The 113,105-nt window shown below is 41.5% G+C and overlaps 3 protein-coding genes across 5 annotated transcripts; 1 reads left to right on the top strand and 2 right to left on the bottom strand.

The window, feature by feature from the left end:
- Positions 1 to 850: 850 nt before the first annotated feature.
- tmlhe (trimethyllysine hydroxylase, epsilon) lies at positions 851 to 6,758 on the top strand. 3 transcript variants are annotated; one of them, XR_013965130.1, is made up of 8 exons: positions 851 to 1,970; positions 2,081 to 2,257; positions 3,914 to 4,193; positions 4,646 to 4,765; positions 5,123 to 5,359; positions 5,980 to 6,118; positions 6,236 to 6,435; positions 6,593 to 6,758. XR_013965130.1 is itself a non-coding variant. In XM_080779843.1 (8 exons), the coding sequence occupies exons 2-8, from the start codon at positions 1,823 to 1,825 to the stop codon at positions 6,365 to 6,367; spliced, it is 1,233 nt and encodes a 410-aa protein (XP_080635969.1). In that variant the 5' UTR covers positions 851 to 1,171; positions 1,811 to 1,822; the 3' UTR covers positions 6,368 to 6,572. The 3 variants fall into 3 exon arrangements, 2 of the variants coding, with proteins under 2 accessions (XP_080635969.1, XP_080635968.1); XM_080779843.1 differs by lacking the exon at positions 6,593 to 6,758 and having other exon boundaries at positions 851 to 1,171; positions 1,811 to 1,970; positions 6,236 to 6,572; XM_080779842.1 differs by lacking the exon at positions 6,593 to 6,758 and having other exon boundaries at positions 6,236 to 6,572.
- Positions 6,759 to 7,345: 587 nt separating this feature from the next.
- On the bottom strand, positions 7,346 to 16,500 carry LOC308327588 (V-set and immunoglobulin domain-containing protein 1-like; the record flags this gene model as incomplete). The annotated part of the gene is made up of 8 exons (XM_080781111.1): positions 7,346 to 7,442; positions 7,884 to 8,028; positions 8,540 to 8,656; positions 10,714 to 10,869; positions 13,340 to 13,547; positions 14,908 to 14,971; positions 16,104 to 16,172; positions 16,469 to 16,500. 8 exons carry the CDS (start codon positions 16,498 to 16,500, stop codon positions 7,346 to 7,348), a joined length of 888 nt encoding a protein of 295 aa, XP_080637237.1.
- An 18,541-nt stretch (positions 16,501 to 35,041) lies between these two features.
- gabrb4 (gamma-aminobutyric acid type A receptor subunit beta4) lies at positions 35,042 to 99,828 on the bottom strand (the record flags this gene model as incomplete). The annotated part of the gene is made up of 10 exons (XM_080779638.1): positions 35,042 to 35,398; positions 35,883 to 35,972; positions 36,738 to 36,994; positions 38,742 to 38,894; positions 40,258 to 40,395; positions 51,081 to 51,163; positions 57,800 to 58,020; positions 62,227 to 62,294; positions 96,412 to 96,506; positions 99,749 to 99,828. 10 exons carry the CDS (start codon positions 99,826 to 99,828, stop codon positions 35,042 to 35,044), a joined length of 1,542 nt encoding a protein of 513 aa, XP_080635764.1.
- Positions 99,829 to 113,105: the final 13,277 nt, after the last annotated feature.

The raw sequence follows: 113,105 nt of genomic DNA, 5'->3' as shown, positions 1-113,105 counted from the left end.
GGGGTAGAGGGGTGCACCAAAACGTCAGCTGTAGAGACCGCCCACTCGCCCAGCTGTGTGTACGACGTCACGTGCCTACGTGTGTTGAAAGGGTGGGTGTGTCCATGGGTCATCGCAGCATCATGGGATGATAGCCCTATGATGGTACTAGTCCACATCTGTATTCAAGCGGTTTTCAATGTGCATTATGTTATACTTTCGCGGCAGAGGCAGCCATGGAAGTCACCAACCTGATTGTCTGTTTGTATAGATAATATTGATATACCGGCATAGATATTGGCTTTCAAGGAGCAAACAGCCTACGCAAATACAATATAGCCCACAAAGCTCACTAAAACTTCTCTGAGAACTATAGTAGGCCTACAGAACTGCAACGAGCATCCTCCTGAACAGTGATGTTGTATTATGTTGTTATATGCACTACTAAAATGATGGAGTATATGCCTATTGCCTAACAATAATGATGATGATATAAAGTGTGTGTGTGTGTGTGTGTGTGTGTGTGTGTGTGTGTGTGTGTGTGTGTGTGTGTGTGTGTGTGTTCATATAGCCTACATTAACATAATAATAATAAATATAGCCTACTACTTCTACAAATATAGGGGGGCTATATAATTCAATAACTGACAGTATCTATAGTAATCGTTATACCTGTATGTTTGTACTATAAAGTAATGCACTATACGTATATGCAGTTTCGTTTGACGCACTTCCTCCTGTTGGGCTCATGGATTCAGCCAGGGTGGACTCTGGTTCTGGGCTGTTGTTAGGCGGCTACCTGGCGCCACCTAGTGGTATTCTAATAGCTTGCCTGATGTCCTGAAAATTCACTACTGCCTGCAACCGGTTAACCTGGCGCAGCCAGCCTTCATTCATCTGCCTTTGCAATAGTATCGCTACGCGAGGCTATGCGGGCTGCGGCCTAACTCAACTTTGCCCTTTTGTTTTGTTCGATATGTTGCGGTCTTTAATGCGTTTTGTTGAGATCACTCTGTAAAGAGCACAATCTGTAACACACCCAAGGGAACGGAGACCATGGACAACGATTACATGTTTCGGAACTAGTACTTTATTATTGGATTTCTGGAGTTTTGGTCGGATTGCCATTGAAGTTTCGTCGCATGTCAAAGCAGAGCAGATTCCACTACTGACTGCTTGTGCTTGGTAGTTGGTACGCGGTTTTGATTCAAAGTAGCGGAAATTTCGAATGACCGACAAATGCGTCAACAGTAGGCTACAGTACAATACGAGGGAGTGGAAATATTAGTGTGAGGGACGGTGTGTCGATTCTGTCGACCGTGCTTCTCGCCCCCCTAGTGGCGAAAAGTAAAACTTCTGGGAACTCACTGAACTCAATTCCCCATGTTTAAATTGCGCGACCACAAAAGTTCTTAGTTTCTACTATAACTGCTAATTGCCACGGAAACGGTTGACAGCGTGACACGTTGACTTATATGACACATAGAAGAGAACAGGATTTGTATTAGTAAAATAATATTTGGAATTGGAAGTATATGAAGGAGGTAGGCTACCAAATAGGAAGTCTCATCCTCCCTGGCCCTCTCTCCAATGACAGAGAGCCTCAGTAATGATAAGGCTCTGGTTTTACTCAGGTGTCAAAGGTACCATGCCTCTCTACTGGCAACTTGGCAAGCAAATGGAGTTTAATAATTAAACCTGGATTTTAATGAGATCAAAGTATATGAAGACTTTAAAAAAAAAGAAAAATATAGGTGGAGTGTGAAAAAGAATTCCCAAGCAGGTACAAGGCTTTGCTTATGCTTTAAACTGTTTCATATAATCATTTCAGACTAAGGTTGCAATGTTTTGGCGTTTAACGGTGAAATTAAGACCTGCACTGAAAGAGGCTCACTATGGACTTTGGAAGAGACATAAAGAATGCAGACACTTGATCAAGTTGAAGCACACTGACACTCAGTCAAACTGCAAGCTACGTGAGGATTGTCTTGGTGAGTTTTTCCAAGAGAATGTGCTTTACACACACACACACACACACACACACACACACACACTGCGTGAGTATATATATGTGTATGACACTATTTCTGTAAATCTCCAGAGCTCCACCATGATGGGCTGTCGATGCACCTCAATTATGTGTGGCTGAGGGATCACTGTCGCTCCGCTTCCAGCTACAATGCCAAGACGAATCAGAGGAACTTGGACACAGCGAGTATAGACCTCAACATCCGTCCAGCCAAAACAGCGGTGGAAGATGATCACCTTGTGCTCACATGTAAGTAGACTGTTTGTGATTAGTGATTACCAATGTTTTTCATTTCAAGGACCCCCAGTTTGATAGGCATTAGAGTTAGAACATGTTGAAGGAAATCTAATTTAATTAGTGAAGCTCGTGGAGTGAGTAATTGATAGAAAACATTTTTTGGGTAAAATATTCCTTTAATGTGATAATCATCATGCGACATCATCAAACTCACAGTCACAACGTGACTATCGTGACTATGGCCCTTCAAAAATCTCATTTAATTAGCTATTGCTTATTTGCTTTATATACAGTAGGTACAGTAGGAAAGTGTAGAGACAGCAAAGTGAGAACAGAGAAGGAGGAACAACATGCAACACATTATGTGGCAGATGCACTATCCAAAAAGATAAGTCTTAAAAAGACAAAAAAAAGTTGCACACACTGATAGCCAAAGTGTGGTTATTTATTAGGATGCAGAGTGAGTAACCAATGTTTCGGTAGATGCAACTGCCTTCTTGAGGGTATGGTGCACTATCCAGTCATATACCTGCATGCCCCATGGCCCCATGGTCATTGCTTCCTGGGATTGTGAAACACATTCGCACAATGGCTCAATATAATGTCGTATCTAAATTAATTTACTGTTTTGAATGATGTCCTTTGCCTGACCACACCAAAGGACTGATCATGATAGTTCCTGTTGTTTCATTCATAGCTCATTTAACCCTGGTATCCCAATTTTCAAAAAATATGTGATGTTGCGACGTTGTGATTGTGAGTTTGATGATGATCACAATAAAGGAATACTCCTAAAAAAATTCTATCAATTACTTACCCCACGAACTTCACAAAGCCATTTTCATGGCCATTTTTCTTGTTTTTGTTCCATTCCTGAGCCAATAATCAAATAATTGAGGACTCTGCTGAGACCAAAATGAAACAATATAAAAAATGTATACTTGTGTGAAGTGAGGGGCACCTCAATTATTTATGTGGTACCACATGATGTCACATGCTGTTTACCGCTGTAAACTAAAATTAAGTCCATAGACTTGGCTACCATAAACTGTAATTCAAATGCCAAAATGATATAAACTGTAATTCAAAAGTCAAAATTATATAAACTGTAAATCAACTGTCAGAGTGTAATCACTGATGAATTTACCTAATGATGATTGCCATTTGTTCTTACACCTTTGATGGCAATTGGATGATTTGAGAGACACACACAGACGGAGTGCAAAACATACTCTCTCCCCATGCCTTCGGCCTGGTGGAGACAATAAACTTATATGTTTTTGCTCTTGTTGAGATTGGTTCAGGAATGCAACAGAAACAGGCTTCATAGGGCGAGTAATTGATAAGACATATTCCTTTTAACATGAGAACACACATTAGATTTGAAAACATAATATGGGACACTTAAGGTTTTTAAGATTTTTTTGGGGGTCACAGATGCTTTCCTGGTTTTAATGGTAAGGTCATCAGGTCAGGAGACTGACCTGATGATGATCTATTGAGATCGAAACGTTGTCTTCCTTGCAATAAAGTATTCCTTTAGCTATAGAATGGTGTGCGGGCACTACCTTCTTCCATGATTACTTTATTGGCACCCACTGTCGAGGTGCGTGTAAATAGGTATGCTCTAAAAACTGTCTTTTGCTGCTGCCCTGCTGTTTTTCCCAGGGCCTGACGGTCACGTGACAAGGCACAGCCTGAGCTGGCTGGCCGAGAACAGCTACGAACGCCAGAGGCTGCGCACCGTCCAGCCGCGCGTCCTCTGGAACTCCGACATCTACACGAGTTCCAAAGTAACCTCTGCCTCATGGGAGAAGATCATGAGCTGTGAGAAGGAGCTGAAGACATTTCTCCAGTGCTTTCTGCTCTATGGCTTCGCTTTGGTGGACGGGGTTCCACCAACGGTCGAGGACACGGAGAGGTTAACCCAAAGGGTCAGCATAATCAGGTACGGCTGCTTGTGGTTTTACAATAGTCGTACTGTAGACTGTGCTTCCCTGCAATGTTTACTCACTCCAGTTTACCGGTTGGGCTGGGCAATATATCAATATTATATAAACCTGATCTGAGACTAGATATTGTCCGGGATTTGGTATTTTGTAGTATCGTGATATAGCACAAGTGTGGTCTTTTCTCTGGTTTTAATGACTCACCATAATGTAAAACATTTTGTAAAAATCTAGATCTCACAAAGTGATCTAATGCTTTGCTATTTCCCCCAAAATGTATACATTTGATATTGTCGTCACAATAAGATGATATCGGCACAATATCGAAATCTAGGTATTTATTTAGTCAAAAACATAGTGGTATTTAGTCAAAAACATGGTGATATTTGATTTCGTCCAAATTGGCCAGGCATACCGTCGTCTAGATTCTGACATTTGTTGTCCACAACAGAGAGACTACGTATGGGAGAATGTGGAGCTTCACTTCAGATCAGTCCAGAGGAGACACTGCCTACACCACACTGGCTCTGGATCGCCACATAGACACCACATACTTTCAGGAACCATGTGGGTAGGTAGTTTCAACATTCAATATCAGTTGCCATATCAACCAAGGTTGCCTGGAATTTGTCTCATTGTGGCCTGGACAAACAGAGGACAGCACTGTTTGTTAGCATGCCATATATTCTTTTAAATGGCAGTAGTGCATTAAAATGTAAATTATTTAAATATATTTAACCACTTCTTAAACCATAGGCTAGACTTGGTAAGCAGGACCTGCATTGTCTCTGTATTGTGCTTTTTTATGTCTACACCAAATCTCTATGCCAAAAATAGCCGATCTTCAAGATCACAACCTCGCTGCAATGAAGAGATTTAGTGTAGACGGAAACAAGAGCATTTTTAACACTAAGGATTTCTTGTGTAGAATCCAGGTGTTTCATTGCCTCAAGCACGAAGGAACAGGAGGAAGAACGCTGCTTGTAGATGGCTTCTACTCTGCCGACAAATTACTCAAGCAGTCCCTCGAACACTTTGAGCTGCTTGCGACTGTTCCCATCAGACATGAGTACATTGAAAACACACCCACCCACCGCAGCCACATGATCGGCATTGGCCCCGTGCTCGACGTGTATCCGTGGAACAACGAACTCTACCTCATTCGGTACAATAATACTTTTAATTTGACTCGACAAAGGAATCCCCTTAACAGTCAAGTTCCATGACGTGTAGAACCATGGGTTTACATATGACTGAATATGTCAACACTTTGGTGTTTACATAGAACAGATATTTGTATCTCAAAAGAAAGAAGAGAGTGTCTACTTTCATTGAAGGGGAAAAGTGTTACCGTGATGTTCAGTTATTTAGTTATTGGCAGTTGAATATAGCTTGTTTTCACCAAAAACGCTGTCTGGGGGAAAAAAATCACCTAGTACGTGAAAAGGCATGTACCTAGACACGTTCTTGTGCTAAAAGTGTGATTTTGAGGCCTGTGTGGCCCATTATTTTGAGCTCACAGACGCAACAGATAAAGATTATTGTACAATATTTGAACTATTATGGCCAGGTACTGTAGAGTATGTATACAACCCAGGGCTTAACAAACCATTTAAATCTAGGACTTCTTTGATGTGGAACCAAAATGATTACACTATATGATCTCTTTTTCCCATGTCTCCAATCTAATGAAGCAGAAATGTATTTAAAAATTATAATAATAATAATGCATGAATTAATTTTAAATTGTTAAAATGTATAAATATTTGTGTGTGCTTTGCACAGATACAACAACTATGACCGTGCTGTGATAAACACAGTTCCCCATGATGTTGTTCAGAGGTGGTACGTGGCTCATCGACAACTGACCACTGAACTAAGACGGCCAGAGAATGAACTATGGGTTAAACTGACGCCAGGCAAAGTAAGTGTGTGTGTGTGTGTGTGTGTGTGTGTGTGTGTGTGTGTGTGTGTGTGTGTGTGTGTGTGTGTGTGTACTGTACCCCATCACATGTCTTTTTTTTTTTTGCATGTGTCTAAGGTGATTTTCATAGATAACTGGCGTGTCATGCATGGCAGAGAGTCTTTCACTGGGCTGAGACAGCTGTGTGGTTGCTACCTGACCAGAGATGATGTCCTGAACAATGCACGTTCCCATGGACTGCAGGCCTGAGTTGACATGACTTCTGCGATTTCTCCATGTCACATGAAGCACATTGACTCACAATTCAAATTGATCAGGTGTGCACCGGTAGCTGCTGATGTGTCGAACAACATTTTTAAATTAAAGCTAAAGAAATGAAGCAAACAAATATTGCTTATAAAAAACTAAATCAAGTTGAAGCTAAGTCCTTCTTTTTATCCCACGATTTTGTAACCCAGTTTTCTTTTCACCCAGTGCCAATTATCTAATGTAATCCTGGGCGCTACACTTCCTCTGCCAACCTGGGGGGGCAGCGGACTGACCTCATGCCTCCTTCTATGCATGAGGAGTCCAAGCTTCATTGAAGCTAAGTCCTTCATCAAAATCCCTTCTTAAGTTCTTTGAAATAATGTATAGTACTTAGCCCTTAATAATAAAAACCTATTAACTTTTATTTGTGTTTCAGTCTTCATTTTCAATCGGATGAGATGAGTCAACAGTCAACATTGTAAATATCACACTGCATTTGTAAAAGCTGTTATGATTACCTTTATAAGCAGTTCCTGTTCTTGCTGCATCCAACATTATTGTAGTGTTTGATTTTAAACTCACAAAGGTTTTAAGTAAAAAACATTTCTCAATTGTGCTAAACACACACACACATATGCATGCGCGCGCGCGCGCACACACACACACACACACACACACACACACACACACACACACACACACACACAGATTGATTCAGAACACTAAATATAGTAAAAATGCAATCTCAAAGCGGGCAAACTGACATACAGTAGGGCACACAACAGACTAATTTGGACTATAGCACAAACCAAGGGACATGTGGAATGAGTCCCAGTGTAAGCCTGGTTTAAAAACACAAACCAAGGGACATGTGGAATGAGTCCCAGTGTAAGCCTGGTTTAAAAACACAAACCAAGGGACATGTGGAATGAGTCCCAGTGTAAGCCTGGTTTAAAAACACCTGTGATGACACGCTTTTTAAGCTTGTGCCTCATCTTCCTCAGCCTCTTGGTGTCTTGACACAGTTGCCATGGGAACCCCATCTGAGGTAGGTGGGGCCTGGTGAGTGCTCCCCCTGGCGGAGAGAAAGGGGTATGATATTGCAGTCGTGCCATTGTATTGTACAGGGTTTACTGTAATAATGGGTATTCTAAAGTAAAATTCAAGCACATAAAAAAACGCCTTAAAAGTGAATATTATTTATAATTTCAGTGAGTATCATTGATGATCAGATACCAACTATTCTGCAATGATGTTTATTATTTGATTATTGACCTTTAAACTTTAAATTGACCAAACCACCATCAAATCAATGTTTTCCCTTGGGAAATTATTGGCTAAAAGAAGGAAAAAAAAGAAGCAAGCACTGTGTTGGATTGTCTGTGTGAGTTGTAGTGAATGGGTTACTATCCCAGACCACCAGTATGGTCCTTTTTTAACATTCAATCATTTTCAATGATCCCACCACCTGCACTTCATTATGCAAGTTAACAAAAGGTGCACATTATTATCTCACTTCATCTCTGTAGCCGCCTGCTGTTTGACTGCTTTGTATCTTTGCTTCTTCATTTTGTGTGCGATGAACCAGACGACCAGGATGATTAGCGCACATCCAAGCAGCGCGCCTATCACTGCCCCAGTAATCAGCCCGTCTCCAGCTTCTGTAAATTGACAGGTTGTTAAGCCAGCGAATGGATATTATTTAATAAACCCTTTTAGGTCCAGATCCCTCAAAATAGTCATATTTGAACTGGCAAGTTCAACCCTGGCAAGCACTTGGAATTAGGAGTTGAGGCATTACATTTAGTTTGACTCGGTTCCACAGATAAATATAGTGAAAATAGAAGATCTACAAGCTCACAACGCCTCGCAATACGAGGCGTTGTGAGCTTGTAGATCGGCTATTTTCAAAATATTATTAAAATATTTAACAATTTGGCCAATGTTTCACCAGTTTTTATAGTATAGTTTTTGTTATATACCTTTGACCATGATGCAGTAATGGTGTTTTTTATTTGATTTCTTCTTTTTAGGTATTAATTAAAAAGGTCTTAAATGGTCTTAGTCACTTCATTGTCATCTGGGGACCCCCCGAAAAATCAAGCCACAGGTTGAGAACCACTGGTAGAAGTGGGAAAAAAAGGTTATGTGAGTCGTGACCCCCCCCCATACCTTCAGTGAGTTCCACAGAGCAGATGTTGAATCCCACGACATTGGAAGCGTTGCACTGATACTCTCCAAACTGAAACTGCGATATGTTGGTGAACTGCAGTATTCCAGTTGTGGTAGCTGAAGAAAAGAATAATTAGAGAACACACAAAATGCATTCGCTTGATTGAATTTCTTCACTTTGACATTCAGAGCACTGGACAGAAATCACATGGAGGGCCATTGTGATGCTCTGTTTTAATGAAACCGTCGGATTCCCCTGGTCCGCACCAGTGTGATTCCCCTGGTCCGCACCAGTGTGGTTCCCCTGGTCCGCACCAGTGTGGTTCCCCTGGTCCGCACCAGTGTGGTTCCCCTGGTCCGCACCAGTGTGATTCCCCTGGTCCGCACCAGTGTGATTCCCCTGGTCCGCACCAGTGTGATTCCCCTGGTCCGCACCAGTGGGGTTCCCCTGGTCCGCACCAGTGTGGTTCCCCTGGTCCGCACCAGTGTGATTCCCCTGGTCCGCACCAGTGTGATTCCCCTGGTCCGCACCAGTGTGGTTCCCCTGGTCCGCACCAGTGTGGTTCCCCTGGTCCGCACCAGTGTGATTCCCCTGGTCCGCACCAGTGTGATTCCCCTGGTCCGCACCAGTGTGGTTCCCCTGGTCCGCACCAGTGTGATTCCCCTGGTCCGCACCAGTGTGGTTCCCCTGGTCCGCACCAGTGTGGTTCCCCTGGTCCGCACCAGTGTGATTCCCCTGGTCCGCACCAGTGTGATTCCCCTGGTCCGCACCAGTGTGATTCCCCTGGTCCGCACCAGTGTGATTCCCCTGGTCCGCACCAGTGTGATTCCCCTGGTCCGCACCAGTGTGGTTCCCCTGGTCCGCACCAGTGTGATTCCCCTGGTCCGCACCAGTGTGGTTCCCCTGGTCCGCACCAGTGTGATTCCCCTGGTCCGCACCAGTGTGGTTCCCCTGGTCCGCACCAGTGTGGTTCCCCTGGTCCGCACCAGTGTGATTCCCCTGGTCCGCACCAGTGTGATTCCCCTGGTCCGCACCAGTGTGATTCCCCTGGTCCGCACCAGTGTGATTCCCCTGGTCCGCACCAGTGTGATTCCCCTGGTCCGCACCAGTGGGATTCCCCTGGTCCGCACCAGTGGGATTCCCCTGGTCCGCACCAGTGGGATTCCCCTGGTCCGCACCAGTGGGGTTCCGCTGGTCCGCACCAGTGGGGTTCCGCTGGTCCGCACCAGTGGGGTTCCCCTGGTCCGCACCAGTGGGATTCCCCTGGTCCGCACCAGTGGGATTCCCCTGGTCCGCACCAGTGGGGTTCCGCTGGTCCGCACCAGTGGGGTTCCCCTGGTCCGCACCAGTGTGATTCCCCTGGTCCGCACCAGTGGGATTCCCCTGGTCCGCACCAGTGTGATTCCCCTGGTCCGCACCAGTGGGATTCCCCTGGTCCGCACCAGTGGGGTTCCCCTGGTCCGCACCAGTGTGGTTCCCCTGGTCCGCACCAGTGTGATTCCCCTGGTCCGCACCAGTGGGATTCCCCTGGTCCGCACCAGTGGGATTCCCCTGGTCCGCACCAGTGGGATTCCCCTGGTCTGCACTAGTTCTACTTCTCAGTCAGTCTGAGTATGAAGTAAGTCTTCATACACAGACTAAAAACGACGATGAAAAATGTTTGTCGAATACCTTTTTTCACTGACAAAAACTAAATATAAACTAAGCTAAATCTAAGTATAATTAGTCCTAGTCCTTTCCTAACATAGGAAAGCGATCCAGTAGAACTAAAAGACAATTCATTTTATGTTTGATTGCGCTAAAATAGCAGATCTACAAGCTCACTGTGACGTGTTTTGAACGTGTAGATGAGCTATATTTAAGCATGCACCCAAGTATAAAACCAACCATTTCGATTTACGACGGCATCACGGGCGGCCAAAATACATTTCTATCAACAAAATCAATGGTAGATTTGGTCGACTAAAATTGTATGATATTTAGTCGACTAAACCTAGACTAAAACTATAACTTTTCAAATGACTAAAATATGACTTAAACTAAATGAAATTGTATTCAAAACTCTGACTAAAACTAAATCGAAATTTGCTGTCAAAATCAACACTGCTCAGTGCACACTTTCATTTAGTACACGCACACGCACAAACACACGCACAGTCTACTTAGTACTTACTGATACCCTTCACCGGCATCCTCGTCTTGGTTTGGTCCAGTCTAGTCCAGGTGTATGTTGGGGTGGGGCTTCCACTTTCACTGTGGCACTTGAGGGTGACCCGGTGTCCAGACTCCACGTCACCGTGGACGGCACAATACGGAACAGACGGCTTCTCTGAACGAGAGAGATGATGATTAATGAACACACATGCCAAAATAATTGGTTTCCAAGTAATTACACATCTTGCTGGGAAGCAACAGGTCTCATTCTACTGCAAGGAAATGGCATATACATGTACGCTCAGACACGTGAGCTTGTAGATCTACTGTTTTTGTGACGCTGGACAAATTAAGCACGATTTATTCAACAGATTTTGCATGTTGACACTGTTTTGTTTGGCACCTTTTTTCTCTCCCCTCAAAATTACAGCCAATGTAAATTGCAGTGGTGGAAGTAAATGGTGCATTTATATAGCGCCTTTATCCAAGGCGCTTTACATACATTGTGCATTACATTCACCCACAAACACATTCATACACTAATGGCGGATGGAAACCATGGAAACCATGCAAGGCACCAACCAGCACATCAGGAGCAATTAGGGGTTCACATGTCTTGCTCAAAGACACTTCGACACTAACTCTGGGGGAGCCCGGGTTCAAACTGGCAACCTTGCCGTTACCATCCGGCCACTCTACCCCTGAGCCACAGTATCCCAATTTCCCAAAGTAGCAACATCACAAGTAATTTTCTATGTATTGACCTCAAAACTTAAAGTACCAAAGTACTCGCATTTTTAATTCATTTTCAACAAACACGTTGCAATCTCGTAGATCAGTTATTTTTGAATAGATGAAATATAAAATGGGGCTATCGTATTGATAATCTAAATGTGCAAAGTCAAATAATTAAAAAGTAAAAAGCACAATATTTGTCTCTGAGATGTGGAGGAGAAGCATAAAGTCTAATACGGTAGTCAGGTAAAGTAAAAGTATACTTAAGGTAAAGCAGCACATAACAGTACTTGGTTACTTTTCCTCAGTGCTGTTATGTATTTTGTATGCGGTGTCAGGGTTCACACTTCACAGTCACACTTTAATTTCGTTGCGGTCAGGCAGAAACCTTGTATCTCCATTTCAACTTTGTATGTTTTCCCCATAGAGTTATGGTTTTCCCCCTGTTAATTAATGCCCTACTTCATCATACAAGAGTGTCGCACAAAATTTGTGAAAATAGCAGATCGACGGGTTCACGGAACGTCACAAATGCAACGCTTTGTGTGATTGTAGATCGGCTATTTTCACTAATTTAGTTAAAAAAATAATAACATAAAAGGGAACACTTTTGGACATACAGGGCTTCCACCCGACAGAGACGATTTACAACACTGACAATAGGGAGGCCGCCACTGCTGCTGCGGTTACCATAGAAACAAACTACCATGGATACCGAGGCCTGCGAGGTTGTCCTAGTAACTCGGTGAATGAGAGGACGCAGGCGGAATGTGATTCACTCATCACACACACAGGGCCCAGCATCACCGTCCTAATGAATGTGTTTATGCTCTGTGACAATGGATGGCACACGTAGAGGGCATGGTAAAACATAATATACTGTACAATGCATCATGGTTTCCTAACCGGTGGTCCGGGTCTCCTACTCGTGGGTCTCCTATTGGTGGGTTGTTGGGTAGGTGGACGGGCATCATGAACAGATATACAAGCTCACACAATACGTTGTTCGTGTTGTCAATCGTGGCGTACATGTATGCTTGAGAGCGGCTATTTTCACAGTTTTAGAAACATTTCTAAAGTGAAATTGAAAGTGGTTGTGTGTCTGTGCGGTTCTATTAATATTTAACCAATGCAATGCATTGTGACTAAATAATATACAGTGGATATTTTGGAAGTCTGATCTTTTTTCCATTTCCTAAGGCCTAAGTAATAGTTCTGGGCACACTTACACAGAACATGTGTATAATAATAATAATAGTATTAGTGTAGTTATTATTATTATTATTATTGCTGTTACAATACCAGAGTAGTCAAGAATATACTATGTAGCAAGAAGATGCAAGAATTAAACCTTGAAAAAAGACTTGCTGAAGATGACACGGGTAGACAGGTTGGTTAGTGCATACAAGGACACTGTCAGTCTCCTCCATTGACCTGACCTAGATTCTAGCAGACAGACTGGTCCTGATTCTAGCAGACAGACTGGTCCTGCAGTTACTCAACATCTGCCTTATTGTCAAGCCAGTCATTTGGTTGAATAACTGACCTTAGCATTCTGACACAAAGCAGCTAGGGGTTATTCAGACTTCAGGGCAGGCTACTGTATGGCTGCAGCGTCCACTGTGTAAGTGATCCTATCACTCGATACTAGCATGTAGCAGTTATTCAAACTAATTGCTTTCATTGATTGTAAATGTAAACTGCAATAGATAATAATAATCAAATTGGGGGGAGAGGGTAAATTTTACTTTTCTTTCCAAACCTTTTAAAATATTGAAGATCTGCATGCTCATAAGTTTTGTTTTGATTTTTGATTTGCTTACATTAACATTTGATTAATGGACTGGTCTCAGACCATTTTGTTATTAATATTTTTTACACATCTCTGTCTCTGAAAGTTATAAACTTACCGAGAACATTTACAATGATGTTGGCCTCAGACACTCCCTCAACATCAGGAAAGTTGTGGACCTCACAGGTGTACACCCCAGCATCTGAAAGCTGCATCTTGTCTATCCTTATTGAGACAATGTGGGTGGTGTTGGGAGCAATTGGGGGATGAAGCCTGCCCTCGTAGGCTTTTCCAATGACAGTCTCTCCTGACTGATAGTAATATATCTGGAAGTAAAAAAATCAAATCCTTTAGTAGTAGATGTATTTTAAAACGGGCTTCACTGCAGGTATCCAGCTTTCGGCCTTGGTCCAGTGGTTTTCCCACGCAGATTTAAAACACGTAGGCCTACAGTGTGTACGTGTTCATTTCATTATTACAAAAAATAAAAAAGAATTCTAAGAGTATACAAATGAGCAACATTTGGGTTGGTTACATTTGGACACTGGGCGTAAAACAAACACTCAGAACTTTACAATGTACAGTCTGTAATTAGAACACTTATTGGCCAACACCCTTTGCACAAAGCTGCACATGCAATGTGTTGATGTGTTGACAGCTGTTGGTTATTATAAGCATACAGTACAGTACCTGTGTCCATCCATATTATGGGGTTAGCCTACATGCCAAACACCCTTCAAGTGTGAAATTAATGTTTTCTGCTCTTTTTGAAACGTTTAGAAAAATCGTAATTGTGAAATGTGACATTTTCACGTTTTCATGGGATAAAATCCTTTCAGATGGGGGTCTGGGGCAAAATGCATATAATTTTAGGGCTACTCGGAATGAAAATGTTTGAGAACCATGCACTGGACTAATACACGATACCACTGACAAATATTAAGCTTGTGTAGAGCTGTGTGGATTTATCTGAAATCTGAATCGCAGCCAATGTTGTTTTACCAGGGTGTGTCCCTAAACTGGCGGTCAAGAGCAACAGCCATGATTATAACTGAACCGCCTTTTTTTCTCCTCTTTTGTAAATGTGAAATTTGTCTTGGTTGACAAACATATCTCAGGTGCATATAAATGACATTAAATATTATATTTTGAATCTCCCCTCATTCACATTAAGTTATCTTATGCGATTGTGCTACAGTAAGTGGTATCAGATGTAAATTCAATAGAGAATAGAATAGAGATATGAAATTCTGCATTTTACCTTTAGTTTATGACGTAGAGTAGACAGTCAATCATTGTCAACACATACAGTATGTTGGTGGGGCATATAATACAACAATCAAGCCACATCAAAGTATTATTAACTTGATACAGAACCTTGCTTGATCATACACTAAATAGGCTTACCTTGTGCTATTGCATCAATGGAGCCCCATATTGCTGTAACTTAATAAAAGCTAAATAAACTGAAATGAAATAAATAAATATGAAATGAAATAACTAAATAAATGGTTGAAAGATGGTCAACATTGCTATGGACGCTTATGGTCAATTTAGACTTTGTTGTGTTGTGAATTTGTAGATCTGCTATTTTTGGTCCGCAATGTTGTATGCTGAACATAAATTTGTCATTACAAATGGAGAGAAACTTTGAGTGGGGAAATAGCATGTGAATAGCATATTTACCTGTTGAGCCAAGGAGGTCTTGCCGACAAAGTTCCATTGGATGATGAGGCTATTGGTGTCTGCACTGGTAGTAAACATACACGGGATAAGGACACTTTCACCTCTTGTTACATTGACCATTTTCTGAGGGGCCCTCACTGTGATGAGTTCAACAGCACCTAGAAAACAAAACGATCCAGTTTTACACCCAGAACCTCATTAGACTTAAGATAGCATAAACCCCATAACCAGGACAAAGCTTGCTATCACCATAGGTTTAAAAGATTAACTTCTCTTTTTTTTTAAAGTACACTTTACTTAAAAGACTGAAGCAGAATACTCACCCATCATGCTTATTAGCACTATTATGCTCAATGTGGAAAACATCTTCAACAAAATGTCATTGGGAGAGTAGCACTAAGGGATATTTCTAAATGGTCTTAGCTCTGCCCAGCCGTTGTTTCTGAGTCTCTCCTGTGATTAGAACCTAATGGGAGGACGATAACATTACAGCTGAATAGGAAAGGTTACTCAGTGGTATAGCAGCAGACTGCTTTGATACTGTGCAATGTAGATAACACTGTTTGCATATCAATGTTTGTGATACTGGGTGTGTGAATGCTACAATATTTTTCAGATTTCTTTCCTCCTCACAAATGAGAAGTGAACTGACAATGTGTTGTACAGTTTTGCAGTAACTTAAGTTACTGTGATCAGGCTACAAGTTTGCAGTACCTTTTGTTGTTTTACAGTAAAATAGCATTACTGCAGATGTATTTTACAGTAGGCTACAACAGCTTTCCAGTAAACTGTCTTACCGTGAGTGTTTTTTAGGTTTATAGTATGGTAGGCTACAATACTGCAAATACTACAAAATATTACAAAAATGCAAATGTATGCACGTTGTGAGCTTGTCGATCGGCTATTTTCGGAGTGGGGCACCGTCGTCAAAGTATAAATCAGGCTTTAGCGGTTCATTCATCGTTCAGTACTTTGGCGGTACTTTAGCCGTTACTCATCTCTCTCTGCACCCGTCCCCACCCCCCGCGTTCATGCCGTGTAAGTCGTTCTGGGTCAGGGCCTCTGGCAAGAAGAATTAATGTAATTTAATCTCCACCTGGCCTTTTTATCACATTGCCTAGAGAGGAAAAGTGTGAGCCAGAACACTGCAATACTCAGCTTATCTATGGGGAGTTCACTCCCTGGGTGCTGCTCACTTATTAAAGGCAGTTTCACCTTTGTCACGTTGGCTCACGGGAGCGGTGCGCTTTTGCCTAAGTACAATGCTGATGGAGAGACAATGAGTCATACGTGATTAATTGAGTATATAATTACCAGAAGTTGGCACAAGTAATTAATGAGGTGGGGAATGTTGATGATTAGGGACTGATGGTCTTGACTTATAAGGGTATGTATGAGGAATCTGGTGGGAGGGCAAGTGAAGGAGGTGCACAACATAGCTCATAAGGACAAACCCGTCAGGCTGTCTAATGTCTTGGTAACACTTTCTATGAAGCCAAGGTCTATAAAGCATTATACGTGATGCTGTATAATCTGCTTTTATAATACTTATTATAGTTACCTGTAAGACGTCCTGAGGGCGAGAAGTGACATCGCCCTAAAGAGGTTGTTTTCGGGCCAGGTATAGGGCGTAAAATGTGTGCAAATGAGTAAAGCCAGGCGGGGCCTCGGGCCAGCCCAGTTAGGGCCGGGCCTGTTGAGAACTCTAGTTTTCACCGGCTGCCGGGCTCGGCTGCGCTAATAACTTTGGGGCAGGCCCGTCTAGAGTTTGAATGGACAGGTCAAAATGGAGACATCCAAGAGGAAGGACAGGTGGGGAGGGATGAACATATGGAATGTCAGAACAGGTCAGCTCCATCCATATATGGAGATCTAAGGGTTTGAGGTTTGAGGTCAGAAGTAGAATTTCTGGCTGGCTCCATATATTCAGATCTTGATGATCCAGTCTTCTCCATGTATGGCTATCCAGGGTTTGATGAGGTCAGTGTCGTGATCTTCATAATGGAGACGGCCATATATTGAGGCGTGACTGACTGACAGTCATATATGGTGGAGACGTGGCGTGACGTGTCACAAGGCTGACGGACTGACTGACTGACTGACTGACTGACTGACGGACTGACTGACTGACTGACTGACTGACTGACTGACTGACTGACTGACTGACTGACCGACCGACAGCTTTTGCATGTTTTCATATTAGTAATCTGCGATCTACAGTCGCAATAAGATGCCCACTGATAATGCACAGCATACACAACTGGTATTGTGTATGCTGTGCATTCTCAGTGGGCATCTTTCCCAACAGACTAATATGGCCTATAGTAGTAGAAACCATAATATTATGCAGATTATATTGCATTTTAAATAGTTTATAATACATTATAGGACCTACATTGGCGTTAGCGGTTTTTATTTTTAAGTGTGCTCTTCTATTAATGATTACCTCTGATTAACTGAGAGGACTGAAAGCAGGAACATTTTTGTCAGCCGAACCGTTACGAAGAGGAAATGAACATTTTGAAATCTTATCACTTTAACAGTGTGACTCACAGTCAAACAAATGACTGCATGAAAGTAAACAGTAGTGGCCACATTCTAGATTCAAATCCTTGTTTCCTACATTTTGTTTTTAATTATTCTTTTTTTAAGAAGTAGTGAAAATAGGGGCCACGGTGGCAATGTGTGCTCATGCGTCATCAGTGCCCATACGGCCCATACCCTAGGCCTATAGGTGGTGAATTAAGGGCCTTTCTGTGTTATCCCCATGGCCCCTAGGGTATAGGTACCCTCACAAAAAACATGCAGTAATACTGGTCTCTATACTGCCTCCCCCTGGTCAGCCGGGGCGCCTGATGGAGGGGAACAACTTCTAGAGGATAATCTAGTTATAGCCAACTGGTTGCAACTGGTCAAAATTGCCAATGGTAATGGTTGAATGCTTCCTAACTTTTATTTATTTATTTATAGCTACCGTATATGGGTTCTTAATCAGAAAGGATCATAACTGTTTATCTCAAGAGTATTTGATGGTTTTCACCATCACCAGGAGAATTCCGTGGCACTGGATTCGTGGCCCAGCTACTTTGGCTGAGAATGCAACCTTTTTTTTAAGCACAACAGAGCTGCAGTTCAGAAGCATACCAACAGATGGCAGGCTTGACTGCTAAATGCCAAGTGTGTGCATGCATGTGTACATGTGCGTGACTGCGTGCGTGTGTTTGTGGTTGGAGGGGATGGCAGGGAGTTGGAGGCAACTGATGACAACATAGACAAGAGCCCCTCACGCCTCAGTCCTCGCCCTCCTCATCTTTCTCGGCAGCCTATGAAAAATAGGCCAGACATTTAGCATGACTTCACACTGTCCCTACAGCCACAGAACGTACCACTTTCAATAAGCAGAGATGGGTGCGCTGATGCCAAAATAAGAATCAGAATATGCAACCGCAAGCAGTGGCATGAGATGGGTTCTGACCCTGCAGAGAGAGGGAAAAAGGTCATTCGTTGCATGCAGCCTTCCACAGCCTCGCAAAATACAAATACAGTGACACTGATCTATCATCTTACATTGGCATCAAGTGCATGTGTAAACCTCTTGCGTTAACTTCACAGGGATTGGTGTTGCTGTCCACAGGAAGAGAAAACAACATGGGCAAGCAGTGATCACAGTCATCTCCCATACTGTTGAAGGTGTCCTGTTGACCATGCACATCATCCCTATTCTGGGGCGAACATTAGGCAAACATGTGCAGATCTGCAAGCTCACAACGTGATGCAATGCAGTGCATTGTGAGTTTATAATTATAGATCTAATGTTTTCAGCGAAGAGATGTGGTGTGAAGTGAGGGGCGCTAATATATTAAAGTCTAACTCATGTTGATTAGGTGATGTAATGGTGATGTAAAACAAACGGTGCAAACACAAACATTAAACGCCATTAACTATAACGAGACAATATGACGTAATCAGTTACAAAATGACGTAAGTTTTCCCTTCATTGTCAATGGCGTTTATTAAACAAACATTGAACAAAAAGACAAACATTAAACCCATATATAGGAGGGGCTAGCGCACCTCAAAAATAGTGGACCTGGGGGACCCCGGCCAATGAATGTATGTATGTGGTTTACATGGTTAAACAGAGCACATTTAAATAAGCAAATGAAAAAGAGGTGAAACTAAATTATAGAATTGTCAGAGCCTCAGTCAAAATTGCACAGAAGGTGCAGTAGGGGTGCGTGCAACTAACTAATCGATTTAACCGACTATAAAAAATTGATAATCAATAATTTAATAATTGATTAATCATCTATCCCTATTTTGGCGAACTCTTATGTCCCCTCAGCTGTGTGAATTCTACCAAACCATTTACAAGCACTGTTTGGAATCCATGTTTGATACGTTGAGGTCTTTCTGCACCCTGGCATTTGTCATTTGCCTGAGTTTATCCAACCGAGGACAGGCATACCAGCCCAAGCCTTGACAATGGTTCCTGGCCGTCCCTGAGGTTGGATAAGAAGGCAGCAGTGGTTTTCAACCAGTGGTCCGGGGATCACCAGTGGGCCTTGAGGGGGTTCCAGGTGGTCCCCAGCTAAATGGAGAGTTGGTAATCAAAGGGACCCTTATAGATCTTTAACTGTGTAAAATTGTTTCATTTTACGCTCTCAACAGTTAAATTATTGTTAAACATCTGCATTACTTAATTTTAAGAAATCTACATAATTAGGCGAATATGGAAGAATTGTTAGTTTGATCAACGTTTGCCTGTTATCTCTCCTATACAACATCAATACGAGAGAAAAAAAAAGAGAGAGAGGAAAAAAAAGGAAAAGAAACATGAATGTTGCACTGTTCAGTAGAAATGTTGTTTGAGGACCTGTAAAAGGGATGTACATATATATATTTTAATTTGTATTATTTTAATTTAATGGACAAAAGGGTAGACGTAATAAGCCTAGGCTTCAGTCTATACCTTTTTTTTTTCCAGAATAAGAAAAAGAAAAAACTGATGAACTAAGAATGTTTTGTATGGAAAGAAAAAACAAACTAATAAACTAAACTAAACTAAACTAAATACAGCATGGAATTTTGGACAAAGTCTTATCCAACGACAACAACATATTCTTGGGTCTGAGAGGCTAAATCTCATCAAATGGTGGTCCGTGGCTCAAACGGTGAATAAATAGTGGGCCTTGACATGAAAAGGGTTGAAAACACTGAGAAGGGCAATGACACCTGCAGGGTGATAGTTTGTTTCACCCATTGCCTTATTAATTCACAAAGACAAAAATAGAATCTGATCAACATGCAAGTTAAAAGTTTAATATTACTGTCAGCAAGGAACTCCCTAATGAAATGCTATAGTGATAGTCCATAGTTAGTTCCACTGCGATGGAAAGAGTTGGCTCAGAACATGGAAGTTGGTACTAGTTAAAGCCTTTCTGTGAACTGTCAAAGTTCACTGTTTTTCACTTTGTGTTTAGTTCCTTTGCACCCAGAAAAACTCCTGTCTCCTCATCCATGAATTCAAACGACACTCCCAGATTGTCGTCCAAGCAGAGAGATGGCTTGCACTGGCAGTTCAATGTGCAGTGGAACTTTAGCTGTGGCATATAACGGTTTGTGTTTGGGGAGATAGGGCAGCTGACCAATAAGCACAAGTCCTTTTATTACTTCCCTCAGCCAGGGCAAATAAAGGCTGGGTATGTTAAATTAAATTAGGCTATTGTAAGATGTTTGTTGCATCCGGCATACCTTTTTACAATAACCTTTGCCCTCTGACCTCCATTTGTCACACTGTGGATATGTTTTACTAGTTCTGAGAGGTTCAGCCCGATTTATACTTTGTTGTACGATAGTGTCGTTATCCGAAAATACACCGACCTACTGCTATTTCGTTGCATAAATGAAGCATTGGAATGGGGGTGGTGAGATGGGACGATGGGGGGTGTAGTGGTTCAGAATGGGGGTGGTGAGATGGGACGATGGGGGGTGTAGTGGTTCAGAATGGGGGGGGGGGTGAGATGGGACGATCGGGGATGTAGTGGTTCAATGGTCACATTGTATAAAAGAGCTTTGTGTTAATATTTTATCAGACACATTATGTTTCCACTCCTCTTCATCTCTCTCACACACACACACACACACACACACACACACACACACACACACACACACACACACACACACACACACACACACACACACACACACACACACACACACACACACACACACGAGAAGAACCCTTGAAAATAGAACTTACATACTTGCAAAATGGCCTGAAGAGGAAAGCAATGACACTGAAACACTGGTTATGTTTTATGTGTGTACAAAATAGTTGTCGCAAGATACTCTCATGAGCCCTGAAGATGAACCCCTGTAGAAGACTTTCAAAGGCATCAAGTTCATAAAAGTTACAATTAAATGCCAGGTTTTAGGCTTTTAGCATAAAGTAATACCTAAAGTAATACTGTAAAGACCTAATATCTCCTGTTACTTGATTGACAAACATTGCTATAGGAAGATCGAGTCTCCCAAACTTACATAATACATCATTAATTAACCACTTAAATCCTATTTCAAACACTATTTTTGCAAATTAACTTTGTAATTTGTACTTTTGAATAGTTTAGTAGAATATAACCCTATAAATAGTGAAAATAGCTAATCTACAAGCTCACTGATCACAACATGTCACAATGCATTGTGAGCTTGGAGAGCTGCTACATTATTGTCAATACATTTCTCATAATAATGAAATGCCCAAAATAGGGAGACCAGTTTGAAAGTGCATGGTTAAATGATCTGTTTGAATAGTGGCATAGTTCCTACTGGCCAGTGTATTGATCTGGAGTGTATTGCCATGTTTAATTCTTAATTGTTTAAATTTATATTCCAACATTTTTTAGCTCACATTAAACAAATCTGGTTGTGTTCAGAAAGAGTACAGACTACAGAGCCGTAGTTGGCTTTCAGTTAAGGCAGTTGGAAAAAGAAAGAAACACAAAAGTACACAAAACGAAAAGAATAACAAGCCAGGAAGCTAAACCAACTAATGCTTTTTGACCAATTTCTTATTTATTTATTCTCCATAGAGGAGCAGCCATCAATTTCTGACCCATGTTAATGCACCCTTTCAATATTTGATGGTTTTATATGGAGTGCTGACAATGGAACAGCCAAGCTACTTCACTAGCACTGCGTCCATCTTCTTCTTAACAGAACTATGCACTCCAATCCAGTGAGTGCCTTTCAATGGAAAGACACAGGGAAGAGCAGTGATGGAAGCCCCTGCCAAGAGGCGTGTATGTCAGTGTTTAGTCTTATTTTACTAAACACAACAGTTAAAAGATGTCCGACAGTGCGGAAATGATAGCGAAACTGAACATTTTGAACCAATACCTGACTTTTTCACTTTTTAAATGTATGGTGTAGCAAAGAATTGACACAAACAAATTCCAATATAGTTTTTTATGATAAGTATTATTTTGTTAATTGGCTGTACTGGCATGATATTGATTTGAAGTTGAAGGTCTGTTGTGATCTAAACAGCTGTAATGAATACTTTGATACCTTTAGATTACATGACTTAAAAGTACTGGACAGGTTCATTATATAGGCCTACTTCAATCATCTTGAGGTCAATACACTCATTAGCATAGCCAAGAGTGGTGGTGCCTGTATACCTGCAGCGATTGAGAGCAAAATGAACTGAAATCAATGTTTTACTCATTAGGATAATACATTCTATGCATCATGTTGGCTCTATACATGGGGTAAATAGGGAGAGATTTATTACTGAATCAGTGCATGTTATGCCTAATTTATGGGCCACCATATGACTGTCCCACCTACAGAAAATAGCCGATCCACACGCTCACAACACGTTATGGCGACACGTTGTGAGCTTGTGGATTGTCAATTTGTCCCGTAGTATGAAGTATGCTGTAAATTGAGCTTACTACCAAGGGGTTGGGTCTTGGGTGGGGTGCAGGCATAGGCCATGCAACTGTATACACACCACAGCTACTGACTGCCATATACTATACCAATAATCTGCTCCAACACTCAGTCATCTATTGCAGTGGTTCCCAAATGTTTTAGCTTGAGACCCAAAAGAGAAATTTTATGTCTCGCTGGGACCCACATCCCAGATAGTGAAAATAGCTGATCTACAAGCTCACAATGCATCTTATCGCAAAATGTTTTACAATTTCTTTCTTAGATTTTTGGTTTTATTAGCCTATTGAAAATCTTTTGAATAAAAAAGGAAACCAAATAAGGGCATATTTATTCGCTACCCTGGTCCGCAGCTTAAATATAGCTCTCTGTCCACTGTTTGGGAAACACCGTTTTAGTGGGAAGGAAGGCATGCAGGCATGTCACATCATTTATGAAAGCACTTAACTGTATGAATGCAAACATTTGTACCATAGCTGGCCCCAGTGGGAAACAGTCCTCCATCTCTGGCAGTGTTGGCACCTGTTGAGCTACACTGGTTTCTGAGCTACAAGACTCGGAGTAGGTGAGGCATACTGTATGAAAGGAAGATGCTTAAAGGACCATACGGGTGGTCCATTTACTACCACTCAAGATGCTTAAAGGACCATACGGGTGGTCCATTTACTACCACTCAAGACGCACGTGACATTTACTGCAGCGTCGTGCAGACCATGCACTTTCCAGAGCATGGTTTACTTTCTTTAGGTCTTTGAGGAAGCCAGTGTTCTTCATTCATTTCAGTAGCTTGCAATATGAGAAACGCCTTGCGGAGAATTGCAACTTCCTTGAGCTGTGTAACACATCATTATTATTTTTTCAACATTGTTATCGTTGCATTTCAATGCATTTTAAAATACATCTGACTCTTGCTAGAGAAATCTAGCTAGTAGGAACTATGCCACTAATCAAACCTCCTTATATGCTAAAATATTATTTTGATTAATTCCAACATCCATTACTATACATTTTTGTTAAAGGAGCATTCAGTGATTTGGAAAAAAACCCTGGTATCAAGATGTAGGCCTACACAACTCTGCATGCACACGCTCTACAGTGGGGGGACGTGCAATAGAGCGTCGCAGTCCCGCCCCCTCGTGAGACCCGGAAAAGAAATCCCCGTTAATTTTCCTCATAGACTGAAAGTATTTATTTAAAGACGTTTACGCTGCGGACAAAGCCAACTCTTGTCGTGACAAATCATGACAATAAACACAATATTTTGGGCCAAACAAAGAATTACAAAGTAGAAAAAAACGGCAGGTTACAACACTTTTTTTGTTATTTTTCTTCTTTGCAATTATTTGTTTGGTCCAAAATATTGTGTTTGTTGTCATGAATTGTCACGACTCGAGTTGGCTTCGTACGACGCTTAAAAGGTCTTTAAATAAATACTTTATGAAATGTCTATGGGAAAAATGCATTTGGATTCATTTCCTGGGCCTGGCGTCGTCATGAAAGGGGGCAGGACTGCGACGCTCTATAGGCCAACAGCACATGCACCTTAAGGCCCGCCCCCACTCGATCATGATTGGAGGAAGGCCCCTCTCATCCTGATTGGATGAAGGCTGGGCCCCCTAGCCAAAAACGAAACCTTTTTTTTAACCCAGGTGTTAACTGGGGACAGGAAGGAAAAGTGATATTTGAATTAAATGAAATCACTGAATAGGCTATACCTTTAAGTCAGAGTAACACTGACTATTGTTCAGGACACGTACGTAGCCTACGTTCAGTAGGGTGTTTAATGACTTCTGACAATTAAAATGTAAACAATCTTACTATAACCTCACTCTCTAAAATGTAAGCAATTAATGGCAAATCTGTCTGTTCATGTACGATATACAATATGGCCAACGTTGTGAATAGATGATGATGTGTTTAGACGTGTGCTGTGGCTGAACAGCAATACTGGAAAGCGTGTTTGCCCCGTTCAAGCTGAAGATTGGTAGTCCAAGAGTTTAGGTGTTCTTCAATAGGGTTCTGTCAGCAGGGTCAGCTGACCGTTTAGCTTTAGATCATAACACAATACGTTTCTTAACCGCTGAGTGGACCGTTTCAAGCCAGAACGGTTGTCATCCCATTAATCTTCTGTTGTCGGTACAATGCAGTTTCTGAACTGCTGAGCTGGCCGTTTAAGCCTATCCAGGATAACCTGTCCCATTACCCTCCATCTTGCTACATTTGGTGTTCAGTGTGCAAATTATTGGTTGAGATATATACACTGACTTTAAACTAAAGTGTAGGCGCAGTGCCAGTATCGTGCACTGGATCCTTGTTGGAGCTGAGACCAAGTATCAAGCTAAACACAATTTTGCATTTCCAGAAGACCCATTCAGGCTGCCTGGATAATTTTTTATTTTCTTTTTTCAACCTAAATCCATAATGTAATGCAATACCAGGTCACCCAAAGGTCCAAAGCTTCAGGACACCAGTCAAAAGGATTTTCTAATACATTTGATTAAAGTTTATATTTGAGAACATTTAACTTTAAAACAATGTATTTTCCCCTTGGCTTTAGTTTTTAGTGCCAATCACGCCTAGGTTGGTTCTCTCTGTCCAAAACTTCAAAAAGGTGCAAAGCCAGAACTGGTCACATGTCATCACAGATTATGTGCTTGCCATGTACTCTGGAGTGTGGGGCTTATGTCAGAAGTTTCTGAAATAAAGCCTTGGCTTTCAGAATGTTGTTGTTCACAAATAATATTCACATAATTAGAAAGCAAGCAGATTCTGAAAACATGTTTTTCAGTGAACTCTTCACTATTCAAGAAAGTCAGTGTGCAAAGCAAAGTGTCACAGAGCCCCATGACTAATGTGGGATTTGAACCCTGGACCTGTGGATCACAAGCACAGCGACTCATCACACTGAGCTAACTGCTGGTTACTACAACACAGCTTTTCTGTGCTAGTTGATGTTAGTGTGGAATGCAAAGTGTCAGTAAAGATTTGAGTATGTCGGGGTTTGAACCGGCACACTTCTACTAGGTATACTACGGATATCATTTGACTTATCCGTTGGTCCACTGAGGCACACAATCATGGGGAATTTCTGTGCTGCTTTAAAGTTGTCCTTCTGAAAGTCAGTGTGCAAAGCAAAGCATCACAGAGACACATGAATAATGTGGGATTTGAACCCTGGACCTGTGGATCACAAGCAGAGCCACTCATCACACTGAGCTAACTGCTGGTTACTACAAATAAGGTACGAAAGGAGGTATATTTTCATAAACGCGCAATGTTTTGTAATCAAATTAAAAGAAAAGACACGCTTGTTTGTACTTACATTTCCGTTGGACCGTTCTCAGTTCTTATCAAAAGCAAGATGCTACCTAGAGGCAAGACTCTCTGACAATGTGGAATTGTAATGGGAAATACCTGACTTGATGGTATTAGTTTGCAACATAGGATACTATTTACCTTTTGGGGACTAATATGTAAAACATAAAAAAAATGGTTTAAATTAAACAGTGTGGTTGGTATATTAGTCCACAAAAGGCAAATGAAAAGACATCAGCATTCTTTACTGTATAAGCCTTTATTTTGTAAAAAGTCTGTTGTTTGAATGATAACCCTTTTTATACCACATACTTGAACACCTTGTTTGTAAAAAAGAAAAAAGAAAGAAAAGAAAAACATTTTTTTTGTTTGTTCAAACACCAAAAAAGCTGATTGACACTATAACATTAATTTGCACCGACAAAAAAAATACAACTTCATACTACACAAATTTTGATTTCATGAGTACTGATGATACTCCAAATGAAATCAAACAGCTTATTAAACAACTGAATCAAATAAGCGCCCGATGTGAACAAAACAATTACAGTACAAGGAAGCCAAATTATGCATTTTTCTTCCAGTGCCTGTATGTCAGATGGATTACATGATAAAACTACAACAGTAATAATAAGAACAATTCGTAACAAATGCAACAAATACATCAAATTAGAAATGAACATATAAATGAAAAAAGTAACTAATAATTCAATTTGGCAAAAATTAAATGCGTTGTTATTCTTGTTTTTTCTACACTATTCTTTTGCCAATTCCTTAAATATCAAATAATATTCTTATCGATTGGTTTAGCGAGCATTATTCTCCCTGTTTGAAGGCTCATTAAGAGGGAGGTATACTGTATATTGTACCCATGTACAGGAAACTGGGAATCAGCACAGCTTTTCACAGTTATCGTGTGGTATTCGACAACAGACCCTAACCACCCTAACCAGAGGCAACTTATTAAAGAGTAAAATGCAGGGAACCCCCAGATCAATGTGCACTGCTATCTAATGGCTTACGTTCAGATGCTACTGGAGAAATGCCCCATTTATACGTCGTCATACAAAAGTAGCCAATCTACAAGCTTGCAATGTGTCATATCGCTATCCACTGTGAGCTTTTAACGCTGTTGTTTTCATCATAATTCATCATTAATCATAATTTATCATGTGACATGGTCGTATGACGGAGCATAAAGTAAGCAGGATCATCCTTTACATCTTTTGTCTTTTTCTTTTTTTCTAGTTGAAGGGCAACTGATGTTGATGCTTTATTCTGAACCTGATAACTCTACAACATGCACTTGGTAGTTGGTGCATCTATTCCAAATTCCGTGATTTACTGTAACTACATTTTCCCCTCCTAAACTTACAGATTTATTTATTTTTACTTATTGAACTCGACTGTAAAACAAGTGCAATTTGAGCATGTAAACACTGGAACTTTCTTGATCATAGCTGTGGTGATGAAACTGGATGAAAGTTTGTGGAATAGAAAAATAGGAAAATAAACCTTTTGAAACTTAGGTCATGCAAAACAAAACCTACAAGGTATGTACAAAATACCAGAAATGCTGACAACGAAGTGCTTCCCAACAGTGAAGGAGACTGTGAGCTCTGTCCTGTTTTTGGTTGCAATTCATCTGAACTGGTTCCGTTTTATTGATGACTAACAGATGAATAGATTGATATGTATAACCATCATTGATGGGAACTGTGAAATCCAGGATGTCACTTTCTTAACTAGAGGGTTGTGATTTAAAAGCATTCTCTGTGATAGCTCAATAACTTGTAATAGCGGACAATTGTGTTATTTAATATATTGGATGTTGACTTTCCTTGGCCTAGCCTATAGTCACAATTTTGGTACCAGTATACAGAAGCTTTCAAAAACGTTTGTCCTAAACGGCAAGACAAAAATAATTTCATGTTCAAAACTAATTTTAATTGACTTACAACATTTCTTAATTTTGAATTATTGCCCCTTCAATGTTGTTATTGAGTGAACCCGTATATATTTTATCACACTTTGTGTTTTTATGTTTGTGAAGCGCTTTGTAAACTTGTTTTTTTTTAATATAAATTTGATGTATTATATTCATATTCCACCCATTTTGCATACGCCATAATAGCAAAATGGCCACTGTATGAATATAGTTGCCCATCACTAAATAAACACAGCTGAATAAATAGTGGCTGGGCATAGAATGGCACCTGGTGACTGGTCCAGGTATATGCAAAACAAACTAGGTTCAATTCCAGACTTGTTGCCTTTGTTACACGTGATCCCTCATCCTTCTCTCTCTCCCTTCCTTCACTGTCCCATTTCAATAAAAAAGAGATGGATAGATAGATCTGACACAGCGTTTTCTACAAAATGTCAAATGGCTCTTTGAGCTACCATGATTCGCCAGTGTATGTCAAGTGTGCCATGTCTACTACTTCCTCACGAGTGCTGATAAGGATATATACTGTATATATATAAAGAGAGAGAGAGAGAGAGAGAGAGAGATTTATCTCTATACTATTATACTATAAAGGAAACACTCCTGTACTTATCAATGTATCAATGAACCCCCAGTTCATTTTATACTTTTATACTATTTTTGGCTGTGTATTAGGGGAGTTGGGGGTGGCGGATCGTCATTGTTTTAATTATTTTGTTTAATTTGACTCTTCATGAGTCAAAATTGTATTATTATTTAGACGGTGCACATTTGTACTAGAGATAATTTCAAGTAATTCATAACACAATTTACATGACTAGCCTACATCTCACTTTTGATGGACTGAACTGGTTTCTACAACTCCATAGCCAAGTGCATTTCATCCATGAAAACATACTGTACAATATTTAATGCTTTAAATACGGTGGTAAATAGCATCAGACGGCACACGCCCACTAATGACTTATCATCTTATGCCTGTGAAGGGCGTGATATTGTTATTTACTATGGGATTTCAAACATTCAAATGCATTGTCATGTCATTTGCCCTGTGCAAAATATGACATTCTCCCTTCTGGAACATAATAATTCTAATTCTAGCCCTAGATCTCGAGGAATCTCTATGAAATGAGTGGTTGGTGTTAGCTTGGCCCTCTGGGATGTGGATGAACTTTACTACAGGAACAGTGCAGAGAAATGCAACTTCCACAACCACATAGTAACATCCTCAGTGTTATTTTAAATCAGAGCATGTGCAAATGGAATAAATGGACCAGTAGGGTCCATTTGGTTCCATTTGTACTCTCTCTGAGTTAAATGAACACAGGATTGATTGTATAGTGTACAACAGCCCCTGTGAGCCTCACTGTGGGAGGGCTTATGACGGCATTTCCGATGTTTTGTTCATACCATGTATATCTTGTGTTTCTTTTTTTTCTTCTTTTTTTAGGTTTCGTTTGCAGAATTATGCCAATGCTAGAGAAAGCTGTCCATGCCATTAGCAGTGAGGCTAGCTGGTATTTACGAACTGCCATGTTTTTGTTCATGCATTAAGAAATATTAAGTGAAAGATATCATATTTACAGTACAATTCACATGTAATTACACATATACACTAGAGGCAAGAAAATTCACATTGAAATCAGTTCAACAGTTTTTTTCCCCTCCTCGATTACCCCTTGAACATATGTGTCAAAAACACACAAAAGAAAAAAGGATTTCGCTCAAATATTCTAAAGTAAAAGCATAGAACACAAAACCTCACAGCTTTTGGGATGAATGTGCCAATTTCATGTCCAAAAAGCATGTAGTACATGTTCCTATTGAGATGGGTCAAGGGCTATCTGCATGTTTCTCCACGTGAATGTGCTTGCACTTTGAAAAATGAAATCAAGTCATTAAAGAAAAATAAATACCTAGGTATGTTTGTGTGGACAAGTGATTTCTGGTAAGAAACTAACCCGAATAAGAAATGTAAAACTCACTGTTACATTTAAGCAGTGTTACAAAATGTTAGTGCATTTCAGTGAATCACAGAACAGATGAGATAGGCCTCTTTCTGGTCAAACCAATTCCACCGCTTTTCCTCAAAGAACACTTAGGGTTGTGTTGTTCATCATGTTTTTTCTTTTTTACAAACCATTATGTGCTGTTTTTGCACTGGAACAAGGATTTGATCATCTGACTGGTGTTGTAGCCTGCTTACTGTGACACTTTGAATACCTAGGATCCACCATATTGCCTTTAAACAGTTTGACAATCTGTTTTGGTCTTTGGACAAAATCTCAACCAAAACATTCATTATAAAAAACATATCACACTTTTTTTTAATATAATAATGACGTTTGTTATCCACCAAAAAATACCAATATGTTACATTAGAAGTAGAATTCGTCAATGAAATGAATGAATGAATGAAATGCACTAAAAAGTGCTTATTATGTCCCTGATTCAGACCTGCTAATTATCCACCAAGATCATGAGCCATTGTCCACACCACTGTATGGTTTTAGTATGTTAGCTATCCGAGGGAAATGCATTATCCGTTCTTCCTCTCACTGCAAGAATAAATAAAAGTTCCAAATCTATCACAATGCAGTCTAGCTTGTGATATCTAATCTGCTGATTGGACAATGTTCACAGAGAAATGAGAATTGCCGTAGCTGTCTTGTTGATTACTATTAATGAATCTGATCTGTATGAACAAATCTTTGCATCATGGCTTCCATGTTAAAACCACTCACAATACTGCAACCAGATTCACATCAAGGGATACATGATATAACTGCTGTAGTGTTAACACAATTTGATGTCTGTATAGTTCAACCACAGCTCACTTCACGATAGCATTTTATAAAAACCTATTTGACAGATCTATGGTCATCTGTTTTGAAATTTAGCCATGTTTATGTGGACATTTGCAACTACTGTGTATGCCTCCTGTTTCAATCCACACACTTCCAGAGGGAAAGTAATTTAGTCCAGATTTGGATTTCTGATCATGTTTGGTGGCTGAATTAATTAATTTATCATTATTCACCTTCTCTCCTCAAACAATAAATCTACAGTAGGCTATGTTCTTAAAAATAAAGATTGATCACTGCATGAGGATTGTATTTAATCATTGTGACCTGCATGGCTGGCTGGGAGCACTTGAGAGATGATTAACACATTTCTGTCTGTCTGTCTGTCTGTCTGTCATTGTACACAGTATACTGTATTTATCTTCCTTCTGCCTGTCCTCGACTACTACATCCCTGTCCCTTACTGTGTTCCTATGTGACAATGTGCCAGTCTCTTCCTTGCTGTTATGTGACTCAGTGGTACTGCATATGCTGTTCAATGGAAGGCTGGTTCAGTGCTTCAAGCACCCAGCAGGTCTTCTCTATGCCTGTCCAGAGCAGGACCGATTTGAAGAACACGGGGGAAGTCCCTCTGAGTGATCTGGATGGGGAATTCTTAGCTGTACTGTACAAAGGAAGAACTCTTAACGCTGAATTCATACCAGCAGCGTCAGTTTGCTGCCATGTTCGGAGAATGCAGTGAGGTTCAATGCAAAGTATATGGTGAGGCGCGACCGCTGCTTTTCCCACTGGGTAAGCCGGTCAGGGGATCGAGCCAGCAAAAGGTTAAGCGTCAGAGTTGAGAGAACCTCAACTTTGGCGCTTGAGCATAGAGCGACAAGCCAATCAGCTGTGCTTTGAAATAGGCATGGAGCTGGCATATATCCTTATAACTAGGAACTACTGCACGAAAGTTACAAATATCGATAAAGATTTTAACTAGTTGTAAGTGTGAAATTAAATCAGATTAAGCAACTACATGGCCTATTTCTTTCCTAAAAGGTTGCTATGAGCGTTTGTACTTCTCCCTCTGTGAACCAGCACCTGCTGGCTTGACAGCTGTATGAAAGTAGCTATATGGAAGTAGAATATCAGTAGCTTTATTATTTATAACAAAGTTAAACTAGTAGTTTAGATAGATAGACAACTAAACAACATACACAAACAATCTCCAGTATTGTAGGTAGAGAGCAGGGACAGCTACGGTGCTCCGAGTGCATGGGTCAGACCAGCTGCTTTGCCCAGCGAGAGCTGGTGTGGAGAATTAAGTATTGCTTGTTTCTGGCAGCTTGTTTGTAAATGACAACCTATTCATTTTAACCAATATAAAAGGCCATGTAGTTGCTCAATCTTTATTCATTACACATCTACAGCTGCTAGTTTAAAACATTAAAACGTATCAATTGTGCTACTTCCATACAGTCTATTTCTTCATCTCGGTAGCAGGCACACACTCGTAACCTCAGACACTTCCAATTTATTGCATGTTGTGAATGTTCGCACTGTAAACATTCACTCGAAGCTGCTGGTGTGAATTCAATGTAAGTCTGATTTATATAGGCTACTTCATCATATGATGCTGTCACATGCTGCTAAGAACTACAAGCTCACAACGTGTGCATGTGAGACTTGTTGTGATCTTGTAGATTCAGCACGCTACTCCAACATAGTATTTCACATTGTCACACAAGTCTTTAATCACGCATCAACACTTTTTTCAGTGAAAAAAACATTTGTTGAGCGAAAGGTTCATGCAATCAAAATACATTTGTCTTATCATCTCCCCCCTAGGATGTACAGTACTGTATGCCAAAACCTTCTTTCTTTTCCATCTCTGGTATTCTTTCCACATTTAGCTCTGTGACATTTTATTATAACATGAGCAGAACTGGTTTTGAATCTACAACCATCATGCTAAGATTGAATAATTGCAACTCAATGATTTTGTGCTGTAGATACAGCATGGGTATATGCCATATCATTTCATTGTCGAAATCTCCGGTAGGTGAGCTGGTTTCAACAGGAAAACCCATCGGATGCATGTCTGTGTGAACCCATAGAAACATGATAGTGAAATCTAGTTTGAACTCATACCCTGTAATAAGTTACAAAACACAAGGTCCTACAGGGTATCAGCCACACAAAGCACAATTTATTTGTGAATGAACCTGAGCACTGGAAAAAGCAGGGTCTGGAAGAGCTTAACAGTATCTTTTATGGATATAGTATGGATATAGGCCTTTTGGTTATTATTTCAAATTCATGGCTATTCATCACATATCATGTTTTGTTCCCCAGACTTACTGGTTCGCCCATTTGTCCTGATTACACTGATATTCCTGATCTTTGGGGATCTCGACCTCAAAGGCAGAAACGATGGTGGGATTATGATTTAAGTTGCAGAGTATGAAAGGTTGAATACTTATTCCTCTTTATTCTACCATGGTTCCTGACTTGAACTGTAAATTAATTTTGTAAAATTTAAGACACTTCCCCATTGCGGCAGGATCACAATATGAACCTCCAAGATTCCCAGAGTGAGAAACGCTTACCAGGACGTTAAATACTTTATGACAACTGATGCTATATACTGTGTGGCAACTGATATAGCCTGTACTGTATGACAACTGGTCAAACTGTGGGCTGATACTGTATATTGACTATTTCTGAATGTACAATCATCTTTAAATCTTTACTATGGAGATAATTTTAATTCACTCACTGGTAACCCCCCGCCCCACCACACACCTTTTTCCTTAGACACAAAGCAGGACATGATGTCAATGAATACTGCATTGAAAGAGCAATGTGAATCACTAGGATGGAATAAAACATTACAAGTATATTTTCAAACTATGCCCATGAGAATACTGAATGATAAAAATGTACAGAATATGTCATTTTTTTCTTCTTCAAACAATCAAAATGAGTAATGCTTACCTTTGAACTTTGAACTCTTTATCTAGTAATGCCCTAGCGCTAGAACATGATCTGACACTCTCTGAAATCACAGTATTTTCAAGACAAAATCAAATCTACAATAATCAGCATTTTTGTATTTTTTTTTAACCATAATGAAAAAACACCCGCCACACACACACGCGGCCACCCCCAAGGACCTGTTTCTAAAACAACTTAAGAGGAGGCGCAAGAAGGGGAAAAGAACAGACAGTTTGCGTCGACTCTGGGTTTTTTTAGGAATGCAGCGGTCTAAAATCCCATCATCCGCAAGGTGAGGCCGTTGAACAAGAGGAGAAGGAAAAAGAAGCACATTTTGGCCATAGCTGATGTCTGCGAGAGTAGAATGATATTGATTCACCTTAAAAGAAGAGGGGAGGGGGGGGGGGAAGCCAAGGAACAACACATAATCCCAAAAAACTATAGGCTTCTGCTGTACAGAGGCAGAGGGTAGAAATGCAGAATTCCGTGCATGGTATTCATGGACGATGGGGGGTGGGGGTCATTTGGACAGAGGGGGGCTGATGAAGGGTAGAAGGATCTCACTCTCACTCAGCCTTAATGCCTGAACAGACAAGCCACCACTGATTTTCATGAGCTGCGGCGGAGAGGATTTGTTTTTCTTTTGATTACAGTAAGAATCAATAAAAAGTCAATGGGACTCTGAGACATCTTTTTCTTTTCTTTCTCGAGAGCTTTCACTTTCCTTTTGTTTTCTTTTTTTTTCTCCTTTTTCATTTTTTTTTTGGAAAAATATCATGCAGTCTTTAGTTCCAAAAACCCTTGGTTGTGGGAACGGATGTTTGTATTTTTGTGTTTGTCGGTCAGTCGGTTGGTTTTGTGTGTAGGTTTCAGGAGGAAAAAGGAACTCAAAAATCCTTGAAATTCTTTTTTTCACAATTATTCTTAAACAATCAGGTCATCCTATTAATACTTTGTACAGCAGAAAGGTCCTTCAGGTTTCACGTGTGTGTATATAAATATAATATATAGAAATATGCATATACATATCTTCAACTTGTATATGTGTATACATATTTTGCGACTGTATCAAAGCCAATTCAATGTGCTCTCAAAATATGGCCCATGATTCCTTGTGGGATGCACATCAATTCACATAGTACAACCAGTAGATTAGGTTGAAAAATCCAAAGACGATGGGAAAAATGACCCGGGACCATTTGTCAATGGTGCTGACATCAGCCAGGTTGGGGATTTTCAACTTGAGCTTGGACGAGCGACGCCGTAGTCTGCAGTTGGCCCGGCTCCGCATGGCGGCGCCGCGGTCCAGCGAGTGGTGGCTGAAGCCGTCTCGTGGCGCCATGGGCTTCCTGAATTGGACCCCAGAGCTGTCAAAGGACATGACCGAATTCCGAGAGTCACTAACGCTGCTCCCTACGTCAGATGGCATCACCTCGTTGTTCATCTCCAACGTGGTGAGGAGGATGTTCCCGTAGGCATCCACCTGGAGAGAGGGAGAGAGGGAGGGGGGTGTCAGGCCTGGCTGAAACATGCAGCTGCATTAGACCCTCAAGAAAAGCTTTAACCACTTGAACCCTATTATACTTTGGGGTACATCAAATTGTACAGTAGATCTACAAGCTCGCAATGTATCACAATGGGACACATTTTGAGCTTGTAGATCAGCTATTTTCATATTTATATAAAATGTTTTCCTATTTTCATTAAATAAACAATCGCTTATTATGACAGAATAGAGCTGCTAGGGCTCATGTGGTAAAAGCTAAAGCACAATGCAGTGATGATATGGAATGACATTTTTTTTCTTTGCATACTTCAAATATTTCCAAATAGTTACACACATTTCCTTTTCAAAGTACTAGATACAGTAATCTATAACTGATTCTTAAATTACTTGAACATCCTTTATAAACTGATGTCATTTTGACCGCTGTTCTACAGCTCATATGAGTTCTAAATACATGTACCCCAACTTTTCTTTGTTCCTCGAGATACAGATTTCTCCGCTGTGTAAATGACCTGAAGGTGTTGCTTTGAAACGGCACGGAAATGGAGTCCTTGCAATGTGAAAGAAAAAATGAAGAGAACATTAAAATGCCTATAAAGAATTACTGGCAAGTAAGCACATTTTCTAAGAAATTACAGAATGCATAACACAAACTGTTAACAGGAACAACTTCAAATAAGCATAATATTATTTAATACAACACACACACACACACACACACACACACACGCACACACACACACACACACACACACACACACACACACACACACACACACACACACACACACACACACACACACACACACACACACACACACACACACAACAAGGGGCTTCATTCAGTCTAGCCGGTTTAGCATCCACCGCTGAATATTGTCAATGCTGCTGCCACCCTTGTTATTTTTGACTGTCCAATTTAGATGAAAGCCGGAAAATACATGTCCAACAGCAAGGTAGCAGAGCAAGAATGAATCAAGCCCACAAGCATAAACGTAGACAACAACCTAAATAGGAAATGAGAATGTTTACACCACTGCTGAGCTAGATGAATCACTATCTCAATGGAAAAGGGCTATGCTCTATAGAAAGCACATTCAGTGCTTGGGGGAGAAGCAATGGATGATGGTTGGTGAATGCATATTTGGACTGTATGCTTCCTGGCAGATTACTTTGGGGAATGTGTGTTATCAGTGTTTGAATAGAATTGACATTAGCTATAGGAATCAGATATGGGAAAAAAAGATGGTTGTTTTATACTTGAACTCTGATTGACACAGAGGAAGAGGAGATGGCAGAGGATGAAGATGCAAACCTGTTCCCTCAGGCGTTTCTCCTCGTATCGCGGGCGCTCGTTGTTAGCTTTGTTCAACCGTTCATTGATTTTCTTCTGCTGCTGGGGGCCCCGGCCAAAGAACACGTAATTTACAAAGGCATATTCAAGCAGGGCCAGGAACACAAACACAAAACAGCCCATGAGGTAGACGTCGATGGCTTTCACATATGGGATCTTTGGGAGAGTCTCCCTAAGGTGGGTGTTAATTGTAGTCATGGTGAGCACCGTCGTAACACCTAAGTATGGCGTGCGCGCAGGCGCACGCACACACACACACACACACACACACACACACACACACACACACACACACACACACACACACACACACACACACAGAGAGAGAAAAGAGAGAGAAAAGAGAGAAAAAGTCACATAGTCATCAGGTCAGTGCATCGTGTTTGGCAAATTAAATGTACAGAAAATGAAATTAGCACTTCATCAGCTATCATTTCTGTAAAGGCCCCCAAAATGCCATCTTAACATTTCACGGCATTTGTGTGCTTGCTTTGAAGAGTTATGTATCTGAAAATAGTGTTTTGATGGTGACATTTAGAGTTCAAACTAAATCCCGAGGGAACATATGGTGTCGGGGAGAATAGGCAGCCAAAATATTGTTGGCAAGGTAACTGGGGGAAGGTCATCCCAAACCCCTCCAGTGACCCATGACTTGTAGCCAAGTTCAAATGAATGATGGGAAGTTTACAGTAGTTATTTAATTCAGCCCTTTCCTCACTGCATATTAATAACTGGGATTTGTAGCTACTTTAAGTCAGAGGTTCCAAAAGTGGGTTTATGCAAATACCCTTTGTACTTTTTGTACTTTTAGTTCGGTAGAACTAAATCTGGAGATTTGGAGACGGAGATCATCATATTTGTTCTAATGGAGTTCTAATGTGCACAGTGCACGCTACCACTGGATGGTGGCGCAGCGCAAAGATGACACATAGCTTGGTAACGGCTAGTCTCACATAGCGAGACAACTATTCCACAATCTCCGAATGCATGCTATATAGAGTCTGGAACTATACACTTCCCAAAATCCGATACATTTATATTAGGATAGATTTGTGCGACTGTAAAGACGAAATCTGAATTGTAGAGGAGGCTTCACTTCCGCTTTATCGCTTGCTCATGATCGGAGCAGGGGTCATATAGCCATGCTGACTTGTGGTGGACATTTTGTGTCAAAATCCCATTTTTGCAGTTTTTGGACATACAAATTGAGTGGACAATATCACCAGAAACACAAAGAGCTAGCCCTGAATAACTATAATTTGGTATCCATTTGTACACACTCAGAGTTAAGGAGGGGGTCCTTGCAAATAAAACATTTGAGAACCACTAGTACTTGGACTCCTAATATGCCATAGTGTTGTAGTATTAAGTGTTATACAAAACCTGGACACTTGACATTCAGTAATTGGGTCTTAACCAGGGAAGCTGGTTACTAGTACTACTAGTAACCAGTATCCACAATATGTGAATCCTTGGCCTACTGGCAGACATGTGTGCACAAAACTTTGGCGTTCCAGTGGTTTGCGAGATTAGACACACACACGCGCGCAGACACGCATACACTCTTCTAAATGACTCGCCCCCTAAAAGCTATGTTGTAAAAACAATGAATGAAATAGAATCTGCCCCATACAGTATAATAATAACATGGTTAGTGTATAAACAATACACAAGTTATTTTTCGAATTTGGCAAGCTATTTTCATTACGACAACAGCCGTAAGGGAAACAAGACATTTGGGTGCATTTAACACTGTATGTTCTGCGTGCATCACTGGAGCTTTCGGTGCGAAAGATCATGTGGTGCATACACATTACACACATTTCATTGATACAGCAACCTTCCCTGGTGCATGGTGAACATTTCACGGATACAGCAACCTTCCCTGGGTGCATGGTGAACATTTCACGGATACAGCAACCTTCCCTGGGTGCATGGTGAAGGGAAATAATACAGTGGTCTTACCGAGGGCCACCCGGGCCGCCGACGCATCGTAATTGATCCAGAAGGAAACCCAAGACAGGATGGTGATCAGGATGGAGGGCATATATGTCTGCAGGATGAAATAGCCAATGTTCCTCTTAATCCTGAAACTCAGCGACAGCCTAGGGTACGAACCTGGAAAATGAGTGGAGGACAAAGTGATAGATGGAGAGGAGGGAAGAGTGGAGAATGGAGTGAGATATATGGAGAGGAGAGAAGAGCGGAGAGGATGGACGGATAAATGGGAAAAAGGAAGAGATGGAGTGATGGATTGTTGGAGAAGAGCAAGGTAGGGAAAACACAAGTGGAAATGAGAAAGGGAAGGAAGCGGGGGGGGCTATTGGCACAACTTAAAGAGTTCCAAAGTCTGCACTCTGACAACGCACAAGGGTAGTCATTTCTCCATTTGTTCAGATGGAGCACTTAATTTCCCCAAAGCGATGGATTCCTTTCCAGGGACAAGTTCGATTCCAATTAAAACATGGCAGAAAGTCGCAAACACGGCAGATTTTTCTGCAACCCCCTATCTCAGCAGGCAGCTCCAGCGCCCCTCTGAGAATTGTCATAGAGAGCCACTCTGCTTTTCTTTAACACATTCCCTGTCCTCTAAACATTAAGAAAAGGGCATTTTCAAAAAGGGGGCGTAATTGGAACCCAAGCCTTCTGCATTTCATGAGTGAGCAAAAATGATATATGGGTACAGCAAGTCATCCCATTGTGCATTTTACAGAGAAAGGAACGGCAGCCATTTGTGGTACAACATTAATTAGTCGAGTGGAAGTATAATTTAAACAAACCGTGACAATAAGTTGCTGATGCAAAAAGCTGTATGTATGAAGCAGGCTGACTCTTACAGCCTCCACTACATATTATATGTAGTGGATATTTACAGCTCTGGAAACAATGTGTATATAGTCTATGTGAGGACTTTGTGCGACCAATTCATCAAAATGGAAAAGAGGGCTTAAGATAAGGACTATGGTTTTAATCTAAAGGCTATGTCCTATGAGCAACACAAGGTGACAAATGACACAATCATCTCCAGGGTCCTGTAAATCTTCTGATGAATCAATACTTCGGCATACATATTTTATCAAGGCTGTGATGAATAAGCAGCAACACACAAATGTGATTTACACCTACATTTTTGTTTAGGTTCTCTCTCTCTCTCTTTCTCTCTCTCTCTCTCTCTCTCTCTCTCTCTCTCTCTCTCTCTCTCTGAATTTTGAATTTATTGGAAAAATTCTGGAGTCCAATAAAATGTGATTCCTAGTACAACAATTGTGTGTATTTTCTTGGCTTCACACTGATACAGATCAGTCTTCACCTAGGAACTCCCTGTACAATAAATCAATGTCATACTCTGGACAAGTGGGTCCGTTATGCAAACTTGACGGCCACTGAACAGCCGCCCCACTACCTATTGGGATTTGAGAGTGAGCTTTGCGCAAGGACACCTAAAAACCTAGTAGGGATTTGTTATCGCTGAAGGTCTTACCTGTAGTAAATCTGACTTCTCTAGACACCAGGCGGATGCCTACGATGGAGAACTGAGGTAGCTCCAACTTGTCTACCCCCGTCACAGCATTGTCTCCTCCTTGCCAGAAGAACACAATGTCATCGGTTGTATACCCATCTGTGTAAAGGTTAGAGGAGAGGAGAGGAAGGAAGGAAAGATCACTTAATGGTTCACCTTAGGTTAATTTATAAATGCAAAGTGATAAAAACACAAATATTAAATCATAAAGAAATGAACTCTGCTTGTCAGGTTTTTTATGTTGATGTATGTTGATTAATACCAAGGCACCTTGACTTGCAGATGAAGTAACCCCTGAGAAAGTAGGCTACCTTCTGAAAATGAATTACCATGATGAGCAGATTCAAATAAATCCACAAACATAAGCCTTTGCGCTCATAAAAAACAAAACAAAAACGAAGTTAAGAAAAAAAGATGACAAAAAGACATTCACAAGTGAATGTACATGAAGTATGTGACATCTAAAGACGTCACATACTTTATTATAACAGAATAAGTTGAAAACCTCATTAATTATGCCACCGTTTTAAACAGCTAATAAACACACAGATATGTGGATCAGTTTTTCTCTTCACCTCCGCAGAACTCTATAGAACCCTGAGGTACAAAATGGAACGATCTGGGTCCATTTGGTTACAATCCCGAAGTTAAAGTAACACTGCAATGGAGATGTCCCTGTATAGCCTACATTTTATTATATCTATTGGAGCATATGTATCTGCCATATATGGTCAACAGTATACACCTCCAATAACTACACTTCCCAGAGTTCCCAGAGTGATCATCAGTTTATACTTCAGAAATGGTGGCGGTCATAATAGGGTTACAGTGGGTGGAAGAAGTCAGGCCAGACAGAGTGGGGTTACAGTATGTGTAGATTCGATATCTGTCCTGTTAAGTCTGCAGCTCTAGCCTAAAATCAACTAGGGAAGACTTGGTCATGGAAATCCATCAAAGTATGTTTCGGCTGTATAGGAAGGATAGGTCTAAACTAAAGGTTTGCTGTTGCTGGGTACCACCATAGACATATATAAAAGCTAGATGGCTCAAGGCGGAGTCTCCGACGTAGTTAGTTAGTTAGTACAGTATGTTCAATGGCAGTTCCAACAAGAATACTCACAATCTTGACGGATTTACAAACGGGTTGGTTTATTACAAACGTTATCAACGTGCCTATGATTCAGGATGCTTATCTACTTTTTTTTTTAAATATATGAACGTCATATAAAATCATATAAGTAGGATAATATGCGGACGTCTCTGATGTTCATAACAAACCAAGCCGTTTGAAAATCAGTTGAAAATTGAGCAAGTTATGGTTATTTAAAAAGGACATGCCCCATAGACACAATGATATGCTGCCCCGAAGTAAGCCACTTCGATGGAGAGCCACGTAGCGACGTCGCTCTCCATTGACCGGCAGCGCGGGTGAGTCATCTAGCCTTTCTTATCTATGGGTACCGCTGCCTGCTACATGTATGTGGGCATAGAGGGAGGCAGATAACATTGCCAAGAGAGCAGTAGAGATGACAGAAATTATAGAGGTGCCTTTTGGTAAAGGGGAAACTAAGGCTATGTTGAAAAAATAGATGAATAAGAAATGGCAGAATAGATGGGACAGTGATAACAGAGGAAGAACATAACATACAGAAAGATATCGATGCACAGGGTGTGATGAGAGGGAACAGAAGGGAGGAGATTGACCAGATTATGGTTCGACCATACACGGCTAAACAAAACACTATTTGTGATAGGGAAAAGTAACTGATAAATGCTCAGAATGTAATTATATAGAAAACGCAGAACATATTTTGACGAGAGGATTAGATTGATACAGAAGGTGGTTGAGGCAGGAAGACAGTGGAATCTACTAGGTATACTGGGAACTGGAGACAGGGTTCAGAACAAACAGAAAGCAGTTATTGAGTACTTGAAGGAGATAGGGGTATATCATAGGATCTAGGGTGCAGTACTATTATTAGTACTATTCTAATATATAGCAGTTTTAAGTAAATAAAGTAGTGTAGGGAGTAATACTACATACTCCGGTACAGTAGGTGGCGGTATGCACCTTAAAGCTATTGGTTGCAACCCGCCATAATATTGAAGAAGAAGTTCCCAAACTTCCCAGAGCAGCAGCAGCAGCAAAATGGCTCACCTGAAAACACCATTCTGTGTTGGGTGAAGTCACCCCAGCTCCAGTATCTACTTGTAGGTTCAACCAGATGCCAATAATGGTCAGTGAAATTTGTATTTACATGGTGGTTGTTTGAAATGCTGCTGAATGTGTTCATGGTTTTAACTGCTACAGTTTTAAGTTGGTTAAGGAACACATTGGAGCATTACTTTCTGTGTGTGTGTGTGTGTGTGTGTGTGTGGGGGGGGGGGGGGTGGTGGTATTTGAACACTTGTGTGTTCAAATACACTTGGCTGTGTTTGAAAATATATTCCATTTTGTGTTTGAAAAGTTTTAAAGTACAAGGCGCAAGTTGGCACCTCACTCGAGTGCAACCTAGTTTAGTCTGTTATTTGCTGCTGGATCACCTACTTGCCTTTGTTCTCTAATCTCTGCTGCTTATGTGTCTCTGACTGTAATGGACAGTCAAGGAGGACTCTGTGTAGACAGAGCCATAGAGTAAGACAGAGTCACGACATTGAGGGGGCAGAAAACAGCCTGGTCATGTGGTTCATGTAGCCTGTTTGGGGCTCTCGTAGAGAGTCTAAATGTTCTTGCCGCCCCATAGACTCCAATGCATTCCGTAAAATGTAGAAGAGCCTGGCCCCATGAAGTGAAAGGAGTTTTCGTAACTCTGTCTTACTCTATGGCTCTGGTGTAGACTATCAGTAGCATATGGCATTTTGTCGAGGACTGCGCATTAGTCCGACATCCCGTTAGTCCGACTATGACTACGAGTCTGTATGACATAACCAGTTAGGACTCACCCCGTGGCGTCTGCCTGCGGTTAGGGTTAGGTTTTTGGGCACGCCACGACTGACAACGTAGCCCTACAAGCAGAACCCAATGGTACTGAAGTTTCTGACATTTTTCAGACCCAGACCATGGGGTCCTATTCCACCTCCACTCTGCCACCGGGTACACACACATAAATAAACGTAAACACCTTCGGATAAGTCCTTCTGCGCTCTTTGAGGATTTTTTTTCGTGTGAGGGCTTCTGAATGTGTGAACTATAAGTACCTATAAATACCGCTGCGAATATCTCCTGTGTCGCGGAAGCCGTTAAGTATTTTTAATCTATGTTTGACCGATTTGGAAGCTTGGATTAATCTTGTTTATTTACCGTTTATTGTACCGCCTCCCGATGTGCGGTTGGCTTGTGCCGGCTACGTTCCTGCCTCTGATCTGCTCTGTCATAGCTATAGCGCCACTAGCTAGCCAGATAGGCGGTACAATGAGGTGCCAATAAACAAGGAAGGAAGAGAAGAATCAAAGCGACCAAATCGGTCAAACAAAGATTAAAAATACTTAACAGCTTCCGCGACACAAGAGATATTCGCAGCGGTATGTATAGGTACTTAAAGTTCACAAATTCAGAATAACGCAAACGAAAAGAAGACGTCAAACGGCGCAGACACGATGTTACAGAGGATATTTATGTCCCGTGTTCCAACATTCCCATACGAAAACAAAGTAACGCACAGGGACCCTACGCAAAGCGACATCCAAATTTCAGAAAAGCTTTACGGAGGGTTCCGAGAGGGGCTAGACACAACGCTAAGTTAGGCAACCCGTGCCTGGTGGACATCTGTGCTCCAAGGAGTACACTTTTCTATTTTATACTGAGCCGTGCGATGCTGTCACATGAGGAAATTATGCGTATTGTTGGCACACGACAACACTGGGATATTTAGCATCAGCAAACAAAGTTTACAGCCAAAAGGGTTTTGGTAAGAGCAGATGACATTGGGGCTCCATCTTGCGGCAGGGGCCCTTTTTCCTTATTTTGGGGATTTAGTATTGTGTGAAAGGTGTGTGTTATCTTGTGCCACAGCCTAAGTCCCTAAAACACCCAATTACCCCTTACATTATGCATAGGTGTGGTTTTGGCATTACAATGATTAAACCAATCACCGTGCCACCTGCCATTGCCTTTAAGATACCATTATCCATTTAACATTATGCCCAGTGATTTACACTATGGCCCATGGCCATGGAAGAGCAACACACGTTGCCGCCAGTTGAAATATAGCTTATTTATATTTGATACAGAGGCCGGGTTGTTTTGTGTCCAGTAGCTCCAACACAGCCTCACTCGTGCAAATCTAATAACTTCTTTGACTAGACAATTAAACACAATAAGCACAAGGAATTGACACTGCTGATTATAGTAAAATTCCAATCACAGAGATTTGTGGAGAATTAAGACAGAATGAGACCTCTGAGCTGTGAATGTTGTGCAATATGACCGAGGCAGCTCCAACTCAGGTCTCACCGTCTCAGAGTCAACATGACTCAAGCCGAGGCAGCTCCAACTCAGCTCTCACCGTCTCAGAGTGAGGAGCGCATTCTTTTATCAAACAGAATTCGCATTATGGGTGGTTTGAAGAGGCACTTTCCATTGTCCTAAACCTGTGTGCATAAGATAGCAAATATAGGGAAAGCGCATCAGACACACCTCCACCCGCAAATATAGGAGTGGGTTGTGTGGCCGCAACTCTCAAACGTTTTAATTTCAAGGACCCCCCCATAACCTTCAGAATTACAGATCTGTAAGGGGACATTTTTAACCCCCTCAATGAAGCCAGAGGGTTCCTGGACCCCACTTTAAGAACCAATGAAATAGGCAATTATACCGGTACATCTCCACGTGGTTCATCGGTGGAACATGACATCACAGAACAGCCCCCTCAGCCACATTGAATTATTATCCAATATAGAAAAATTCCCCACTCCTTGTTTCTCCTTGCTGATCCTTCTGTAAATGCCATAACTCTGCCATGGCTGTGACTTATTCCCTTTCATGTACAGTAGATCTGCCATCTACTGTATCAATTAATATAGAGGACATGTTTATGTCTTGTGCCACCTCAAACATCTCAGTTGCATTATATCCTTGGCTGTAGATATACAGTGGATGTCACTTAAAGATGATACAATTTTTATGTAAACAATTAGAAAATGTGCCCCTCAGGGCACAGGTCTCCACCAGGGCAGGTCAGGTTGTGGCCTCCTGGTGGCGCTATAATAGGCCAATGTGAAAATTTCTTCGTAAGCCTTGGATGGCAATTAGCCTGTCGCTAAGTCCCACCCAAGCCCGTTGTTGGCCAATACCACAATCATTAGCAACGGTTACTAGGTTAGGAAACTCGGTCAAGCTTGCAATGCTGGTCAAAATGGTTAAGCAGTGTCAATACATATATTTGCTGTACAGCATGTGTGGGTTTGTTTTCTTACCTTATGAGCAAATTAGTCCATTCCATGAATTATTTCGCTCCGTTGTGCAGTTTAATAGTATCTATAAAAATAGGCTCTCATTGACTTCCATTGTAACGGGGAAACAGCTCTCAAAATCAGTCAGTTAGCACATAAGCGAACACAACAAAAGCTGATTCTGACAGTTTATGACATCAGGAAAACTCATGCCATCTTATTTTCGTCTTTTGATAGATTTATAAAGTAACTATATTGGTTGGAGATAAAGCGGTTCTGGTGTTCCTCGTTTGTAAACAAGTCGCTTCAGACCAATCAGATCGTTTTGTAGGCAAACAGGAACTTCTTTCCACACAAACTTGACAGGGTTGCCAAGTCTGCTTATTCCCCGCTACTTTTGGCTTAAGGCTAATAATTAGTACTGTAATACATTACCAAAACATTCATTATCATAGATATAGGCCTACATAGTATTTATAATGATAAATGTATATTTTTTATCCCACGATTTTGTAACCCATTTTTCACCCCTGTGTCAATCATCTAATGTGATCCTGGGCTCTACACACCCTCCGCCAACCTGGGGAGAGCAACGGACTTAACTCATGCTTCCTTCATGCTTGAGTGTCCAAGTTGCTCCTTTACACCTGACAGGGGGGAGTTTCCCTGGTTGGACGTAGCGCGTGGAAGGAACACGTTATTCCAACCAGTTCCTTTCCCCTCCATCAGGCGCCCCGGCTGGCCAGGGGGAGGCAGTTTAGAGACCAGGATTACTGCATGTTTTTGTGAGGGTATCTACCCTAGGGGACACATAATGATAAATGCATACAATATTTTTATTAGGATTATACATGGTCTTATTATTGTGTTTGTTTTGGCTTGTTTTTCCTTATTTGGCTTTAAGAGTTGGCTTGTTTTTGGAGGTGGGTTGGCTTATATCTCTCACACAATGTGGCAACACCGAAGTCAAAACAAAAACATTACAACGTTGATATTCTTTATTAAAAATAAAACGGTCATAATCAGCTTAGTGTTCGTCTAAAAGAGTGAGTTTGAGAGTTGTTTCCCTGTTACAATGGAAGTCAATGAGAGCCTATTTATATTTCTAATATGTAGGCTACTATTAAACTGCACAACGGAGCGAAATAATTCATGGAATGGATAGTTTGCTCATAAGGTAAGAAAACAAACCCACACATGCTGTACGTCAAATATATTTATTTACACTGCTTAACCATTTTGACCAGCATTGCAAGCTTGACCGAGTTTCCTAACCTAGTAACCGTTGCTAATGCCGGCCAACAACGGGCTTGGGTGGGATTTAGCGACAGGCTAATTGGATGATTTAAGGCATTTTGTTCCTGTCTGTGAAAGAAACATTTGGGGCAGAGGTTCATCGTTGGCATCCAGGGAATGTGTGTGCAAAATTTGGTATCGATTGGGTTAACAACAATTAGCTGTGCGCGCACACACACACACACACACACACACACACACACACACACACACACACACACAAAAGTGCAAAACATACTTTCTCCCCATGCCTTCGGCCTGGTGGAGACAATAATAGATCCACAAAGCTTTTTTAAAGTTGCGGAATAACAGTATTGCTCTTCCCCAGAAAAAGTATTGATGGTGAAATAATCAATTTAATAATAAAATGTTGTCCAAAATATATTATTGGTTTGTTAACATCTGTAAACTGACAGAGCACATCAATTTTCTAGAGCTCTTTGTTGGTTGCCTTATTCTCTCCTTGTGTATTGCCTATCTTTTTGTTTTTTGTTTGTGAGTCACTTTGATTCTTATTGTTGTTATTTCTAACATACTTGTAGGAACAGTCTGTCAGTCTGTGACTTTGAAATGGTTCATTCAGTGCACAGAAGAGTAGTGGTTCACACCCCAGAGTCATTCTATTTAATGCTTCTGATTGGTCCTCCTATGATCTTTATGGGGATTGGTGGGGCTCCCTATGGTATTTAGGATGATAATTGGGATAGGTGGGACGTCTACCTATGATAATTAGGATTAACTGCCGCACCCCTTCAAGTTTCCAGGATTGGGATTCATCCTCATAAGAACATAGTTGCGAACAACAAAGAATGTTTCATGAATCTGACTCGAATTTACTTAGGAAGAAATTTATAAGAAGAAAACTTACAAAAGTATTGTGAATTAGTCCCAGTGATGTTAAATGAATGCTGTTCTGCACCACATGCACTGCTGGCCTGCAAGTTATTCTGTAGCTCAGTGTATCACAGCATACATCGCGACAAAGTTCTACATGAATATTCATTAACATGTGTCACTTGGTTTTATTTCCCTGTGCACTTTCCAGGAGGTGCAATAAAACTGCCATTACAATTACGTGTGACCTCAGCAGAAGATTTATGTCAATATGTTACTTTATACATGATTGTGCAGCGCAGCATTTCACCGTCTCTGAGGCGTTGGAATATTTCACATTCTAATACTCTTGTTCTAGCCCCATAACATGGAACACCCAAGAACTGACAGGGATTCATTCCCTGTAAATCATTCCCACAAGTTATAGGGTAAGCAAATCATGAAACCCAGCTGGCACATACGATCCTTTATCAATCAATTTAATATCTAATGAGAAATATTCCCTTTAGCATTATGCATTCCTCCAGCATAATTAAAAAACAGCAGATATTCTTTAGAATCTTGACTCATATCCATATTTCCTTCCATATTGGTACCCCAAGGGTAATGAGTGGTTTCATCATGAACGCAACAACAAAAACTATCTGGTATATTGAACGAGCATGTTGACTTGCGGGGGCGGTCAATGAAATGATCAAGCACATATATATTTTTTAATCATACTACAGGCATATCATTTGCCTGAACATCATTCATCATCTAAAAATTAAGGACAAAAAAGAAGTTGCTGCACTTGCTGAAACCGTGCTGTAGTAATTTGATATAGTAAAAGAGGAGAAACAGAATTAAACTGTTCATTATTTATATTGGTATTAAATATGACCTTTAAGCAGCTGTTCTTTTCTATCCAGTAAATTGAAAAGACAGTAACAGGAACGAAGTGTCCTTGAGCAAGACACTAAAGCCCTAATTGCTCCCGATGTGCTGGCTGGTGCCTCGCATGGTTTCCTCTGTCATCGGTGTATGAATAGGTGAATGTAATGCATGGTTTCCTCTGTCATCGGTGTATGAATAGGTGAATGTAATGCATGGTTTCCTCTGTCATCGGTGTATGAATAGGTGAATGTAATGCATGGTTTCCTCTGTCATCGGTGTATGAATAGGTGAATGTAACGATGTGCTGGTTGGTGCCTCGCATGGTTTCCTCTCATCGGTGTGTGAATAGGTGAATGTAATGCATGGTTTCCTCTCATCGGTGTGTGAATAGGTGAATGGTGATTGGTTTCCTCTGTCATCGGTGTATGAATAGGTGAATGTAATGCATGGTTTCCTCTCATCGGTGTGTGAATAGGTGAATGTAATGCATGGTTTCCTCTCATCGGTGTGTGAATAGGTGAATGGTGATTGGTTTCCTCTGTCATCGGTGTATGAATAGGTGAATGTAACGATGTGCTGGTTGGTGCCTCGCATGGTTTCCTCTCATCGGTGTGTGAATAGGTAAATGTAATGCATGGTTTCCTCTCATCGGTGTGTGAATAGGTGAATGGTGATTGGTTTCCTCTGTCATCGGTGTATGAATAGGTGAATGTAATGCACAATCTATGTAAAGCGCCTTTGTTGCCACGGAAACGGTCGACAGCGAGGCGTCAGGCCTTGACGTCACGTCACCCTATAAAGTATGGCGACGAGACTAATAAGCGTGCCAGTCAGAGTAAGGAGAAGAAGTATAAAGAAGATCAATAATATTATATGCCACAAGCAAAATAAAAAGGAGGTACCCTAACTAAGATACTGGGCTCAAGCTATTCGACTCCCTCCCCCAACGCCTAAGACCTCCTCAAGGAGATTCTTACACAGCCCACTGACAGCTCCCTGTTAATACAGGAAATCGTCATTACAGCCTTGGATAAAGGCGCTATATATAAGCGCCATTTATTTACCATTTAGGAAGAGAGGGATCCCCAAATGAGATTTAGCATGAGGTGTTCAAAGGTGCAGGGGTCGCTCCCTCCATCTGTCAGGCTAAGGGGGACGACTGATCAATATACATCAGCAAAGCACTTGCAACAATTTTACGTGCATTTGTCAAAGCTGTCATTGGCTTCACATTTAACACATGTACAGTATAACAAATGGGAGAAACCAGCTAAGATGCCGATCATTTCAACAAATGGTTGTTTTAAATGATCTTAGTGACACTGAGTGATACACAGTTCCTTTAGCATTGCTGAGACATAAATCTTGCGTTGATCAGAAATAGCCCCTCCAATCAACTTCTATGATGGAAGTATTTAGTGAAAAACACCATACGAAAGCACTATGACACAATTATGCATATTTACAGTATATTATATTTGACAGGAATGAGGCCAGTCTGTCATTTGTTTATCTATTTATGAGTACAAAGACTGAATAGAACAGTGGTTCTCAATGTTTTTGGCCGGGGACCCCCGCAAATGCTTTGGCAATGTCTCGGGACTCCAGCCCCATCCCCTCCCGACCCCCAATATAAATTGACTGCTACAATAACCTTAATAATAGAGAGTGAGACAATACACCATAAATAAATACTGAAACCCGATATAATCATTAGGTGTATGCATGTACTATGTGTACTATATGTAAACTCTTCATTTCCATTTTCCAGCCATTCAGTTGCATTTTGTTTTTGAAAATAATTTGGGGACCCCCCCAAAATAATTTGGCGACCCCCCCAGAGGGGTCGCGACCCACGGGTTGAGAACCCCTGGAATAGAAGACTATGTGATTGTGAGGGAAGCACAGGAATGAATGTTCTTGATTTCAGTGTCTGAACTATGCCACTGATTAGGTATTCTGATACCTAATAAAACTATGCCACTGATTAGGTATTCTGATACCTAATAAAACTATGCCACTGATTAGGTATTCTGATACCTAATAAAACTATTCCACTGATGGGCACCAAGTTTATTGATACCTAATAAAACTATTCCACTGATGGGCACCAAGTTTATTCTGATACCTAATAAAACTATTCCACTGATGGGCACCAAGTTTATTCTGATACCTAATAAAACGATGCCACTGATGGGCACCAAGTTTATTCTGATGCCTAATAAAAGACAAGCCAATATAACTGACATGGTCTGACATTTGCATTGAGGTGCTGCAGAACTCATCTTAATCTAGTTAAACGGGATGGGGTTGTTCTTTGGGGTCAAGTTTGTGGGTGAAGTAATGAAGGAGTATGATATGAAGCATAGTTTGCATCGTAGACTCACAGCTTTCAATTTCCAGGGTGCAGTTCTGCTCATCCAGAGGGTATCTCCTCAGATCCATCATGCAAGCAGCTGTAGTGGTTATTCTGGAGAGGGAGAGAGAGAGGAGACAGTGGATGTAGTGGTTATTCTAGAGAGGGAGAGAGAGAGAGAGGAGACAGTGGATGTAGTGGTTATTCTAGAGAGGGAGAGAGAGAGAGGAGACAGTGGATGTAGTGGTTATTCTAGAGAGGGAGAGAGAGAGAGGAGACAGTGGATGTAGTGGTTATTCTAGAGAGAGAGGAGACAGTGGATGTAGTGGTTATTCTAGAGAGAGAGAGGAGACAGTGGATGTAGTGGTTATTCTAGAGAGAGAGAGAGAGGAGACAGTGGATGTAGTGGTTATTCTAGAGAGAGAGAGAGGAGACAGTGGATGTAGTGGTTATTCTAGAGAGAGAGAGAGAGGAGACAGTGGATGTAGTGGTTATTCTAGAGAGGGAGAGAGAGAGGAGACAGTGGATGTAGTGGTTATTCTAGAGAGAGAGAGGAGACAGTGGATGTAGTGGTTATTCTAGAGGGGGAGAGGAGACGGTGGATGTAGTGGTTATTCTAGAGAGAGAGAGGAGACAGTGGATGACAAAACATAAGACGACTAAAAAAATGTGCACAGGTCTCCGCCAGGTATAGTAGAAGTCTATCTTAGCCAATCAGGATGGAATATGAAGATCCGTGTGTGCACAGTTTCTTTTTGATTGGGCCAACGGAGGAATGGACACACACCACGGACGTACTGTACAGGGGCAGAAAACATAATTTGGAGTGTTATACCTTTGGTAAACTGACTTGTTTATGACATTACTCTACTATGAAAAGTGGAGAGGTAGGGGTCAAAGGACAAGAGACAGGCCAAAGCACAATATGTGACACAGCTGTCGAAATTAATTTGATCTCATAACTTTGCAAGAGTAGGGCATCATTGTCTTGGCATGCTGCATGGTCATTATGATAAACTTCTAGGAACGAAAGGTTAGAGGGTCTGGAATTTTCTCTACTCTCCTTTCATACCCAGATAGACAGAAAACTGGAGATGAGACAGACAGTGTGTGTCTGGCAGACAGAGGAGAAACCAGAGACAAGGGCGTGGCTACACGGCACTGCGTTGGACATTTGACCATGATACAGTATATACTGTACAAAGAAGAGAACAGTAAAGGGTTTGGATCTGATCCCAGCCCAGTTCAGCAAGATACTGTATACAGTATGTATCTGTCTAGAGGCAAAACATTTACAGCCACCAGGTATGAATGGTTAGTCAAACCTATTTCACATAATATACTGTAGCTACACAACAGATAAATGAACAAGCTTTTTCAACTTTGCCAGGGTTGTACCCATTAGAGAATTATAGATGAATGATAGGGTGGTCCAATGGAAAGACCACTTTAGCCATGCCAAGCCTCCTTTGAACAAGTCACTGAACCCCAGCCTTCTCTCTGTGTCTCTCTGGATGAGCTCAGAGCATCAACTAGAATGTGATAAAAAAAAAGGGCTAAAGTCATACGATGAAAGGGCTGGCAACTCACTTCTGTATTGCTCCATTAAACATTGTTTCGACCTACATGGATCGTCTTCAGGTTAAAATTGGTAAATAAAAAAGCTTTTTTAACTAAGAGACTCCATGTAGCATGTTATTTAATAAAGTGGAGCAATATTGAAGTTAGTTGTGAGCCCATTCTTTCTAAATCACTGTAAAGACAGACATATGAATGCAAAACCAGACACATTGAGTGCAATGAAAATAAAAATTGCGTTGGGTAACTTTGCACTAGAAAAAAACATGTCGAGGCAGGCAAAGAATGTCAGGATGACAGTGTTTTTGATTATGATTTAAATATTCTTGCGGAGCAATGCGTGGACTTTATTTTATTTTTACTTGGATCAATCTCTGTCCTGTGTCTGTGTATGAGACTTTCTGCTTGAGCGTTTTCATTGCCGTTTCATTGCGGTTTCCTGGAAATGCATTTCTGGCAGGTACTGTGGCTTTATGAATGATGCATGTATAACAGCAAATTCAATTTCAGTATATCCACATGCCCAGGAAAACAGCGCTGGCTATACAAATTATGCGAGTAGGACTTTTTGGCGTTTAACTGAGATATTTACTGGTGCAGCACATTTTAGTAATTACATTTGTGCTGTTCACACTGGCTGGCATGTACTCATCACACCAACATCTACGCAGATTCTGTCCTCTTGTGTAAATGAAATAGTTTAATTTTCGACCCATCATATCACTGTCACAGGTTTTTTTTGGGGGGGGGGGGGGAATGTTACGAAAGCTTCACTTGTTACAGCCACATTTTATTTGGGTTGAAGTATTGATCCCGCCTTGTTCAAGGTTATTATGGCTGCCTCAGTCCAGTAGGCCTATTACAGTATATCAGAGCTACATCGATGCACCAAACAAATCCAATGCAATTTTACAGAATTATAACTGACAGTAAAATCACAATTACATTACACCACCTTGTGTCTTGTATGCAGTTTGAAACGGTTCATGGTCAGGAATGGTGGTGTTAATCAAGCAAAAAGCACAGTATGCATTCACAAACAAAATGCAAGTAACATGCCTGTTATTGAGTTACTGGGCATTTACGAAGGAATTTCCTTCATGGAGACGGATTTTATTCATGGAGACAGAGAGCAAGTACTGCACATTCCTGATGGTGTTTGTGAGGAAACAGTAAAGTGCTGGACGGTAGACTAATTGGAAGACAAAATGGTCTAATAAAGCGACCGGGTCCCCAAAAAGTGTCGGAGCCATGCATGTACTCATTATTTGTGATGACAATGAGCTATTCTGCTGCAAAAGGATGTACTGTAACAGCCCACGCTGTGCTCTGTTCTGCTGTACTGTGTTAGACATCGGAGAACCCCCCCCTTTTGTTACTGAACTCTTGCAGATCCCATGCCTCTCTGTCTGCAAAAAGAAGGGTTTTGAAAACGAAAACACGTTTTGCTCTCGTTTCTACCATCAGCAGTTGCAAACAGTGCTGTAGTAGCTGGTGGAGATATGTTAGTTTTTGTTACATTATCGACTGCATAGGCTAATGTTGAGGAGACTGTGTCTGCAGTTCTAATGCAGGAATAACAAGGGATGCATGAATTTGAACACTGTGCTAGACTTAACTAGCTCCTCTAGTGAGAGTGCAGGACAGGGTTGCTATTGATTCATGCTGGGAGCCGACAGCATCACCATTCACTACATTATTTGCCACATCTTTTCAGACAAAATGTAGAAAAAAACCCTTGTAGAAACTAAACTTAAAGTAGCTTAACAAGACTCCCTAACACTGAGAGACATCAGAAGTGAGTTGCTAAGATACCACGTTGCTTGACCAAAGAGTGGGGGTCAGTGTGTGTGTGTGTGTGTGGGGGGGGGGGGGGGGGGAGTGATGTACAGTAGTAGAGTTGTCCTGGATTCTCCTTTGGAAGAGCTTTAGGTGTGTTTGAATCTGGGCGGTTACATTTAGAAACACACAGCGTAGTCTTGGATGATGTTATAGTGAAGTGGACAGAGTCATTGTTTATTAAAAGGTGACAAACAAAGCTGCTCAACCGAAAAAATTGCTCCAAGACAAAGTAAAACGAAAACAATAAAACAAGCTTACTATATCTGGATAACCTTCCTTGAGAGAGAGGATATGTTTCCTAGCTATCTGTTTATTAGTTGTGAATGCTACAGTACATCTTTATTTCTTTTGGCCCTGATTCATTTGACGTACACTTATATACACTCTCTGCTGCTCCTTGTTTTTGTAGCGTTTAAGTGACACTTAACTGCCCCTCCGCCTCAAGTACCAATGTCGTTGCACAGCCTTCAACAAAGCCTGAGTATCCCCCAAAATCTATTCTTAATATCACTCATATCTTGTAGCATTTCAGAAGGGAGAGAGCATTATATGAAAAAAGGACAATTGAAGGGGGTTATCGAATGAATCTTTTGAAACGTTTACAATTTTTAAAGAAGGAATGGGAAAGTCCAACACTACCAACTGAGTCAGAAATAGGCAGTGACACAATAGAAACTTTCATTTTTGTAAATGTAATTCATCATTTTAGAATTAAAGCTGCAATTCATAACCTTTATGTCCTAACCAGCATTTGAATCCAGGTCTCCCGCAGGAGAGACAACATTTCTACTGCTCAGCCGAGAGGCATGAGGGAGATATTGCGCTTATGAGCTTTTGTCAGTACTTCAATGGTCAATGAGCAGGTGTCCTACTGTACTTGACACCAGGGTCTCAATGGAAGAGTAGGCCACCTCCAACCACTACAGATGTGCTAGTTATTGTATTACACTCCACCATAACAAGACGTTAAATTAATTCAGTGGTTCTCAACCAGTGGTCCGTGGACCACCAGTGGTCCTTGAGGGGGTTCCAGGTAGTCCCCAATTAAACTTAAATGATGGAGAGTTGTTGTTAACCAAATGGACCCCTAATAGCATACCCTAATCCAGGCATGTCCAATATCCCCACAGCTTCCTTCCTAAAATGTATTATTTATCCGGGGGCGGTGGTGGCTCAAGGGTAGAGTGGCTGGATGGTAACCGCAAGGTTGCCAGTTGCCAGTTCGAACCCGGGCTCCCCCGGAGTTGGTGTCAAAGTGTCTTTGAGCAAGACACTGCACCCCAAATTGCTCCTGATGTGCTGGTTTGTGCCTTGCATGGTTTCCGCCGCCATCGGTGTATGAATGTGTGTGTGTGAATGGGTGAATTGATGCACAATCTATGTAAAGTGGCTTGGATAAAGGCGCTATGTAAATGCACCATTTACCATTTATCCGATATAAAACTAACATTACGTACCGTATATACTGTACGTAGAGCTACGTACTGTGACAGGATATAACAGGCTATAGAGCGTCGCAGTCCCTCCCCCTTTCAGACCGACGAGTGGCCCAGTAAATGATTCTCCATTCATTTTCTCCATAGGCTTTTCAAAAAGTATTTATTTAAAGACTGTTACGCCGCGGACAAAGCCAACTCGGATCGTGACAAATCATGACAATAAACACAATGTTTTGGACCAAACAAAGAATTAGAAAGTAGAAACAAACGGCAGGTTACAACACTTTTTTTGTTGTTTTTCTTCTTAGTAATTATTTGTTTGGTCCAAAATATTGTGTTTTGTTGTCATGATTTGTCACGACTCGAGTTGGCTACGTACGACACTTAAAAGGTCTTTAAATAAATAAGTTTTGAAAAGCCTATGGAGAAAATGAATGGAGAATAATTTCCTGGGCCACTCGTCGTTCTGAAAGGGGGCGGCTCTATATGCACTGTATATTACTAGGCTGTATATGTTGTAACTGGAAGGATGCAGTATACGTACTGTATACAACTCACTGCTGTTAGTGAGCTGTGACAGGGTACAGTGTACTGTACAGTATGTGGCTCTTGGTCAGCTAATTTTCTTTGGACCTTACTTAGTTATACTCAAAGCTTATGGTGTCTCTCTCAACCTGCTTCACAGATACTCAGCCAGGGTGATGACTCCAGACCCCCAAGCTCAGCTTCTTCTGAGCCCATTTTCCTGTGACATGCTGTGAATACTGGATCCTAGAACCTGCCCTAAATCCCTGTCGACTGCACTACACCAGAATGTTATGTGCAGTACTGAATATCCAAGGCTGAGTGAGAAGATGGCAGCCCGGGGAATGAGGCTGGTCGGTGCCATTGATACTGAGAAGAAAGTACTGGCCAGCTAGCCAGATGTATTCAGGATGGAGATGACTGGAGACGCCACTGGAGGGCTCATCAAAGTTTGACCCTAGCATCACTTACACAACTAATGAAGTCAAGTAGAAGATGGCTCAAGGTAGGAACTTCGTTTTTTGCTTCTTTGCTGCTGCTTCTTGTGTTGAATGCTGTGTGTATACTAGTGTGATTCAAGCTGGTTTACTATTACTGTCATTTTGGGACCCAATGACTGGGTGGCAATGAAACATGTTCAGTAAGTGTTTCTGGAATTTAATACTGATGTGAATCTACAGTTTGTATGTTGTGTTGTATCTGCTGTTGAAGGTATGTGAGTACGTTTCGGATTGCAGCTTTAACGCAACAATGGAGAAAGCATGGCTACTAAACGCAGAGGCACCATCAGACTTAAAAGTGTGGGGGGGGGGGCACGTTTGACACTTTGATCGTTGAGACAAATACTGCAGACAATACACAACGACTATGGAAACGGTGCTAGACCATGGCATGCACTAGTGCCGGTCAGGGGGGGGGGGGGGATAGACCAGTCCGGCATCACCCAATAGGACATTAATTGCCCTCCGGATTAATGTCCAAACGGAGACGCAAGTTTGGTAGTTCAAAGACGAGCGAACCATTCGGGATAGAAAGCCACAAAGCACTTGGCTATTGAAATATAGGCCTTCTTCTTATAGATGCCTCCTTCCAATAAAAGCCTTATGTTCAGTTGAAACAAATACAATACAATTACAATTTACAATTTAGGCATTTAGCAGACGCTCTTAATCCAGAGCGACTTACATTAAGCAAGAACAAAAGCATGGGAATACATCACATAAAAACATTCATCATGAAACATGCGTAAGCTAAGAAAGTAACCAATACCTGGTCACTATTTGAGGATTTGCGGTATTTGCCAGCAAAAGGCCAAATGTCTAGCTTCAACAGTAACTTAGGTCAACATTAAAAAAAATGCACTCACCTCAGCCCATACAAGACGGTGCCGTCAGGATGCAGGCGAATCATTCGGTTCTTCACAGTCACACCGTGAAGGAAGGACTTCTTGTCGTTGAGGAAGTAGGTGTCTGGGAGCCAGAGCTGGTCCGCTACGCGGTTATCCAGCGTCAGGTTTAGATTCAGCTCACTATAGGCTAGTCGCTTATCTCGCCAGCTTTGCTGGAAATACATTGTGATAGTGTAGTCCTGGGGAAGGAGAGGAGAGGAGGAAATACATTGTGATAGTGTAGTCCTGGGGAAGGAGAGGAGAGCGTAAAAGCAATTTATTTGTTGTCATTCACTTTGGTTACGGTATGCTGCTTGTTCACTGCAAATATGGCTTGGCTCATTGCTGTCGGTGGCATGTCATGCAACCTGGTCGGACACATTTCTTTTGGATGTCTCGCATATGCCTGATTTACAGTACACCTAGTTGCGTGCTGGTGTTGTGCACAAAAAAAGAGCAGATATACAAGCTCACAGCGCATTGTGCTGCAAGCTTATATCTGCAATTTTCAGTGTATGACACAAAGTTAGTCTTTATTGTCTTTCGGGTTCGAATCAAAACAGATTATACAACAACTGAGTTATAAGTTGTAAACCATATCATATACAGTAGAAAAAAACCAGTATTGAAACCAACCATATTTCAGGGTCAATTTCAGTGTTGTATGATATTATACAGTATGCAATATGCATGAACAATTTTGTGTGTACTGTTCCTGACTAAATGACAATTGACTGGAGGACAAGAGGAGATCAGTTCTGTAGCAGGGTGACGTTATTAATTATATAACATTTTAATTATAGTAATTAACTAGAACTGCACTCTGTCGAGTGCATACTTGCTTGTATACACTTGCTTGTATACACTAGTAGGCCATAAATGGCCTACTAGTGTATACAAGCAAGTGTATACAAGCAAGTGTATACAAGCAAGTATGAGCAAGCAGAGCGCGCAAGTACTTTCGACCGCTACAAACTGTCAAATCTGGTCTGGTGCCAGATTGCATACATGTATACATAGGAGCATTACCTTTAATACTCCCAACACTAAAACATATCGTCATTACGTCACCATCGAAAACCAATCACACTCTGTTACTGTATTATGTAAACTGTTCAAAGCATATTTCGGCAAAACCTGTTGCCAGAACCAGTGGAGTTTCTTAATCCAGCTCTCAATTTTATGATGACACAGTCCCTATTTGGGCGTAGCTGCATTGGGAAGTCCTTATATGGTTATGGCTGATCATGGTGACATCAGTCCATCTCTGTTACTAGGCAGTAGCCACCAGCACTTTCTGAATAGTCCTTAGCAACCAGCTTCCAACAACAATCCAAGACGCTGATTTGTGGTCATGTGCAGCCTAATTTATCCACCCAGACCGCTGGATTAATACTAAAACACACTCATGTGAAGTGAGGGGCGCCAAGATGTGGGGCATGCATTTCCAACTTGCATCGTTCCAAGTAGGCCAGTATTCCTGGTGGCAGCGGTGGCCGAACGGTTTGCGGAGCGGTCTTGATATCGGAAGGTCGCTAGTTCATATCCCCGGACCGGTTAAAATTACCACCACTAAAGTGCCCTTGAGCAAGGCATTGAACCCCTACCATGAAATGTTCTATGAGCAGGGCCTGGCTGTAAACAAGTTCTTGAGCTTAGTCCAGTTACCCTGGGTAAATATAATAACTTTGCTTTCCTAGTATTTTTTATGCCATAAAAAATACTTATCCTTCACACAAGACAAAAGCCCCATTGTGCTTGTAGAGGTTTGGCATGGAGATGCCAGGTGATGCCATAAAATACGTGTAATGTGATCACAGAGGTCGAATGTGGAATCAATAATAAATCCAACAGTGACATTTTATGGCAATAAAAAAACACATTCCATTAAATAGCACAAGATCTAGGAACAGATCTGATCAGGCTTGGCGAAGTGTTTCGCCATCAACATCAGCCTAAGAGTTAATCAGAGAATAGCATCAGAGTATAAATCCAAGAACAAAGCATCACCTCTGTCTCATTGTCCCACTTGGCAAAGCAGTCCAAGATAATTAAAAATGGCTTTGAGGAATGCAAATTATGACACTATATTGGCTTCGGGTTTCCGCGTGCACAAGTTCAATCAATCTTTAAAACGGCCATGCATAGTAGATCCTTTCAAAACCAAAAGCCTTTTTTTCTCTCCATTGTTCATTTATGAATGCTAATGCTAATGCTCCAGAACATGGGGAATGCTCTTCCTAGCTTTACATGCTGTCTCCATAAACTCAGGAAGTTTGGCTTTGGTGATGTAGCAAGGACACAGGAGCTCCATTTACTGTATGTTGCCATGGTAACAAACTTGCTCTAGCAGTCAGGCAGTAGAAGACAAAATGGACTGGAGTTGGGTAATAAATATCCAAAACAAAAGCACTTTCAAGAAATACTACGTGACTAAATATATTTTACCAAAGCAATGCAATAATGTTTGTAGCTTATGAGGTAAAACATCGCAGTACACCACCTTTAGGGATAATAGTCTTTTTTGTCCATGACAGTTAAGTTCTCATTATTTGCAATATAAATCATGCCGATCATTTTTGGAATCTCAGTGTCTAAGTTGTGTAACAATGTAATTACCATCAAACGCAAGGCTTCAGCAGAAAAGGTCTTAGAGTTGATACACACGAAATCTTCAGTATTGATTTAACTCAGGAGAGTTACACTCTCTCACTGAACTGAGTGAATGTATATGACTGGCTAGTCAACTGGACTGAACACAGCTGTTCACAATCTTTGCTGTATTTTTGGCATCATGAATAATGGAATAGAAATGAAATATTTACACAAAATAACTTTCTAATCTACAGCTTGATTGTAACACGAACCTTCCAAATTCTGGTTAGTTAGGGCACACATCACATGGGCACAATGCTACGATCTGAGATTCCCGCCTGGCCGGACCATTTGCTAAATGTCATTCCCCTATACTCTCGCTCTCTCCGTTAACTCTCTCTGCAGTAGTACTATATCAGATAAAGGCTTAAAAATGCCCAAAAGATTAATTAAAAAAGGGTGTTAGCCAAGCAAACATGAGACAAAGAAATCCAACATCTTTACACATTTGCACATTTGGAATAAAGTACACCACTGGTTCTCATTGTGGGGTCTGGTGACCCCCAAGAGTGCATGATTTGTTTCCAGGGTTTCCCCAGTTAAATTATTGATAGGTATGAACCATAGTTAGAGGGAGATACTGAAAGAGAGGGAGTGAGAGGCAGCCAAAAGAAAGCGAGAGAGAGATAGAGAACAATTGAAAATAACATGGCTAACCTCTGAGTGGAGGTGTGAGCTGTGGTCTTGAGTGATTTTGTCACATTGAGTAAAATAAAGACTGTTAAGAGACAGAATGATGCCACATAGAAGTTGGCCATACTGCCTTCTTTAAAACATATTTCTTCACCAATGTAGCTCCAAAGTAGTACATTTGTTGATTTCCGGAAGAACTCAATTTTTGAGGTTTTTGATTTATCTTGTTTTTTAAATCAGTGCTATTGAACACCCTTTACGTACGTCTGTGTTGGTTAAAAGAATATTGAACCAATGAAAAGTATTAAAAAGCTCCAACTCCACTTGAGCTGGGTAGGCTACTTTTTTTCCTGAAAAACACTCCCCAACACTCCCCGCTGACAGGCCGTATACAGTAGGAGTATGTGCAATGACCAATATCATCCCCCCCCCCCCCCCCCCCTGTGATCGGGCCAATTGTGTTCGTGTAGAGTCTGTAGACGCTTGCAGATCTGTACAAATTGAAACATTGGCCGAGAACAATGGTGTCTGTCTCGATGCCTGTCATTTGCACTAGCTAAACCCATGGGATAGCTCCCAATACTTACCACACAACTTAGTTAGTTGTTTAGTTGTACTAAAAGTTTGAAATTCAACTCCCGTGGGAAATTTGACTTATTAGCATAATATGTGACCATACCATTACATCCTATATAAGGAAAAAAAAGTCCAAATTTCATGTAGCATGTGACATATGAAACTAGGGGCTTTTCATGATTTTGAATCCATTAAAAGGATTAGTTTTGCACAAAAAACACTCATTGGGCTAAATTCGGCCATATTCGTCCGTGTGTTTTTTGTGCAAAACTATGACCATGTCAATGGTATGGTCACATATTATGCTAATAACTCAAATTTCCACGGTTGTTGAATTTAAAACTTTTAGTACATGTTATTAGACACCTTTAGAAACATATTGATGAAGAAACTTCTTGGTAACGATTTAGTTCCCAGATTTTCATACGTGTAGGTTTCTCTTACTATTGTGGTCGATTGGTTCCATTTGTACACTCTCATGAGGTTCCTTGAAATAACTAGTTTGATAACCACAGGTATAAAAGACTGAAGTTTAAACTCACCATGTTTACTTCTGAGATAGAGTCGATGCTTGCTATGTTGATGGTCATGCTCACATTGACTGGAGGACCTAAGGAAATAAACAGAGATCGGTGTGTCAGCCTTACATTACACTGTACAAAAAGAAAATCATGTATTGCACGAAAATATTCTGTTCCAGATTTGCATAGTTGAATTTGACTGTCCCCTTTTCTACCACATCACATAACATTCATCCACAGCCAAGCCAGATGATGATAATGTTGATGATGATTGTGGAAAAAGTGACTCATCATCGAGACAGATCCTCACTTTGTGGAGTCTCATGCATAAATAAACACACCTTAATACAATAGCGTATATGATACAGCGATACTATACAGACAAACAAGACGGTTTCAATGCTGCTTCAACCTATAATTTGTATGGTACAGTATATCAATTAGGGGTGCAACAGTTAATCGAACTAATCGATTTAATCAATTATAAAAATTCACACGTGTGAACTGAGCAGTGCAACTATAGATTTATTGTACTGTACTGTGTACTGTATTGTATTGTACTGTGGTTCAGTTCAGTTTTATTTTGGTCATGTGGTCTGTACTGTACTTTGATTATTTTTATAATTATAATTTGATAAAAAATATGCATATCAATTATTTGATTAATCTAAAAGGTAATCGATAGACATCCTTTCTGTGATTTCAGGACTACTGCAATCCCACTGCAATCAAATACTAACTCATTTTTCTATCATGCTGCTGAGCCTTGACTTTAAACCTTTAACACCTTTAACACATTAAAACTATCAATACTTAATACTATCAGCATTCTAGTACACTGTTTAATCAGGAACAGTACTTTCTAGTTTACATACACCTAGTTCCCTGTATCTAAACCCCACTTTACTGGCAGTCCGCTGGTGTAAGTTCCACTGATGTAAGTTCTGGTAGAAGCCATTACCCAAACCATTGTGAATATTCAAGACAATTACAATCAAGACTCCAAATATAATAGGCCGTATTTCAAGTGCTTCTTGTAGCTACTGTAGAGTAGCTACAAGCCTAATTTATGCTCATGGCAGTGTTGCACGTCAAAAATATCAGAACTACAAGCTACACTGTCCTGCACCAGTGCTCACAACGCGTCGAGGATGAGATGCACTGTGAGCCATGGTGGACAAAGTACTCAACTGAGTCAAAGGACTGTATAGAATAGATCCTCCTGGTTCAGTCAGACAACTCAAGAAGGATGTAATATATATATTTATTGAATATAAGATAATCAATGCAATATATTTATTATGGTTTGGCGATGTATTGGATCTGCTTTTTAGGTACTCGGGATCAAGCACATCAGTCCCGACCATAGGGACTCTGAATCCCCCCGTACCTAAAACAGTAGATCCAAAACGACAGGTGGTAGCTGGGGTGGAGGTGGGTGAGCACTTTGTATACAGCAGCGCAAAGTATATAATTAAGCAGAATTGAGCGCAGGTTGTATGACAGCAGCACGCTGATACAGCAGCAGTAGGCAAGCAAGAAGGCAGAGGAATGTAAACCTCTGGTTCAAGTAGCCGGTATGAGAGATGGGGTGAGCTGTGATTGGCTGAGTGAATCATGTGGATGGTGCTGCGGTGGCCCAATTAACGGCCGGCGCGCTGACTGAGGTTCCCTGACTGAACTTGCTCTGCGCATGTCTACGACAGGCGCAAATGCTCATTTGTCTTTCTTTGGGTGCAGGCTTTGCACTTCTGTGGTGCAGCTTGTCTTTTTGTAGTTTGTTTTTTATTTTTGATACTCTCCCTTGAAATGTTGTTGTTGTTGCTGTAAAACCTTTAGGCCTGACCTCAACATTTAAAAAAGATCTTCTAAATCCTCCAGTTTCTGAAATAAATATTTTCACTATTTTTCAAATATAGCAAACCTACAACTTCCGGGTCCCTTCCCTACTTCCTTCACAGGTGTTACCGATACTAATTAAGGCTCTGTTCCATTTAGTGTACAGTGGTTCCCAAACCTTTTAATTTCAAGGAACCCAATAACTCTGAGTGTACAAATGGAACCAAATGGACCATTTGTAATTGTGTATACTCCCAGTATATTATTATATATATACTGTATATAGATACTGCCTCCTCATTCCCAAATGACCCCCCTCACCACCCACAGTAACATCCACACATGGGGAAGCCCTACTTATTGAGGACTTCCATCCTGTGCCATGAGAGAATTTGGTCATCGATAGTGATTCATGGGGGGACAAATGATGTTACACTGAGACACTCTGGAATTACCAAGATAAGAATTGCTTCTGCTTGTTAGCTGGCACAGGGGAGGTGTGTGCCAAGCTGTTAATGTGGTTTTCCCATCCCTATTTCCTGTTGGAAGTGAGTGATGAGATCTATAGCCATTTCCTGACTGTCATTAAACTGCTTGGCTCTCAAGATGGTGTATCACATTCTCTGATGTTCTCTGGTTGTGACTCGCATTTGTAGGCAGTAAAGTTGTCTGAAAAGGGATAGAAGTGCCATTCCCACCATAAAGAGCATGGAACGCGTGTTCCAGTGTACTCGAAAGTCCTATAGGCGCTTCAAATAGAAGTAACTTCTCAACCCTATTCTCTGCTCCATTTTATTGTGACTGCAGGTCGCATTTACTATGGAATCGTGCCTTTTGCGTCAGTGTGTTGGTTGGTCAGCTCCATATATGGTGCCCAGGTCTCGTGACATCACGTGACATCAGGGATGGAGATCCCTGATGTCATAGTAAATGCGACCTGTTGTCTCAGTTAAGCCCATATATGGAGATCCCTGATGTCATCAATATTGGCCAGCAACTCTACATCTGACCTCAAACCCTTAGATCTCCATATATGGATATATGTCAGAACCATATGTTCCATATTCCATATGTTGATCCTTCCCCATCCATCCTTCCTCTTAGATGTCTCCCTTTTGACTTATACCTGTCCATTCAAACTCTAGACGGGCCTGCCCCAAAGTTATTACTGCAGCTGTGCCCGGCAGCCAGTCCCTCATCAAACCGGCCCTCAAACCCTGTACAGTACACTCAAGAGAATATATATAATATATATATATATAATACACTCAATACACGCTCCATATATGCCCAGACCTCATCAAATCCTGTACACTCCTCTACACTCAAGCTGCCCCCGCTGCCACCCTTGGATCTCCATATATGTAGCTGACCTGTTCTGACATTCCATAATCACCAAACCATGTACATGTACACGCAAGACATGCTCCTTATATGGCCAGTACAGAATTAATTCCATGTTGATCTGACCCCCTGTGCCAAAGCGCCAGCGCTCGCACAGCAGTCTGCCATCAACGAGGCGGATGCGTGCACGCGACCTTGCCCTCAGGCGTCTTACTGGTATAGTCCAAAACATGCATGCATCAAACAGAGGGCCTGCTTAATTTTGGAGGTCAATTAAGTCACTATTAAACTTCCTCTACTGCAGGCCCTTATCAAATGACTCTGTTACTGATAAGAAAGATATAATTGATGCTTTCAATCAGAATCTTATCTTGGAACATTTATCCATCTTTTTTCTTTTTTCTTTTGTTGCAAAAGGACCAGAGTACTTTCATTGCCTTCCATCGGTGTACCTGCCAAGACAATTAGACATGTCTAATAGCTCCAAACAAGGATACCTGAATATGGCAGGAAACGGGTGTCAAGTTGTGGTGGATAGTAAAAAGTACATTTACTTGAGTACTTACAATGCTTTACTTTTGATTACTTACATAGTTTATAAAGTATGCACCTTTGAATAGCTAAGTATTTTTAAGTACTCCAGTACTTGAACAAGTAGAAATGTGTGCAACTTTCAATTGTAGTTGACGCATTGCAATGTGAGTTTGTAGATTAGCTATTTTTGATTAATAATATACTGTAAATACATGTATTTTGTTTTTCCAAATTAATTTGAATATTTGACACTTTGGAATAAAAAACATCAGTGGTCTAGAACTGGAAGATTTGACTGTTGTATATTGCAATCAAGAATTAGTCAAGAATGATGTGTGTGTGTGTGTGTGTGTGTGTGTGTGTGTGTGTGTGTGTGTGTGTGTGTGTGTGTGTGTGTGTGTGTGTGTGTGTGTGTGTGTGTGTGTGTGTGTGTGTGTGTGTGTGTGTGTGTGTGTGTGTGTGTGTGTGTGTGTGTGTGTGTGTGTGTGTGTGTGTGTGTGTGTGTGTGTGTGTGTGTGTGTGTGTGTGTGTGTGTGTGTGTGTGTGTGTGTGTGTGTGTGTGTGTTAGGGGTATTCACTGTTTATCCCTGCAGGAGTAGGCCCTAATCTCCTATTAATTTGAAGTTGTCAAAGCTGATTACATTTAGGAACCTACCACACATTTCAATCCATCAGAGGTGTGTGTGTATGAAAAATCTACAATTAAGGACAAATTTGTAGGCTACCAACTTGCCAATGTCTAATGGCATTGTTCATTATCACTTACTGGTCTTGCATTCTGTTCTCATACTTGTTCCTTGTTGAATACTCCAACTTGCAGTCAAAGTGCTTTAACCCGCCAGGCGATCTCCACATGCCGTGACTGTCGGAACAAATTGCTCGGAGAGTGAATGAGTTTGCACTTCAGTTGCTGACTTGGATCGAACCCAACTGGTCTCCTAAAAACTCTCACCGCTCACTGTGGCAATACTGGCAGGAATAATCTCTGATTTAAATTGTTCCCAATGAAGTGTTACTTTAAAACCTTGTGTTGACTGTCCAATTATTTTACGTTTTTGAAACAACTTTCGAAGCTGGAAACAAGAAAATGAGAACTCATGTCTATGATGTTCAACCTAAAGGTCTCTACAGTCTACAGTATATGTCAGAATAGAATTGAATTAGCTGTGCTCTATTCTGTTTATCTGTGCATTGGTATGTCATCACACATTGGGTTCTTGGCAATGGGAAACAGGAGTTGGTAGTGTTTACACAAGCACAAACTGCCATTGTTATTTAATTAAAACACATTGACTGCGACAATTGTTTCAGTCTGCCAAGGGTATTTTAAAGTGAGGTGCCTTATTCAAGGGTACAATATAGCTGCAAGCAGCGACAACAGGGGCCAAGCAATAAGAAAAAAAGTGATATGCAATACACACAATAAGCCATAGAAACATATGAAGTTGAGAGAATGAAGACCATACAAATAACAAATGGGAATTTTAAATAGCTAACCTTGAACTATGTTAAACCTAACCTTAACCCAAAAATCCCCCCAAAAGTATATTATATAGAGAAGGTGGGGTCCTGAGAGGATTCCCACCCTGGAGAATAGACTTAAGTCGGAAGCCCAAGCACGGCAATGGAATTTTCTTTCCATGTGCAACAGAGGAGTGCCTGGCAGGGCATTAGAGAGAACTCGCTAACGCTCTGGACCAGGGCTAGGAGGGTGTCACTCGTCCCATCTGGTACCCAGGAAGGGTGACCCTTCTGATGTGTTGAGCAGCCGAGGGACAGTCTTCTCTCAGCACTGGAAATGCGCCTCGCTTATTGTGCGTAAGACAATTGGAGTTTCAGCGCTATGTGGCATGACCCTCGAGTCTACCATACTGTAAAAATATTTATTTGGGGTTTTATTATTGATAGGACAGTAGGCTGACCGGAAATGGGCAGAGAGAGATGTGAAGTGACACGCAGCAAAGGCCGTCGGGATCGGGACTCAAATCCACAACGCGCTGTCAGGCTACATTGTAGCCTAGGTACGCCAGCTTGATAATTTTGATTGCATTCTGTGTGTGCGCATAGTAAGGAAAGAGCTGCACTGTCACTCACTGCACTGGATTCGAGACCAACTTAGGGCTGATCCAAAGGCTTTTGACTTTTCTCACTCTACCTACTCTACTGTAGCAACGTGCAAGCAATGTGCCAGACCACATCTCATTTTAAGACCCACAGCGCCGCCCATCAGTGCACATAATGAGCAAAATGATTTGGTCATTATACTGTACGATGTGGGCACTGGGCGTGAAAATGACAACTCCATTGGTTGTAAATTAGCACAGACACTTGCGCTGCACTTAGCACCGTCTAGCGCCAGGTTGGAGATAGGGCGGGCCCTGAGGATTTTACAGTGTCTAGCGGCGGGTTGGAGGATTTTACAGTGTCGATTGACAAGGTTTAGAACCAATGAACTATCAAATGTCACTCAACCAGACAGGCCAGTCAAAAGTTCTTACATCTCCTCTGGAGACAAACGGCACAAGGTGTGAAACCTTTAACCTTGTGACGGACGTTGTTTGTCATGGTACACTCTTTAGCTGCTCTGACTGCCCAGTTTACAAATAGCTTTTTCTGGTGCAAAGAATGGAAATGAGACATAATCTTTTTATTTTCGTCAAGCAACATTGTTGCTTCCTACTAGCAGTAAGTTATTGTGTGAGGAAAAGTCAAACCCATGACCACTGTGTATAAATGAATACCATTTCCTCTCAGACCACGCTACTCAAGCTCAGTCTCAGTCCACTGCTGCTAACGGCCCACTCGAAAAATATCTAATAATTACAATGTTTCTCCAAATACTGGTACTAAAATATTAACTAGCATAACGCTTGACTGAACGGCCCCATCTATACTAGCATCTATTTTTTGTACTCCCCAACCCCCCTCTACACTAAATGCCCTGCAGCTTTGTCATATTTCCTGACCCATCTTTTTTTTTTTTTTTTAAGAAAGAAAAATAAATGGGGCCATTTTCCATTGCACTTTGTGAAGGCAACCAGTAACAGTTCTCCCCTGAGATGTCAAAGTACATTCGTTCACAAGATGAAAACAGAAAGCCCCGAAAAATCTCTTTCTCTCCCTCGCCTTCTCTCTCTATCTCTTTCCCTCAATGCATATTTTGACCCTTAAGTGAAATAGAAGGATCCACTCTGTAGAAAAATAGAAATACTACCACCAGTCGCACTTAACAACCGGAAAGGAAAGAACAGCTCTCCAACAAACAAACTCTTTATCTTTTCAGATAAAATATATTTCCACCAATTGGCAATTGCCAGTCCATTCTAAACAAAAGTAGGGTTTTTTTGTTTGTTTTTTAATTCAACAATCAATTTAGTGTACAAACTAGCAGCTAAATATTATGCTCTGTAACATTCATTGTCATACAACAGGTCAGTCGCTCAGTAAGTAAGAATATTATGCTCTGTAACATTCATTGTCATACCACAGGTCAGTCACTCAGTAAGTAAGAATATTATGCTCTGTAACATTCATTGTCATACCACAGGTCAGTCACTCAGTAAGTAAGAATATTATGCTCTGTAACATTCATTGTCATACCACAGGTCAGTCACTCAGTAAGTAAGAATATTATGCTCTGTAACATTCATTGTCATACCACAGGTCAGTCACTCAGTAAGTAAGTCGGATGGTCCATTCTTTTTGTTTACCCGCTTCCCCTTTTAATTAGTTTTGTTTTGGTTAACTCATTCTTACAGTATGTACTGCTGTATATATGTATTTCTAGTCTACATATATAACTGGAAAAGAAAAACTGCCTCAGTATCAAGTGCTTTTTGGCCTCAGGGTGGTGCTAGAGGACAGTCCATCGTGTCACCAAAATATGTGGGACCATCCTCTGGGGAGCAGGAAGTTAGCAGTAGTTTTAATAGAAGAAGGGTAGACCCTATTTACATTTCTTATTGAGCCTTAAATGGTACCATACCTGTTTAAGGACCATACTATGAACTGAGCTAGAGAACCTTTTCCAGCTCGATGTGGCACTAAAACCTTTTTTTCCCATTCCATATAGACCCTTTTTTGCGTGCGAGTGTACAGTGTGATTACCATATCAGTGTATCAACACTTTTCACTGCTGTTCTAATAAGCTCCTCGTAAGCCACTGAATGTTGTGACCTGCTGCTGTTTGCCAAGATCATACGCTGACTTAATCTCCCAGTATCGACAACCGTCAATTGAGTCTGATATTGACACGTTAGACGCTGATGTCAAGTCAACGTCAAGTTAAGCTGCATTTGCGTATTGTAGCTCATTTCATACAAGAACGTCAATAGATGTGTATGCATGCATGCGTGCGTGCGTGCGTGCTCATGTTCAGTTCAGTGTGTGTACCTGACACCCTAGCCCGGATGGCCTTGAGATGCCACCATCATTCTTTTGTATTTATTTTCATCTCTTCGTGTGGACTTTGGAGGAAATCTGGATGCCATAGGGTGTGGCTAACATATTCGGTTGCATGAAGTCAAAACAAATAAGTGGATTGCACAGGACTGCATCTCTGCATTTTCAAGCAATAGTCAGATAAAAGAACAGGAAGAAGAGTTGGCCATGGAAACTTCACTGTAAACCGAGTCGAGGCCATTTGGTTCCATTTGTACATTCCGAGTTACAGATCCGTAAGGATCCATTTGGTTTGTAACCCATCAATCATTTAGCTAGGGACCACCTGGGAGAATGAATTTGGTTCCATTTGTACATTAGCTGGCCATAAATAATGTGATTAATCACATGCACGTGTACTTTATAGCGTATTGAGCTATACATATTACTTAGACTATAGCATGTCCACCAGAGGACAATGTAATGTCCATCCTCCCCGTTATCTTCAGTGAAAACAAATATTTTGTTATTGTTGTTAAATACGATTCTGAATCTACAGTTTTAGATGTCTTAAGTCTAGTTTTGTCGGCCGACTGAATGTTCAGTATTTTCTGCAATCACACCACAGTGTGCATCCTGTATGTCTGAAGTCCTATTCAGTGTACAATTGTTTTGTTTGTGCTGACACAGGTCCAGGAGCCAAACTAAATGAATTGTGTGTAAGCCATACTTCCTGTGTCTGATGCAGGAAGAAGAACCCATGGAATGTTGCTAGTGTATTTGTATCACTACTGGAGAGCAGTGTTGCCTTGGTAGATACAGTCCTACCGCATAACACACCAACAACAATAAGCATTTCAAATTAGAAGATGGGGTCCCTCCATACACCGGTAGAGAGTGTGTGTGTGTGTGTGTGTGTGTGTGTGTGTGTGTGTGTGTGTGTGATAATCTGATAATCAGAGTTATCAGTGTGTGTGCGCACGCTGATAACTCTGATAATCAACTCATTGCTTAGCAACAGTGGGCTCCATAGCAACGGTGGAGCATTCACACTACAATGTAGCAGGAGAAGCACGATGATGCAGCCAGTCTGCTGTCACTACTCAATGGCTGCTGCTCACATCAAACCAACACACCACTCTGTTAAATGCTGCTGCTCACATCAAACCAACACACCACTCTGTTAAATGCTGCTGCTCACATCAAACCAACACACCACTCTGTTCAATGCTGCTGCTCACATCAAACCAACACACCACTCTGTTCAATGCTGCTGCTACTAGAAGTCTCCACCAGTATGTTTGGACAAAATGTGTAGGAGTAATATTATGAAAGATGAACAGATCTGTGTTGAACACGTGACTATAGAGATAGTGTTTTGCAAGAATTGGCCTCATGGTGGCGCTATAACAGGCAGATGCAGAAAAAATGTAGGGCAAAGGGCCTCTACCTCTAGGCCATACAAAGTTGTACACAGATCGGTGCAGTTGTAGGTAAAAATAGGAATTGGCCTCTAATAGCGCCACCATGAGGCTGATTTATAAATGTTTAAGTGGCATTTCTCCCTCTGCCTAGTGGGAATGTGCGTGCATAATTGCATGGAAATCGCACGCTGTGTTAAGATTTTAGGCATTTTGTTCAAAACGGACCAATCCTGCAAACTTTGGAGGAAATCTTAGCCAATGGGGATGGAATATGCCTGGGGAAGCGGACATCCGTGTTGATCACATGACTATAGAGATAGTGTATACCTTTTTGTGTGATGTATGGATAAATTGTATAGGAGTAATCTACAGAAATGTGTTTTGCAAAAGTCGGCCTCATTGTGGCGCTCATTGTGACACGTCACACCTATTATGTCCGTCAGGCTGTCACGCATCATGATACACGTCATATATGGCCATCTCCATAATGATATGAAGATCATGACACTGACTCCCTTTTGACTGATACCTGTCCATTCAAACTCTAGACACGCCCGCCCCAAAGTAATTAGCGCAGCTGCGCCCAGTAGCCGGCAAAAACTAGACTCGACAGGCCCTAAAAGTAAGGCCCGGCCCTACCTGGGCCCTAACTGGGCTAGCCCCAGGCTCCGCCTGGCCTTACTAATTGGCATACATTTTTCACCCTACCCGGCCCGAAAACATTAATGAAAAAAAAAATCCATATATGGGCATTCCCAGACCTGTAAAGGGCAAGGTCGCTTCTCGCCCTCAGGACGTCTTACTGGTAATATAAACTAATAATAATAACAACTAGAAATGCACTCTGTCGAGGTGCCAACTTGCAACTTGCACACAGGCTATATGTAGGCCATATGTACATGGCCTACATACATGACCTTATACCAACCTTGAAACATACCTTAGTTACGTCACCATCAACAGCCAATTCTTACCCCGACATACATACAGATTTTACAAAGAAGTCCCCCTTTTAAATACATATATGCATACATACATACATACATACCTACCCAGCCGATCACCAAACGTTAGTTATGTCATTAAGAATGGTAGCCCCCTATTGGCCGGTGGACAACACCGACATACCCAGCCGATTACAGTACTTGAACGCTCTGCTTGCGCAAGTAATAATACAACTTTGAATGAACCAATCTAGTTAATACTATAGTACTATAATACAAAATGACCTGTAGTTTGGTAGTGTTGCATAAAACGGTGGGTCTAATGAAAAGGGACACAAGAACAAGACCTTTTATTGCACTTTCTTCATCTTATTATGAGAATATGCACCCAATGCCTTTGACATAGTTATAAAGGGGGCGAGGGCTGGTTGGATATGGCTCTCATTATTCAAACTTGGACATTGTAAGTGAAATATGCTGGCTGACACACACCCACATCAGGAGTGCCATATCCATGGCAACGGTTTAGGCTCAGGATACTTGGGAATGTACTCGACAGGATATTTTGTTAGTGCCTGCATAAAACTATGTGAAAACACTGCGCTCAGAGCAAACCTCCACCACAGGCCAAAGACTCTAATACTTAATTTATACTCTCATGGGACGGTGTCACACGCATATGGCGTGAGATTGTAGACTGGCGATTACAAAATATAAAATCACAAAGTTATCAGAACACAGACATCTTGTTTAATGGTTAACATGTTTACCCAGCAGTCAGAAACAGAACTTTCATTTCATTTGGAGCAAAGACAAGTGTTCACAGTTTGCTCCAAAAAACTATTACAATCAAGACAAGAGTTCATACTGTAGTTGCACGCCACATACTGTAGTTTCAATAGATGTTTACACTGAATAAAGGTGCAGGATTGACACAGTGTCCTGCCAAGACTTACCCTATCTTTCATAGTGGGAGTGACATCTCCTACCCAGGAAACAAATCAAGTATGTGGGGAAAAACATGAAATGGTAAATCAATAAAAACTAACTTTAGGATGTAGTTTGTTGGTGTAGATTTACACAGTTAAGAAGATACAGTGGCACACAGCTTAGCATAAATAGTGGTGAAATATAGTGGCCCTTAAGGACATCATGGATTATAGATTTGTCTAAATTGGGGGCCAAGTGTGGGCCTCAAACTGATTCTGTACAAACAGTACAGTATATCATTATTTTTCGAGCACAATAAGCTAGGCCAGTACAGTATTGTATGCCTTGAGGTGTGTATGATTTGTGAGGAAAATGTAGTGACAATCACATAGTCTCTTCTTTTTGTTAGTAGTCCAATTAACAAAACTCTTAACCATGAGTGCAGTGAGAGTGTGCCAGTGTTGGCCTCACACTAAACGGAAAGGATAGGGAACGGAAAGGATGACCTATTACATCCGCCCCTAACAACAATTGAAGACACTGCTCTGAAGGAGGTCAGTGGCTTTAAATACCTGGGCGCATGGGTCAACTCCACAGAGAAGGACCTCCAAGTGAGGAGAGCGCCTGCATGCAGAGCTCTTAATCACATGACCAGTGTGTGTAATCCAACCTCCCCCGACACATCAAGATCTGTTTCTTTTCTGCGACTGTGGAGTCTGTTTTCCTTTCACGGCTGTGAGTGCTGGATACTGATGCAAGCCGTGCCCCTGGATGGGTGCTATACCAGAATGCTATATATGGTGCTGAACATCAGAAAAGGAAGGGTATTACACACAACTGTGTCTGTACAGTAGAAAAATGTATAAGTTGACAACGTTTCAATCCTAGTGGGTGTTCATCAGGTCTGATAGAGACCTAGACCCAGACCTACTGCACATATGTATAAACAGAGCTTACCTTTAAACGCATTTTAAATCTGAAGGATTTGTTTCAAAAAGCTTTATACCTTGATATGACTACGATGCAATACAACATAGCTCTGTATATACAATACTTGTATATACTTTCCCCATTTTCAACCGTTTTTTGTTATATTTTGACACTTGCTGTGGCAATGTAAATGTATGTTTTCTCATGCCAAAAAGCTCAATTGAATATAATTGATACAAGTGTTATATACATTTTTTTTCTACTGGAGGAGCCAGTACAGGAGGATAGTACAGTAAGACACAGTGTGCAGACTTCATTTTATAATGTAAGTATTTTAGTTTAGCACCTGTGCGTGCTTCCATTTGGACTCTGTTTCTGGTGCTGAACATCAAACAAGGTGAACGCATTACGAACAATCGTCCGTACGGGGCACTACCAAGTTTATCAGAGAAGATAGCAGATACTGTGGGAACCTACTCCTATAAAGAAAGATGCTGGTGCAGAAAGCACAAACGAGCTGGCCAGAAGAATTGAGATGACTGTAGACCCCAATGGAGTAGAGGGCTCGTCTGAGGGCAACGTAGAGAGAATAGTGTCATCATATGAAAGTAAATTATACAATGTATTGTGGTAAATAATCCTTTGTACTCATTTATGCGACAAAATTGTTACCAAGACGCTGCTATTCATCACACCTTCATGGTCCAATGCTTTAGTTTAATCCATTTTGTTTTTTTAATATGTAAAGCTCACTTCATGTAGAGAATCTGCCCTTTTACTTATATTACTTTTATTTACGTTATGGTGATATAATCTGATGTACAGTATACAAATCCATAATGGAATGAAGTAGAATTATAGAATGTACTGTATCGCTGCCATGATTCTTTTCATAATTGATTAATCTGCAGATTATTTGTTTAAATATGATTATTTTATAATGGAATACCGGTAGAATAGAATTACACAGAGAAAAACAGACATTTTACCCAAGAACTACTTTTCATTCCATATGGAGCAAAGTTTTCACATTTTGGTCCAAAACACTCAGGAAGTGATTATGAACAAGCCAAGACGTCATGGTTTTAGATGTTTACACTGATTTAAGTTGTAGGATTCACAAGATCACAGACTTCCTCTATCTTTCATGATATGGGAGTGACATATCTCATTCCCGGCAAACTTCAGAGAATGTGGATTGATGTTGATTTTGTCATTTGACATTTGTTTTAAGCCCTATATCTATATCAGTTGTGGCCAATCTACTCTCGTTCTGAGCATGTACCGTACATCTGATCTTCTATCTATATATTTTTTTGCCTAAAGTAAAGTGCCCAATATAGGGATACCAGGTCAAAAGTGGCACACAGCTTAACAGGGGCAAAGAAATATATAGTGGTGAAAGGGTAAGTTAAATTCAAAGAGCCCCAGGGACATCATCCTCGGGCCCTTAAGGACATCATGGATTATAGATTAGTCTAATGCCTTATATTGGGAACCCGGTGTGAAGCTCTAACTGCTCTTCTCTGTTTTACATTCACCAGGCCTACGCTCATCAACACATTTGGGAATAAAACGTATATTGCACTGCACTTTAATTCCTTCTTTCTATACACACTACACTACAGTATATTCCCTCAGTGTGTTTTTGAAACGGGCGTAATAAACTATAGGACAGCACAGTATGCTGGAGTATACTGTATGATTTGCCCACATCCACACGCAGCTACATTTTCCTGATTTTACATTTTACAGCATCAATGCTTTCTACAGTGTGTATGTATATTATACAGGTATACACACACAGTGTGTGTGTATACGTGTATGTATATATATATATATATATATATATATATATATATAAATATTATTTTTTTAATTATTATTTTAAAGATTTGTTTTGTGGCTTTTATGCATTTATTTATAGAATAGTAGTCTGACAGGAGATTGGAGATGGGGATTGACAAGATTGATTAGCAAAGGTTATCGCTGAGATCGGGATTCAAATCCGTGACACGCGGTCAGGCTGTATACGCAGCCTAGGTGCCTAGACCGCTACGCCAGTGGCCCATGCTGCTATTTGAATGGCTGAATATAATAATAATATAATGGCTGAGATTTCTTTACCACTGGCACCGTAGTTCAAGCTGATCACAAAGTAAAACTGACCAAAGCACATTTTGAATATCTCAACCACCAGAAAATTACAAAGCATATTAATAACTGTCCCTTGTCCACCTGGCTATTGGGTTGCCTGTAATGTTATTGTGAAGATTATGCTGCTTATGCTGCTTACAACATACTTTTTTGTATGATACTTGCTACAGTAGTTGCTGCCAAGTGTCAGCTCCGTCTTGTTCATTGAACAGTTCCGCCATGGTTGGAGGCAGCCTTGCTGACACACACACACACACACACACACACACACACACACACACACACACACACACACACACACACACACACACTCACACTCACACTCTCTCTGCTGCTCTCTTGACATAGTAAACACTGACAATTACGTTCACCCACTACTACATATCCGATACTCTCTCGACCTTACTCTCGACTCAACCCAACCTCCCTCATCAGACAATACAAAAATTGTTTTTATGAAGCGTTGTGTTGATAGAATAACAGAACTAATGTAGAAGGGAGGTATACTACTGAGTGAACTTCATCATAGATCGTTCTCTCAGAAACTCGCAAAACGCATACTGTATGTTAGTTATGTTTGTTTTTGTTTTTTTTTACGTTTTACTTTACTTACAGTGCACATGAGTAATGATACAGAAGGGGAAAAAGCAGCAGAGATCACCATATAATAGTCTGTGGGGTTCATCTTCAGCAAAGATCACCATATAATAGTGAGTGGGGTTTCAGCAGAGATCACCATATAATAGTGAGTGGGGTTTCAGCAGAGATCACCATATAATAGTGAGTGGGGTTTCAGCAGAGATCACCATATAATAGTGAGTGGGGTTTCAGCAGAGATCACCATATAATAGTGAGTGGGGTTTCAGCAGAGATCACCATATAATAGTGAGTGGGGTTTCAGCAGAGATCACCATATAATAGTGAGTGGGGTTTCAGCAGAGATCACCATATAATAGTGAGTGGGGTTTCAGCAGAGATCACCATATAATAGTGAGTGGGGTTTCAGCAGAGATCAGTGATCACCATATAATAGTGAGTGGGGTTTCAGCAGAGATCAGTGATCACCATATAATAGTGAGTGGGGTTTCAGCAGAGATCACCATATAATAGTGAGTGGGGTTTCAGCAGAGATCACCATATAATAGTGAGTGGGGTTTCAGCAGAGATCACCATATAATAGTGAGTGGGGTTTCAGCAGAGATCACCATATAATAGTGAGTGGGGTTTCAGCAGAGATCACCATATAATAGTGAGTGGGGTTTCAGCAGAGATCACCATATAATAGTGAGTGGGGTTTCAGCAGAGATCACCATATAATACTCAGTCGGGTTCATCTTCCAAGAAGCATGAAGGTGGAAAGCAATTCCCGGGAAATCAAGCCAAGTCGTTTTTGAGATATCCTGTTTGGCACCAAGTGTTGGATGGACAGACAGAACAAATGAAAATACCATCCTGAGAACCCTGCCACAAGCAGGGCTAAAAATAACAACAAAGATCTAGACAGACAAAATACATGGATGAAATAAGGAAGAGAAACAAATGCAAGTAGAGTGAAGGCAGATAATTCAATCAAGGGGGAGTGAATTCAATTTCAATTCAATGCTTACCGTATGGTCATGTACAAGAAATTATTCCAGTTGATGAATTACTGAACGCTACTGTTTCTAAATTCTATGGTAAAATCCATAGTGATTTTACTATAGATAATTGTCTCCACCAATTGCACTCCGTCCGTGTGTCCGTCCGTCTGTTACCAGCTAATCTCCGGCACCGTTAACCCGGTCGATACCAAACTTTGCACACACACTCCCTAGATGCCAACAATGAACCTCTGCCCCAAACTTTCCAGAATGGCCTGTTATAGCGCCAACAGGACTTTTGTAAAACACATTTTTTGTTATTACTCCTCCAGATTTTGTCCAACAATCCCGCAAATCGTTACACAGCATCTCTATAGTCATGTGCTCAAGACCGATCTGACTGATATTTCATATTCCATCCTAATTGGCTAACATTGGCTTTCAAAGATTGCAGGATTGGCTCGTTTTTAACAAAAAGCCTCAAATCATGAACGCAGCATGCAATTTACGTGAAATATTTCACGCACTTTCCCACTAGGCTGAGGAATATATCCCACCCTTTTCACATTGGCCTGTTATAGCGCCACCAACAGGGGGATTTTTGACATTTTTCCAATTGCCATCAAAGGCGTAAGAGTCAGACTAAGAACAAATGGCACCCTTTTCACATTGGTCTATTATAGCGCCACCAGGAGGCCACAACCTGACCTGGCCTGGTGGAGACCTGTGCCCAGAGGGGCACTTTTTCTAGTTTTACCCTGAGATAGTAAAAGTAAATGTATTGTAAATAAAGTCCTACTGCATACCTACAGTAGTATAGGATAGGACAGAACAGCCAGTGATAGAGAGAGAGAGAATAGATAGAGAAAAGGAAATGGTCCCCAGACACTCTTAACTTAGGGTCCGGGGACCTGCAGGGGTCCTTGGGGGTGTCTCCAGATAAATGATTGATACCAAATGGGCCGTTATGTGTCTGTAACTCCTAGAGTGTACAAATGGACCACGCAAGAGTCTATTGTTCAATTTATACACGCTCAGAGGATTTGAGTGGAGATTAGGTCGCAGAGATAAAAACAACAAAAAAAATCTATCAAATCCATGGCCTAATGCATTTCAAATTTGCGGTCCTTAAAATTAGAACGTTTGAGAATCACTGCTCTATACACAGCAAACGTGTTGTTTCAGCTCTGACCTATAATTGTCAATTTTTACACTAAAACTAACACAATTAATTTTATTTTATTAATAGTTTTAATGCGTAAGCTGTGTTTATACGTACATGGGGCCTTTGGCATGGAATAATGAGATGGGCTTTTAAACATGCTTCCTGGCAGTGAGGCTGCCAACATCTATCTCTGGATGCCGTAAATGACATAGCTTTGCCTGTTTATCTATGTGAAACAATTGGATAGCCACATCCCGCCATTGGACATCCCCTCCACAGCCTCTCAAGGACACACCCCGCCCCCCATCAATCACTTGGAAGGTTCAAAAAGTGAGTCATTGGGGACCTTAGAGTCGAGAAAAGAAGCAAAAAAAATGCTCTGCATGCAAGATGCCTTCTCCAGTGTCTGACCTTAGGGTTTTCTTGTACCTTGCAGACCACTGTGATACGTTCTGGTGCAATTCTATCAGCATTTTCTTTTTTCTCTCTACCGCCTTCATTTCAAAGTTGCTGAAAACAACACATTGAATTCTGAAGATGAAGTATTTTCTTTTCCACAGCGTGCTATCTCTCTCCACCCCATCCCACTTCCCTGCCCGAGCGTATATAAACTATAATGTATGTACACACCTCATTTGACTCAAACAGAAAATCTAAGAAAAGGCAAAAGGGGAGGGGAGAAGTGAAAAGCGCCCACCTCGAGCACTTTTCCCCCCTGCATTCCCTCTGCAATAAATCATTGGCTGTTCTCTCTCTTCATCAGGCTAGAGATCACTTGTACATGCCTCAACATCCATCCTGCCATTGTGACAACAGATTCCTGTTTTGCGCTGAATAGGCATTACTCGCTGTGTGTGTGTGTGTGTGTGTGTGTGTGTGAGGGAGGCTGGTTGAATTACGGCGAAATGTGTTATCAGCCCTCATGCAAAGCAGACCACTGGCATGTGCTGAAGACATATGCCAAAGGCGTTGACTGATCTCCAGATAACCATTGTCATGAATCATTGCTGGTGTCCAGCATGCTTTAATCAATGTGTACCAAGGACAAAATCACAGTATGGGGATTGAGTTGTAGAGATTGTGTACAATTGACGTATGTCATTTTTTCTTTTTTATTTGATTGATTATCTCAAAAACTATTGTTTAAAAGTTTCACAGTATGACTTTAAGTCAGAGGGGGGATGGGATTAGTATTAGTGCGTGCGTGCGTGCGTGCGTGGGGGGGTGCGTGCGTGTGTGCATGCGTCCATCCGTCCGTCCGTTACCAGCTAATCTCCGGCCCCATCCATGCCAAACTGTGCACACACTCCCTGGATGCCGAAGACAAACCTCTGCCTCAAATATTCCACAACAGCCTGTTATAATGCCACCATGAGGCCGATAACACCATTTCCCATATTCTATCCTGATGGCTAAGATTGGCTTCCAAAGCTCGCATGATTGGTCAGTTTCGAACAAATCACAAACACAGTATGCAATTTCTGTGAAATTATACACGCACATTTCCACTATAGGCAGAGTACTACATGCCACTTAATCTTTGCCAAATCAGCCTCTATAGTAGGCCAATTCATGTTTTTACCTATAACTGCAACAATCTATCAAAGATGGTCTATTTATGAAGATGAGCGAACTTCATTGGAGCCACTATAGGCGAAATGGTACACAAAGCCTACAAATGATCTCCTAAATAAAGTAGGCGTGGTTTGCTTCTCCCCGACCCCCACCCCCCCACCACTCTCCCAGGCTGACATCAACACTGACAACGTCAGAGCATTGAGAGCATATGGCAAATGTCATGATTCCCATTCCCCAAATCAGCCCCCTTCAACCAAGAGTCTAAGACAGTTATGGGAAATTATATTATTAAGCATTGGAACACACATTTTATTTCACTTTTAATATGTTATAATATTCACATATTGTCATCTTAAATATGGGGCCAGATAGCCCCCTATGTGTTGTCTGTCAAATTGCAGATGGACAGAGAGAGGCTTCCGGACTCATCTCAAATCTCACGATAGTTTATTGCTGGGATAAAGAAATGTTATTAACAAAGTAGATTTTCTCCTGATTTGTTTCGCTAAAAGAAGCCATACTATGAATATCTTGTAAATATTGTGTGCCTTGTGATGATTGGGTCCAGTATTTAGTTCAGTGACCATGGAGTTAAGGAATGGTTCAGAAGTCGTGTTCACGTTCACTCTCCCATTGGAAATGAATAGACTCCAACATTCTTCCCGTCTCCTAATAATGTTACCGCCCACCTCACGCAGATACAGAAAGTAATGCAATGTTGGCCCCTCTTGCTATTGGCCTCTTGGAATCTATGTAGAACTTTGTATGCACACTCCCTAGAGACTATGGCAAAACATTTTCCCTGCATTTTCCACATCTTCCCGTTATATCACCACGATGAGGCCGATTCCTGCGAAAAACATTTGTTTATATTCGTCACACAGATTTCATCCAAATCTCACGCAAATCGGCAAATTGGATTTCTCAGATTCTACACTGATTGGCTAAGATTGCCTTCCAAAGTTTTCAGGAGTGGCCCGTTTTGTACAAAGTGCAGTGCAGTGAAACTGTGCACGGCACACATATTCCCACTAGGCTGAGAAAGCAATGCCACTTGGTGGCGCTATAACAGGCCAAGTCACGTCTTTACATGCACCGATCTGCATAAAACTTTGTATGCACAAAACAAAACGTTGTATACATACTCCCTACAGCCCAAGGAAAAACATCTGGCCTGTATTTTTCAATTCTACCTTTTCGAGCGCCACCAGGAGGCCCATTTGTGCAACACTCTTTTTTATATTAGTCCTTTAGATTTTATCCAAATATCAATCCTGGTGGAGACCTGTGCCCCGAGGGGCACTTCTTCTAGTTTCCCCTCTTACACCAAAATGTACAAAAGAAATGTACGTTGGCAAATAGGCACAATTGTCTGTGACATTTTATACACTACAAAAATTGCAGGGGACAGCGCTACAACTCACTTTCCTGTTTGGTACATATGATGAGTGTCTATTCCACACACATTGTGATCTCGCTGCATTTCATGGCTCCTACTGTATCTAAAGCTTTGCCATTACAAATGAGATCAAGTTGCAGCTGGGACTCATCGGGGCTCAATGGGGAAAAGAGATCAGTTAAAAAATATAAAAATAAACATACACTGCAGTGGTGCACGGCGGACAGGTTGCCGGTAACCATACTCAGAGGCGCGAACTGCCACTGAGCCGAGTCATGCTGGTAAACCGAGCGTGCAGCTTCCAGACCAGGTGGGAACAGTTACGGCTGAATACCGCACACAACGAGAGGTGGCTCTGAAATCTCAGCTTCATTCTGACCTGGGAAAGAGGATGTTTATTGTTTTCTGTGGCACTTTTAGCTTTTTGTTTTTCAGTTGAAATTTAAAGTATGACATTTTTGTTGAGCAACACTTGTCTGTGAGAAAGCTATGCTGTGAAGGATGTGCCCCTGTATAAAAGGAGTGACAGCAAATGGGAATGAGTGTCGCATCATTGCTTTTTCCTCCGTGGCAAAACAGAGAAAATGTGTTCCGTGGTAATTGGTTATTCTAAGCGTAGAACAAAAAATATCAATGAAGAAGATGGGATAATGTTACAATATTTCCTGCTTTTGTCATCGGTCTCAGAACATGGTGACTTGTTCCATGTGTTCATTCGGTAAACACCCTCCAAACATTCTGCCATAAACCTCCACTGATGCTTTGCAAAGTACCGTAGAAGATTGTTTACCCGGCTGTGAACAGACATGCTCCCTCTATGGGAAATGTTAACACAGGGGAGAAACTGTACATGTGCGTACTGTATGCATGGAAAACCCCAAGTGATAATTTAACTCTGATAGTGTAAAAAATTGACCTGTAAATTACGGGTTTTGGAGTGTGATACAAATTGTGTAATCTATATTAAAACAAAAAGCCTATAAACCAAGGCATCGAGGGTCCTCCTGTCATGTGAGCCCTTTCCCTCTTTTCTCGTACTATTCTTCACACGTGACTGTGAACAGATGGACAACATCTTTACAGGATATTTTACACAGTGCTGAATTCTGAGTGTTTATTTAACTCTGAGTGTGTACAAATGTAATAAAATATTTGGTTACATTTTTACATTATCATATTTAAATGAACAGTAGTGGTATTGAATAAGGCAGAGCAACCATGCAGCACATAATGCTTAAGATAACAACTTGAGTACCTCACGTTTTTAAGTGTACCAGCTGTGATTATTCATCTTAATATCAAGTTTAGTGTTTTTGTATATGATCCATGGAGCTTAAATACTAACATACAGTTTGGTCGAAGCCTTGAAATACAACACCCCTAAATATCCGTAGGGTATTATTATTAGTAAAATCCTCAGTGTTGATATAATTCTGAGATTGTAGAAATGGATACATTTTTACACTCTCCCAGTAACACTGAGGATTTTACTGTATACATACTGTATAGTTGTTTGCATACAAGCCCCCCAGGAACAACAAAAGCACCTGGCTTTTGCAAGATTTATAAGCTGCGTTCTTCTATCAATGACTTCCAAACATGAATTAAAGTGTCCCTTGAGAGGAGCTGACCTGCATCTCACTGCGCTTTCCAACTTGGCCATTCAAGCGAAGTGGTCGAAAGTGATTAGTCAACATTTCTGCCCATACGGTACAGTAAGAACATTCTTGCTCAACCCCCCGGTGAAAACAGCCCAACTCAGTTCTCCTAAGGGACCTGCGATTGTGTGTGAATAAAGTAGCTGCCAAGCATATTTTCAGTATATCAGTGTTTGCATCTCGTGCTCTGTCCTCAACAGAATGTTAGTGGCAAATGTGGGTCAGGCTTTTTTATCTTCTTCTTTCTTTAATTGTTCTAAATTATTTTCACAGATCAGTTTTTTGTCTACATAAATCAAATCAATAGAATGTGTCCCATTTAGTTGTTGTTAGGGTACTGTATTTGCCAAGTACATTTTTGCCTCTGCCTCTGCAGAGGCACATTACCACAATTATTTTGAGCAAAACATTTGAGACTTTGGTCATTTTGTGCAAACCACAACAGAAAATAGGGGATAGCCTAAAAGCCTAATTATACTTTGTTGTACTTATAAATGAACAGTGTGCACAGTTCAGTGAGGGAGCTCTAGCTGGCAGCCCATTGGTCGGTTTCAGCTCCACGCTCCCATTTTCAACGTCACTAAGGGGATGTCCCATTCAAGGCAGGAGGTCTGACTGTCCTCTTCCTTGCTGTTCATTGCCACTTTCCAGGTTGTATTATGCCGCTGCATCCAATAGTACCCTGCTTAGTGCTTACCCTCCACAACCTGTATGGATCTACTTGGTTACAATTTACAATTTAGGCATTTAGCAGACGCTCTTAATCCAGAGCACACACAATTCACACCGCTATAGAGGCCCTCACTTCTAGTAGCCTGACAGAGTCAGAACAATATTTACTTGAAGTGAATGGCTGCTGTCTGAAGCTGGAGACAGAGACAGTATAGATGGCCCGGTCCGGCCTAGCGGTCCGGGCACCTAGGCTGCTAATCCAGCCTGCCAGCGTGTCACGGGTTCGACTCCTGATCCTGACGACCTTTGCTCCGTGTCCCCCCCCCCTCTCTCTCTCTCCCTGTGTCCTGTCTACCTTATCTATCAATAAAGGCAACAAATCCCCCAAAAAAGATAAAAAGAGAGAGACAGTAGAGATGCGCGGATGCCGGATGGGTTACCCTAATCCGTGTGTACACGTACATTAACCAGCCGTCATCCAACCTCATTAATTATATCATCCTATTAATAGATCCGCACCGACCGTACCGCAGGGATGCACATGGGATTCTATGGATACATATGTACACCGTGCAGAAACAGATCACTTCACCTTTGTCAGTTTTACTTACCTACAGTATAATTACCAACATCACAGTCACTGTCCTATAGCCTGTTGGTTTTCATAGCCAAAATTAATGTTTCAATTGGGATATTGGTACAGTACATTAAAGGAGCATTCAGTGATTTGGGTGATTTGGAAACCCCCCCCCCCCCCGGTAACGAGATGTGCACATGCACGCACTACAGTGGGGGGGACACGCGACAGGCCAACAGCACACACAGCAAGGCCTGCCCCCGCTCGATCATGATTGGCGGAAGACCCCTCTCTATCCTGATTGGGCCACTTAGCCAAAAACGAAAATATTTGAATACAGATTGCGGCCCCTAGATTTGTCACAGAGACTAAATCTTTTGGGGGAGTGTTTTACCCATTGCTGCTGTCTGAATACCAAAAAAGGTCATATAGCAGCTTTAAATACCATGATGAGAGCTTAACATTTGCAACTTTGCATGAAGAATTCTCTTAGGCTATTTGTAAGAATTTGTCTGTGTGGTCTCACTGGAATCAATGTAGGCATATCACTAAAAGTTGGCATCCGTGGATTGTTATGTCTGCTTGTCCTTAGATTGTTGTTTTGCCCCTGTTTGTCTCTGTGTCTGAGTGCGCAGTTAATCTCTCAAAACATTGGACAACTTTTTGTGGATGCAAAATCGACACTTCACCACCAATGAACTACAGTTATGCACAGAATCTATTGGCTTCTGAAGTTAGTTGGGGTGGGGCTACATTGAATTAACCCCCTCTATTAGACTGAAACTCCAAATGCATTTTCACCCATAGGGGCTTCTACAAATCTCATAGAATCATTATTTTGCCCCCCAGCTTCCTCAGGGCCCGATGGCTGCAACCCACGACTTACACAGCCTTGAGTATACAGGCAAAGCCTAGCATAGATACGCTTTGTGGAGCGCCCCTTTCTAATCTATTAATGTACCTACAGTGCTGTTGACATCTAACCAATTTAGACCCAGAGTAGCATTACTGAGCCTCTAGGACCAGAACTGAAAACAAGTGAGTCTTTATGTACAGTAAACATTTTGTTCACAACTACAAGCTGTACCTAAAGTCACAGACACAAAAAGTACTTACCTCAGTCATTTGGAAAAGTAATTTATCAACTACATTAAACAATGCAGGGGCAGTCCCCCTGGTGACCGCTGTGGTCAGCGGTAGTGCATGTATGAACACAAATGACCTGTGCACAGCATCATTTTCTGTTAAGCAGCTTTATGAGACAGTTTCCAATTGCAGCTGTATTTGATTCTGCAATCTGCAGTGTACTTGTTCAGCTGATCAAAATATAGTGATGAATTAATCAATTAAGAGGTTCAGTTATCATTTTGACATATTTTGTTGCGCATCGGGTTAGCAGCTCAGCAATAAGGACACGTTACACTGCAACGATCAGAACAGAAAATGGCGAAGTGCCGTTGCGTCCTCATTTTTTATTTTGCGTTTACACTGAGACGCAACAGTGATTTAAAATGCTGTAGTGTGCGCAAGGAATCTTGGGAAAGCTTGCCTCCAAGTTGCCTTCAGGAGAGATACACGCCCCAGAGCCGAAGGAGGTGTCTACCTTTTAATGTCTAGGGTCATTGATGCATAGAACTACTCCCATCCTACTTCCTATCACATGGCTGTTTGTTTATACTGTATCTGCACGTGGTGTGAGCCAACATGAGCCATGAGCCGTTTCCCCCATATTGCATGTTTACACAGAGACGCGAGGTGGAGCGTTTTCAAAGATTTCCTCTCTAGAAGGGGGTTTCACTTTCTTGTGGTTTCAACCCCCGAAAAGACTGTTGCCGTCTAAACGGAATTTTGACGTTTTCTGTATAGACCGGGGTCTAATAAGACACATTCACAGTATGTGTGAAATGTTACCCGCTGTGCTTTGTTAATGGAGGAAGCTGAGATCATAAAACCCATTTCAGTGATGATGACAGCTACAGTTAACATGCGTCCTACAGAAGGACGAATCTGTGATGGAGGTGACAGCTAAGCTGAGCTCTCTCATCTCTTTTGTTACTTGACTGCAATTTTGCCTTTGTTTCAACTACTTCCATATGAAGCCATTACATCAAATTCATTCTAATATGACCTTACCGTAAAGGAAACATCACGTCTACCTTTCTCCTTACCGTAGCTCTGCTGTTCCTTTACATAGGCTTATCTCTTTCACAATCACTCTTAAGATCACAGGAATCTTGTCCTAGATTCTCTGAACCCTTGTACTCCTTGCTTTTGGTTGCTTGTTGTAGGAATTGAGGCTCATTGTAAGGTTGAAGTTTTGCATGTATGGTACCCTGTATAACGGTGTCAGCTAAATGTCTAAATTGTAAATGTCATTAATTATGCTCGGTAGAACGCTGGGAAACGCTGCATGCTTGTGGCCCATGATTCCAGCTTCCCGTGCACAAATCAATAACGGTGCCAGACACGGAGGCTGTGGCAGATTCATCTCCTCCTCCCCTCTTCGCCCAGCCAGCAGTCCAGACGCAGCCCACCATGGCTTGAGACCTCCAGCACCAATAATAAACAGTCAGTCGGGAGACAAACAAATTATCTAACGCAAAGTCTCAAGCAGAAGCATTTTGTGCTGTACACAAAATGTATCTTTCAACAGACGGCTATTAACGTTTACAATCAACAATCACAAATACTTTGTTGCTAGTTACGGGGTTCATGCTAAAGACGAGCTTGCCAGAAAAAGGGCAACTATATTCATAATATAATTAGGGGAGAAACAATAAATCAATCAAGCTTCAGAAATGTTATACCGGACAAATTGGTTCACAGATGTACCATGGAACTATTTCTAATATAACATTTCAACAAAAAATGTGAATGTTCTTCTTATTTCCATATTATAAAATGTTTGTGGATCATGATGCACCTCCCCATATATTCCCTGCCCATTTCTGTCAAAACGAAAATTTCCGCCATTTAGCCTTTTCTTCACAACCCTTTTTGCTGCTACTCCCATTTGTCCAGACATCACAAACATCGGGACACGTTATCTCTGCACAGTTAGGCATTCAAATATGCAGATACACAAAACTTATGTGTAGGGTTGTCCCGAACCGATCACATGACATTTTGCACTCACATACCCACTGACTAGGCAGAGAAACAAACGCCACTTAATATTGTTTGTAAATCAGCCTCATGGTGGCGCTATTACAGGCCGATTTGTGTTTTACCTATAACTGCACTGATCTGCGTGAATGTTTTTAAGTGGTGCAACCACTTCTACATCCAGCTTTGTCCGTGTACCTGTGTACCTGTGTACGTGTGTGTATGAGCACGAGTATGTTACATATTTATAGCAGTAGGGGGCGCCAGAAACAGAGAGAGGGGTAGTGCTGTGTCTCTAATGAGAGAGAGAGAGAGAGAGAAAGTTGCACCACTTGGTTCACACAGGTGTGATTTTTTTTTTCCACTGAGCAAGTAGCCTTTATACACCAGCTGCTGCCCTAATGTTCTAGGGCTCTAAAATTCTGTTTTATAAATAAATGGTGCATTGGGAAAGGAACCTTCACAACCCATAGAGCCAGGAGAACCTTTTGAGGGGCACCAGCCCCTCCTATGCCCAGCTTTGTGTGTTTGTGTGTACCCCATAGCCATGATTTGATTGGCGGAGCACAGAATGTGAGGATACATATAGTGAGGACAGAAAAGTGAGGACACCCAAAGTGATTGGCGGGAATGTGATGTATGATGATACATGTGATAAGACCGTCCCTCATGAAATGTAGACGACAAGATCGATACCGTAGTCATACTGACGGCCTAGCCTGATTGGCTGCCACACACACTGCCTAAGCCAATGGGAGTGTAGTGTACAGTATTATGATTGCCTGCCTTCTAAGCTATGCCACACGCACCGCAAAAGGGCTGATTTCCGCACTCCGCACCGCAGTGAGCAAGCTGTACGACCGCAGTGGCAGCCTGGAAACAGCTGCTAATGTTATGAGCTGGACAGCAGGAAAGAGACAACAAAACACAGTCATTGAACCACTCACAGAACATCGGAAACGAACGCAAACAACGGCCGCGGGGTTGTGACACAGAAACATACACGTTACTAAAATAATAACAATACTAATATGGGTGGGGGGGCACAACACAACAGAGACAGCGCTTCTTTCACCTGACAAATATTACTATGTAATCATTTCTTGTTTTTACTAAACAGTGAGCAGGACACCACAACCTACCGGTATATGCATTGGTAAAGCATTATGTTTGTTGATGCTGATCCTCTCTGTGAAAGAGGGTGGGTGATAAATCCAATCACTGTCTATAACCAGTCCTGCTCACCCACAGGCTGCCGCTGAAAGCTGCCGTTTGGCTCAGATATGCTAGCCATTTCAGTCATATATAGGCCATTCAGCATGCATTTCCATGTCAATTGGATGTCTATAGTCCTACCTTGTTTCTCAACCAAGCAGCACTCAATGGCAACACAAGTCACGATATTGAAGAATCTAGATTGTACAGTATTCTTGGGCCACAATAGTCACTATTGTACAGTATAGTGTTGGTTGGAGTGCCCATGTCTGGATCTACCACACACAAAGCTACTGTTTTAATGCAATTACATCCATTATCGAGCACTGGTCACTGCCACTTAATAATCACTACAATAATTACTCTAAACATAATAAACAGTTTAGTCACTGGTAAATCTATGTCAAATATAGTCAGGTAAAAAGCAAAATATGCCGTTGTGTTTTAACTGAGGTGCCACTGTTTCTAACCATATAGCTATCCATTTCTGTGGTACTTTGCTTAATCATATTCAACAGTCCACAAGGGTGATTTGAATTCTGCTTAGTACATGTTCTCTCTCTCTCTCTCTCTCTCTCTCTCTCTCTCTCTCTCTCGTAGTTCAACACATCCAAGGGCTATTTGTTAAGACGTTAAAGCCAAAGCCAATAATCCACACAAACAGGGAGCAAAAAGGGGAAGACACGGGAAGACTCCCCATTAGCAACATAGGCTAATGGCAAGTCTTTCTTTAATCTAATTTAAACCATGCTAAAGTGTGTGCTACAAGTAACAGGAAAAAGTTTAAGCTGTTTACGCAACGAAAACATACCAATACGAATATAGAACGAACAATCACAATACTGATGTTAGGCTGGTTGGGTATACATTATGTGACTGAAGATGTGCTAAAGGCGGCCAATCGGGGTCTGCTGACCATCTGAGTTCCATTTTGGCTCAGAGATCAATGGTGAGGAGGAGAGGGGCTGTGGGTGAGGAGGAGAGGGGCTGTGGGTGAGGAGGAGAGGGGCTGTGGGTGAGGAGGAGAGGGGCTGTGGTGAGGAGGAGAGGGGCTGTGGGTGAGGAGGAGAGGGGCTGTGGGTGAGGAGGAGAGGGGCTGTGGTGAGGAGGAGAGGGGCTGTGGGTGAGGAGGAGAGGGGCTGTGGGTGAGGAGGAGAGGGGCTGTGAGTGAGGAGGAGAGGGGCTGTGGGTGAGGAGGAGAGGGGCTGTGGTGAGGAGGAGAGGGGCTGTGGGTGAGGAGGAGAGGGGCTGTGGTGAGGAGGAGAGGGGCTGTGGGTGAGGAGCAGAGGGGCTGTGGGTGAGGAGCAGAGGGGCTGTGGGTGAGGAGGAGAGGGGCTGTGGTCTGAATGGGTGAGGAGGAGAGGGGCTGTGGTCTGAATGAAGTGGCTGCAGGCTGGGCCTTTCGTCTGGATCTACACAGTCAAATCCCAAGTGTGAATTTAACTCCGTTTGAAAACTCACCGCTTCCGACTACCTCACCACCTGGCACCTACAGTAGCACTGATATGATATGATATATGATAAAGTACTTTATTGTCAGTTCACACTGAAATTCGTCTTGCAACCCAGCAGCCAAGTATGCAGAACACATATACACACATTTGACATAACACAAAGAACAAGACAATTTACTAAAGACATGAAGACAAGAGCAATATCCACCACTTAGATTACCCTGTGGCTACTACACTCCTCCTTCCTTCTATCCCTTCAGACTACCTCACCATGCATCCTTCAATTCCTTCTTGTCGCCTAATTTTTGAGGGGAGCTAGCCCCTCCTATAAACGGCTATAGTGAAGATTCTGTCTTAATGGAGAATTCCATACTAGAAGGCTTTCTTACCTTTATTTGTAGTTGTTACGTCCCCACCAAAGGATTTTCCCTTTATTGTCAATGCGTTTACTAAACAAACTTTGAACTAAAGACATACATTAAACCTGTGTATAGGAGGGGCTAGCACCCCTCAAAAATCACACCTGTGTGAAGTGAGGGGCGCTCTTATCATCATACATCATCATGGATCATCTCATACTGGCCAATCAGAATGCCTGTTGTCTATGATTGGTTATCTGATTTGATCGTTTACATATGACGTACATTTTCCCTTCAATGTCAATGGCGTTTAATGTTTTGATGTTTAATTTACGTCATATTTAGGGGAATTTTGACCTAATTTCGCCGTTCATTGTCAATGGCAAATATTGTGGGGACAAGATTTAGCGGACAGTAGTAGGAGCAAAAACAGCCAATCTTGTTTGTAGATTGGCCTTTTCACAATATTATCTGGGGAACCAAGTCAAACTGTATGTAATGCCTCAATTCCTGAGACCCCCCATCTCCAGTTCATCTTATCTGGGTGGGGGGTCTCCAGTTCAAATATGGAGTGAAAAGGTTGAGAAACCACTGGTCTAGACCACTGTTTGTCTGTTTCTTAACGTTGGTTCCGGGGATCACCACTCACCAGGGGTCCCCTTAAAGGTCTGTAACTTGGAGGATACTGCACATATAGATTACATAAATTGGGGATATTATAATTTTATTTAGTTTTGGGTTTTATTTATTTTTTTGGGGGGGGTCCAATGGGGATCTGTGGCCTCATGCATATCAAACTGGGAGTCCTTGACATGAAAAAGGTTGAGAATCACTGGTCTGGATGTCTTTAAAAGGGACAGTCTTTGCGTCTGTTTGTGTGTTGGGGGATAATCTCATAAACTGCTGATCAGCGCCACATTTCTCATGCACACTGCCAGTAGGCCACATAAGTATCTCTCATTTGCACTGCATGGCTTTGAAAGAGGTATCCTTCTATAAGAGGGTCTGTGTGTCTGTCCAGAGCTACCGTAATCTCGGAAATCACTGGACTGATCAGCACCACATTTCTTGTGTGAACTTTCACTAAGCTCACATATAGAATCTATATTCATTAATTGTTCACAATACTTGAAAATATACTTTGAAATATGTCATATGTCTTGAGTTGACAGATTACATCACAGGCTGGCCACCTTCAATCTAATGTTGCGTTCACACGGGGCAGATTTAACGATGCAGTCTACCATTCATTGTCAATGGAAGCCAGCGACCTGGCATTGTAAAGGATGCATGTAGCTGCTCCAAATCAACTCACAACGTGTCTTTGCATCGTTTCACCTGCCCGTGTGAATAAGATCCACACTGGCAAATTCTGCAGGTTGAACCACTTAAACGCTATACATGACCAAAAAAATCACACCCTTGTGAAGTGAGGGGCGTTAATATATTAAAGTCTAACTTATGTTGATTAGGTGATGTAATGGTAATGTGAAACAAATGGTGCCAACACAAACATTAAATTCTCTTTATTGTTAATGGCATTTAATGTTTGTGTTAGGGACAAGATTATGTAAATTTTACCTTCATTGTCAATGGCGTTTTTAAAACAAACATTGAACTAAAAACAAACATTAAACCTGTATATAGGAATAAATATATACAGTATTTTGAAGATCTTCACTGATATGAACATAGGATAACAAAGTAAAGCTAGATTGAATTGGTTATACTCTTTTGTGAGGAATTTCAAGTAGTAGGAGCAGAGTGCATGAATCTCAGCACAAAGGACAGTCTGTAGAAATAAATCCCCAGAGTGAAGACAGTAACAGACAGTTTTCCGAACAAAGATAAGTAGGATGTAGATCCAGGGTACCCTTGTAAATGAAGACAGCAGTGAATGTGTCTATGGATGTACAGAGCAGCAGGCCAGCCAACCCCAGCACACAGTACAAGATACAATGGCGCGTGAGTGAGTGCTTTACAATTAGTAATGAATCTCAATGCCCCGTGATGAAGTGTATTGATTGTATGGAGACAGTGAGAGGATGCATATAAACATGAAACATCACTGTAATCAAGCACTGGCAAGTAAAAAAGAAAGGGTTTTATTTCCATTTGTGTGGCGAAATATGTTGTTTAAGCGTTACTTTAAACCCTATACTTTGTTGAGCAAATTTTAAGTTGATCGGTCGTCCATTTCTTGAGATACGCAAAGAACAGATACTTACAAATGCATGCATGCACGCACACACACACTCACGTGCACGCACACATGCAGAATCGCAGGTCTGGACAGCTGGATCTAAATAAATGCTTATATGAACATATTGGTCGGATCAGTGGTGCTATATAGACTTCACACCCGGCAACACACGCAATGAGTCAATTGTTTGGACCGTTTTCAAGGTACACACGTGCACGCATGGCACACAGATATTTGCGTAATTTATACTGTAGCTATATAGTATACCTTGTTATGCGTATTTATTGCTTAAATGTGGCGACGGAATGTGATTTGACATCAAACACAACATCCCTGGCTCAATTGCGGTTACCATCACTTCTCGCTACAATTGCTTTCCGGTCTCTTCACTCTTTAGAAAACGCAAAGTCACAAACGCAAAACAAAAACGCAAAACATGCTGGTGTTATAGCTAAGACTGTTCAGGTGTCACAATCATAACCTTTCTGAGTATTCTAATTTAAGGAATTTACATGTACCTGAACAATAATGCAAAGAAAGCCCAAAACCAAAAAAAAAGAAAAAAGAAACATGACACAATTCAATGGCAATGGATTATTCGCCCACGTAGCGCCCATGGAAATGGACCCTCAGTAGCTGTCAATTCAGCCTACAAACATTTGTCAGTGCCGGTTCATCTGTCCCAGAGCCTATAGCACCACCAAATTAAAACCCTCTTTGTTCACTTTGTGGAGTTGAAGGTCGTCAGCAGTTGTGTCAGAACAGAAGCAGCTGACTGATGTTGTGATGGACTACACAGCTCTCTGGCCTGAGGGATAGAAAGGCTGCTGCTGCTGCTCTCTGCTTGGGAAACCCACACTGAGACTTGCATGCCGGTGTCATGCACTGAAAATAGCAGATCTACAAGCTCATGCTCCGGTGTCCATGGTGTCCCCAATTTGATTTTACTGCAGTTTGATGTAGTATGGTAAGGGCTATGGGTAAATCGTTTATGGCTAAGGTTAGGGAAAAGGGAAATGGAAAGGTGTGTGTGTGTGTGTGTGTGTGTGTGTGTGTGTGTGTGTGTGTGTGTGTGTGTGTGTGTGTGTGTGTGTGTGTGTGTGTGTGTGTGTGTGTGTGTGTGTGTGTGTGTGTGTGTGTGTGTGTGTGTGTGTGTGTGTGTGTGTGTGTGTGTGTGTGTGTGTGTGTGTGTGTGTGTGTGTGTGTGTGTGTGTGTGTGTGTGTGTGTGTGTGTGTGTGTGTGTGTGTGTGTGTGTGTGTGTGTGTGTGTGTGTGTGTGTGTGTGTGTGTGTGTGTGTGTGTGTGTGTGTGTGTGTGTGTGTGTGTGTGTGTCGCGTGCGCGAGCGATCGTTCATTTCACACGTGTGTGTGCGCAAGTACACGTGTGTGTGTGCGCACATGAGTGTGTTAGGTTAGGTGGGTTTTCATGTTTTGGAGGTGTTTTATGGTGCTTCATGAAGAGTAGAAACAAATACAGTAGGTGGTTGGCTGTAATCTTATATTCCAGTAGGAGGAGGATATAAGACACCAACACAGAACATTGCCCAAGGTCATTAGGTGTTGACATATGACATCATCACCAAGTGACCTTAAACATACTATGCCCCAAACCATCCACGCTAGGCAGTGGGTAGTGGCCTATGTAAATCTGTACAGAGAAATTAACCACTTGTACCCTCTGTACTGGACATGAGTTGCCTCTGCACTTTTTCCATATATACGCCAAATCTCATCTCCAAAAATAGATGACCCACAAGCTCACAACGCAACGTTTCACGTTGTGAGCTTGGAAGATCTGGTATTTTTAGAGATCAGCTCAATATGGCTGCCACCCTTACAGCTGCTGCCAATATTAGATACAGTATAATTGTTTTTCACGGGTCCAGGATGAAAATGACATCCTGCGTTATTATGACTGTGAAAGCATGCAAAACATTTATATTAAGGACGGTTTAAATAGTATACCGGTAGTTAAATGGCTATATCTGTGATACAAATGATCAATTATGGTAGGCTATTTTATTGAAAATAGCACATAATCACTTTGATTCAAATTCAACAATCAACTGGTTTGGAGAAGATATTCAACAGTGTACTGTATATATGTGTGCCCTACTTCTGGAGAAGCAGCCATCTTGGATATGTGAATAGATGCATAGTAATGACATGGTGCTGTAACAGTCACTTCAAAGCCATTCCCTAGATTTTGCCACTGGCTAACTCTTCAACAGATTTCATAGAAATGACAAGTAAATATCATTGCATTAAAAAAAGAAAACCTTGACTTGTAAATAGCCTTGATACACAGTAAACGACACAGTAATTCAACACTAAAAGTGTAAGAATGGACCCTTTTAAGATTCAATCCGGAGCTTATTTTAATTACTGAAGCATTGTTTTAACTAATCCGTATGGCAGAGTACTGTATGTTAATACAATACAACTAGCATATCGGTAGTTAAAGGTGGTCTCCTTACTCTTCCATTGAGACATTCTGACCCTGGTTTGAGATAGGACACTTTACTGCCTGAATCTCATAAGCACAATATCTCTCCCAAAGAAGGGAGAGTGGCTGAAATTTGGAGGCCTGGTGGAGGCCTGGTGGAGGCCCAGGTATGGCATGAAACTTGAAGCTTGCAGCTTTAATGGCCCATTCTGGAGTGTTAATTCAACTGTGAAATTGTGAACATTTTTCAGTAGTTAAATGATCGCTACGGATTGACACTCAAGCTCCGGGATCAGATATAATTTGCACGTACCTCCAAAATCAGGCCTGAGACGGATGTCGTACCCCTTCAGTAGCTTGTCCACAGTGGACTTGGCCAAGGACATTCCTGTGTTCCCAGAAGAGGAGCTGAGGAGAGAGAAACCATGAGTGTACCAAAGGTTTAGGGCAGTGATTCTGAATCTTTTTCATTCCAAGGTCCCCACAGTTTGATTATGCATGAGTCCAATAATTCTCAAACATTTCCATGATCCACGACTTACGTATTAGACCCTCATTTGAGGTGGAGGGAAATAATAGTGAAATTAATCTGGTTCCCCATTTTGCTGGGGACCGCCATGGAACTCCCTCACAGAGGGATCCCAGGATCCCACTTTGAGAACCACTGCTTTTTGATCACTAACCCCTATCAAATGTTTATCTCTGAGACAGCAATCTATACTATTGAATCCTCAGTGTTAATTTAACTATGAGAATGCACAAATGGAACAAAATGAATTCGTACACTCTGAGTTACAGATCCGTAAGGGTCCATTTGGTTCCGAACGATCGATCATTTAGCTGACGACCCCGGAACCCCCTCAAAGACCCCTGAACCACTGTGGTTTAGCGTGGTTAACATGACAAGAATATATAACTGGATAATACTATACAGAAAATGCAGTTTACATTGATCATCGCCACTGAATATCTGCAAATAGCCGATTCAGCTTGATACAGTAACAGTCGCTAAGAAAGAATAAGTAATTGCCAACTGCCCCGACTGATTTAAGTGTCAACTAGAGTATGTTGGCACTTGGCACTGGCAGTGACATGCTGTGTTTTTCCTACCAAGACCCATGTCACTGTATGCTATGCTATGAACCAAGTTGGTCAGCATGAGTGCTTTTCACACTTTTTATACCAAAGGCCCACAAGCAGGTCAAGTCAAAAATCTCAAGGCACACAATGACACATGCCTTGAGAATATAGCCACACTCAACGCATCACACTACGCCATGTTGTGAGCTTGTAGATCTGCTATTTATGCTATTTTTTTAAATTGGGAAATGAGAGAGCACAAAGCACTGGAATATAGTATGCCTTGGCACATTGTTTGGGAATCACTGGTGACTGGTCTATACTTTATGATGATACCTCTCACAAGTAACTTTATAATGGAAAGGTACCAGTATTTGAGAGATGGATCAAGGAACCTAGTTGGTCCCTAAAGTAAGAGTGAATTTTTTTTTGACAGACTGAAATCATTTAACAATCAAAACCCTCACCGGTATAATACTTTAGGAGCAGTATACAGTATGTGTCCATTTGGGGGGTCTGGGGACCCCCAGGGGTCCTTGAGGGGATTCCAGGGGGTCCTCAGCAAAATGACTTACCGTAATAGCATCCAAATCGGTTCAACCATTTTATCCCTACAGGTATATTACATAGACCTATACATTAACCCTATATTACATAGCTGGCTATTCAAAATTCACAGTTTTTCGAAAAGAGCTGATCTACAAGCTCACAACACATTGTGATAAAACACATGGTCTTGGGTTCTCTACAAAGCCAGATGGGATTCTGCAGCCAAATACATATACAGTAAGAGTAGTAATGTACAGTATAGGCATGGCTACCATGACTGACACACCTGCAACCTGGATCACGTGTCCAAGCCTGTGCAGCTCACCAGCTGAGGTGTGTGTGTGTGTGTGTGTGTGTGTGTGTGTGTGTGTGTGTGTGTGTGTGTGTGTGTGTGTGTGTGTGTGTGTGTGTGTGTGTGTGTGTGTGTGTGTGTGTGTGTGTGTGTGTGTGTGTGACATGTGCATGTGCATATAAGACAAGATATGTGTACAATATATGGCAAGTATTTTGGGCTGGGGGTTGAGAGAACAGGAAATCACTAAATTGTGTGCTTGTGTGTGCATGTGCATAGAACATGTTGTCGGGGGAGCATGAGGGGGTTGAGATAAGAGGAGGTCAGTTAAAATCGTGTGTGTGCGGCGTGCACGCATGCGTGCACGCGTGGTTGGGGGGGGGGGGTGTAGTGAGTGTTGGAGAACTTCAAATCATTCCCTCAGGTAGAGAGAAACTCTCAGCTCTGGATAAATCAGGGACATTGCATGGTTCAGTTCTCATGTTGTGCAGATGTTCAGTTTGTTCACCCTGAAAGCAGAGGACTTGTGGGGTTTGTGAACAGAGGACAATTCTTATACACACCTGTACTGCACTGACCACATGTTGTAACATTATGTATTCCAGTGGTTCTCAAAAAGTTCAATTTCAAGGACCCCCATAACTCTGAGACCTGTAAGGGTCCATTTGGTTCCATTTGGAGTTGCAGACGTGTATAAGGGTCCATTTGGTTCCATTTGGAGTTACAGACCTCAGACCTGTATAAGGGTCTATTTGGAATCTAAGGAACCCAGAGGGTCCCGGACCCCACTTTGAGAATCACTGGTGTATATATTCCATATAGTTCATGATTGGGGTGTAGAGGCCAACTGCAATCAAAATTCCAAAATGTCAAAATGGATGACAGGAGATCTGAGGGAATCACTAACAACTGTAACTCAAATCCTCCTGAGGTTGATGTAAAAACAAACTGATCTTTGGGTAGCCTATATTATGTGCTACAGCTGATGTTCATGTCCTACAGGTACTAAGCCAACAACTAAAAGACAACAACAATAATAATAATAATAATAATAATAATATGGAAGTGGAGCCTCTACATGGTAAATTGACCTATAATTATTGCACAAATTATTAAATTAATAATTTTACAGCATGTAGCAACCTCACTTAAATCTTTCATTTGAAATTGAATTAGCCTATTATTTCTGATAGTGTTGGTGGATAGTTATAGTTCATAGGTTTGTCAAGTTGATTCTGTGATTTGTGACTATATAGTTATTCATGTTTGCTAAAACAATAAATAAAAAAGAAAAATAAAAAAATAAAGAAAATGTGAAAGGCCAAGACCTCTGGACGCTTAATTCATCTGGCTGATTGCCATAGCGTAACCTATTGATCGTAGGCTGATTGATCAAATTATTTCACCTAATCATCGACTAAGCCTTGTAGACTAAATGGGCTGTAATTCCAACGGAGATTAGGCAGAAACTCGCCCTGTGCGTTGTAAATGACCATTTTGATTTGATACCGGGAGTTGGCTATATCCATGTTTCACAAAGGCTGGATGTCGTGCACGCGAAAGGTTTTACGCTCGCGCGCGCCTGACAGAATCGTATTATAGAGAGCATAATATCCCTTATAAGTGGGCCTGTGTACCAGTTAATACGATTGACACTTGACAGCATATTCCTACATTTTGTTGAATGGCTATTTCACGTTCACTAATTGGTTAATCAAAGTGCTCTTACCTTTGAACAAAGCAAACGAAGGACAAAGCCGCCAAAGCAGAGAAAATTCCACATAATTTGTCTTCTTGACGACCCAACATCTCCACAAATCCTAATATGGTTTCAATAATCCAACCGCCAGTGGTCCTCCCAAAACGTATAACGTAAAATTGGCAATCAAAATTAATTGCCTTTAAAAAAAAATATCGAATAAACTAGCCTACATCTACGCATGCAATGACTTCATTAAAATACTCGTTTAAACCTCTTAATTGGCCCCCGCTGTTTTTCCCAAGCTATGGAAATCCGTGCAGGTCACAGAGCCCCTCGACCAACAGCAGCAGATCAGACATCTTGCTCGAAAACAGCCTACACGATACTTTTAAAAGTGATGATCAAGTAGTCTTCCGTTAAAAAAAGAAAGTCTGGCACAAATGACACCCGTTGGATGTTCGGCAGCGACGTCTTGGCGTTTTAAATTGGGAGATGGAATTTCCCTGTCCAAATCTGCAGAAGAGGCATGGTTCCAGAGATGCTGTGCAGGCGCGACACTATATATTTCACGAATTCAACAATTTGTTTCGGGCTGTAAACGTTATTGTTGCGCATGGAGCGGTGGATTCTTTTCCAAATAAAAAAAAGAAAAGAAAAATTAAACCTTCATTCCCCCTTTCGTTTGCTGCCGCTGATGATGTAGATCAGCGCAAAGTCACCGAGGGGAAAATGCACATTGAAAAAAGCACTGTGCTTAATATCTGATGCAGACGTCAGAGAGCAGGCTCTATCACTCCTCTGGTGAGAAATTAGATAGCGAGAAATATGGACGCCTCGTAGTAGGCTATAGGCTACGCAGGCTATAGCCTATCACAACATTAGACTGTCCAAAGTCCAAACCTGTGTAAAGCTATATTGGAAAGTCCAGCCAGCTGCCTTCCCATGCGCTGTCCAGCGTTTAAATGGCGATTGGGCGCCTTATGGTCCGCGCATCTTCTCCTACACTAAACAAATGACAATTGAACAGTTGAAAGTGCTCCATGATGAAGAAACCTTGTCGTTCCCATATTTACCATTTTTTCCTGTTTTCTCTCTGTCTTTTTTGGTCGAAATGATAATTTGCCCGGCCGGGGGAGGAGGGGGACACCTAAGGTGAATTCTTTAGCGACAGCCTAACCATTGCCTGTCTTCTTTCTCGCCCATTAGAATGCTGTGAGTGTGTCGGTGGTTGGGTTCCGTGCATTTCTTCCACTTTGCCACGTTTTTTGAGAGAACACGCGCGCGCGGACACATAAACACAGTCTCACATGCGCGCGCAAATCGTTTGGTGACTTTGAAACTAAACTGTTTTTTGCGCTTGAAACTTTACCTAAAACATACTTAATATCCAACATGTGTGCAAATGGATATTGTGCACGAATCAAACAAGCTTGTATTTTCATATAGAGGACTAGAGGAGGCTTTCTTTGGGGATCTCTGTGCTGTCCAGTTGCCTAGCAACCCAGCGAGCACCGATGCAGTTGTGATGTTTCGAAGTCTATGCGCAAAGGCTCATTTAACCACTTGAACCCCAGCATCCATATTCTGAGGTGGGGGGGGGGGGGGGTTGCGGGGGGCATTGGCAGATTGGAAAATCGAAGAGCTTGTTCATCGGCTTTTGTGTGTGTGTGTGTGTGTGTGTGTGTGCGGGGGGGATCAGTCCGTGATTTGACCCCCCCAAAATAATCATATTTGAACTTACACGCACTTCGAATTGTAGGAGTTGAGGCATTTCCTTGTAACTCTGTTCCACAGATATTGTGAAAATATTGCTGCTATAGGCCTACGTTATTTATTTTATGTTTGACCCTATGCCCAGCTTTGTCTGTTTGTTCCCATCCGGTCACTCTACCCCTGAGCCACTGCCGGCCCATGCAGTGACATCAACCTCAACCTTATAGCTATATCGATATCAACCTTAAGCTAATTATCTGGGGACCCCAAAATCATCTGAGGACCCCCCCTGGGGTCCGACCCACAGGTTGAGAACCAATGGTGTAACAGGGAAAAGTGGTCCAAGTAGAGCCTTGTGCCAACTCGGGCCAAGGAGAGATGTTGCTGTCATTATATGCTGTGGTGTATAGGTCATGACTCATGAGCAGATAGCCTATGAACTTTGTGCTGCACTACTACATTTATATACCAAAAACATCACACCTGTGTAAAGTGAGGGGCGCTCTTATCATCTCCACCGACCTCCTTCACATGCCCTAGTTCTTTCACGTCACTAAGATAAGGCATTACACAATGCCCCACTACCACTTCTCGGTCATGTTATACCGACTCAAATAATATTAACGAGAATTATATACATAGCCGATTTGCTCAGACGCATATGACGTAAATTCTCCTTTCAGTGTCAAAGGCGTTTAATTTGTGTTGGCACAAAATGCCGATTCTCTCAGACACATATGATATGAATTCTCCTTTCATTGTCAATGGCACGAGTTATGACAAAAAGCTGTATATAGGAGGGGCTAGCGCCCCCCAAAAAGACAATTTGGCAAAAATGTGGTAGTTTCAGGGAAAGCAACCCTGCTTTTATCATCATCATCATCATCATCATCATCATCATCGTCGTCGTCAGGACCCGAGGCACTAGGCGAATATAACTCACATAATCAATATTTTAAAGGGGACATCACAGAATGCCAGCATTGACATATGTTAGAGCTATAGCCCTCTAGTTTACACTACAACATTTGTTGCTGAAGACTCCCTCCACTCTCACAGTATACAGATGAAGGGGCAGGAGAAATTCTGGATGTCATTCCAGAAAGTAGACACTCCCTGAGCACTGAGCATTCTTCAAGCGTGCTCTTTAAAATCCTCTGGTAGCCACACACCTGCTGCAAACAAACAGATAGACACAAGCTCCTTATGTTTGGTAGTAAAAAGAGTGAAATAAACAACTTATAATGTAAAAAGGCAAGTAAATCACTGTACTTTATTTAGAAAAGTTTAAAACCGCCAACATGTTTCGACTCACAGGAGTCTTCAACAGGGCAGGTAACTAATCTGCACATCGGGAGAAATTAGGGGTTCAGAGTCTTGCTCAAGGACACTTACTCTGGGGGAGCCCGGGTTCGAACTGGGAACCTTGCGGTTCTCATCTGGTCACCCCTGAGCCACTGCCACCTCAGTACAGTGTACAGTATGTGGCTCTTGGTCAGCTCACATTCTTTCTTTCTACCTTACTTACTTATACTTAAAGCTTATGGTGTCTCAATCTGCTCCACAGGTACACGAGCTAAGGTGATGACCCCAGACCCCCAAGCTCAGCTTCTTCTCAGCCCTGAGTCGATTCTCCTGTGACCCTCCTGTGAATGCTGGACCCTAAAGCCTGCCCTAGGCTAAATCCCTGACCACTGACTGAACTACACCAGAATGCACTGTGCAGTACTAAACATCCAAGGCTGAGTGAGAAGATGGCAGCCAGGAGAATGAGGCTGGTCGGTGCCATTAAGGAAAGTGCTGGCCAGCTAGCCAGATGTATGGAGTATGGAGATGATTGGAGATGGCTGGAGGGCTCATCATGAACTACAGAGAGAGCCGGAGGCTCTACCAGTTCCACAGTTTGACCCTGGCATCACTGTCAAGTAGAAGACGACTCAAGGTAGGAACTTTGTGTTGTTTTTGTTTTTTTGCTGACCCGTATATGTGTATGTGGCTCTTGATCACTCAATAATCCTGTGAATTTGCTATTTTCTATTGGTTCGAGCTAGAGGTTTTGGGCTTTATAACAGCCATCAATTCCAAGTGTTCTTCTTCTCCTTCTTCTCGCAAAGATATCTCAAAATGCAATGGGTATATTGTGGATGAACCATCAAATTTGCACACACATTGCATCATAATCTAATTGGTGGAATTACCATCAAATTTACTGACCCCAAGTCCTATTCTCTAGCACATGGTTCTCTAAGTCTAAGTGGGGTCTGGGGACCCCCAGGAATCCGCAAGGGAGTTCCAGGGAACTATTGTATTTTTCGATAAATGTCAACAAATGTACCTTTAAGCTTGGCCATAATCATCACCCGCTGGACCACTAGAAAGCTGTCTCACCCTCCCTCCCTCCCTCCCTCTCTTCTCCTCACCTCTGCTCATGCCTATTTAGTATTTAGCCAAGCTCAGTGTTAGATGCAGGACACAGTCAGTCATAAGACAAAGGCTAAATCAGGCTTCAGAGCCATTCACACCTGGAGAATGTAGAGTAGATTAACATACGCTGCCATGTCCCTTTATGACACGATCACATTTGCAATCATATACAGTATCCTCTATTCTGATACTATTTGTCTTGCAGTGTCCTCTTGTTTTTATCATTTCACTTTATTTTATTAGTATGAGGTTTCCTTAAATCTTTAAGGCACTTTGCAAAGAATTTGTAAATTACATCAACATGATTGTTTTTATTGTAGCAGTAGTAGTATTCAGAGTAACTTATAGCGTAAATACACAGTGCTTGTTTTAGAAGGCGATTCAAATCATGCACTGAATGTGCTCCGTAAAAAAAAACACCTGGTGTTGGTGGACTGAACACAGCCCCAAACCTTCTTCTAAATATGACGTGATGAGAGTGTATAAGTTGAGCCATCAACTGCCAATAATCTATCAGCAATCAGAAAACCCTTTGTCTAGTTGCTCTTCATTTAATTTATGGACGTATTATCAGCCTATAGTTCAGGCTTCGCATTGGAGAAGCGTTGACATTCAAAATTCAACTTCGATCCGACCTACAGCATATAGGTCTATACTTGGTTTTCAATCCATAACATTTTTACAAGATCAAATAAATAGCCTGTATTGTCATGACCTGTCGAAACAAAGACTTCAAATTTCATATGACGTGAGTGTACAGTTGCATGACATTTGAAATGTTGCCAAGTGCTTTGCATAGTGTTGTGGGTCAATGTTGATAAGACATGCCATTTTGCTGACTTGCTGAACAATGGCTGTACATGTCAGAGGCCTTACTTTGAAGAGGGTCAGTACAAAGGGAGTAGAGTGTGGAGATATAAATTGTATGATGAAGTAGCCTAAACTGTATAAATTAGCAGACATTAGTATTCTTGACCCCATGGCAACATAAGTATGACACTTTGCTCCCGGTTCTTATTAACCCCTTCCTTCCTTCTTGGTGTTTCTATTTTGGGCATGTCATTATACAGGCAAGCATACAAATCGAATGAAAAATACAAGCTTTTCTGAAGTTACCGAAATTACCGAAAGTAACTGATCTACAAACTCGCAATGAGTTGCATCAAATTCATGATGTGTTCAGAGCATCAAATTCATGATGTGTTCAGAGCATCAAATTCATGATGTGTTCAGAGCATCAAATTCATGATGTGTTCAGAGCATCAAATTCATGATGTGTTCAGAGCATCAAATTCATGATGTGTTCAGAGCATCAAATTCATGATGTGTTCAGAGCATCAAATTCATGATGTGTTCAGAGCATCAAATTCATGATGTGTTCAGAGCATCAAATTCATGATGTGTTCAGAGCATCAAATTCATGATGTGTTCAGAGCATCAAATTCATGATGTGTTCAGACTAGAGCCTGATTGGCTATTTTCACTATTCATTCAATAGGGCTTAAGTGGTAAAAGGACAGCTTATATTGTACTATACATAAACATATATGTATATGTATATGTATTATATTCCTTATATTGTACTATACATAAACATATATGTACTATACATAAACATATATGGCTTTTCTCAGTTTTCTGTTATCCGGCTCATTGTTAGAGGTCACAGATGTGACCTCTTTTGTCCAAAGTCATTAAAATGCTGCCAGATATATGTTTTCTAGACTTTAAGTAAGTATATAACAGTGCCAAAGATTGAGTCTGTTGGATAATCTAGTTTCTAGTCTCTGCTGTTGATTTTGATTTTCATACCATACTGAAATAGAAACATTGGCTTCTGCCAGAAGTATCCACTCACTCACCACAATTGTCTGGGGTAGAGAAAGCCAGGTGGAGCTGCGTGTTGAACGGGGGGACCTTCCGGGACCTTCCGGTTCCCAGACGACCACAATACCCCCTGAGCCACTTCGCCCACGAGCCTGTCTCACTCACACTGTACTGCTGCTATTCCCAGGCTTACCTGATACTAGAGCTGCCACTGCTACCTAATTGGCTTCTATGACAATGAGACCCAAGCCCTTGAAATGTGTATGTACCGTGTCTCCCCAACCCCCCCCCCCCCCCCCCCCCCCCGTTCATATGTTGCATAAGACATGTGAGTTACTGGGTCACCCTTACTCCTCCGATATATAAATAGTATCACATGGTTAATGCATTGGAGCCTTCCAGTCACTCTGTTGCTCCTTTCCCTTTCACTGTTCATATCTGTCAAGTACTCCAATTGACTTGAAATAGAATAGTATTTAAATGAGGCATTTAAGAGTATTTCATCACGTTTTCGTCATATCTTCATTCTGCTTCACCACTTTTCTGTGACAGGTGTGTGTGTGTGTGTGTGTGTGTGTGTGTGTGTGTGTGTGTGTGTGTGTGTGTGTGTGTGTGTGTGTGTGTGTGTGTGTGTGTGTGTGTGTGTGTGTGTGTGTGTGTGTGTGTGTGTGTGTGTGTGTGTGTGTGTGTGTGTGTGTGTGTGTGTGTGTTACAACACAGATTGTAGGTTGAAGGATCAGTTTTCCCAGTGACTGTATTTTTTACAATATAGGACTTCTTTTTGTTAATTTATAAGAACAATATGCAATGATCAATCAAAATTTCAATCAATCTACAGTATCTACCGTATCTGTCTTATTGAATATGATTAGTGCAAAAAAACCAAATTGTAATTGTGTTAGCACACCTGAAAACCCAATATTTTCTTCAATAAAACAGTTCAGTCAGGACAACTCATTTTGTATACAGCAGCGCGCTGATACGCAGCAGCAAAGAAGGAAGCAGGACGAGAAATGCAAACCTCCGGTTAAAGTAGCCGGTATGAAGATGGAGTGAGTGTGTGATTGGCTGAGTGAATCATGTGAATGAGAGCGTGATGTTGAGGCGGCCCAATTAACGGCCGGCAGCAACTGCACTGAGGTTCCCTGACTGAACTTGCTCTGCGCATGTCTATGACAGGCACAAATGCTCATATGTTTTTCTTTGTGTTGCAAGTTAATCGTATTCCTAAAAAAAACTATTCTGGGTTTAAAATAAATGGCCAAAACAAAACCGCTTCCTTAAGGAATATGTCAGTCTACTGTTGAATGTTCCTGCATGCATCAGATTTCCAAGAAACTTCATACAAAAAGGTGTCCTCGAGAGAAGAGGGCAAACTGGGTTTAACCAGGACAGAAAAAGAAGTGGAACTTCTACACCAGAGGCTATAGTTACAGCCAGGTTCTTACAGGTCCTCTTACAGTTCCTGTTTCCTTAAATACTGTACTGTACACAGAATATCACTGTCTCAGGGCCCTGCCACAGAATAAACTATATGATGCCTATAGGGATAAATATTGATCGTGTGTGTGTGTGTGTGTGTGTGTGTGTGTGTGTGTGTCTGTGTCTGTGTGTGTGTGTGTGTGTGTGTGTGTGTGTGTGTGTGTGTGCGCGCGCGCGATATTTATTTATGATCAATATTTATCCCTAGGCACCCCAGGTTTCTTCTGTTACAACCAGAGCACTGTTTTCAGCACCATGGATAGCTCCTTCTCACTCTGAACTACTGTATGTAAAACTATATACGAATTCATAATTACAGTAGCACAAAACTAATGAATGCATACAAGTAATATTAAAACTGTATATAAAAGACTATATTAGTCATGTGAGACTAATACATGTTGTAAGCCATTCTTCAGCATGAGCCGACTGGCAACCAACCATCCTGCCTGCTTGCAGACGATGAGTAGCCATATAAAGACACAAGATCTATGCAGAGAGAGCTTGAGAATGACCTTGAAGAAAGAATGTGAAACATTATACATTTTATCAACGAGTGGCTGATTTATACTGGTGGCAAATAGCCGAAATTGTTTTAATTATCCGGCACAGTCGTACAACAGAGTATCAATCAAGCATTCATTATTTGCAGTCATGTGATAAACATGTACAGTATCATGCAGTGTTTTGATATTCCATAGCACTGATCGCTTTCAAATGCTGAGGGTTTTGGGATTGGGCTGAAACATTGCCCAAATATGTTGATGAAATCCAGTGTAGCGATAGAATATGGAAGGCAGGAGGTTTACATTTAGAGATACTGTATCGTATCGGAAAAGTATTCCATGTCATGCTTGCACAGATAATCTGTTATATCACAGGAGTAGAGTCACACCGCCAAACCGAATGCAATATCATTGCAATACATGGAAAATGGTTAATCCTGAGTGTTTAACTGAATTTACATCATAGTTCTGATAGTTCTGTGTCAAGCAGACACAGAGCAGCTGGGCGGCTGTGGCTCAGGAGGTAGAGCAGGTCGTCCAATGATCCATGGGTCAGCGGTTCGAATCCCGGCTCGCTCCTGTCCACATGTCGAAGTGTCCTTGGGCAAGACACTGAACCCCAAATTGCTCCCGATGTGCTGGTTGGTACCTTGCATGGCTTCCGCTGCAATCGATGTATGAATGGGTGAATGTAATGCACCGTTTACCATTTATTTACCATGTCATGCTAATGCGTACCTCTCTGGCTTGGTATAGTGTGAATGCTGGCCTCAGCTGTCAAGCCCAAAACGTCACGTTTGTATCAGACAGAATGATCGCTTACATTTTTTTAAAGATCTACTATAGCTTTTACTATTTGTGTCAATAATGACATGCACAAAATATGAACGGCAGGTTAAGATGTGTTAATCAGATTTTACGAATTGAAATATATATACTATATGCCATAGTTTTGTTTGTCATTTACAACGTTGAACTCCCATGTACTGTAGTGTAGAGGTTAACCACTTAGACCCCATATATCATGGCTGAGTGGAGTACCTCAGGGCTCTATACTAGTGTTGTTTCCATTTTCTGTTATTGTGGGGAAGGCTTGTCGATCTGCTGTTTCCTCCAAAAGCTTTCCCACAATAAAGCATGCTGGGGTTTCAAGTGGTTTAAACACAGCTAGTCTCGTGTAGCCAGACAACTATTCCACAATCTCTGAATTAATTATAATGCCATAATATCAATATTTTACAATATAATATTTTTAGGCAGATATATCGGAATGCTATTATAGAGTCTGGAACCCCACCTCCCGCAATCCGAACACGGAAGCTGGCATCTGTTCGTCATTTCCGTCCAAGAAAATACATAATAATATAATAATATTTTATTCCACTGTCGAGACGAATCGGAAGTTGGGAGGAGGCTTCACATCCGCTTTAGCGCTTGCTCATGACCAGAGCTTCCATTTTCCAGACTGTATGAACGGAAGCATTGTGGGAGGCAACAGTCTGGCCACGCGAGACTATAGACACACCTGACCCTACTGGTGCAGGATCAGATCCATCAGACTATAGACACACCTGACCCTACTGGTGCAGGATCAGATCCATCAGACTATAGACACACCTGACCCTACTGGTGCAGGATCAGATCCATCAGACTATAGACACACCTGACCCTACTGGTGCAGGATCAGATCCATCAGAGGGCCCCCCGCCCCCCCACCCGCTATATGCTGAATCCCCCTCAGCCTTCCTACTGTCCGCATCAAGGAAGCATACTAAGTGGAGTGGACTGCCTGCTCTACTTTCAAAACATTTACTCTAGAGATGTACAATGATTGCCTTTGATAGAGCATCTACAACGGGTTACTGTAGCCGTATAGCAGCTCAACACATACAGTCTATACCTGCCTGCACGTCCAAATGAGAGAGTCAGAGCCTCACTGGCCTGCAGGCAGCGACACTACCGACTGACCCGAAACACTCAAAATGGTCACGTGGTTCGCACGTTCCAAAATTAGCATGGGTGAGATAGACCACTTGATGCTACATAGACTATATACCCACTGTATATACTGTAGGTCTTGATTCTATACGGTGTACCTGCTGCTATACAGTAACACAGCACTTATATGCTCCCTCACAGAGAATATAATATTTTAAGAAAAACATGTCTTGCTGCTGATACCAGCTGTCGAATTTCAGCAAGGATGGCCTGCATGGTCTTTAATTGGTTGAGAAATATTCTTGTGTTGTGTAACATACAAAAACATCATGTTTATCTTAAAAGTCGATCATATTAATGCAGAATTGATGCAAGATCAAATCATGAAGCAAGGGGGGCTTTCTAAATTTAAATTGCTATACCACTCTAAATAGTTAATGACAAGGATTTTCACATAATTATTCTGCTGTCATCCACTTGAAGTACTTTGTACATTCTGAGATAATAGAATCATATACCCAGCCTCTATTTACCCTACTTGATGGGAGTGATAAAAGGACACCTTTAATAAGCTTGCACAGATTGGTCAGCTGCTGTATCGTCCCTTGGGGTTATACGACAGCTGACCAATCAACACAATTTAAGACATATCTTCCCTAGGGATAATACAGCCGCCAATCAGCACAAGCTGAAGTGCCACTGTGCACTGAACTGTCACCGCTGGCGGGTGACATCACAGCTGAACTCACCATATCGAACGAATGGCAGCCATGTAATAAACTTGGCTGCCAAATACAGTTGCTGCGGGGGCTTTGGTAAAATCCATGGCAAAGGAAATGAGAGCAAATTAACCAAAACACAGAATGCAAAACAACAACCTTCGATGATCGCAGAATAATGGCAAGCTCCACCACCCCTCCCCACACTGTAGGGGGAATCCCAGCAGACCTGGCAGTTCACTACTGGTGATGTGCTGCACTGTGCTGTATACTGTCTGTAGAGCCTCACACTCATGTCCCAGGCAGCCAGTATCTAGGAGTATCTTGGAGTCCATGCCGAAGTGCCTTTAGTCTGTAAAGAAAGACGAGCCCTTGTCAAGATGGCTCGTACTGATTTTGGTGACCCCACAGCTTCCCTCTATAGTACACCATTATAGGCCAAAGTTTCCTTCCATTTCAATTATATAAAACAATTCTAACGGCATGTCATGTAACTTGCATGCTGAGTGTGTTCATGATCCCTGAATGGGAGATTTTGACACCATGGCTTTTCCTGAGACACCCCCACCTGTAGGCCAAAAGATCTTATAGGCCAAAACAGAAAGAAATCATTATACTTTATTTAAAGCTTTTGCTGTTTTTTATGATATGTGTTAATCCTTAATACAATATCCTGGCGCTAATCCTATGTTTTTTTGTTGTTTTTTCCTCATTTTTCCCCTTCATTTTTAGCCCCACTAGTACTGTATGAGGGGTTCTAAGGATGACAATATCAGTAATCTCAAACCACTTTGTGAGTTTGGTCCACTACGGTGTGCGTGCGTGCGTGCGTGCGTGCGTGTGTGCGTGCGTATCAAGCTGAATATCGGCACGCTGCTCCTTCAATCTTTATCAAATCCCAAGTATTGCTCTATACCTGTAAACCTGTCTTAAAAGGCTACGGTACACTCTTCACCTGGTCTCTCTTCACCATGTTAACCTATTAAAACCGGGAAAGCATGTGTGTAATTTTCTTTCTTTTTTTTAACCACTAGCTATTTTTTAATACTTTGGTTATTAACAAATAGCAGATATACAAGCTCATTATGAGCTTGTATATCTGATGAAGTTGAAATGGGGGTCAGCATGCAGACAAATAGTCTTCAGTATAATTTTGGGGGTCCTTGAGGAACAGAAACATAGAAACATAATTTATTTCCTTCTCCCCTCAGCCAGAAATCTGTATTCAGAACACATTTGTAGAATCGGGTCCTCAGGTTTAAATGCGTTAAACAGCATATATAGCCTACACCTCATCTACCAGTATGTTTATATTGTTATAAATACGGTGGTGCATACTCGTGAACACATCCACTTAATCAAAAGACAAGGTTGTTAAAGCACGATAATGCACCTTCAGTTATGTCGTGGACTTGAGCCAAAAATGATGATGTTGTTTTCTTCCTTCCCTACAATACATCCAATACGTGAAACCCTCTCACAAATAGCTGCATTTTGAAAAAAAGGAAAGAAAAGCACTGTGGCATCCCTCTCCTGCCTTCCCTATCTGTATTCTATGTGGGATTTCAACATGGAACTCCTACGAGAAAGGGTTAATGAATTCCTCACACAGATAGAGATTGCCATGGTAACAGCTGCGTGACTGCTTGCAGCTTGTATACACACAGGAGAAAAAAACAATGGTACCAAAGGTATTTTAAAATTCACTGAGCAGAGGCTTTCCACTGCACATATAGCTGCATTTAAGGGCTTTCTTTCGTTTTCTTCATTTCTTTCTTCTTCTTCTTCTTCTTTTTCTTTTATGAAGCATTGGCCACAGAGCAGTAAGTCGCCACCTTACACCCCTCCATATCTCCCCGTCCTTCTCCAGTTCTGTCCATCTTTCAGATTCAAAAGGATTATGATGCATTGGTGGTGGTTGCATTTCCGATGGCCACACAGATAATGAATTCACAAATATGAGGTCTGGAGTGGTGGATGGGAAATAATACGCTGTCATACTCATATCCTTTGCAATAAAAAAGTGCGCACGCACGCACGCATGCACACGCACAAACACACACACTTGAGTGCAGTCATGTACACATATACACACACACACACACACACACACACACACACACACACACACACACACACACACACACACACACACACACACACTTGAGTGCAGTCATGTACACATACACACACACACACACACACACACACACACACACTCGAGTGCAGTCATGTACACATATACAATTATACACACACACACACACACACGCATACACGCACGCATGCATGCACTCAACTCACTTCATAGGCACACATAAAAAGGCAGGATAATAATTAATTCACAATATGTAACAGACGTTAGGCAATGTGCCTATATGAACTGAATTAGATTGAGGGGTATCACACTGCTTACACTGACAAATACACAAATGTAAACACACACGTACTACAGTGTATATGGTACAATATGCACAGATATTCACATGCAGAATTGCAGACACACACACACACACACACACACCCACACACACACACACACACACACACACACACACACACACACACACACACACTGTTGAATGCATGCTTACCCATACACAAACACGTGCACACTTTATGCATTTAATGGCCTGAATCTAAATGAATAATAATGACTCTTCCCACAGTCCAGACTGTTTTCATAATTTCTACATGTGCACGTGGAACACACTATATGCACCATTACATACAGTACAGTACAGTACTCCAGCCATCTCAGCACAGAAACGTGCC

The sequence above is a fragment of the Protomyctophum bolini genome (assembly GCF_963924005.1).
Source record: "Protomyctophum bolini genome assembly, chromosome: 13".
In the NCBI taxonomy this organism is placed as follows: Eukaryota; Metazoa; Chordata; class Actinopteri; order Myctophiformes; family Myctophidae; genus Protomyctophum; species Protomyctophum bolini.
The sequence above is the reverse complement of the archived record's forward strand: the minus strand, read 5'-3'. Positions and strand labels throughout refer to the sequence as shown.

Coding starts and splice junctions, on each gene's coding strand:
- tmlhe (XM_080779843.1), top strand. CDS start 1,823: ATGTTTTGGCGTTTAACGGTGAAATTAAGACCTGCACTGAAAGAGGCT. Junction 2,258..3,913: donor TGATCACCTTGTGCTCACAT/GTAAGTAGACTG, acceptor TGTTTTTCCCAG/GGCCTGACGGTCACGTGACA. Junction 4,194..4,645: donor CAAAGGGTCAGCATAATCAG/GTACGGCTGCTT, acceptor TGTCCACAACAG/AGAGACTACGTATGGGAGAA.